Source organism: Mobula birostris, chromosome 20 (assembly GCF_030028105.1).
Source record: "Mobula birostris isolate sMobBir1 chromosome 20, sMobBir1.hap1, whole genome shotgun sequence".
Classification (NCBI taxonomy): domain Eukaryota; kingdom Metazoa; phylum Chordata; class Chondrichthyes; order Myliobatiformes; family Myliobatidae; genus Mobula; species Mobula birostris.
In genome coordinates this window covers 13,897,908-14,002,663 of record NC_092389.1, presented here as the reverse complement: position 1 = coordinate 14,002,663, position 104,756 = coordinate 13,897,908, and the positions used below count along the sequence as shown (strand labels likewise).

At 41.6% G+C, this 104,756-nt stretch overlaps 4 protein-coding genes and 1 long non-coding RNA gene across 9 annotated transcripts; 3 read left to right on the top strand and 2 right to left on the bottom strand.

Annotated features, from left to right (window-relative positions):
- The first annotated feature begins 2,279 nt into the window (after positions 1–2,279).
- Positions 2,280–4,690, top strand: LOC140185468 (uncharacterized). Its single transcript, XM_072238803.1, has 3 exons — positions 2,280–2,328; positions 2,759–2,885; positions 3,640–4,690. Exons 1-3 carry the CDS (start codon positions 2,280–2,282, stop codon positions 4,538–4,540), a joined length of 1,077 nt encoding a protein of 358 aa, XP_072094904.1. The 3' UTR covers positions 4,541–4,690.
- A 6,375-nt stretch (positions 4,691–11,065) lies between these two features.
- On the top strand, positions 11,066–13,326 carry LOC140185466 (uncharacterized). Its single transcript, XM_072238802.1, has 3 exons — positions 11,066–11,114; positions 11,545–11,671; positions 12,426–13,326. Exons 1-3 carry the CDS (start codon positions 11,066–11,068, stop codon positions 13,324–13,326), a joined length of 1,077 nt encoding a protein of 358 aa, XP_072094903.1.
- Positions 13,327–20,782: 7,456 nt separating this feature from the next.
- On the bottom strand, positions 20,783–53,947 carry LOC140185067 (uncharacterized). 4 transcript variants are annotated; one of them, XM_072238306.1, is made up of 5 exons: positions 53,863–53,947; positions 47,654–47,733; positions 25,240–25,303; positions 24,242–24,365; positions 20,783–21,711 (listed from the first exon to the last, which is right to left on the bottom strand). In XM_072238306.1, exons 3-5 carry the CDS (start codon positions 25,286–25,288, stop codon positions 21,207–21,209), a joined length of 678 nt encoding a protein of 225 aa, XP_072094407.1. In that variant the 5' UTR covers positions 25,289–25,303; positions 47,654–47,733; positions 53,863–53,947; the 3' UTR covers positions 20,783–21,206. The 4 variants fall into 4 exon arrangements, with proteins under 4 accessions (XP_072094407.1, XP_072094406.1, XP_072094408.1 ...); XM_072238305.1 differs by lacking the exons at positions 47,654–47,733; positions 53,863–53,947 and adding exons at positions 26,896–27,040; positions 28,281–28,582; XM_072238307.1 differs by lacking the exons at positions 47,654–47,733; positions 53,863–53,947 and adding an exon at positions 31,556–31,695.
- Positions 50,236–56,776, top strand: LOC140185068 (uncharacterized). 2 transcript variants are annotated; one of them, XR_011882486.1, is made up of 4 exons: positions 50,236–50,295; positions 55,357–55,429; positions 56,103–56,241; positions 56,608–56,776. It is a non-coding gene; the product is annotated as an uncharacterized lncRNA (long non-coding RNA). The 2 variants fall into 2 exon arrangements; XR_011882487.1 differs by having other exon boundaries at positions 50,273–50,295; positions 55,362–55,429.
- A 6,192-nt stretch (positions 56,777–62,968) lies between these two features.
- LOC140185459 (uncharacterized) lies at positions 62,969–95,715 on the bottom strand. Its single transcript, XM_072238797.1, has 12 exons — positions 95,000–95,715; positions 91,327–91,467; positions 90,771–90,863; positions 89,237–89,360; positions 75,565–75,639; positions 74,584–74,721; positions 72,871–72,926; positions 69,239–69,446; positions 67,675–67,821; positions 64,596–64,716; positions 64,002–64,114; positions 62,969–63,354 (listed from the first exon to the last, which is right to left on the bottom strand). Exons 1-12 carry the CDS (start codon positions 95,044–95,046, stop codon positions 63,247–63,249), a joined length of 1,371 nt encoding a protein of 456 aa, XP_072094898.1. The 5' UTR covers positions 95,047–95,715; the 3' UTR covers positions 62,969–63,246.
- Between the last annotated feature and the right edge of the window lie 9,041 nt (positions 95,716–104,756).

Here is a 104,756-nt window from a genome sequence, read left to right as displayed (position 1 = left end):
GTTGAGTGCCAGGCTGTTGCTGTGACACCACTCCACTGGTTGGCATATCTCACTCCTGTACGCCTTCTCGTCGCCACCTGAGATTCCACCAACAATGGTTGTACCGTCAGCAAATTTATAGATGGTATTTGAGCTAATACCTAGCCACACAGTCATGTGTATACAAAGATAGAGCAGTGGGCTAAGCACACACCCGAGGTGCGCCAGTGTTGATCGTCAGCGAGGAGGATATGTTTTTACCAATCCGCACAGACTGCAGTCACCAACCTAACATGCCCACAACGCTCGGCAGAGCAAGACAAAACACACAAGCAACTAAACAACTACAGCAAAACAATCCCTGTTCCTCCCTCCCACACACACAAACAAACCGTTGCCCAACCCCAGGACAGGCCTCTGGGCCTCCAGCGTCCAGTGAACTTGTAGATTCACAGACACTGGGCTTTGTTTTCCCCATTGGATTCGCAGTGGACTCAGGGCTCTGTGTGCAGTTTGCACGTTGTACATGAAGCAAAGTGGGTTTTCTTCAAATGCTCCTTTTCCTCACACACCTCAAAGTCAGACAGGTTGGTAGGTTATTGGACATTGTAAATTGCCGATAGATGGTTAGAATATGGGGAGATTTGAATGGAACGTGGGAAGAATTTAAAAATGCAGTTAATATAGTGTTAATGTAGACTGTTGTTTGTCAAGGACTCCATTGGCCAAAGGCCTGTTTCTGTGCTGTGTGACTCTGTGACCATGAGGTCGCAGGCTTAAGCAACAGTGATTGTCTTGTGTGAATATGTTCACATGGAGAACTTTTAAGGCCTTAGCAGGTAAAACGATACAAAATCATAGATTCTTTTATCTCAGACAGGACCTTGTTAGGCCCAGCATTTCTGTCTAAGGAATTAATTCCAATCATCACACTTTCCCAGCGGCCATACAATTTGCTTCCTGTCGATCTATCTGCGGAGGCAAGGGGAGACTCTTTCCATCCACTCCACAAATATTCATTCCAGACGCCAGCAACTCATTATTCCTACATCTCCCATCTGCTTCCTTTGCTGATGATCTCGAATCAAAGTCCTCAGGTTACCTAATCAGCTGCCAATGATGACAGACTCTCCCTGTCATTAAAAATACCTCACCCCAAGTCCATAGAGTGATCTAATGTTACAGAGGTAGTAAACCATGGCCTTTGGAATGAAAAATTAATCTTGAATGGAATTTGCCCTCTCAGGTTGAGTTGGAGTCATGGTGAAGGCAGCAGTTCAGAGTAACATTCTTGTTGGAAGCTCCACATTCTCCTGGTTTTCAGGGAAAGTCCACGAGAACACAAATGTACCAACTTTGTTATCAGCTGCTGATAAGGTGCCCTTATATAGAGTGAACTTTGTTATCAGCCACTGATAAGGTGCCCTTATATAGAGAGAGCATCTGTGGGCTGCCATACAGATCTCCTGGAAGAACACAGCAGAAACAGGTGAGAGGAGCCCTGACGCTCACTTTCCTCCACCCCAGCGAGCTTGCCTGCTTATCCTTTTAACTACTCTCTATGGACAGCTTCACTGATCAGGCAATTGGTCAAGGCATAGAAACTGAAGAACAGCTTTCTATGTTTCTGTAATGTTACAGGGTATAATTCACTGGGCATTTGATAGGTTCTTCATTAGTAAGGGCATCAAAGTTTATGGGGAGAATGTAAGAGAATGGGGCTGAGAGAGAAAATAAATCAGTTTTGACTGAATGGACGAGCAAATTCGATGGGCCAAAAGGCTCAATTCTGCTCCTGTGATTTATGGTTTTATAATTGACATGTCACAGGCTAGATTTATGGAGGATACTTTCTCTAGCTGAAGAGTTTAGGATCCTGGGGTGGGGTCAGATTTTCAGAGTAAGGGGTGTGCCATTGAGGATTTCAAAAAGAAGGAATATTGTAAATTAGAGGTCAGTCAGTTTTTGGAAATCTGGAGGGCTCAGCCCCTGAGCTCATTCAAAGCAGATATGGATATATTTCTGGTTGCCTTGGGCACCTAGTGATATTGATACAGTGCAGGAAAATGGTGGTGAGCTCAAAGATCAGCTTTGATCTCAATAACTGAACAGGTTCAAAGGGCTGGATGCTGACTCCATGTATAACAAATAGAGTTCAGAAGGGGGCAGTAATACTCGGGTAGATTTTCCATGTGGGTTTAAACCCTGGAATAACTCTGATCGTTATTTCTTTTCACAGATTGACTGCAAAGGGATACAGAAATAATCTGCCATACTCAATATCATTTGAGAACACCACCATGTTTCCCAAAGCAATCCTCCTGCTTCTGGCTGCTGCCTTTCTCACAGGTATGAGATTCAAATATTCCTGTTCTCTTATTCTGGGACGATGACTGGGTTTTATTGCCATTTCCAGTCTTCAAAGCTGGTTCTTGATTGACCTTGGACGCACTAGCTTCACTTCACTGATGTGCACCTGATTTTAGCTCTGATCTGAATTCTGGAGCCCCTTGCATTGTCCATTCCTCCACACATCGGCTCCTGGGTGCAACTTGTTCCTCCCCTTACTGGGTTTGTTGTAAGTCCCCGTTACAAATAATCAAAGACCTGGGATTTTACTCAATGACTCATTCAGCTACAGTATACCCCCAAAGAGGAGTGATCAGCAAGATACAGAGTGAAGTCTTGTTACGCATCATTTGGTTGAATGAACAGTAGATGTTGTGGAATGTTCCTGCTGTGTTCCTACCCTGATCACCTCAAATTTTCCTTCCCATAGGCTGTCGGGCTGAGAGCAATGGAGATCAGGTTCGAGATGCCTTCTGGAATTACATCAGCCAAATGACTGAGGAAGCCCAGGATAGTGTCGAGCTGATCCAGAGCTCAGAAATCGGACAGCAACTCAAGTGAGCATTTGGGGTTTTAATGGGTACTAAGAATAGATCAGCAACGTCTATTGAGCAAGGAGCTGGCCAGGCATGCCTTAGGACTGGAGCACTGCAACAGTCCGAGAGGTTCTTTACAATTATTTTATAGAATCTGATCCCCACCAACATTATTGTCCAGCTCTATTTGTTAATTGACCAGTTTAAGATGCCAGTGAAGTCTCAACTATGGACACAGATTTCCTTCCCTTAAGGACATTATGGACTTCTATAATAACACAGTCAATTTGCTATAACAAGAGTGATATCTTGAATTCCAGATGTATTATTTATCTACTCTAATGTAAGTGTTTTTCACGAGGAGCTGAATTCATTATTTCAGAATAATCGTCATGGTTTTGTAGATTGGTTTTACCAGGAACATAACCACTGTGCTGTAATATTAAAGTGAAGGTTCCTCAGCAAGTTTAAAAACAAACAAGAATGAGAATAAATGATAAAAGGGGTAAACTCATCAGGGCTTGTGGAACAGATACCCAGCAAAACTTAACAGATAGGTAATAATAGATTGAATGAAAACTATTGTGTGACTCACATCCTCCCTCTGCAATGAACATCTACAGTTATCCTTAGAAGATTTTGTGATCCAAAATGTCCTTTAGAAGCTCTCCTTTCCAGTGTACATTTGTTTCAGAGCCAGCCTTGTACGTAGCTCTGTCTAAATGTATCTCTTTCCTGTAACGAGAATAAGAAACAACTGTCTCTTCTTTTCCAGTCGCCTTATTCAGGATAATCTGCAGACTGTCAATGACTATGCTGAGGATCTCCGACAGAAGTTGGCTCCTTACACCGATGGTCTTCATGAGAAGATGACAGTCGACATTGAGAGCCTTCGCCAGCAGATAAGAGAACAGCTGGAAGACCTGAGGGAGAAACTTGCTCCCTTTGCTGATGGAGTTCATCGGAAGATCAGCAGGAATATTGAAGAATTTCATCAGAAGTTGACCCCTTTTGCTGAAGACCTGGGCCAACAGCTGCATAAGAATGCAGAGGAACTTCGGCAGAAGTTGACTCCCTTTACTGAAGAGCTACAGGCCAGATTGGAAGTGAGCACAGAGAACCTGAGGGAAGTCCTGACTCCCTATGCTGAGGAGCTCCAGATGAAGATTGATGAAAACATGGACACCCTCAGGCAGGATGTGGCTGCCAAAGCTGCTGAATTCCGCTCCAGGTTTAATGAGAATGTCCAGGAGCTTCGCAATAGCTTGGCCCCCTATGCCAAGGATCTCCAGATCAAGATGAACCAACAAATTGGAGAAATGTCCCAGATAGTTGAACCATATGCCGAGAAGCTCCAGGCAAAAGTCAATGAGCATGTGGATGTTCTGAACCAAAGGCTGAACCCTTACATCGTCGAACTGAAGGCTAAACTTAACGAGAACATGGACCAGAACCTGGGCCCATTCATTGAAAATTTCAACACCAACGTTAACCAGGGAATCGAGGAGTTCCATCAGAACCTGGCTCCCTACACTGAGCAGCTGAAACAAATCATCAGTCAGAATGTGAAGGAGATGCAGGAGAGACTTGTCCTGAATGGAGGCAATGTTCAGCAGGATCTTCAGACCCAGCTCACCACTTTATGGGGCAACTTCTGGCAGCATCTGCAGAACTAATTGAGATGTAGAATGTGGCTCTATCAAACTGTGTGTCAAGACTCAGGGGTCCTCTTGCTGTCTCAAATGGTAATATGTCAAAATTATTTATTGTTTTTCGACTGAAAAGTATTAAAATCAAATACTGAAATTTTGGAGTGTGAACTATAAAATACCTGCAATAAAACTTTAATATCTGAGAAGTTTTACATGGTCAAAAATAGTTATCACTAGAACTATGTAAATCATACTGCACAAAACAAAGCAATTCATCCAACCCACTACATCCCATTTTCCCACACGTTTCCCCAATTACTCCAAATATCTCTGACAAGCATTGGTGCAACGCAATTTTTGGAGATACTTATTGAAATCACACCTGCCCTATTCTGCCATATCTTTGATGGAAATCTGCTCCTTCTGCAGCTTGGACAGCCTTCATAAAGTCTTTCGACCATACTTAACATCAGTAATTCAATCAGTGTTTCAAAGATTCTAACATAACTTCAATCCTGTATGTATTATTGAACAGGTCATTTCAGCAGGCCACTGAACCTGCTAACTTCAATGTCTGGAGTGCAAGATCCGTAAGACATAGGAACAGAATTAGGCCATTTGACACATCAAATCTGCTTCAGCATTCAATCATGGCTGATTTATTTTCCTTCTCAACTATTCCACTGCCACAATAACATAATTTGGTCAGCCAGGCTGTTTTCAACTGCAGCATCTCAGTATTCTTCATGCTCACTTTCATTCCTGATTGCAACTCAATTGTTTTTCTGCGGTTTCCAATGAAACAGTGATTTCCACTGCTCATTGGAACGTAAGCTGCGCCTCAGTTAGGAGCTGCTGATGAATACTTTCTTTTAGATTTCACAAACTAAGCAATCTCTCAGTGCATCATTAAGCCCATTATGGAAGGCAGTCTCTTCAATTCAGCCACCCATGCCAAAATGGGCTCCCCTTCTTTTTGATTCTGCTTATGAAACCTAAAGTGTTCTGCAATAAACAATGGCCTGGGTTCTCAGTGTTCCTGCATCACTTTTACAATAGCGGCAAAACTCAGACTTGATAGTTTGGTCGGAGCAGTCAAACGTCGAAGAAAACTGTATGCCTTTAAACTCAATACATTTAGCAAAACTGGCACTCGCTTCTCATTGGCTATTTCATTTGCATCAAAATACTGTCCCAATAGTTCAGTACATGAGCCATTTGAGCAATCAAACTCGTCAATCTTTCCGAAGCAACCAGCCATTTCTGATTTTTTAATGCGTAGTATCACTCGCTACTCACAGTTTATGATCCCCAAGTTCTTCCGTTTACTCCATTTTAAAAAAACCTCGATCGTGTGTTCCCTTCCGAAAAGCACGTGCTGGCTGCATTCGCTTTAAATTCGGCCGTCTCTCCTCACGTTGGGGTGGGTTTTCACTCGACGGTGCACCTGCTGTGTTTACTTTATTTTGAACGGCCCGCTACGCTTAACAGGTTGGTAGAGGTCTCGGGTTCGTTTTAAAATACCTAATCAGCACCGTTATGTTTTCTAACTTCAAAACTTGAAGTAATTCAAAGGAAGATACAGAGTCCGAAATATAGGTCTCGCTTTGCCTTTAAGCGAGGCGCTCTTGTATCACGTGATAGCGTGATGACAGTTACAATTAATGCATTTTTACATGAAACCGTAATTAATTATTTAAACGAACAGGATTACTTCATCAAACTGTATATATCATTTTATATATATGTATATATATATATATATATATATATATATACACACACACATACATACACACATATATAACAACACAATTATTTAAACGAACAAAATACTTAAATCAAACTATATATATATTTTTGTATGTATATATACACACACACACAAGATTACTCAAGTATAATTGAAATATTAAATACAAAACAATCAAGTCTCTAGGTGCAATTAAAAGGTCAGAGAGTGAGAGTGAATGGAATTGGAGCAAGTGCAAACAGAGTTTCTGGATGCATATAATCCAGTGTAGCAGAAAAGAAGGCATTTCGAGAGAGACAGATGCAGATTTATTTATCACATGGTCATCCTCCATTATTTGCGTTAACACCCAACACAACCCAAGGGTGTGCTGAGGCAGCCTGCAATTGTTTCCACGCATTCCATCACCAACATCACTGGCCCAATATGTTCCAATAAATAACACAAGGAGCAACGACAGCAAATTAGAAGAGACAATAGCAACAAAACAAACCCCTTTTCTATCCATCTCAGTGTCACCAACTGGGTTCAACCCTGAACTTAGACACCGTGAGATTCAGATCCATCTATGTATCACTTGTACTTCAAAACAAATGTTTGCATTAACAGCCAACACAATCTACAGCAGCCCGCAAATGGTGCCATGCATTCCAACACCGGAATCAGAATCAGGTTTATTATCACTGGCATGTGACATGAAATTTGTTAACTTAGCAGCAGCAGTTCAATGCAATGCATAATCCACAGGGAGAGAGGAAAAAATAAATTAAATAAAAACATGATAATAAATAAACAAGTAAAACAATTATGTATATTGAATAGATTATTAAAAAATGTGCAAAAAGAGAAATACTGTATATTAAAAAAGTGAGGTAGTGTCCAAAGCTTCAAAGTTCAGTTGAGAATAGGATGGCAGAGGGGAAGAAGCTGTTCCTGAATCCTGAGTGTGTGCCTTCAGGCTTCTGTACCTCCTACCTGATGGTATCGGTCAGAAAAGGGCATGCCCTGGGTGCAGGAGGTCTTTAATAATGGACGCTGCCTTTCTGAGACACCGCTCCCTGAAGATGTCCTGGGTACTTTGTAGGCTAGTACCAATGATGGAGCTGACTAGATCTACAACCCTCTGCAGCTTCTATCGGTCCTGTGCGGTAGCCCCTCCATACCAGACAGTGATGCAGCCTGTCAGAATGGTGTCCATGGTACAACGATAGAAGTTTTTGAGTGCATTTGTTGACATGCCAAATCTCTTCAAACTCCTAATGAAGTATAGCCACTGTCTTGCCTTCTTTATGATGACATCAATATGTAAGGATCAGGCTAGATTCTCAGAGATCATGACACCCAGGAACTTGAAGCTGCTCACTCTCTCCACTTCTGATCCCTCAATGAGGATTGGTATGTGTCCCTTCGTCTTACCCTTCCTGAAGTCCACAATCAGCTCTTTCGTCTTACTGACGTTGAGTGCCAGGCTGTTGCTGTGACACCACTCCACTGGTTGGCATATCTCACTCCTGTACGCCTTCTCGTCGCCACCTGAGATTCCACCAACAATGGTTGTACCGTCAGCAAATTTATAGATGGTATTTGAGCTAATACCTAGCCACACAGTCATGTGTATACAAAGATAGAGCAGTGGGCTAAGCACACACCCGAGGTGCGCCAGTGTTGATCGTCAGCGAGGAGGATATGTTTTTACCAATCCGCACAGACTGCAGTCACCAACCTAACATGCCCACAACGCTCGGCAGAGCAAGACAAAACACACAAGCAACTAAACAACTACAGCAAAACAATCCCTGTTCCTCCCTCCCACACACACAAACAAACCGTTGCCCAACCCCAGGACAGGCCTCTGGGCCTCCAGCGTCCAGTGAACTTGTAGATTCACAGACACTGGGCTTTGTTTTCCCCATTGGATTCGCAGTGGACTCAGGGCTCTGTGTGCAGTTTGCACGTTGTACATGAAGCAAAGTGGGTTTTCTTCAAATGCTCCTTTTCCTCACACACCTCAAAGTCAGACAGGTTGGTAGGTTATTGGACATTGTAAATTGCCGATAGATGGTTAGAATATGGGGAGATTTGAATGGAACGTGGGAAGAATTTAAAAATGCAGTTAATATAGTGTTAATGTAGACTGTTGTTTGTCAAGGACTCCATTGGCCAAAGGCCTGTTTCTGTGCTGTGTGACTCTGTGACCATGAGGTCGCAGGCTTAAGCAACAGTGATTGTCTTGTGTGAATATGTTCACATGGAGAACTTTTAAGGCCTTAGCAGGTAAAACGATACAAAATCATAGATTCCTTTATCTCAGACAGGACCTTGTTAGGCCCAGCATTTCTGTCTAAGGAATTAATTTCAATCATCACACTTTCCCAGCGGCCATACAATTTGCTTCCTGTCGATCTATCTGCGGAGGCAAGGGGAGACTCTTTCCATCCACTCCACAAATATTCATTCCAGACGCCAGCAACTCATTATTCCTACATCTCCCATCTGCTTCCTTTGCTGATGATCTCGAATCAAAGTCCTCAGGTTACCTAATCAGCTGCCAATGATGACAGACTCTCCCTGTCATTAAAAATACCTCACCCCAAGTCCATAGAGTGATCTAATGTTACAGAGGTAGTAAACCATGGCCTTTGGAATGAAAAATTAATCTTGAATGGAATTTGCCCTCTCAGGTTGAGTTGGAGTCATGGTGAAGGCAGCAGTTCAGAGTAACATTCTTGTTGGAAGCTCCACATTCTCCTGGTTTTCAGGGAAAGTCCACGAGAACACAAATGTATCAACTTTGTTATCAGCTGCTGATAAGGTGCCCTTATATAGAGTGAGCGTCTGTGGGCTGCCACACAGATCTCCTGGAAGAACACAGCAGAAACAGGTGAGAGGAGCCCTGATGCTCACTTTCCTCCACCGCAGCGAGCTTGCCTGCTTATCCTTTTAACTACTGTCTATGGACAGCTTCACTGATCAGGCAATTGGTCAATGCATAGAAACTAAAGAACAGCTTTCTATGTTTCTGTAATGTTACAGGGTATAATTAACTGGGAGTTTGATAGGTTCTTCATTAGTATCGGATCAAAGATTATGGGGAGAATGGGGCTGAGAGAGAAAATAAATCAGTTTTGATTGAATGGACGAGCAGATTCGCTGGGCCAAAAGGCTCAATTCTGCTCCTGTGATTTATGGTTTTATAACTGATTCGTCACAGACTAGATGTGTGGAGGATACTTTCTCTGGCTGAAGAGTTTAGGATCCCAGGGTGGGGTCAGAGTTTCAGAGTAAGGGGTGTGCCATTAAGGACTTCAAAAAGAAAGAATGTTGTAAATGGTTCAAAAAAGGTAGTAGGAATAGTCCGGGTAATTATAGACCAGTGAGCCTTACATCTGTGGTGGGAAGTTTGGCCAGGTGGATTCAGAATTGGCTTGCCTGCAGAAAGCAGAGGGTCGTGGTGGAGAGAGTACATTCGGATTGTAGGGTTCTGAGACCTCTACTTTTCGTGATTTTTATTAATGACCTGGATGTGGGGGTGGAAGGGTGGGTTTGCAAGTTTGCAGACGACACAAAGGTTGGTGGTGTTGTAGATAGTGTAGAGGATTGTTGAAGGTTGCAGAGAGACATTGATAGGATGCAGAAGTGGGCTGAGAAGTGGCAGATGGAGTTCAACCCGGAGAAGTGTGAGGTTGTACTCTTTGGAAGGACAAACTCCAAGGCAGAGTACAAAGTAAATGGCAGGATAGTTGGTAGTGTGGAGGAGCAGAGGGATCTGGGGTACACGTCCATAGATCCCTTAAAGTTGCCTCACAGGTAGATGGGGTATTTACGAAAGCTTATGGGGTGTTAGCTTTCATAAATCGAGGGATAGAGTTTAAGAGTCGCGGGGTAATGATGCAGCTCTATAAAACTCTGGTTAGGCCACACTTGGAGTACTGTGTCCAGTTCTGGTTGCCTCACTATAGGAAGGATATGGAAGCATTGGAAAGGGTACAGAGGAGATTTACCAGGATGCTGCCTGGTTTAGAGAGTCTGCATTATGATCAGAGATTAAGGGAGCTAGGGCTTTACTCTTTGGAGAGAAGGAGGATGAGAGGAGACATGATAGAGGTGTACAAGATAATAAGAGGAATAGATAGAGTGGATAGCCAGCGCCTCTTCCCCAGGGCACCACTGCTCAATAAAAGAGGACATGGCTTTAAGGTAAGGGGTGGGAAGTTCAAGGGGGATATTAGAGGAAGGTTTTTTACTCAGAGAGTGGTTGGTGCGTGGAATGCACTGCCTGAGTCAGTGGCGGAGGCAGATACACTAGTGAAATTTAAGAGACTACTAGACAGGTATATGGAGGAGTTTAAGGTGGGTGGTTATATGGAGGCAGGGTTTGAGGGTCGGCACAATATTGTGGGCCGAAGGGCCTGTACTGTGCTGTACTGTTCTATGTTCGATGTTTAGAGGTCAGTAGATCTTTGGAAGTCTGGAGGGCTCAGTCACTGAGCTCATTCAAAGCAGAAATGGATATATTTCTGGTTGCCATGGGCACCTAGGTATATTGGGACAATGCAGAAAATGGTGGTGAGCTCAATGATCAGCTTTGATCTCAATAACTGAACAGGTTCAAAGGGCTGGATGCTGACTTCATGTATAACAAATAGAGTTCAGAAGGGGGCAATAATACTCGGGTAGATTTTCCATCTGGGTTTAAACTCTGGAATAACTTTGATCGTTATTTTTTTTTCCATAGATTGACTGCAAAGGGACATAGAAATAATCTGTCATACTCAATATCATTTGAGAACACCACCATGTTTCCCAAAGCAATCCTCCTGCTTCTGGCTGCTGCCTTTCTCACAGGTATGAGATTCAAATATTCCTGTTCTCTTATTCTGAGACGATGACTGGGTTTTATTGCCATTTCCAGTCTTCAAAGCTGGTTCTTGATTGACCTTGGACGCACTAGCTTCACTTCACTGATGTGCACCTGATTTTAGCTCTGATCTGAATTCTGGAGCCCCTTGCATTGTCCATTCCTCCACACATCGGCTCCTGGGTGCAACTTGTTCCTCCCCTTACTGGGTTTGTTGTAAGTCCCCGTTACAAATAATCAAAGACCTGGGATTTTACTCAATGACTCATTCAGCTACAGTATACCCCCAAAGAGGAGTGATCAGCAAGATACAGAGTGAAGTCTTGTTACGCATCATTTGGTTGAATGAACAGTAGATGTTGTGGAATGTTCCTGCTGTGTTCCTACCCTGATCACCTCAAATTTTCCTTCCCATAGGCTGTCGGGCTGAGAGCAATGGAGATCAGGTTCGAGATGCCTTCTGGAATTACATCAGCCAAATGACTGAGGAAGCCCAGGATAGTGTCGAGCTGATCCAGAGCACAGAAATCGGACAGCAACTCAAGTGAGCATTTGGGGTTTTAATGGGTACTAAGAATAGATCAGCAACGTCTATTGAGCAAGGAGCTGGCCAGACATGCCTTAGGACTGGAGCACTGCAACAGTCCGAGAGGTTCTTTACAATTATTTTATAGAATCTGATCCCCACCAACATTATTGTCCAGCTCTATTTGTTAATTGACCAGTTTAAGATGCCAGTGAAGTCTCAACTATGGACACAGATTTCCTTCCCTTAAGGACATTATGGACTTCTATAATAACACAGTCAATCTGCTATAACAAGAGTGATATCTTGAATTCCAGATGTATTATTTATCTACTCTAATGTAAGTGTCTTTCACGAGGAGCTGAATTCATTATTTCAGATTAATCGTCATGGTTTTGTAGATTGGTTTTACCAGGAACATAACCACTGTGCTGTAATATTAAAGTGAAGGTTCCTCAGCAAGTTTAAAAACAAACAAGAATGAGAATAAATGATAAAAGGGGTAAACTCATCAGGGCTTGTGGAACAGATACCCAGCAAAACTTAACAGATAGGTAATAATAGATTGAATGAAAACTATTGTGTGACTCACATCCTCCCTCTGCAATGAACATCTACAGTTATCCTTAGAAGATTTTGTGATCCAAAATGTCCTTTAGAAGCTCTCCTTTCCAGTGTACATTTGTTTCAGAACCAGCCTTGTACGTAGCTCTGTCTAAATGTATCTCTTTCCTGTAACGAGAATAAGAAACAACTGTCTCTTCTTTTCCAGTCGCCTTATTCAGGATAATCTGCAGACTGTCAATGACTATGCTGAGGATCTCCGACAGAAGTTGGCTCCTTACACCGATGGTCTTCATGAGAAGATGACAGTCGACATTGAGAGCCTTCGCCAGCAGATAAGAGAACAGCTGGAAGACCTGAGGGAGAAACTTGCTCCCTTTGCTGATGGAGTTCATCGGAAGATCAGCAGGAACATTGAAGAATTTCATCAGAAGTTGACCCCTTTTGCTGAAGACCTGGGCCAACAGCTGCGTAAGAATGCAGAGGAACTTCGGCAGAAGTTGACTCCCTTTACTGAAGAGCTACAGGCCAGATTGGAAGTGAGCACAGAGAACCTGAGGGAAGCCCTGACTCCCTACGCTGAGGAGCTCCAGATGAAGATTGATGAAAACATGGACACCTTCAGGCAGGATGTGGCTGCCAAAGCTGCTGAATTCCGCTCCAGGTTTAATGAGAATGTCCAGGAGCTTCGCAATAGCTTGGCCCCCTATGCCAAGGATGTCCAGATCAAGATGAACCAACAAATTGGAGAAATGTCCCAGATAGTTGAACCATATGCCGAGAAGCTCCAGGCAAAAGTCAGTGAGCATGTGGATGTTCTGAACCAAAGGCTGAACCCTTACATCGTCGAACTGAAGGCTAAACTTAACGAGAACATGGACCAGAATCTGGGCCCATTCATTGAAAATTTCAACACCAATGTTAACCAGGGAATCGAGGAGTTCCATCAGAACCTGGCGCCCTACACTGAGCAGCTGAAACAAATCATCAGTCAGAATGTGAAGGAGATGCAGGAGAGACTTGTCCTGAATGGAGGCAATGTTCAGCAGGATCTTCAGACCCAGCTCACCACTTTATGGGGCAACTTCTGGCAGCATCTGCAGAACTAACTGATAAGTAGAATTTACTTTGTTGTCCTCTTGGTGCACAGATAAAGGAATGCTTAAATGTAACTCTCCCCACTCTCTTTATTTTTTGCAAAGAGGAATATATCAATATCATTGATTATATTTTTGAGTCTGAATTTCTGAAGTATGTACAATAAAAGTTTGAATTACCTTTTGATCCATCACTTTTGCATGTTTTATTTTCATAATAGAAATCGTCTCTTCGTATACTTACATTTTTGTAAATATTGTAAGAAATTCACTCATGTAACACATTTCCTTCAGTGTTGTACCATTGGTAATTAACATTATCTGGACTGAGCCCTGGAAATGACCACTTCTCAATGATTTTGCATCACTTCAGATTTTCAATTCAGACCCTCCTTAGTCTGAGACATCCTTGTTGAATTGGTGCCATTTCTGGTTTTGTCTATCTCAGACTGATATTTTTTGCTGTTCTCCCTCAGGAGCATTTGAGGAAACCTGGAATATTTTTCCCCAGAGGCAACTCTCTGTGGGCACTTCTCAACCCAAGGCATGCTGCTAAATAGATTGAGACTCCTAAACAATGAATCTTTTACTTATTTTGTGTCTTCAGGCTTGTCTGCAATATGGTACAGTCCTCCCACTATGACAGGTGTCCAAAGGTTGAGGCATTGCTTTTCAAATGATTGCACACTCCTTTCATGGTGATGTATATGCTCACTCCAGATTCAAGCTAGTTTATTGTCATATACAGCAGGGTGCAACGAAATTCCTCACTCGTGTGATGTTCACTGTGTAAGCAGTATACATATACAATAACAAATACTACAATGGTAATAATACATAATGTATGCTCCATGTCTGTGTAATATTGGAAACTAGTGAATGGTAACCTTGTCCAAAAATAGAGCCTTTAATTTGTACCTGATAAGCACGATGGTTGTGGTGACTGGTGTAGTCTGGATGGACAGTTAACTACTTCCCCTCCCACCACACCCGACCATAACCCTAACCCTACCCAGGGACACAGGGGACTTTGCTGTTGCGCTCCTGCGGACGGTGCACTAGCTGAGTCAATATGCTTCAGTCTCACCTGAGTGTAAAGGGGCTAGAAGCCCCACCAGTGGAGGAGCAGGGACTGGTGGCTGGAGGGAACACGCAACCCAATACACAGAAATGGACGTGGATGTGTGCACACTGAAGTCCCATTTGGGAATGCAAACTGTCACGTTATCACAAACTAACCGAAACCGCTCAGAGACAAGAATGGGAAAATGACACTGTGTGACACCCTCCGCAAATAACAATGTTTTAAAGTCGAAGAAAGTTTCTGGATTCATTATTGAGAAACCAGCAAAGACAAGCTATCTTGTAACGATAAAACTCATGAAACTAAACTAGCGATACAAGAAAATATACAGCCTGAGCATATTCAATCATACTTAAGCCAAGCGTAACTAAGTGAAGCGAATTTAAATGAAAAACTATCATTCCTGGCTGCCTCTAACTCTAACCAGACTAAAAATGAATGAAAGACAAAACATGAATATGTAACTATACTAGCCACATCTACTACGCCCCAACCTATGTGACAAATCACCCATCATAGATGCACAGCACAAAGTACAATACAAGTAGACAGAAAATAGATACATGTTTCCTACACAAACTGACCACTGACCTGCTTCATTTAAGTCAGCCAATGGCAATACAGCTGTTGGGTGCCAACTGTGCTGAAGTTTGCTCTGGTTAGATCTAGACCGCATAACTATGAGCAAGATAGGCCACAGTTGGCAGCTTCCTTGCTGCTGCCAACTGTTTGCATTATTCATGAAACCCCACTTCATGACCAAGAGTGTCTGTCAATGAACAATTGGGGAATTTCGACATATACATTATAGAAAGTAAATGGTTGCATGATAGCCTGGTACGGCAATTGCAATGCACAGGGGTGTAGGTGGTTGCAGAAGGTAGTCGACACAGCCCTGTCTACCACAGTCACAATCCTCCCCACCATTGACAACATCTATACAAGGCATTGCCTCAAGAAAGCGGCATCTAACCCTATGGATGATAGAAAAAAATGGACAGCTATGTAGGAGGCAATGGTTAAATTGACCTCAGAGTAGGTTGGCACAATATTGCGGGCCGAATGGCCTGTACTGTTCTATGTTTTATATTCTATCTGTTATGTTCTATCATGAAGAATCACACTGCCTGGGTCATGCCAGCTTTTCATTGACACCACTGGTCAGGAGCTACAGAAGCCTGACGTCCCATACCACCAGGTTCAGGAACAGCAACTTTCCAATAACTGTTATGTTCTTGAACCGACCTGCACAACCCTAACCAGCTTTGTCCTTGTGCACATGACATTAAACTCGACTTGATCATTGAACAGGTCAGAGGGAAAATGAGAAGACAAGTTCGTCTTCAGCTACAAACAATTTGAAGTGAAGATTTTACATGCTGGAGAAAGGCCAAGGAGAAGGATAGTGAACCTTTCAGGGGCAGGCAGAGTGCATGTCACTGAAGCTCTATGGGGCATGCCTGCAAATGGCAGACTATCCCTCTGGCCAGGCATCCCTTCCGAGAGTGGAGGAAGTTCCAACTTTGACATGGAAGGACGTTGCATAGGCCACACAATAGGTTGGAAAGGAATGGCAATGATGTGAACTTTAATTCCCAATGTTACTGACCCTGACCCCTTGTTGGCACCGCTGCTTAATTTGCTGCAGCCTGACAACTAACTGCGCCGCAATTCTGCCTTCTGACCAGTTCCTTATCCCTGATGCTGGCGTCCAGCTAAATCCAAGGGCTTCAATTTTGTTACCGACTCTAGCTTATGGCCCTTCATCAACACCTTTTAAAGAACCAAAAACCCCATCAATCTTCCCAGTGTCATCTGTAAACAATTCCAACTTCTTAAACCTATTCTGCCATATTGTCAATTCATTTTTTTATAATTAATTATTTCTCATATTAACTGGAAGTTTGAATTGTACTCCCTGGAGCCAAGTACACAAAGATGAACCCCTGGGCAGTATGCACTACTGACTTCCACCCCAGCTGAGACTTTGCCGTAGAGAGGTAATTGGTAGTTGTTTTTTTATTATTATTACATGTACCGAGATGCAGTGAAAAGCTTTTTGCATGCTACAAACAAGAGAAAATCTGCAGATGCTAGAAATCCGAGCAACAAACACAAAATGCTGGAGGAGTTCAGCAGGCCAGGCAGCTTCTATGGAAAAGGGTACAGTCAACAGAAGCAAATTGGCCCAAAACGTTGACTGTTCTTTTTTCCATAGATGCTGCCTGGCCTGCTGAGTTCCTCCAGCATTTTGTACTTGATGCTTGCATGCTATCCAGACAAATAATTCCATGCAGGACATTCATCCCATCAAGTCTGCAGTGGCCATCAACCACCGATTTACACAAACCCTTCATGTAATGACCAGCTTCATTACCTTCTCATTCTCATTGAGTCATCAAGTCATCCTGAATTCTAACTTGCTGTTTCCTACCATCAGATTGTTTTGAATCCAATTTGCTTCCCTACGGTAATCTCATGTGGTGACCTTTGTAAGTGTTTTACTGAAAATGTACCGTATGTAAGCCACATCCATTCGGCTCCTAGCCCATCTTATGTCACAACCACAGATTCAGCAGCGCAGCAGATTCGGCAATTGCGCTCATGAATATGTACATACCAGCTAATTATTATTTCATTGTGATAGTATTTAACTCCATTCATTCCGTCGTAGTGCTTGTCAGGACTTGAACCTGGAACACGGCAACACTTCACTGCCTGCATTTGGCCTTGCCTGAGAAATTGGACTGTCCAGTCAACTGACTCTGAAGACTAGCGGTATTCGTTTTATACTTAGTTGTTCTTTTCAGCCACAGTGTAGACTTCGTTTTCCATTTGAGAGTTTTAGTTAACGGCCCTGTTTGGCCAAGTGTTTCTTGTTTGCTCTTCCCTTTAACTCCGTTCACATTAAAATCTGTGAACTATCGACCCGCGTCAGTGTCTCTCACTCTGCACTTGGGCCATAGCCGCACCGTTCTGACATTTTATCCATCATTTCTTTCGAGAAGTCAGTTAGGTTTCTTAAGATCATCCTCCCTTTCTGAAATTCATGAGTCTAATCATTTCCTTTACCAAGACAGTTTGTAAATTATCTTTAGTTTACAAATTTAAAGCATTAGCATTACTATTATGACAGATTTTAAACAAACTGGTCTAAATTGTCCTGTTCGGACATACTCCAATTTTCTAACTTGCATCCTCCTGAAGCATAATTTTGAAGTCTTCCTTCTCCTTTTCCCTCAGCATCTTTTCAGGTGCACAACTGTATGCTCTCCAAAACTTAAACGATCTCTTTGACGCTTTGATGAAGGGGCTGAACCTATAATTTTGCTCCTTATGCCAGAGATGCGGCCTGACCTGCTGTATATTTCAGGCACATTGCTTCATGTTCCTAGTTTTCTATATCACCAATAACTGCCCTGGTCCAATCACATTGATTCCCTGGCCAAGAATGCACACCAGTGCCTCTACTTCCTCGGGCCTCCAAGGAAATTCAGTATGTCCCTAAAGACCCTCTACAATTTTTAAAGAATGCACCAATCTGGATGCATCGCAGCTTTGTACAGCAACTGATCTGCTCAAAATCACAAGAAATTGTAGAGAGTTGTGAACACATCCCAGTGAACTACAAAAATTAACCTCCTATCCATTGACTCCATCTATACTTCCTGTTGCCTTGGGAAAGCAGCCAACATAATCAAGGACTCCTCTCACCCTGACCATTCCCTCTTGCCCCCTCTCCAATTGGGTAGGAAATATAAAAGCTTAAAAACATGTACCAGAAGCACAAGGACGGATTCTATATTGCTGTTATAAGACCTTTGAACTGACTTTTTATATGACAAAGATGAGCTCTTGATCTCTCAGTCTGCTTTGTTGTGTCAGTCTCTATTCAGTTCAGGCATGATTAACAATATCAACCCTGATGATATCCCTTTATTTAATTTCTTAATGTCACCCATCTACATCGGGTCTCACTGATATACAGGAGGTCACACCGGGCACACTGAACACAGTAGATGACCCCAACAGACTCACAGGTGAAGTATCGCCTCACCTGGAAGGACTTTTTGGGCCCCTGAATGGTAGTGAGGGAGGAGGTGTAAGGGCAGGTGTAGCACTTGTTCCGCTTGCAAGGATAAGTGCCAGGAGGGAGATCAGTGGGGAGGAATGAATGGAGAAGGGAGTCACACAGGGAGCGATCCCTGCGGAAAGCAGAAAGTGGGGTGGGGGTGGAGAGGCAAAGATGTGCAGGTGGTGGAATCCTGCCGGAGATGGCAGAAATTACGGATAATTATGTGATGGACGTGGAGGTTGGTGGGGTGGTAGGTGAGGACAAGAGGAACCCTATCCCTGGTGGGCTGGCGGGAGGTTGGGGTGAGGGCAGACGTGCACGTAATGGAAGAGATGCGGTTGAGGGCAGCATTGATGGTGGAGGAAGGGAAGCCCCTTTCTGTGAAAAAGGAGGACATCTCCTTCATTCTGGAATGAAAAGCCTCATCCTGAGAGCAGATACAGTGGAGATGGAGGAATTGAGAGAATGAGATTGTGTTTTTACAAGCAACAGAGTGGGAATGGGTAGTATCCAGGTAGCTGTGAGAGTCTATGGCTTTATAATAGACATCAGTAGATAAACGGTCACCAGAGACAGAGGCAGAGAGATTGAGAGAGGGGAGGGAGATGTCGGAAATAAACCAGGCAAATTTGAGGGCAGGGTGGAAGATGGAGGCGAAGGTGATGAAGTCGATGAGCTCTGCATGGGTGTAGGAAGTAGCACAGACAAGAGAAAATCTGCAGATGCTGGAAATCCAAGCAACACACACAAAAAATGCTGGAGGAACTTCAGGCCAGGCAGCATCTATGGAAAAAAGTTCAGTGGATATTTCAGGCCAAGACCCTTCGACAGGACTGGAGAAAAAAGATGACGAGTACACCTGCCCCTACACCGTTCAGGGCCCCAAAAAGTCCTTCCAGGTGAGGCGACACTTTACCTGTGAGTCTGTTGGTCAGTGCTATGTTCAGTGCTCCCAGTGTGGCCTCCTGTATATCGGTGAGACCGAACATAGATTGGGACACCTCTTTGCCGAGCACCTACACTCTATCCGCCAGAAAAAGCAGGATCTCCCGCTGGCCACCTCTTTTAATTCCACTTCCCATTTCCATTCCGATATGTCAATCCATGGCATCTTCCACTGTCAGGATAAAGTCACATTTAGATTGGAGGAACAACACCTCATATTCCACATGGGTAGCCTCCAACCTGATAGCATGAACATTGATTTCTCAAACTTCCGGTTATGCCTCCCCCTTCACCATTCCCCATCCCTTTTTCCCTCTCTCACCTTATCTCCTTACCTGCCCAACACCTCCCTCTTGTGCTCCTCCCCCCTTTCCATTCTTCCATGGCTTTCTGTCCTCTCCTATTAGACTCCCCCTTCTCCAGCCCTTTATCTCTTTCACCAATCAACTTCCCAGCTCTTTACTTCATCCCTCACACTCCTAGTTTCACATCACCTTGTGTTTCTCTCTCCCTTCCCCACACTTTTTAAATCTACTCTCAGCTTTTTCTCTCCAGTCCTGCCCAAGGACCTTGGCCCGAAACGTCGACTGTACTTTTTTCCATAGATGCTGCCTGGCCTGCTGAGTTCCTCCAGCATTTTGTGTCTGTTGCTCAGATTTCCAGCATCTGCGGGTTTTCTCTTGTTTGTAATTAATTGGAAACTATTTTGGGGATTTTGCAGCACTGTAAAGTGCTACATAAATCCAAGCCTTTCTTGAAAAGATGACATCATGATGGAATGAATTTGTGGTGATGGCAAAACTTTAATCACATTGTCAATATTCTGCTAAACTTAGAGCTACTTCTGAAGTCTTCATTGGGCTGGTAAGTATGGAAATTGCAAGTGCCATCAATGCCACTCTGCTCCTCTATGTGACATAACGAACATGGCAATCCAAGTAGAGTTGCTGACTAAATATACCCTTTAACCATTTATACACTATTCTTACAATACAATCTGTTGCAATTACTGTCCTCTTGAAAGAAGCATAACTGAGCTTTTAATGATGTATTGAGATAAAATTCCTTTTGAACCACTTATGCCTTAGAGTCTTAATTTTAGAAGTGTTGATGCTTATTTCTTGAAAATAACATTTATAACTTTTACTTACTCTTTACTATGTTACTTCCCTTGCTATTTTCCTCCTTAAATAGTGAGACAAAGAGGCTTGAAGAGGACGTCTTGAAACTTAGGACCTTGGCAACTGAACTCAGGGTTATTCAGGACCCTCAGAATTGGAGCAGAATAAATGTTACAGAGGGTCATTCGGCTGGTGGAGATTTACAGGAGTGAGTTCAAGAAACCACATTCTACAGATCAGGCTTGAAAAATTTTTATTAGTGGCTTCAAAATCATTGTTTTTTACAAATAAAAGCATTTGAAGGGCTTTAAATGACTACAAGCAAAGACATGGCATTTTGTGTTCCAAAGCAATTCCACAGTTCTGGGTAACAATTTAGCTTAAGTACTTTTGCTGTTTAAGGGCTGCAGGTGGAAGTTTGGCAAAGCCGAGGACACACACTGAAGATTCTGCTGATTGACGTTTGTATTTTGTGACAATTTTGTTTCGTGTTTCCTCCACACTTTTTGTTGCCTTCTTTACAGGGACCACTTGTTTCAATCTACTGGTTGACGTTGCTGCTAAGGTATATGATTCCAGATTTTATTTGGTGCTTTCAACACTTGTGAGGCTGGCCTACAGTTAGTTCTCTGATGTACAGAACCACCTTATGTGCTAAGAATCTATCTTATTTTGAACAACCCTTCTGGGCTACTTCAATTGCCAGTTGGCTCACCTTGCTCATGCTATCTTTGATCAGCGGAATTATCTTATTGAGCAGCTCTTGCGAGACTTGGTCAACCATGTTGCGCGTCTGCTCATCATTGCCAGTCATGTGCTGGATGTTCACATTTCCAATAGTTTTCAGTTGTACTCGCTCAGTGGATGGACTCAGCACATCCCGCGCGTCCTTCATGCTTTCCAGTCTGGCCCTAAGAACCTTGTTGTAGGGGGTAAATAACTGCCCCCATCGGTTGATGTTGAGTTTTTCAACGCTGGGTGTCAGACTTTGAGTAATTTCTTCAACATCCTTGCTGATCTTCTGACGCATGCCATCAATGGCAACTGAGAGCTTCTCACCCATGTTGCTCAGCTGCTCTGTGACCTGCTGTTGAATGGCCTCTCTCCTCTCAGACATCTCCGTTTCAAAGTCGTCTGCGATGGGAGTCAGGCCAGGATTAGCCATTGTGGGGCTGGAAGAATCAACAAGAAAAGGAGATGAACTCGAAAGGTGTATATCCAAAAAGACAGCTTGCATGAAAGTTTCCTGGTAACTGGATGCTTGGAAAAAATTCAAAACAAAATGGAGAGTGAGATAATAGATAAGGAAAGAAACCCAAACACCTTCCATAGTTAATGCCTTTGTTTGATGTTTGGTAATAGGCACAAAGTAACAGAAAATAAGACCTGTAATAAGTCACTTGACTCTTCAAGACAAGCCCATAATTCAATTTGGTCATGGCTGATTGCTTACCTCAATACAATATTCCTGCTCTTTTCTTGGATCCCTTGAAGCCTTTCATGTCTAGAACGTATCTCCCTCTTAAATATATTCACCTCTATAATATAGACTCAGTGACTCCGTCTCCACTGCCTTCTGAGTGCAGAATTCCACAAATTCACCAATCTCTAAGGGAAAAGTTTCTCCTCATCTCAGTCCTTAATGTCAGCATATGACTGAGACATCAACCCTTCCCAATTCCCTCCCCTACTCCATTTGACCCTCAAGCCCCAGGAAACATCCTTTTTGCATTCAGTCTATTAAGACACGTTAGGATTTTGTCAGTTTCAGCAAAACCCTTTTTCATTCTTCTAGATTCCAGAAAAGATAATTGACCAAATTTCTCCTCAGATGATAGTCCTGCCGTCTTGGGAACCCATCCAGTGAACCTTAGCTATACCCTCCAGTATGCAGTATACCCTTTCATAGGTAAGGAAATTAAAATTGCACACAATGCTCCCAAATGTCATTTTGCCAAAACCTCATATAACTACAGCAAAATATCCTTGTTCCTGTACTCAAAAAACTTTAGTAATGAAGGCCAATATACCATTCGCCTTCTTAACTGCTTGCTGCACTTGCATGTTGGTTTCTAATGACTGGTGTACAAGAAGAACAAGGTTCCGTTGTACATCAATACTTCCAAGCTCTCACTATTTAAATAAAAAAATTGCCTTTGAGGTTTTTGCAACAAATATAATTTCTTCACACTGCATCTACCGTGTATTTACTCATTCCACTTGTTACAATTGGCTTGAAACCCCTTTGCATCCTCCTCATAACTCACAATCTCACTCAGTTCCATGTTGTTGACAGAAATATTACATTCAGTTCCTCATCCAAATCATGAACATACTGTATACAGTTGAGGCCCAGTCACTGATCCCTGTAGTGGCACCTCTGTTTCCCACCTTCCGTCAAATCATTTTCAATCCATGCTTGATTATTACCCCCCAGTCCCATGTGGTTTAATTTTGCACAGTAGCCACTTACGTGGGACTTTATCAGAGGCTTTAAGAAAATCCAAACACACCATATCCACTGGTTCTCCCTTGTCTACTTCACTAGTAGAGGCCTCAAAAACTCCAGGAGGGTTATCATACCCCTTCATAAATGCAGTGATGATATTGCTTAATCCTAACTGTGTTGTCTAGAGCAGGAGATCAGTCTCAGGATACAAGGTAAAGTATTAGGATGGAGATGAGGAGTATTTTCTTCACTTAGGACATAGTGAATTTGTGGAATTCACTACTATAGACAGCTGTAGCAATTAAATACTGAATATATTTTCTGAAGGAGACAAATAAATTTCTGCACATAATAGGCAACAGTGGATATGGGAAGATAGGAAAACTATAGTATTCAGATAGGGGATCTCATGATAGTATAGAACAGCAGATAAGATTCAAATATGACTGTCTTCATCTAACACCCATTACTATTTGACTTCCAATTCCCATTTTGACATGTCTACTCATAGCCCCCTCTACTACCAAGATGAGGCCAAACACAGGTTGGAGGAGTAACACCTGACTGGGTAGCCCCCAACCTGATGGTACAAACATCAATTTCTCAAACTTCTGGTAATTTCTTCCCCCACCATCCTTCTCTCTTCTTCCATTTCCTGATCTGGTTACGCTCTTAAGTTCTCCTCTTCTCCTCACCTGCCCATTGCCTCCCCCTGGTTCTTCTCCTCCTTTCTTTTCTTCCAATGGTCCACTGTCCACTCAGATTTGATTCTTTCTTCTTCAGATATTTACCTCTTCCATTCATCCACTCCAAGCTTCTTACTTCATCTTTCCACCCACATCCACCTATCTTCTCCATCACCTGGTGTCACCTATCACCTGCTTGTACTCATTCCCATACCCCCTCTTTCTTATCTTGGTTTCTTCCCCCTTCCTTTCCAGTTGTGTTAAAGGGCCTCAGTGCAAAATGTTGACTGTTTATTCCCTTCCATAGATGCTGCCTGACTTGTTGAGTTCCTCCAGCATTTTGCGTGTGTTATCCATTACCCTTTGTTTAGTCTCTGTCTGACTACCATGTGCAGCTCATCAGCTTCCACTCAACAACCCTGGCACTGGTTCAGTTCATCAATTCTCTGCTGATCAGCAAATGTGCCAACTTTTTAATTATCTTACTAAATGCAACATTTTGTCATTTCGAATCACCTCACAGGAGCCCAGCCTGTACTAATAACACCCCTCACGGCAGGTACTCACTTCTGTCGTTGGTTAGCTTTCAAGCCCTGTAGCTGGTTCGCATCGTTCTCGGCATTGTTGTCCAATTGGCTGATGCGGTCTCTCAAGACATTTTGAAACTGATCACTATCGTCAGCCCATGAGCCTTCAGGGTGAAGGGAATGGAAGGAATAGAGAAAGAACACATGAGGAAGATTCAATGAGTCTGCAGTTTAATTCACTGAGAAGTGGGTTCTAGTCATTCAAGAAGTGACCTGGTGACTTCATAGAGCCAGGGCCCTCTACATTACAAGGCAGCTGGTGAGGCACCATCATGACTTGCTCTGCAGGGTTCCAAACAATTCTCTATCATGACATTTGGACAGTCACAGGAACATTGTTTGATGGTATACTGAGAGAGGCAGCTTTTGTGGACTCCAAGACAAAATGATTCACCTTCAGTGGAAGTGTTAAGCACACAATATTATATTGACCACCTACTGTAGAGCTGACTGCTTAATAGCAGTTAGTTGTATACCCACCGTTATTTACTTAAAGAGCAGAAATTGTGGGAAGAAATTGAGGGAAGAGGATAATAACAGCAGTATAATGGGGTCAAGCAACACACATCAAAGTTGCTGGTGAACGCAGCAGGCCTGGCAGCATCTCTAGGAAGAGGTGCAGTCGACGTTTCAGGCCGAGACCCTTCGTCAGCATAATGGGGTCCACATGATTCACAATTGGAGACAGAGATGGGAACAGAGTGATGGATCACAGTGGAGATAACACACTGAGAATGGGTCAGAGACAGAGTGATACTAAGAGTGTGTTGTAGGCAAGTGGGAGAGGGTTATGCGATGGGTTGATAGGGATGGGAGTATAAGGAAAGGAAGATGGAAAGAGCAAGAGGGACAAGGCAATGAAGACAGTGATCAGAGTGAAAAGGTAAGCTTTGAACCAGTTTCTTATGGCTTTGAAATAAAAGCCTACCTAGATCAGGTACCATATCAAATAATCAGAGGAAAATAAAGTATACCAACCTGAGAGTGTGAGGAGGATTGAAATCACAATCGATGACTTGATTATCATGGTGGATGTTTCAAGCTATGAACAATCCGAACGGAAATGAAAATCTGAGTTTCACTCATATTTAACCTCTAAAACTCCAAACAAATTTTATTCGGTGTCTTTGTAGGTTCAGACTAGAGTTATTCATTAACACTTTGATGTTTTTGACCTTGTTAATGAGAACTTGTTGATCTTTCAAAGCAATTCCGTTAAGGTTCGGATTGGTATAAGCATCAGTAACAAAGTCACTGGAGGGAAAACAACTAAAACTGTTCTAATGTTCTTTAGTGGAATAAATTGCAGATCCACACATGATCCCAAAAGACAAAACTTTCACTCATTTACACACACTATAGAATCCAATGGACCAAACTTCTTCCCACTCACATACGTTACAGAATTTCAACGGGCCAAATACTTCCCATGACACAAAATCTACAGAATCTTGTTAATGTTATTGGGGCAAAGCACTCCCATTTTGACCATATTTTGAAAGCTCTCCTGTGCACAGTCCAACTGATCAAATGATGTTGCTCTTCAATAGCAAAGCCTCTTGTTTTCAAAAACAAATCGATTATATTTTGGAGGGAAAGCTTCTTTTGACTGACTGACTTGTTAAAGGTATAGTATCCTGAAAGAACTTTCTGCCCATCAGTTTTCATGTCTGAGGGACAATGACATAAATTGAGGTGAAAGCCCACAACACTAAATCTACTTACCTTACAAACAACCTGAGTCTAAACCAGCAGGGACAGCAGAATGCTCATAGAATTTGGTCAGCCTTGAAGTCCATTGTAACTAGTGCCTACAAAAAAAAATGTTTGGCTTCTCCATCTGAACTCACTAAGTCCTGATTTATCAAAACTATCAGGGGATTCAGGATTAAACCAAACACAAATGCAAATCGTATTTGGACTGGAAACATTGTCAAGAAAAGGAGCAGATAAACAATTTCTTTGGCACTGAAAGCTGAAGTTCAACATATGGTAGGTGGAAATGCACAGGGAGATCAGGAACTCACCAATAACCGCAACAGGCTTGGATTCTTCAGTGCTGTCAAAACATCTGTGACCCCAACACCTAAGGAGACTAGCTTACTAAGAGACAATAATACAGGTTTGCTTACCAACTGGCTATACTTCATTAGAAGTCTGAAGAGATTTGGCATGTCACCAAAGGCTCTAGCAAACTTCTGCAGATAAACCATGGAGAGCATTCTGACTAGTTGCATCACCGAGACACAGCAGAGTGTTGTAGGCTCACCCCGCTCCATCACGGGCACAAGCCTCCCCACCATCAAAGACATCTTCAAAAGGTGGTACCTCAAAAAGATAGCATCCATTACTAAAGACTCTCACCATCTGGGACATGCCCCCTTCTCACTAGTAACAACAAGGAGGAGGTACAGGAGTCTGAAGATGCGCACTCAACATTTTAGGGATGGCCTCTTCCTTTCTGCCATTAGATTTCTCATGGGTTCATGAACTCATGAACACTACCTCACTATTCCACTCTTTGCACTATTTATTTACTTTATTTCTTATTGTAACTTAGGTTTTTTTTATGTCTTGCACTGAAATGCTGCCACAAAACAATAAATTTCACAACATCAATTAGTAATAATAAACCTGATTCTGATTTTAACTGGGAAGCAGTCAGTGCTTATTGTACAAGGCACTTCAAAGGCCCCTTCAATGGATTCTCTGTCTGATATGTGTTCTGGACTGCTCGATCCACCACGACTGCCACCCATCCAATAAACAACAACGAAGCCTTGGAGGAAAACAAAATACTTGGTGAAGTATCACAACATGGTTAGGTCACATTGTAATCTTAACACTCTCACCCAGGAAGAGAAGAGCACGTTAGAGGATCTTACAAATGATGTTCCTGTGACCTTCTTGAAGAAAGGAGATGGGTCTGACTGTGATATCTACTGAGGTCTCTCCCTGCTCTTGCCAGAAGGAAAGCCACTGCTGGGATCCTTTCCAATGATCTGCTTATGAGGCTCTGTATCACATCTTGGACCCCCACCCTGAATCATGTATAAGATATAGGAGCTGAATTGGGCCATTCGGCCCATCATATCTGCTCTGTCATTTCAACACGACTGACCCATTTCCCTCTCAGCCCCCATCTCCTGCCTTCTCCCTGTAAGCCTTCGTGCCCCGGCTAATCAAGAACCTATCAACCTCTGCCTTAAATATACCCAATGACTTGGCCTCCACAGTCACCTGTGGAAACGAATTCCACAGATTCACCACCCTCTACATATCAACTACAAAAGAGCCAGTCTCCACACATTAGACCAAGGCTGATATTGAGATATCAGCAATTCACTGCGAATGTGTTTTCCTCATTATGGATCCAATTAGTCCATGAAGTCCCAACCTTTGAATCAGAAGCTCTGCTATAGTAAAACATTACCAGAAGACAAAGGAAATGTTTCAAGGATTTTCCCAGAGTTTCCATGACAAAAACGTAACACCCTCAGCATGGGAATCTCTGCTAATCACGACTCAAAATAGCGACTGTGCTCAGAACCTTGAGCCACTTGAGCATGTAGAATCCAGAGAGCAAAGCAAAAGGAAGGCATCACCTTCCGTAACACCCACCTGCCTGGCCCATCAGACACCTCCTGCTCAGAGCCTGCAGGACCTAGTTAAACACTCCAGAAATCAATGAATTAGAGGGAAAGCAACTTATCCTTGACCTGAGAGAATGCCAAAGAAAAAAGATCATGACTCATAACCTAACATGATTCTACCATTGTCACGGTCCCGACCGTTAATTCCCCATATTCTCCTAATTCCCTTTGATTGCGGCACACCTGATGTTCATTTAAACCTGCAGCATAAATATCCCGGCTTTGCATCCACTCATTGCCAGATCGTTGCTGGTGTGGTAATTCACGTTCCCAGCTGCTTAGGATTGTGTATTCTAAGTTTTACTTCAGCACCGAGGTTTACCTGCGTAACTCTGTCTTAATTTAAACTTAAGTCCTTTTACTTACTTGGGTGAAATCAAGAAATTCCATGACATGAGACGAGGAATCAGCTGCCCTAGAAGTACGTAGCAATTGCTGTGCATGTATCATGCTGCACTCCTTATGTGGTGGCCTGCTGAAGGTAATGCCCTTATTAACCAGTCTGCTCATCTTCCTGAGCCACTGGTTCAGCAAGTCATGTACCCTACATCATAGAACATAAACAGTACAGCCCTTTTCTCACTGGTACCATCAGGCAGGAGGTACAGAAGCCTGAAGGCACACACTCAGCGATTCAGGAACAGCTTCTTCCCCTCTGCCATCCGATTCCTAAATGGACATTGAACCCTTGGACTCTACCTCACTTTTCTTAAATATACAGTATCTCTGTTTTTTGCACAATTTTTAATCTACTCAATATACATATACTGTAATTTATTTATTATTTTTCTTATTTTATTTATTTTTTTCTCTCTCTCTGCTAGATTATGTATTGCATTGAACTGCTGCTACTGAGTTAACAAATTCCACATCACCTGCCGGTGATAATAAACCTGATTCTGATTTGTTGGCTTTCTTTTAGCACTATATACAGGTGATATTAAATCTGAAAATAAGAAATTCTGAGTAGGGAACAAGTGGGAACACACTTACAAGGCATGTAGATACAGACAGTGACTCTCACAAAGAAAATGCCCAGGGAAAGAGACACAGAAGAGTCAAAGCTTCTCAGACAGAAACACAAGTTCAAATAAACTCTTACAAATATGAATACATACATACACACACTCACAGAACCATGTACAGATAGAGATACAGAGTCACTGACAGACACAAACCCCCACGACCCTCCCCCACACACGTATACACATTACACACGCACACACTCACACATTTGGGGGAGTAATCTGTTGTTTAAAGTCCAATGTTGTGTTCACAAGACCTTGACTGTTAATTAACCAAAAACAACATGTGCTGTGCATGCCTCTTGAGCTGGAAATATGAAGGCAGAATCAAAGTCCACATCCTGGAACAGAATGGTTCATTCTATCACTCTCATAGTGAGTTAAATGAATCTGGCCAACAGTAATTGATATTCAGTCAATAATTAGAAAATTTTGATCACAAATTGTCCATGTTAATTACAGCAGAGTTTTCAAATCAATCTTACGGAGTTAACCAAAGAAACTCACAGTGCCTTTAGATGTGTTTAAAGGATGAGGAAGATATAAAAGATTTTCTTTCTTCACTCAATCTGCCTATCGTTGTTAATGCAAAGTTGACTGTTCCAGGGACACCCAAGTGGATGTGCTTTAAATGCTAGCCTAGTTCATAATGACTTCCGTCCCTACAAGATAGGGTTAAATTACAACAGGATCACTGGTGGAATATTATGGTTGACCCAAACCCAACTTTAGGCTTCCGATCACTGCCTCAGCAAAATTCAGCTTTAATTGGACCTTCCTGTTCTGAATGATTTAGTTCTGTGGTGCTACAGATGAAGATTCTTTAAGGGACCACAGTCAAAATAGTTTGTATTTCTTAACTGATTCATCATCACATCTCTCAGGGTGTCGATCAGTGAAACATTCTTAATCTTGTTTGGTAGTTGAGGGGTGACCCATGTTATTTTTAGCACCAGGGAAGGAGCTTGGCAAATATTTCCTCCCCCAACCACTCTTCCTACCCCCCCACAGAAACCTTATTAATCCTGTTTGGCGGTTGAGGGGTGAGCTATGACATTTCAGTGCCAGGATAGGAACATGGCAAGTATATTTGTTTGAGATACAGCACAGAATAGGGCCTTCTGGCACCACCCAGCAACCCCCCAAATTAATCCTAGCCTAATCATAGGACAACTCATAATGACCAATTAACCTACCAACCGGTACATCTTTGGATTATGGGAGAAAACCCATGCAGGCATGGGGAGAATGTATAAACTCCTTACAGATAGTGGCAGAATTGAACCTGGGTTGCAGTTACTGTAAAGTACTGTAATCACTACAATATCATGAGGATATAAGGTCAATTCTAACTTTGTCCAGATCCTTAATGAAAAGCCAGGGCAAATGGCGAAAATACTCATCAGGCCAAGCAGCATCTATGACCAGTTCTGATGAAAGACCATCGACATGAAACGTGAAATTAATTTTTGCCCCCATCTTCTCTGTACTTCTGGCATTTTCTGTTTGTTTCACACATCAAAAGTACTTTGGTTGGACACACAAAGCAAGTCTTAGGCAATGGTGATCTTGTGTAATCTTAAAAGGGCCACTCCTGGAGGACTGCACATAAAACAGTCTCCACGTCAGTAGACGAGATGTCATCTTTACCAGGATGGTGCATGGGATGAAGTAACATAAATTTTACTTACTGTATTCAACGCAGATGGAGGCTTTTCGGTCATTCTGGTCTATACTAGCTCCCAGCAAAGCAATCTCATCAATTCCATTCCTTTCTCATATTATTTCTCTACAACCTATTCTCTCTCACATTCACGTAACTCCCCCTTTTGATTCCTTTCCCCTAGACTGTGCTAAGGAGCAATAACAGCACAGCTTTGGAATTTAGCAGGAAACCAGAACATATGGCGGGGGGGGGGCGGGGGGCAGGTGGAATCCATGCAGTCACAGGGAGAACATGCAAACACCACATAGACAGCATTCAAAGTCAGGATGAAACCCAGTTCTCTGGGTTTTTGAGAGAATAATGTAACTACAACATAACTATGGCAAGGAACTTGATGCAGACTGTGATGACAATTATGAAAGAAGTTAAGATACATTAATATACTAATACAAGTGTTGGTTCCTAAGGCTTTCATAACCGGGGTTACTGGTGCCTTAAAATCAGCCACTGATGGGGCTCACCAGCCATGATTGGCAGCTCATCTGGGAGAAGGAAACTCTGATCTCAAACCTCCGCTGCCTTGTGGCTATACCCACTCATGGGGAAAGCTTCAGGAGTAAACCCCGAGGAAAAATCTGGAGCAGGAGTACCCAGACAGTGCTACATAAGCTGAATTCAACGCTGACTGACAACTCCTGCAATGCCACTGGTGCCAAACTGTACTGGTCCCTGCTGTTCCTTTGGATTCATCACCTGTGTGGAGAGGTGGAACTTGCTGCATGGGCAACAGCTTGCTCTCCATATCGTATTGTCCTGGCTTGTGTATTTACTTTGATGTAGACAGCTCGAACACAATGTCCATGGTTGACCCTGACCAACGGAGGGCTTACAACAGTGAGGGAGATTCACAGAGCAACAATCTAATACACTGGCACAATACTTCCACCGACCTGAGATTGCTGGTTGCCTAGCCCTGTGCCATACTCTTTCTTCCAGCATGGTTCTGGGTTCCATCTTCCCAGCACTTGGGCATATTACGGTATAACTCAGGGACTGTCTCAGCTCAAGTAACCACAAATAACTTTTCCCATTCCTGTGCCCTGTCATGTGAAACCATCTACCAGGATGAGAGTTTTAAAGAGGTTTAAAACTCAAGCACACTTATCAATCGGAGTTCTTCCTGAGGAATGTCCCTAGAATGCTCATTGCCAACTGAAGTGAAGTCAGCAGTGAAAAGAAGAACTTGCCTGCCTCCTGGAGGAGGAACAGATACATTACACCTCCAATTCCGAGGTTTTACTGTCTATAATTATTCTATTCAAATTCTTCTCCCTTCTTATTTATTTGGAGATACAGAACGCTAACAGACCTTTTCAGCCTAATGGGCCCGTGCTGCCCAACTACATCCATGTGACCAATTAATCTATTCATTTTTAATTGGGCTTTTGGATTGTGGGAGGAAACCAGAGCACCCGGGAGAAGCCCACGCGGTCACAGGGAGGAAGTACAAATTCCTTACAGACAGCGGTGGGAATTGAACCTGGGGTCGGTGGCACTGTAGCAGTGTTAAGCTAACCGCTACGCTGCTGTGCCACAATCGGCAGTCTCTTTGGTTCAAGAATGACTTGCTTCTGTTCCGTTTCCAAATGGTGGACAACGTGTGTGAATTCTTTGAAAGAAGAGTGGTATTGTACATCACGAAACAAAAAAACATGACAGGGCAGGGTCTGAGTCTAATCGCAAGGGGACTCAAGGCCAAGTTCCTAGCATGACGCTCAACCCAGCATGGATGGAAAGAGCGTCAGCCGGCTCCTTGCATGCTTGTGGCCAGGGTAAAAGGAACTCAGGACACAGGCTTCAGGATCAGCACAGCCCCTCACCTCCACCCCTCTTTGTTTCAGTTCTTTCTCTCCACTAACTCAGTACTAAATTCAAGTACAATGTTTCCTGTAGAATACTGAGGAAGAGCAGTTAAGTTAGTGAGCCTGTTTTTGAATGAAATTTTAGGCAGAGGCCCTATCTGTCTTTGAAGATGGGTGTAAAAATCTGTGGCACCACTCAAAGAGCAGGCTTGTCACTGTTGTCTTAACCAATGTTTATTTTACAACTAACAGCACAACTATTACTTCTCCAATGTTTTCCCCTGAAGCTACTGTTTCCTGCTCAGGTTCAGTTCCATGGATGACAGGCCCTAGTGTCCCGATAGTAAGAGTGCTTTCTTTATCCTTAAACATTCATTCCAACCCGGAGGAGTCAATTCCTGCTATCTTAGATCTGTTAGCTCAATTTAGTAACTTTTCTGGTTACAAATTGAATCTTAGTAAGAGTGAATTATTCCCTTTAAATAAGCATGTACCTATTTATGGACGTTTACCATTTAAATTGGTTACTGATTCATTTATATACTTAGGGATAACAATTACCAAAAAATATAAAGATTTATTTAAAGCTAATTTTTTACCTTTAATTGATCAGATTAAACTTTTATTTACCAAATGGTCCCCAATCTCTTTGTCTTTGATTGGTCGGATTAACGCTATTAAGATGATCATTTTGCCTAAATTTTTGTATATATTTCAATCGGTTCCAATTTTTATCCCAAAATCTTTTTTTGATAACGTGGATTCAAAAATTTCCTCATATATTTGGCAGAATAAAAATCCTAGGTTAGGTAAAAGATATTTACAGAAATCCAAGAAGGAGGGGGGACTTGCCCTCCCAAATTTTAGATTCTATTATTGGGCAATTAATATTCGATATTTAAAATTTTGGCTACAAGATTTGGACGCATCTTTAAACCCTCATTGGGTAAATCTTGAATCTAATTCATTACAAGGGTTTTCCTTGGGTTCGGTTTTAGGAACTTTACTTCCTTTAAATCATATAAACAAATGAATAACCCAATAGTTAAACATACTTTACGTATATGGTTTCAATTCCGAAGATTTTTTGGGTTTAATCAATTCATTCTAGCAAGTCCCATTATATCAAATTTTCTTTTTCAACCTTCCATGATGGATCAAGCTTACTTTGATTGGAAAACCAAAGGTATAATATCTTTTCGCGATTTATTTTTGGATAACTGTTTTATGTCTTTTGATCAACTTTCTAATAAATATAACTTACCCAGATCTCACTTTTTTAGATATTTACAGATTAGAAACTTTTTAATTACTGTCTCTCCTAATTTTCCACACCCATATCCAATGGACACTTTGGAAAAAATCTTAGACTTAAATCTTTCTCAGAAAGGTGTAATAGCAATTGTATATAATATAATTATGAATTTATGTCCTGATGCCTCTAATAAAATTAAAGCTGACTGGGAAAGAGAACTTGAGATTAATATACCGACTGAAAAATGGGAAAAAATTCTTCAGTTGGTGAATTCATCCTCTGTATGTGCTAAGCATAGGTTGATACAGTTTAAAGTTGTTCACAGGGCTCATGTGTCCAAAGATAAACTATCTCGTTATTACTCTTATATTAATCCAATATGTGACAGATGCCAGTCTGAGATTGCTTCTTTAACTCACATGTTTTGGTCATGTCCCTTGTTGGAGAAATATTGGAAAGATATTTTTGATATTATTTCAACGGTCCTAAATCTAGACTTACAACCTCATCCAATTACTGCTATCTTTGGATTACCAATGATAGACTCAAATAATTTAACCTCTTCATCACGAAGGATGATTGCATTTCTTACTTTAATAGCTAGAAGGTCCATCTTGTTGAATTGGAAAGAGATCAACCCTCCTACAGTATTTCATTGGTTTTCACAAACTATGGTGTGTCTGAATTTGGAGAAAATTAGAAGTGCAGTTTATGACCCTTCTATTAAGTTTGAAAAAATTTGGAGGCCATTTATTCAGCATTTTCATTTGATGTAATTTGATCATTTCCAAACTGGTTTTATTTCTCTGTACTGTTGTTGGAGGGGAGTGGAGGCGTCGACGCTGAGGTTTTCTTCTTTTCCATTTTTAAGTTGTTAGTTTTGCCCAAGTCTTTTAGATTAGTTTAGTTTTTTTTTCTTTTGGGATGGGTTTTTTTTTTCCTTTTTTTTTTGCTTTATATTATCCGTGATCAGTTCTACATGTATGGGAGTTTTGGTAATTTCCACTATTTGGTTTTGCAATTACTCTTTTTTTAAATGTAATTATACATCTCATATTATTTGTATTATTGCTATGTTTTGTTTCTATATTTTGAAATTAATAAAAAGATTGAAAAAGAAAGAAACATTCATTCCATCCACAGTGGCTACAATTTCTACTAGCTTGTCACAACTTGGCAACTTGCCAAGGCTTTTCATAACGATATCGTCCAACTCTGCGACCCTTGCAAGGACGGTGGGCAGTGAATGCACGGGAACACTACACTTACCCAGTTCTCTGATGGCTCTCACACCAGCTTGATCTGCTATTATAATCACCAGTACTAGGTCCAAAACAGGGATCTCCAGATCGATTGAATTACAGTGCCAATAATTCTCATAATTTAACTTTTTCTATGCTTACTGTATTTTATATCATCACCCGTGTGTATAACTGTCCAGTGATTTTTTTTTCTAGTAATTGTAATATAACTGATTCTGTATTTTCTAGAAGCTTCTTAGTTTTTCTGCAGCAGAAGTCCTGGCACTGAATCTGGCTATTTCACGGGTTATTTGTAGTTTTTAGGACAAGACCTACGAGTTGTTCTACGAGTCTGTGGTGGCCAGTGCTACCATGTTTGCTGTTGTGTGCTGGGGCAGCAGGCTGAAGGTAGCAGACACCAACAGAATCAACAAACTCATTCATAAGGCCAGTGATGTTGTGAGGATGGAACAGGACTCTCTGACGGTGGTGTCTGAAAAGAGGATGCTGTCTAAGTTGCATGCCATCTTGGACAATGTCTCCCATCCACTACATAATGTACTGGGTGGGCACAGGAGTACATTCAGCCAGAGACTCATTCCTCCAAGATGCAACACAGAGCGTCATAGGAAGTCATTCCTGCCTGTGGCCATCAAACTTTACAACTCCTCCCTTGGAGGAGCAGACACCCTGAGCCAATGGGCTGGTCCTGGACTTATTTCCTGGCATAATTTACATATTACTATTTAACTGTTTATGGTTCTATTACTATTTATTATTTATGGTGCAACTGTAACGAAAACCAATTTCCCCCGGGATCAATAAAGTATGACTATGACTATGACTATGACCATGAAGACAACCGCAACTTCGTTGTTCTTTTCCTTATTCCTTTGTTTGTGCTTCATTCTTATAACACTTAATAAATGGTCGTAACCAACAAGTTTTATGCCTCATTCTTGACTTCCAAAGAACCTTTGGATCACAAAAACACTAGGATCCAACAATATTCTTCAGCATAGCATCAGTACCTTCACTGGAAGGGCAGTATTGGATGGGTAACAGGCACTGAACACTATCACCCATATTCAAAGTACATTTATTATCAAAGTATGTATACTTTATACAACCTTGAGATTCATCTCCTTACAGGCAGCCACAAAACAAGAAAGCCAAAAAGAACCTTTTAAAAAAAGACCAACAAACACCCAATGTATAAAGAAAAAAGAAATGCAAACAACAAGAGCAAGCAAATAGCATTCAGAAAAGAGAGTCTGTCCGCAGACACAAAGCTACAGCCTCAGTTCAGCACAGTCCCTCGTCTCTGGCCCCGACAGCCTGACCTTTTCAATCTGGCCCGGCACTTAAATCATCCAAACATCAGGTTTTGTTGCTTCGATAGGCTCTGGAGCCTGGAGCCTGGACCCTGGACCCCACCACTTCAATTTGGCCTGTACCCGACTGTTCCATTTCGGCCCAGCCTTTCCAATTGGGCCCAGCGCTTAAATCATCGTCCAAATATCGGGTTCTGTTGCTTCAATGCACTCTGGGGGCTAGACCCCCCCTCCCCCACTTAGATTCGGCCTGTATCAACCTCTCCAATTCGGCCTAGCATTTAAGTCAATCAAACCTTCATTTCTTCCCCCCGCTCTCAGTGACGGGCCCACTGCCTTACCTCACCTTGGTTCTGCCACATCAAATCGCCTCAGAGTCCAAAAGAGAATTTAATTATCTAAAGATAATTTAATTTTTCTTTCCCCATAGCCTCAAATTTCTTTCTATTTGGGTATTTACCTAAGCTGTACAATCACACAAGATCACCTAGGTACACAAATAGAAAATTTACTAAGTAACTTTCCTGTTGTGTATTTGCAGCCAGAACACCTAATGTTTCTCAGACTCTGACTAACACATTTTACAATATTTGAGCAACACACACACACAAAATACTGGAGAAACTCAGCAGGTCAGAGAGTATCTATGGGAATGAATAAACAGTCAACCATTTGGGCCAAGACCCTTCTTCAGGACTGGAAAGGAAGGGGGAATAAACTAGAATAAAAAGGAGGAGGGAGAGGTGAAGTAGTTCAAGCTAGAAGAAGATAGGTGAAGCCAGGTGGGTGGGAGAGGAGGGGGAATGAAGTAAGAAGCTGGGAAGTGATAGGTGGGAAAGGCAAAGGACTGAAGAAGGAGGGGAGACTGGACAATGCAATGAAGGGAAGGAGGAGCAGCGTCAGGGGGAGGTGATAGGCAGGTAGAGAAGAGGTAAGAGACCAGAGTGGTGAATAGAAGAAGAGAAAACAGGGAGGAGAAAAAAAATTACTGGAAGCAGAAATCGATGTTTATGACATCAGGTTGGAGGCTACCTAGACGGAACCCGAGTGTGATCTCATTGTGGCAGAAGGAGAGGTCATGGACTGATATATCAGAACAAGAATTAAAATGGTTGGCCACCAGGAAATTCCTCTTTTTACAGATGGAGCGGAGGTGCTTGAATAAAGTGGTCTCCCAACTTATGGCGGGTCTCACCAATGTAAATGAGGCTGCATTGGGAGCACCAGATACAGTAAATGACCTCAACAGATTTACAGATAAAGTGTGCCTCACCTAGAAGGACTGTAGGGGCCCTAAATGGAAGTGAGGGAGGAGGTGAATGGGCAATTTTCAGTCTAAATCTCACCTTCCCTGCTCCTTAAATTTCCCCATTTTCATTCCTTTGTCAGTGTACATTTCTCAATCCTACCTTTACCACTCTGACAGCTCATTGCTTGCTCCCAATTCCAATTCATTCCTTATTTCCACTTCATTCCCTCCTTCCACATCATTTCCTGCCTTGTTTCTCAGTCATTCTCAACATCCAGTTTACTCCTTGCTCCCTAATCATAGAACCATAGAACACTACAGCACAGAAACAGGCCTTTTGGCCCTTCTTGGCTGTGCTGAACCATTTTTCTGCCTCGTCCCACTGACCTGCACACGGACCATATCCCTCCATACACCTCTCATCCATGTACCTGTCCAAGTTTTTCTTAAATGTTAAAAAAGAACCTGCATTTACCACCTCATCTGGCAGTTCATTCCACACTCCCACCACTCTCTGTGTGAAGAAGCCCCCCCCGAATGTTCCCTTTAAACTTTTCCCCCCTCACCCTTAACCCATGTCCTCTGGTTTTTTTCTCCCCTTGCCTCAGTGGAAAAAGCCTGCTTGCATTCACTCTATCTATACCCATCATAATTTTATATACTTCTATCAAATCTCCCCTCATTCTTCTACGCTCCAGGGAATAAAGTCCTAACCTATTCAACCTTTCTCTGTAACTCAGTTTCTCAAGTCCCGGCAATATCCTTGTAAACCTTCTCTGCACTCTTTCAACCTTATTAATATCCTTCCTGTAATTTGGTGACCAAAACTGAACACAATACTCCAGATTCAGCCTCACCAATGCCTTATACAACCTCACCATAACATTCCAACTCTTATACTCAATATTTTGATTTATAAAGGCCAATGTACCAAAAGCTCTCTTTACGACCCTATCTACCTGTGACGCCACTTTTAGGGAATTTTGTATCTGTATTTCCAGATCCCTCTGTTCTACTGCACTCCTCAATGCCTTACCATTAACCCTGTATGTTCTACCTTGGTTTGTCCTTCCAAAGTGCAATACCTCACACTTGTCTGTATTAAACTCCATGTACCATTTTTCAGCCTATTTTTCCAGCTGGTCCAAATCGCTCTGCAAGCTTTGAAAACCTTTCTCACTGTCTACTACACCTCCAATCTTTGTATCATCAGCAAACTTGCTGATCCAGTTTACCACATTATCATCCAGATCATTGATATAGATAACAAATAACAATGGACCCAGCAGTGATCCCTGTGGCACACCACTAGTCACAGGCCTCCACTCAGAAAAACAATCCTCCACTACCACTTTCTGGCTTCTTCCATTGAGCCAATGTCTAATCCAATTTACTACCTCTCCATGTATACCTAGCAACTGAATCTTCCTAACTAACCTCCTATGCAGGACCTTGTCAAAGGCCTTACTGAAGTCCACGTAGACAACATCCACTGCCTTCCCTTCATCCACTTCCCTGGTAACCTCCTCAAAAAACTCTAATAGATTTGTTAAACATGACCTGCCACACACAAAGCTATTTTGACTCTCCCTAATAAGTCCCTGTCTATCCAAATACTTGTAGATCCTATCTCTTAGTACTCCTTCCAATAATTTACCTACTACCAACGTCAAACTATAATTTCCCGGATTACTTTTAGAGCCCTTTTTAAACAACGGAACAACATGAGCTATCCTCCAATCCTCCAGCACCTCACCCGTAAATACCAACATTTTAAATATATCTACCAGGGCCCCTGCAGTTTCAATACTAGTCTCCTTCAGGGTCCAAGGGAATACCCTGTTGGGTCCTGGGGATTTATCTACTCTGATTTGCCTCAAGATAGCAAGCACCTCCTCCTCTTCAATCTGTATAGATTCCATGACCTCACTACTTGTTTGCCTTATTTCCATAGACTCCATGCCAGTTTCCTTAGTAAATACAGACGCAAAAAAACCATTTAAGATCTCCCCCATTTCTTTTGGTTCCATACATAGCTGACCACTCTGATCTTCAAGAGGACCAATTTTATCCCTTACTATCCTTCTGCTCCTAATATACCTGTAGAAGCTCCTTAGATTATCCTTCACCTTGATTGCCAAAGCAACCTCATGTCTTCTTTTAGCCCTCCTGATTTCTTTCTTAAGTATTTTTTGCACTTTTTATACTCTTCAAGCACCTTATTTGCTCCCTGTTTCCTACACATGTCATACAACTCCCTCTTCTTCTTTATCAGAGTTCCAATATCCCTTGAGAACCAAGGTTCCTTATTCTTATTCACTTTGCCTTTAATCCTGACAGGAACATACAAACTCTGCACTCTCAAAAGTTCTCCTTTGAAGGCCTTCCACTTACCAATCACGTCCTTGCCAGAGAACAACCTATCCCAATCCACGCTTTTTAGATCCTTTCTCATTTCTTCAGATTTGGCTTTTTCCAGTTTAGAAACTCAACCCGAGGACCAAATCTATCTTTATCCATGATCAAGTTGAAACTAATGGTGTTATGATCACTGGAACCAAAGTGTTCCCCTACACACTCTTCTGTCACCTGTCCTAACTTGTTTCCTGATAAGAGATCTAATATTGCATCCTCTCTAGTTGGTACCTCTATATATGTCATGGTCCGGATCGGGGTCCCTTTAAATTTACCTTGTTTATGTTACGATCTGGACCATTGATTCCCTGTTTTCCCATGTCCCTCGGCTTTGGTAATTAGAGGCAATTAACGCTCGGCTGAACCGGTAGTTTATAGTCTCCGGCTTTCAGCCGTTCGGCGCGAGAGCGTTTGCAAAGTCACCAAGGTACAGTGTGCCGATGTCATCTGGCCGGAGCAAGCCTAGTCTCTGCCGAAGCGAGTGCTGGTAATTCGCCTTTCCTCACCGGAGCAACCCTGTCCAGTTACCTCACCGAAGCAAGCCTGCAAAGTTTCCTCATCAAGGTGGGTCCGTCAGTTAACCCGCCGGAGAGAGTCAGGAGCCACTGTCTACTGTTCCTGGGCCGAATCTAGAGCTCGCCACCACCCGGAGGTTCCAAGTACCACGTCCTGGCTCCAGTGGCATCCAAGTACCACGTCCAAGTCCTGACCCTGGCGGCATCCAAGTACCACGTCTAAGTCCAAGTCCTGGCCCTGGCGGCATCCGAGTACCAAGTCAAGTCCTGGCCCTGGCAGCATCTGAGTACCTGGTCAAGTCCTGGCCCTGGCGGTCTGTGATTCCTGTCCTACCCCCCTGTCTCGGTCTAGTTCTATCGCCGGAGCTAGATGGGAACTGTGTTGTTCTTTGGTGTTTGTCTTGTCCTCGCCTCCGTGGGGTAAGTCAGGCCGTCTTGCCATTGCTCTGCGGGGGGGGGGGGTCATGTCTTGTCTTGTCTTGTCCTCGTCTCCCTGGGGTAAGTCAGGCCATCTTGCCATTGCATCGCGGGGGATCATGAGTCCCGGCCCTATGTCCTGTACCCAAGGAGGGGTCCCAGCTTGTGTTCTGTGTATGTGTTCATGGTTACATGTACCTGCTCTCCTGAGACCGAGGCTCTGTGTTCCCATGTTCCTCCTCTCCCTAGCCCATGTCATGTCTTTGCCTGGTTCTGGGGTCCGAGCCAGAGGCAAGACCCAGGTACTGGGTCCTTGCCCAGTCTCTGGCTCGGAGTCCATACCCTAGCCTCTTCATGTCTCCTCTAGTTCTGGGATCCAATTCCGAGTCCTAGCCCAGACCCCTAGTCCCAGCCTAGTAGTAGTCCTGAGTCCTTGTCCAGTTCGCTACTCCTGCTCCTGCCTTGCTCTCCTGGTATTGAACAATAAACTAAATCTAATTAACCTCACAAGATGTGTCTTACATTTGGGTCCACCCTTGCTCCCAATGCCCCTGCCTTTGTGACAATATATTGATTTAGGAAACTTTCCTGAACACATTTTACAAACTCTAACCCACCTAGACCTTTAACAGTATGGGAGTCCCAATCAATATGTGGAAAAATAAAATCCCCTACTATCACAACTTTACGTTTCCTGCAGTTGTCTGCTATCTCTCTGCAGATTTGCTCCTCCAATTCTCGCTGACTATTGGGTAGTCTATAATACAACCCCATTAATGTGGTCATACCTTTCCTGTTTCTCAGCTCCACCCATATGGCCTCAGTAGACAAGCCCTCTAATCTGTCCTGTCTGAGCACTGCCGTAACATTTTCCCTGACTAGCAATGCCACCTCCCCCCCACCCTTCATCCCTCTGCCTCTATCACGTCTGAAACATCGGAATCCTGGAAAATTAAGCTGCCAGTCCTGCCCCTCCTGTAGCCAAGTTTCACTAATGGCTATAATGTCATAATTCAATGTGTCAGTCCATGCCCTCAGCTTGTCAGCCTTCCCCACAATACTCCTTGCATAGAAATAGACACACCTCAGAAGATTATTACCACCACACACAACCCTTCTATTTGTGACTTTCCATGAACTTTTAACATCATTTATTTTCACCCCCACTCCACTATCTGCTCTGGCACTCTGGTTCCCATCCCCCTGCAAATCTAGTTTAAACCCTCCCCAACAGCACTAACAAACCTCCCTGCAAGGATATTGCTCCCCTTGTGGTTCAGGTGTAACCTGTCTCTCTTCCCACCTGCCCCAGAAGAGGCCCCAATGATCCTGAAATCTGAAACCCTGCCCCTACACCAGTTCCTCAGCCACTTGTTCATCCGCCCGAGCATCCTATTCTTACTCTCACTGGCACGTGGCACAGGTAGCAATCCTGAGATTACCACCCTCGAGGTCCTGCTTTTTAACTTCCTACCAAGCTCTCTACACTCACTCTTCAGGACCTCCTCACTCTTTCTTCCTGCGTCAATGGTACCGATGTGTACCATGACATCTGGCTGATCACCCTCCCACTTCAGAATGCTGTGCACGCGATCAGAGACGTCCCTGACCCTGGCACCTGGGAGGCAACAAACCATCCTGGATTCTCTGTCACGACCACAGAACCTCCTATCTGTACCTCTAACTATCGAGTCCCCTATCACTACCGCTCTCCTCTTCTTCCACCCTCCCTTCTGCACGGCAGACTCAGTGCCAGAGATCCGGCTGCCGCAGCTTGTCCCAAGTAAGTCAACCCCCCCAATGATATCCAAATCATATTCTGTATTCTTAATATTCCAGCTCATTCCCTCTTCTTTTTCTCCCAGCTTATTCTCTTTTGTCAGTTCATTTCTTTCCCTTACTTTCCAAATGCATTTCCTGTTTGTACTTCATCCCTGGCTCTTTCACATTCTGCTAAATTTCCAAAAACATCACAGTTATGAGACATGAAACATTACCAAATACTCCCATCAAACACTGATCTATTGGGAAACACCATAAACTGATTGAATTACATCCACCATGACTTGTTTGAAGCTCTTTGATTGGCCACCCATTCCTTTGGAATATTTCCGATATAATTAGTTAAAAATTATGTGAATATCCTTGAAAATGCCCAACCCTCAAATTCATTGCAATTGCCAATGCAATCATTTTCGGTCATCGTTATTTACTGTACATGACTTCCTCGATGTCAATGACATGGGTAATAACCAACTCCACGATTTTTGTCACACTAACATGTTACAACCCATATTAGATTTTTATTACTTTTCCCTCATTGTCTCTGAATGGAATTGTGTACTGAGCTTTTTGAGGGTCAATCACATTGCCATGCCAGGCAAGGATGGTAAATTCCCTCCTCAAAAGAACATTAGTAAACCCAATAGGTTTTCAGAAGAGTACTCCAAACTCTGCCTAACTCAAACAACTGAGGTATTAGGCGGGGAGTAGATGATGTGCAAGGTCATACAGACCCTCATTCTTGGATGACTGTGAACTCGTATATTGTGGATCATCTTGTAAAACCACATTTCTTTGCCAAATGCAGAATTAATTTTACAAGGATGGGTTTCTTTCAACAAAGGCGATCATTTGAAGTCATTTCAATATGACATAAGAGTTATTAAAGTCAAGAGTTTCTTATATTTTTAAATAATAGAACTTCAGGACTGTTCCTGATCTTGGTGTCATTTGGTCACTTCATATATCACTCCAATACATCAGTCTTTACATCCACAATTACCTTGCCTCACTCACCAAAAGCTCTTACTGGCAAAGAATTGCTTGGATGGCATTAAATCTAAATTTTCTTTAGTTAATTATACAAAGAACAAATTCTTAAAAAGATAACATAACTCTTTCCTAAACTGGTGGATATCTTGTACTGAAATCAGAGAGGTCGGTAAAATTGTAACCTAGAGTAAATATTGTTCAAGTACTGTGCAAACTTTCATGACCTCAGGTAGCAGCCCTTACCTTTAAACTGATGATCCTGGTGCTAATTTATTATCTGTATAAAGTCCAAGGATAAGTGTAATGTTTTGTGCAAAAATTTTAAAAGACAAAGTTCATCAGAAGCCTAAAGCGAACCCATCACTTGATGATTCAGTGATGTACTGACCTCTGTTCAGAATGATGGGGATTTCCCACTGTTCTTTCTGGGGTCCAGATTATGAGGGTCTCAACAATAGCCTTCTCCAGCTGACTTCCCTCAATCTGCAAACCACAGTGTTAGAGAGGGCCGTATTGGGCTTTATAGGATTACCTTATCCCATCCCGACCTTTCCGTTTCTTAGTCCCACCAAGTCTCAGTTGGTGAAGTTTGACGATTGTAAGCTTTTTGGGTTTATTTAGTTCCCTGAGCTGGGGGAGCCTTGGTCCCCAGATGAACGAATGTTTGAAATCAGTTGAAATGTTACTAACTAGGGCCTTGACTTTGATCTGTGGTCTTTGAGGGATGCTGTCACTGTGAGTGGTGAATTCAGGGCTTGAGACCCATGGGAAGTAATTTGGTTTATCTTAAAATAAATATTTCCAGTTTGCTTTAGGTTGCTCTAATATTGTCACCCCCCCCCCCCACCAAAGCTGAGATTCAAACTCCCCTTCCTTCCTTTCCATTCTGAGATCCTGGTATTTGCAATTCAGTCAGCGTGACCAGGAAAATCCCAGGCCTGATCACAAGCTAGAATAAGTAGTGGTGTGTGTGGGTGGACAGCAGATGAGGAGTAAGTCTCCGTTATGAAATATCGTATCACTCTCAAGTAGCCACCAGCACATACTGGGGTAATCTTAACCAAACTCACTGAGAGTAAGGTGGAGGTCCTTCACACTCCTGACTTGTGCTTTGAAGATGATAGACCTCCAACAATCACAACCATCACCCTATGAAAAGTAAAATTCCTCCCCCCATGCCTTGTTTGGCACACCAGGTGGCAACCTTGCCATTTGTCTATTTTATGAGACCAAGTTGCTAGCTCGACACTCAACCCAGCACGGATGGAAAGTGTGCAAGGAGCCGGCTGGATCTGAACCCGGGACCATTTCCTCATCCCCAGTCCAGATGAAGGGTCTCGGCCTGAAATATCGACTGTTTATTCCCATCCATAGATGTTTCCTGACCTGCTGAGCTCCTCCAGCACATTGTGTGTATTGCTCTAGATTTCCAGCATCTGCAGGATTTCTTGTGTCTATCAATACCTAGTTAATTTTTCACATTATTGAGTAATTGCCAGTGTGCAGTCTGTTTGGTTAGAAGTACAGCTATTTCTAGACTGCAGATCTTTAGTAGTATGGATGGAATATTACCCAGTTCCATAGTCTTTGCAGTATGCACTGCTCTTATTATGTGAAATGTACTGAGGTGACTGAAGACCTGCTTCTATGCTGGTGGGGTGCCAGGAGGAAATTATGACCTTTATGACATTTCTTGCTGAGAATGGTTGTAAATATTTCAGGATTTGCTTTAGCATTCACATGGTAAACTCTGCTTTCTTAAGAATGAGGATATTCTTGTAGAATCCTCCTCCCATTAGCTGTTTGACTGTCCACCAGAATTCACAACTTAGTGTGGTACTATTACAGAGCTCTGATCTGATCCCATGGTTGCGAGATCATTTAGCTCTGCCTATCACATGTTTTTACTCTTCAGTATGCTGTGTTGCAGCTCCATCAGGCTAGCACCTCACCATTTATTGCATGCTTATTGCTGTCTTGTCCTGTCCTAACACAGTCTTCACTGAACGAAGATTGTTCCTTTATCCCAAAAATGAAACACCACCCCCTTGCCCTCTTCTCGTTACTAGCATCAGGGAGGAGGTACAGGAGCATGAAGACACATACTCAATGATTCACAAACAGCTTCTTCCCTTTCACATCAGAGTTATGAACAGTTTATGAACTCATAAACACTACTGCATTACTCTTTATTTATTTTGTAAATTATAGTAGTTTCAGGTTCCTAAGGTTGTCATAGCCAGGGATGGTAGTGAGGATAAGCTCTCACTACCTATGAAGTGCTCCAAATGGCATGCGACTCTTAACAGCCTCTGACAACCAAGTCCATCTCTTGGCCTTCACATGTGGCTTAGCTACTAGGCCCGGCAAAACTGTTTCTACTGACAAGAGAAGGGGTAAAGGTGGACCACTGACCCCTCAAAACTAGTTGCTTTGGGCAGGTGGGGCTCGTCAGCCTTGGACAGCAGCACACCTGGGAGAAGGAAAACTCTGATTTTAAACTTCCATTGCCTTGCGGCCAGATCCACCCATGGGAATAGCTTCGGGAGTAAACCCCAAGGAAGAAATCCGGAGCCGGGGTCCCTTAGGCAGTTTGATGTTGTTTACAACTTCACTCTGGCAACCTGTGACGACACTGGTGCCAAGCTGTATTGGTGCTTGCCCTTCCCTTGGACTACATCAGTGACGTGGAGAGGGGGAACCCACTGCATGGGCAACAGCCAGTTCTTCAAATCTTCCTGCCCAGGCTTGCGCCCTGGAGAGGATACAGTCTACCAGAGGCACAAACCCATCATCTCCTGGGACTGACGGCTGCCTACCAGATAGTAGTTTTATGTTTATGTTTGTGATTTTTTTTATCCGACTTGACAGTAAAAGTAGAGCAAGAGAATGCCAGACCATGAGGTTATATATATTCTGTTGTGTAAACTATGTTTCCTATGCTGTTGATAATCACACCTTATGGATGGGCAGCACCACTTTTACAAAGTGGATACACTCCAAGACATCACTATTCATTCCCCTTAATTCCTTAGTTTCTATGAGCTTTTCCACAGCTGGGAAATATTTATTTAATATGAAATCTACTAGTTCCACTGGCAGCCCGTTCCACACTCTCACCGCCCTCCGAGTTCAGATTGTACAACTAGGGATGGTTCAAAATGTTTATTCTGTGCTGGGTTCAAGGTGAAGATTCAGAGATGGGTTTGAGGCTTTTTTCAAGTGCTGGTTTCAAGGTAGTTCTCCGGTGCTGGAAGAAGTTTTTCCAAGGAATTAGTCAAGAATACTGTATTTACCCATGGTGGTTCTGAGTATCTATCCAAGAATGTGTTCAGAGCCACTCCCTAGTAATGGGTTTAGACCAGCTACTCACTAATTGCTTCAGGAAATTTATTAAGGGATGTCCTCAGAGTTTTTCATGGTTTAATGTGCTTATCCAGGGATGGCTACAGAGGAATTACCCAGGACTGAGTACAGTTACTCAGCCAAGAATGATTCAGTGTGTTTGCTTACTAGTGGGTTTGGGGAGCTTATCTCTTGGTGGGATCAGGATGTTTAGATAGAGAGGCGCTCTGGTATCACACCCAGAGATGGTTTTTTAGGGTATCTAACCATTGGTTCACGTTGTTTCTCCGAGGTTCAGGTTTAAATGCAGGGTTGGATTCAAGCTGTATATCCAGTTATGGGTTTAGCACAGTTACGCTGACATGGTTTTAAATCGTTTGATAGATTTAGGTAGTTGCCAGGTGATGGGTTCAATGTGTTTATCTATTCATGGGTTTGGGTTACTATGAACATTCAGGGTGTTCGTACAATAGTGGGGTCCAAATGTCTACCCAGCAATGAGTTCAGAATGTTTGCCCAGGGATCGGTTCAGACAGTTGGTGTTCTGCATATTTATTCAGGATAGTTTCAGTGTTTTACCCAAAGATGGGTGCGGGCTAACTTCAAGGAGTATATTCAGTGATAAATTTATGGTACTTACCCGAAGGCTTGGGTGATATTCAGGAAGTTTATCCACTGAAGGGTTCAGGTTGCTCTTTAACGGACAGCTTCAGGATGAGGCTGGAGAGCAGAAGGGTAGAGGATTAAGACTGAAGGAGTGAGAGTAAAATCAGGATGAGAGCTGGGGAGGAGTAGAGGCAGCAAAGTTCATTGGAGATGACAGACTAGGGAGCACAGTTAAGGGGTTGGGGTCATTGGTTGGAATTGGGTGGAGGCATGTTGGGAGTTGCTGGGATACAGGTAAGTTGGGGGATCGCTTCTCAAGCACCTCCGCACCATGTGCCACAAGCGGAACTTCCCAGTGGCCAGATCTGTCCTCCTTCCCTTTCTCCTATTGCCCATTCTTCTCTCCTATTAGATTCCTTCCTTTCTACCCCTTGATCTTTCCCATCCACCTGGCTTCACCTATCACCTTCCAACTAGCCTCTTTCCCCTCCCCCCATCTTTATATTCAGGCATCTCCCCCACTCCCTCTCAGTCCTGAAGAAGGGTCTTGGCCCGAAACCTTCACTCTTTACTCTTTTCCATAGATGCTGCTTGGTCTGCTGAGTTCCTCCAGTGTTTTGTGTACGTTGCTTTGGATTTCCAGCACCTGCAGATTTTCTTGTGTTTTTAATATTTTATGTATCTTGCTGCTCATCCAACATGATGTTATGATTTCGAGACTATATGTTTCAGGCATTCCCATTTAATAATTGCCCCTAGAACAAAGAGGACCAAGATGTCCTGCAAGACTCCAACAGGAGTGTTTTAAGGAGGAGGATGCCTCCTGAAGTGAATATTGTTTCGAAGTTAAAATCTACTCGAAGTAATAGCCTGTTGGTATAATTGACCAGAATTTGTTAAAACATAATTTGTGGATAATTTTCAATAATGGACTACTGAAAAAAACAGGACACAGCAAATTAACTTCTGGCAAGAGAGTTTTTTAGTGTAGTACAACATGATCCAACTAAAAAATACCACGTCATGCAGTGCATTTTGAATAATAACTGGTTGAGTACAAAAATCTTTATTCCCATTTGCTATTTTCAATTATCTTAAATCTGTGCTCTAGCTAACTTTGTTACTTCTATATTTATCCCTCAATTTAAAAGCTCAATACTCATCTTCAGTAGGTCTCTTCAGCATAGGACACTGGTGTTTTAGTGTTAAAGTTAAGAATGGTGACCATAAAATAAAAAAGATACCATATCACATTTGGAATTATAATAAGGCATCTACTGGATTAAACAAAGGAACATACACCAATTCAATAACTTTAAATTAAAATGGACATGCTAATAACATTTAGTATCTCAGGCAGCACTTGTAGAAATAGAAACAGGACTAATGTTTAGGTTGAAGGCTCCTCATCGGTATTGGGAAGGAAAATTAGTTTTAAATTGCAGAGTGAATGGAAAGAAGCAAAGGAACTAACTGTAATGGTTCTGGTTGAACAGAAATCAAACCCTGAGAATGTTTTTACTCATTTCCTTAGGCAGGTTGCAGTCCTTTAGGGCCACTCAGGAACTGAAACAAGACAGAATTTATATTGCATATTCGTGCAGTAATTCTGATTGGGTTCTTGGTACCCTTATTGTCAGATCAGGCCTCTCTTGATGGCCCTCTGCTATCATGGAAACCTATACATCCTGGTTGGGTTGTTGGCTAGTAAACTGGTGTGTGGACCTGGGATAGGCTGGGGGAAGAAGATATGTGGAAGACATGTCAGAGGGCAGATAAGCTCTAAGCAAGTCATTTACCATACAGTTTTGGAGAGGAAGTGAACTCCACCAGGCCAATCAGTGTTAGGTATAAAGCATAACAACTAACCTTAAAATGGGTTGGTTGAGACCTGAATGAATATTAGCCAAATGCACAATAGAGGAGGGTTGTTGCACCATTTGTCACAGTGACCTTGGGACTGACTACATTGTTCTTCCATGGTCACTCCATTTAAATGCTTGGGAATGTCTATCCAGCATTCTGAACATTCCTTCACCCAGTAAATGGCAGCTTGCCACCATTTTCTCAAGAACCATTAGGGATGGGCAATAAACAGTGGCCTTGCTAGTGATGCTGCTTTGTAAAAATTAAGAAATGAAGAAGATTTTCTTTGTTCCACAAATCATTGATAAAATTCTAAATCAAATATGTACGAATCAAAGCCTTGAAAACCTGGATTGGTCCCTGGTTATCAAGAGACCATTTTGAATGTCTATTGTCCTTTCTGTGAAAAAGTGTTTCCTTTTTTCATTCTCAAATGGCTGCTTTTTAATTTCTAGAATATCTCTGATTGCTCTATTTGTTTTGAAATATCGATACAAAAAAGAAGGTATCAAGGTTATGCAATCAGGGCAATTCAACACAACCTTGTATCCATCATGACAGCAGTAATCTGGGCATGTATTGATTCAAAAGTCAAGGCACCCAGCATGTCAGATCAGCAGAAATGCTAGAGGACTTTCAAAATTCTTGGCCTAAGTGCTACTGTTGACAAACTCATGACACAAGAGCAAGCGTCTATTGATCATTAGTCAACAAAACTTATCTTAACCCGAGCATCCTTATCAAGCTATGTATAAATACATATATACTCGACAACTTGCTTCACAGAAGCTGAACCTCACACAGTTTCAGGTAAGAGCTATCTCTTTCTCCTTTATGGGCCAAGCTGACAATTTTTATTTGAACCACAAGGCATGGCTCAACATTTTTATTCCAAATGTTCACTTAAAAATAGAGAAGAAAAGTGTAAATTACAGGAATTGTTTCTGGCTATTCTTTATAATTGGAAACTTAGGTGCATTTAGGAATATATATTAAAAGGAAGAGGGGAGTGAGAGCAGCAGAGAGAACAGGGAGACATGTTCAGATAGAAAGTCTACACTATCCTCTGGGTTTTAAAAATTGGCTCCTCAAAACTATTTTCGATAGCTCCTAAAAGGTGATATTTGCTAACACCAGTTGAAGAAGTGTTCTTCAACTCTCTCATATATTGCCCCAATGTTTAGCGAACTTCTTGATGATGCCTGCATTTAAGACATGCAGTTGAGAGCTTATTGGCCAGCCCAAGAGCACACAACATTCAACAGCAATCCTGTAGCTACTAGAGACTCACCAGAGATTTCTGACTATTGTGAATAGGTTTACTGGTCAAGGATTTTGAAAAGCTCGAGAAGGAGCTGGTGCTGAGGGTTTTGGCCACAGAAACTCAGGCTGCGAACACTGGATTTAGTCCTGAAGCAAATAATTTCCCTCTGAAAAGCAGTGTCATACCTTGACCATTTAAGTCAGTTTTGGTTGCAGCAAAATGTTTGAAGGAATATGGCAGAGTCAATCTTCAATGTGAGCAGTGTGCATAATATTATACAGCAGGTTTACAGCGATTGGCCCTTTAATAAGCATTCCTTTTGAGCTTTCAGCATTAGTAAAAGCTGATTCTTTTCTTGGTCATTATTCACAATAACTTAGTCGAAAATTTCACAGGAGACAAATTTTAAGCATTGCTCTTCTGCTAATAGAATCAGATTTATTATCACTGAATTATAAGACTTAAAAATTATTGTTTTGTGACAGCAGTAGTGCAAAGATATAAAATTACAAGATAAATCAATAGTGCAAAAAAAGGAGTAATGAGGTAGTGTCATGGATTTATGGATCATTCAAGAATCTCATGGTGGAGGGGGAGACGCTGTTTGTGAATCATTGAGTGTGTGTCTTCAAGCTCCTGTACCTCCCCTTGGTTGGTCATAATGAGAAGAGAGCATGATCCAGATGGTGAGGGTCCTTAGTGATGGATGCTGCCAATAAAGTACTTGAAATGTATGGTTCCTGTTGTAGGAATCACAATAGTCCTCTTCAGTATGGCATTACGATTTGTGGCATGATAGTTATGCAATCAGATTTAGTGATGTTGATCAAATCTCTAGTGATAACAGGCCTGCACATTTTCTAAAGTAGTTCCATGGATCTTTTACTGAGGAAAAAGGGCTTCTCATTTTAAATTCTTACAATACAGCTGTGCAGCAATCCCTCAGTATACCAGTTCGACAATCAGCCTAAACTTCTGTGGGCAATCTCTGACTCAAGGCAAAAGTATAATAAATTATGCCATGGCAAACATTTACCTACATATTAATTTACCATCTTGCTCTCTTTAACTATTTTGACTGTAATGGTTGGATGCATGCTGTCTCTAGCTCTCGGGTCCCACTTCCCTGTTGTAACTTTATAATTATTTTACAGTCAATGAAATTTACTACTTTTGTTTGAATTAAATTAAATCTAATCACAACTAAACCCCAGCATTCTAGACCAGGAGTTCCCAACCTGGGGTCCATGGACCTTTCGGTTAATGGTAGGGGTCCATGGCATAAAAAGGGTTGGGAAACCCTGCTTTAGAGAAACAATTCTAGTATTTTCTGAGGAAATTTCAATGAGCTGATCCTAGCTGATTAGCCAGTGCTGACACTGTAACTGACCTCAGGCCAGCTTGTGGAAGCGAGCAATCAGCCAGAATTCCCGCTTCTGATTTTTTTCCCCACAGCATGGTCATTGAGTAAGAATATCCACTGACCACATAAAAGCAAGATGTTCCACATATATAGCCCCTTCACAAGCATGGGACTATCCAAGGGACTTGACAGAAAAAGGCTGTATAAAAGCATATTATTTCAGATTTCCAGCATCTATACTTTTTATGTTACTTACACATGGTAGTGGTTTAGACATGGGGAGATCAAGACAACCCTGCAGTAATTCAAAGTAAACACTGTCACATGATAAGCAACAGAAACTTCAATCACTGTTTACTTATTGCAATCTAGCCAAGGCAATGGCAAGCTCCTTCCTTCAGATTTAGCTTTTCATCATAGAATTGTGCTACTGTACTTACAAAGTGCAAGTGGGAGTAGATAGAAACACAGAGAAAGAGGAGGAAAGCAACACATACAAATGCTGGAGGAACTCAGCAGGTCGGGCAGAATCTATGAAAATAAATAAACAGTCGCCGCTTCGGTCTGAGACCCTTCTTCAACTACCACAGCAGGTATGTCACCTGCCTTCTTGCAACAGTAATGCATTGTGGCTAAAACCTGCAAAGAAAGTTTTTTTTTGCTAATCAGACTAGTACTACCAAAATTAGCTAATGTTTTATTAAAGGTCTTGGTGAGGGAGTAGAGAGGAGGGAGAGAGTTGATTGTGTACTCAGGGGACTTGCAGTCAAAACAGAATGTATATACTGACAACCCACAATGTGGGGTTGCCTACAATCCTTGGAAACCTGTGTGCCTCATGAGTTTTTCTCAACCCTGAGTAACTGCCTACAGAGTCACAGAGAAATACAGCACAGATACCAGCCCTCTGGCCCAACAAGTCCATGTTGCCCACATGATGCCCACCCAGCTAGTCCCAATTTCCTATCACAAACAAGAGAAGGGTTGTCGAAGGGGTCCATCCCGAAACATCAACTGTACTCTTTTCCATAGATGCTGCCTGGCCTGCTGAGTTCCACCAGCATTTTGCGTGTGTTGCCCCAATTTCCTGTGTTCAGCCTATATCCCTCCAGGCCTCTCCCCTCCATGTACCTATCCAAGTGCTTCTTAAATTATACTATTGTACCTGTGAAGGAGATTGAAATAAAGGAAATTCTCTCACTGGGAGCTGGGGTAGTATCTTGCATTTGCCTCAGTGCATAGCAAACTATTGGCTGTTGCAAAAATGTCCAGTAGGTGGTAGACTTCAGCAAAGACATCCTACAAAAGAAAAGTCAACTCAAGTTGCTCCTGATGAAACTTGGACAAGACAATTGCACTTTTTGCTGCAATAGAAGTATGGATATCTGCCAGCCTGGAATATGTGATAATAGTTTTGGGAATACAATTCCCATTCACTTGGTTTTTATTCAGGAAAAACATATTTTAAATGCTTGACATTGTCAAGGCACATAAATGCTATGAGATTTTTGGATGTTGTAAAATCAAAATGTGCTCAAAACACCAGCTCAGGCAGCATCCATGGAAAGAGGAACAGAGTTAACATACTGTATAAGATCAAAGACCTTTCAGTGGAACTAGGAATAATAGCAATAAACCACTTTACGATGCAGAGAAAGAAGAAATGGAAGAGAGGAAAAAAGCTAATGTCTCTGCCAAGGTAGAAAGCAGGAGAGGTTACAAACACAAAAGAGGTAATAGAAACACTCACAACACGCTGGAGGAACTCAGCAGGTCGGGCAGCATCCGTGGAAACGATCAGTCAACGTTTCGGGCTGGAACTCTTCGTCAGGACTGTAGGGGGAAGGGGCAGAGGACCTATAAAGAAGGTGGGGGGAGGGTGGGAAGGAGAAGGCTGGTAGGTTCCAGGTGAAAACCAGTAAGGAGAAAGATAAAGGGGTGGGGGAAGGGAAGCAGGGAGGGGATAGGCAGGAAAGGTAAAGAAGGAATAGGGGAAAGCACAATGGGTAGTAGAAGGAGGTGGAACCATGAGGGAGGTAGTTGGCAGCTGGGGGAGGGTCAGAGTGAAACTGGGATGGGGGACAGGAGGGGGAGGGAATTACCAGAAGTTGGAGAATTCAATGTTCATACCAAGGGGCTGGAGACTACCTAGACGGTATATGAGGTGTTGCTCCTCCAACCTGAGTTTAGCCTCATCTTGGCAGTAGAGGAGGCCATGTGTGGACATATCCGAATGGGAATGTGAAGCAGAGTTGAAGTGGGTGGCAACCAGGAGATCCTGTCTGTTTTGGCGGACGGAACGGAGGTGCTCGACGAAGCGGTCCCTCAATCTGCGTTGGGTTTCACCGATGCAGAGGAGGCCGCACCGGGAGCATGTTATGAGTATTGCTTTGACCCCAGCATCTGCAGAGTATTTTGTATTAAAGAGGTAATAGAGTAAGCTAACAAAAGTCTAAAAGATATGTAAAAGCAGAATAATTATTCAAAGTTACCAAACAAATGTGGAATGGGCACTAGAAATACGGAATAAAATCATGGAAATATTCATTATCTGGATTTTTAAAAAAAAATCAGTGTTAAATTCAGAAGGCTCTAATTAGAAGTGGTGGTGGTGTTCCTTGAGTTTAGCTTGAACCACCCTGGAACAATACAGGTGAGATTGAAATGAGAAGGAGAATTAAAAAGCCGGGAAGTGCTACCCATTCTTCTTTTGCTCTCACATATTCAGAAGAGACCACTGCCTAGCAATTCAAATATATATCTTATTTTCAATGTTGCACAACTGAAAATTTAATTTTTTTTCTAGAAAAAAAGCAGTAAGGACAATTTCAGGGTTGTTTCCTATCATCCTAATATCTAATTCATTTTTTATGATGTGTTCTAGTTCTAGCTCTAGTTCTAACTATGGTTGCTCTTTTTTGTTACTACTTTTGGGAGATTTTTGAATCAGGGCAGACTGCAGATAATGAACACTGAGCTGAACAATACTGAACTATACCTTTTGATTTTGTGTTTTATGTTCTGTGTTTTTCACTCATTTTTTATTGTTGCTGTTTGTGCAATGTTTTTGTGCACGGGGGAGGAGGTTTGATATTTTACTTTGAAGGTGAAGAAAATGAGAGAATGGAATAGAATGTAAACACTAACTAGTCAATGAGTCCAAAATTAAATAGCCCACGAGAGGTTACCCAGAAGCTCAACTGCATACTGTTAATAACTGCAAATTCTCTAATTCACTCCAAAGGACAGAAAGGAAAGAAAAATCAAAATGAAGATTCAAGTCACAGTTCTGGTTCTTCTAGTTGCAACACTGGCTGGTACGTGAATGACTCTTTATATTCCTAACTGAGAATATGGTAACAAATGAAACTATTTTCTCAGGAAGTCACTTTGTCTCAAATGGAACTGCCCTAAACACCGGGGAAAGAAACAATGTCACCTTTTCCACCCAAATCAGCCTTAAGTACTATCAGTTCTACATAGCTCAGTTTAGTTGTAAGACTTCCTCAATATTGCCCCATCAAACTTCTTGGAGCAGTTAAAGCTGAAGTTAGTTTGCGCTTCTATCAGATATCCTTAATTTCCATTAACAACATTATCAATAGAAAATATAATATGTATTGGGGTTTAAATTAGTTAAATGTTATTTACCAGTAAGAAATTGCTTGCTCTAGCCCAAACTAATATCTTCATATACTCTGAAGTAGACAAGGTTTCTACTCTAAATTGGGGCTTGATTTGAGTCACAGCCAAATGATAGTATTTTGGGACCAGATCAATACCCTCACAATCTAAATTCCCACTCTTGTTAAAATCAGCCCCTTTATTACAATTAATACATTGGGTGAGATAAAATTTTGATTGAATGGAGTTAGAATTCTTATAGAGTGTCCTAACTAAATTTGCATGCTTTCATACTTTAACATACATAAACATTACCTTTGTTGGACACTGTTTTAATCTCTGTATTTTCCTAACTCTGTTTTACAGCATATGAAGCTGCCCCTGTGGAAGAAGTCAGTGCCACAGCTGAACCTCATCAACTTCTAAGTTTTGCAAGAAGAATTGCAGAGTCTGCATCCTCTCTTCTAGACAATGTGGCAAGCAGTTCTGTGGTTCAAAGTGGGAGGTAATCACCAAACCTTTATGTTATTCAAATATATTTATTAAATAAAAACAAAATTTTGATTTTAATTTAGGTTAATATAAAAGCTGCATCTGAAGCTTTGGATGCTATAAAGATATTTTTTAATTTATATGTCACTCTATGGTGCTGTAATTCTGCTCTGAGCAAGTAACTAATAGGTTATACAAAGGGGAACTTCCTCTTCACAGTTCCTTTGAATACATCCAAGGAAATTACAGGAAAAGTTACAAATTTACAGTAAAACTCCATCTTATGTTCCCAACAAAATATTCCCAAGACCATATATAACAGATACATCCCTGCAGTCCCATGTATATTGCAATAATAATTTTGACTTTTATTTTTCAGAGAATGGATTTCTTCTCATCTTGGGCAGCTACCTGAATATATAAAACAAAAACATCAAGACCTTACTCAAAGAATCCTGGAGATCACAAGCAGAAATAATTAACAATAAAAGTGTGATTTTCTGTGAGACGTATGATTTACTCAAAATAAAAATAGTATGAAAATGTTACAGCTTTTGTATTTGTATGGGCAACATAATGGTCTTGTAGTTAGAGATGGTGCTGTAGGATTCAGATTTCATCCCATTCTTCAGTCCTCTCTCTGTGGAGTTTACATGTTTTCTGGGAGCAATTCAGAAGATGCAGGACTGATTCATCCCTAGGACGAAGCATTCTAAAGGGAGTATGAGACAAAAACAGCATAAAAGCAAAAGAGAGGGCATATAATATAGCAAAAATTAGTGGGAAGCTAAGAGGACTAGGATGTTTTTAAAAAACAGAAGGCAACTAAAATAAACAATGCGAGAAAAGGTGAAATATGAAGGTAATGATAGTAATAACATAAAAGAGGATACCAAAAGAATTTTTAGATATATAAAGAGTGAAATAGAGATGAGAGTGGATTTCAGACCACTGGAAAATTATGCTGGAGAGGTAGCAATGGGGAGGGGGTGGGGCAAAGAAATAGCAGACAAACTTAACTATTTTGTGCCAGTCTTCACTGCAGAAGATATTAGCAGTATGCCAGAAACTCAAAACTGTTGGGGTGCAGAAGGGAGTGCAGTTGCTATTACTAGGGAGAAGTTGCTTGGGAAACTGAAAAGACTGACGGTAGATAAGTCACCTGGACCAGATGGACTACACCCTGGGTTCTGAAAGAGGTTGCTGAAGGGATTGTAGAGGCACCAGTAATGATCTTTCAAGAATCACTAGATTCCAGAATAGTTCTGGAGGACTGGAAAATTGCAAATGTCACTCCACTCTTTAGGAAAGGAGGGAGGCAAAAGACAGGAAATTATAGGCCAGTTCACCTGACCTCAATGGTTGGGAAGATGTTAGAGTCCATTATTAAGGATGAGGTTTTGGAGCACTTGGAGGCACATCATAAAATAGTCCTAAGTCTTTAAGAAGAAATCTTGCCTGACAAATCTGTTGGAATTTTTTGAAGAAATAACAGGCAGGATAAACAAAGTCAGTGGGTGTTGTTTACCTAGACTTTCAGAAGGCCTTTGACAAAGTATGGCACATGGTGCTGCTAAACACAAGAAGAACCCATGGTATTACAGAAAAGATACTAGTATGGATTGAAGATTGGCTGACTGGCAGGAGGTAAAGAGTGGGAATAAGAGGAGCTTTCTCTGGTTGGTTACCAGTGACTAGTGGTAATCTGCAGGAGTTGGTGTTAGAACCACTTCTTTTTACATCATGCACTCAGTGCCACTTTATTAGGTACCCCCTTAGTGTATATCCATGGTCTTCTGCTGTTGTAGCCCATCCACTTCAAGGTTTGACATGTTGTGCATTCAGTGATGCTCTTCTGCATACCACTGTTGTAACACGTGGTTATTTGAGTTACTGTCACCTTCTTGTCAGCTTGAATCAGTCTCGTCATTCTCCTCTGACCTCTCTCATTAACAAGGCATTTTCACCCATAGCACTACTGCTCACTGGATGTGTTTTTTCTTAAAATTTTCACTCCATTCTCTTTAAACTCTCGAGACTGTTGTGCATGAAAATCCCAGAGATCAGCAGTTTCTGAGATACTCAAAACACCCTGTCTGACACCACAGTCAAAATCACTTAGACCACATTTCTTCTTATGTTTGGTCTGAATGACAACTGAACTGCTAGACCATGTCCGCATGCTTTTATGCATCGAGTTGCTGCCATGTGATTTATTGATTAGATATTTGCATTAACAAGCAGGTGTACCTCATAAAGTGGCCATTAAGTGTATAACAATGATTTCAATGAAAGTTGGTGGCTTTGTGGTCAAGTTTGCAGACGATACAAAGACAGGTGGAGAGGCAGTAGTGTTGAGGAAGCAGGAAGTCTGCAAAAGGACCTGAACAGATTTGGGAGAATAGGTAAAAAGTTGACAGATGGAATATAGTGTAGGGAAGTGAATGGTCATGCACTTTGGTAGAAGGGATAAAGGGGTACACTATTTTTTAAACCAGGAGCAAGTTCTGAAATCAGAGGTGAAAAGGGTCTTGGAAATCCTCATGCAAGTTTCACGGAAGGTTAACTTGCAGGTTCAGTTGCTGGTAAGGAAGGAAAAATACAATGTTAACATTCATTTCAAGATAACTAAAATATAAAGGCAAGATGTAATACTGAGGCTTTATAAGGCATTGATCAGCCTACACTCAGAGTATTGTGAGCAGTTTTGGGCCCCTTATCTAAGAAAGGATGTGCTAGCATTGGAGAGAGTCCAGAGGACATTCACAAGAATGATCCTGGGATTGAAAAGGTTAAAGTATGAGGAGCATTTGATGGCTCAGGGCCTGGGGGAATGGGGGAGAATCTCACTGAAACTTATCAAATATTGAAAGGCCTAGACAGAGTGGATATTAAGAAGATGTTTCCAATAGTGGGGGAGTCTAGGGCCAGAAGGCACAGCCTCAGAGTAGAAGGGCATTATTTTGTAAAGGTATGACAGAATTTCTTTAGCCAAAGCTGGTAAGTCTGTGGAATTCAATGACACAGACTGCTGTGGATGCCAAGTCATTGGTTATAGTTAAAACGGAGGTTGATAAGTTCTCAATTAGCAAGGGCGTCAAAGGGGTTGAGAGGGATAATAACCCTCAGGACATGTACCACCAGGTTCAAGAACAGTTATTACCCATCAGCTATTAGGCTCTTGAACCAGAGGGGATAACATTACCCAACTTTACTCACCCCTACTCACCCCATCACTGAACTGTTCCCATAATCTAAGGACTCACTTTCAAGGGCTCTTCATCTCATGTTCTCGATATTTATTGATTATTTATTTATTTTTCCTCCGTTGTTTGTACTTGCACAGTTTTTTTCACTGTGGTTGTTGTCTGCCCTGTTGGGTGTGGTCTTTCATTGATACTACTGTTTTTTTTGTACTTACTGACATTGCCTGCAAAAAAATTAATCTCAAGATTTTATATAGTGACATATACATACTTTGCCAATAAATTTACTTTAAACTTTGAACTCTGAAACCAGACTTGATCAAATAGCAGAGTAGACTTGGTGGACCAAATGGCCTAATTCTGCTCCAATGTCTTATGATCTTATTTTCCTTGCCACCACATGGGTTTCTCCTGGATGCTCCAGTTTCCTTCTACATTCCAAAGCCATGCTGGTAGTTTAATTAGCAGCTGTATATACTGTCCCTAATTTCAGTGGGTGGAGGGACATTGGAGGAGAGGGGAGGTGGTGGAAAAATAAGTAGAAGGAAATAGTCAGGGTTGTAACTGACAGGAATGATCTGAGATCTGGCATAGACTTGAGGAGATGACTAGCTCCTCACACATCATAAAGAAATATGAAAAAATATGAATTTCAAAACTTTAAACTGCAGAAGCGTTAAACTATGCTATAATGATCTTAATGATTAATTGTTGCGATAGCTATTGCTGTCTACCTTTTGAGGATAAGTTGTGCAATGCTTGGACTGGACATATCAATATGTTACTTTCAGCCCTTAAATTTTGGTTTTGGCTAATAATTAAAATAAAAATGTAAATCTATGTTCAGTTGATGTTTAGTAACATTTTGGGACAACTTCCAAACTGTGCACCAATTACAAAGATGGAATTTAATCCACAGTCCGAGCGGATGTTCAGGGTTCAGCACTTCCTCCAAATGGAAATTCTTTGGGCCCTTTTGAAACAAGATCTTTCTTGCTGCCATGTAATGTCAATTCACAAAGAATGGAATGGTCCAAGTTCTCCTGGGTAAGGAGGAAGTCAGCCAAGGAGTAAATGCAGTGATGTGTACTGGAGTTTCACTGGTACTGGGAACCTTTCAGACGGTAAACTTGCTTTTTGAATGTGGATGTCATTCAAATGTAGTGATTCTTCCCTTATCCAGCATTTGGACAAATATGTATATCTTACAGAATAGTTGTGAAATATAACCAAGTTTAGAGATCACTAATTATTTTATATTTATTTAGAGATACAGCATGGAACAGGCCCTTCTGCCCAACAACTGCACTGCTCAGCCACCCACCTATTTAACACTAGCCTAATTGCAGGACAAGTTACAATGACCAACTAACCTACTAACCAGTACATCTTGGGACTGTTGGGAGGAAACTCACGTGATTCACATACAAACTCCTTACAGACGGCACTGGAATTGAACTCCACACTCTGGAACACACTTGAGTTGTACTGGTGTCGTGCTGTTATGCTACTGTAACAAAAAAGTTAACTGTGGTGCCCACGAGGCCTCAGATAAATGGTATCCTTTTAGCAACTGAAAAATTATAGGAGTTTCACTTAATAACACTTATAAACGCATTTGACTTGTATTTTTTTAAACTTTTAAAATAACAAGAAACAAATATACTTATGGAAAATAATAAAGTGTTTAGGAATAACACTATTGATCGCTTTGTATATTTCCCTTTTCATGTTTCATTCGATCATTTTATTACGCGAAGTGCAAGGGGTCTTGGGAGTCCCAGTTGAGGATTTCCTTCAGGTTAACTTGCAGGTTGAGTTAGACCTAATGAAGGGTCCTGACCCAAAATGTCAACAGTTTACTCCACTCCATAGATGCAGCCTGGCATGCTGAGTTCCTCCAGCATTTTGTGGGTGTTTTTCAGTAGTAAAGAAGGCAAATGAAATATTAGTATTCATTTCAAGAGGGCTAGAACATAAAATCAAGGGTATACTGCTGAGGTTTTATAAGGCATGGTCAGACTACATTTGCCACATTGTGAGCAACTTTGAGCCCTGTATCAAAGGGAAGTTGTGCTGGCACTGGAGGGAGTCCAGAGCAGACTCACAAGAATTGAAAGGCTTAATCTATGGGGAATGTTCGGTGTCTCTGGACCTGTACTTGGAGTTCAGAAGGATGAGAGGATTTATCAATTGAAACCTATCAGATACTGAAAGACCTGGAGAAAGTGGACATGGAAACTCAGGTTTCCATTCGTAGGAGAGTCTAGGATCCAATGTATAGCCTCAGAATAAAGGGACATCTCTTTAAAACTGAGATGAGGAGAAATTTCTTCAACCAGAGAATGGTGACTCTGTGGAATTCATTACGTCAGAGGGCTGTGGAGGTCAAGGCATTAGGTGCATTTAAGGTGGAGATTGATAAGTTTTTGACTGGGAAGGAGGTTAAGCCTTATGAGGAAAATGGGAAATAGGGATGAAAAAAGTATCAGCCATGATTGAATGCAGGAGCAGACTTGATAGGCCGGGTGGACTAATTATGCTCCTTCAAATTAATATTAAATTTCCTTCAACCATATTATCAGGCTCTTTAAACCAATAATATTTCACTGCATTAGTTTTCTTTTCTTCATTTCTTCAAACACCTTCTCTAATGATAACCACAATTAATCTACTCTCTCAGGATAAATGAAGTCTTGTCTTACTAGCACCTTTCTAGCAAATTTCTTGTGTAATATTGTTTATATAAAACCAAAGTGGAACATAATTTTTAATATACTGAAATCAGGCCTGGAAATTGGTCCTCTATTTACTGTATAATCACTAATGAATTACAGTTAGCCTATATTTCGTGCTTGAATTTCTGAAGCAAGAATTTAATCCATGATACTTTTGGCTCACTCAGAGTGTCAGCACTGAACCAAAGGCATTACCTAAAGTGACAGATAGGGTAGTTTGGGTCGAGATGACTATATTTTCTTAACTCCCAAATCCACCTGTAGCAACTATTTTTAACTTAGTGATAGGCACCTTGTTATTGGCCATTACCCACCAAAAATTCAGAAACCATCACAATTTCCTCCCACCCACCATTAAAAAAGTTAGTGTTACGTCTTCCTTCATAGTTGCTCATTTCCGAGTATCTGCTGTTGAATAAATAAACTTTTTGAACAAATTGAACTTCAGACTTGCATTAAATTGGAGCATCAGTTATTGCTTATTCCATTTAAAAAAACATTTGAAACATGATTATTTAACAATATCAATAAACTGTGCATCAAATTTCTCAAAATAGAAGACACAATTACTAAACGTAACAATGAGGACAGCCATTTTTAAAGTCTATAACTGTGGTGGAATGGAAATTTTCTGCCTGTGGAGAAGGAATGGTGCTAGACATTTATATCCTTGTGAATACCTCATTGTGAGGGCCTTCAGTGCAAGACAATTTCCCAAGAAACTTCTGAAGTGAGAAAATGCTTTGTTAAATGACTCTTCCATAAATAAAGATGAATGTCCATTTAAGGAATGATTATCACTTTATTGGCAATCTTTTATATAGGGACTTTAGATCAAACCAAAGTGTTCAAAGAGCAGGACAGTGTTCCTGTGCTCTGGCCAACTTAATAGCTACTGTTCATGTAAGATTGTCATTTCAAAATAAGAAATAGAATTTACAAAGTTCCTTAATATGTTTAAGGTTACATGATACAATGGTAAACACGTTTCTCTTCTTTTGGTACAGCAAATTGGAATATAAGCAACCACAGTTAGAATGAATACAACATCATCAGCCCAAGGCACTAATTTCATTACTCTACATTAGAGTCTGCTTCTTCCATTTGTCTTTCATACTGGAAAAGATCAGCCATGTCCTCATCCATATGTTCACCCATTTCCGTCAGAATCACATCCAGTGCCTGTTCAAGGCAAACAGACAGGAGTCCCCATTAATTCAAAGGACTGGCAACCTCACTGCAGGGTGACAAGCTCCACTACATCATAGCTTCCTCATTCTCCTCAGACCCCAAGAATTCTTAAGAACTTTTCCAGTAAAAAGAGTGAGAAATGTCAGACGGGAGGAACTGAAATTGCTTCACTACTCCATTACAACTATGTATTATCAGCAGGTAACACGACATGATTCTAATGTGATTCCTGTCTCCTTGTCTTTATTGGTGCTGCACAACATTCATTAATTTGTATGCATAAGCAAAGTCCCTTAGCCAGCCCAAAATGACAATGTGTAATTGTTAGGAACCAAGACAGAATCAGTAGTTTACGGTGTATTGGAAAAGGAGTTGAAGCATACCGATGGAGAAAAGAACAGAGGAATTTTATTCTGTTCCTCCTAACTTGGGTTGTATCTGTTCTAGGAGTATTTGAAGACAGCTTGTTGCCGATAGGGGATGCTTGAACCAGAAATTGTTTCTTGAAATCCCCTGCCCTGACAATTATAAAAGAACTAACAGAAGTATTTAAATAAGCAATGGCTTTGCAGGAGGGGTGACGGTATAAAATCCCAAAAGGATATATTGAGGACTAGTTGTGGAAAATATACACTCACCACATCTGTAAAAGCCTTCAAATGGTAATCCCGCAGTGCCACATTGTCAATGGCTGCACAACTGTATTGGCCTATGTTGAGGTACTGGCCTAAAAGGATGTCAAGCATTGAACCTAAAAAAAAAGGATGAGGTGACTTCTCAGTTATCAACCAGCACACAAAGAGCTTATGACAAAACAAATGAAACACTCAATACAAGTTGCTGGATAATCCACCTGATCAGCTGCTTCAGTGGTAACGCAGGAAATTCTCAATTCTTGCTTTACTACAGTCATAAATCAAATGTTACTTACAAATAGATAATTTTCCATTTCTTTCAATAACATCCCATCTTTCCACACATTATTGTACAAGGGCTGGACCTGGAATTCTGCAGTGTCCTCAGCAACATCAAAAATCCAGAGGAAAAGAAGGAATTTCATGAACTCTTGCATCCTCCTCCTCCTTTGTTGGAAAACCTTTGGCAGCATGTTATAACAGACTCACCATGTGGGTTGAAACTTAGGAAAACCCGATATTCTGCACTGTCAATGCATTGCTGGCTGTAATCACAAATGCTCTACTGTGTGTGATGATAAGAAGAACACAACTTACTGTCTGACAGCCTGTCCAACTCAACCTCTTCAGAGAATGCTCTTCCTTTATTTGCCAAAGTCTTCAGCAGAATCTCCAGAACAAACATGTCAATCAGTCTCTTGCTGGCATATATTCTGACCTGCCACAACACGTCTATTAATAAGTGATGCCCAGATATGCTTGTGATTTACAAAATATTGTCCACTAATATATTCACCTCCCACATTTATAGATTCTATCTCCTTTATAGTATACAACATACCCAAGTGTATACAATTCTTGCACAGTATCAACAGCTTCATAGCTTCTTGCTAGAATCAACTGACAGAACACATTGACGCCTATCAGTAAATATCAGGTGCACTCATGTCACCTGAAATTGACCAGTGAACTCCAGCCCTAATTGTATATTGGCCTGGGTCCTTGCAGGTGTCCAAAGAGAAAATAATATTTACTGTTTTGTTTGGACTTGCTCATGAAATGCAATACAGAACAAATTAGAACAAATTGTCCCCATGAAAAATCTTCAAATGACAGGGTACCTGGGATCATCATTTTGGATCTCCCCCTCCCCCTCCAACTTTCAAATCTCTTACTCACTCTTCCTTCAGTTAGTCCTGACGAAGGGTCTCGGCCTGAAACGTCGACTGTACCTCTACCAAGAGATGCTGCCTGGCCTGCTGCGTTCACCAGCAACTTTGATGTGTGTTGCCAGGTTCTAATAAGTATCAGTCATGTGCAGTTGTGTGGCCATTAGATGCTACACCATGCTTTGAGCAAACAGTTTTTAAAATAGCATCAGTTGCATGTATTTTGAGCTCAAAACAGTGACTTTTATCACTGATAGTTGGCGAGAAATAAACAGTAAAACAATTCAGAACTGTTGCTCACTGCAGTTTCAACCATTCAGGTTTGGAGATGCCAGAAACGGCCAGGTGTGAAAATGAAACTATTTCACTGCTTCAACAATTTAGGAACTGCAAAGAATTTGAAGGTGTCGACAATCATCTTGAATATTACAATGAAAATGAAGATTTGGAGAATGCAGTCGTCAATAGCATACTTTATACTTTATTGTCACCAAACAATTGATACTAGAACGTACAATCATCACAGCAATATTTGATTCTGCGCTTCCCGCTCCCTGGATTACAAATAGATAGTAAATATTAAAAATTTAAATTATAAATCATAAATAGACAATAGAAAAATGGAAAGTAAGGTAGTGCAAAAAAACCGAGAGGCAGGTCCAGATATTTGAAGGGTACGGCCCAGATCTGGGTCAGGATCCGTTCAGCAGTCTTATCACAGTTGGAAAGAAGCTGTTCCCAAATCTGGCCGTACGAGTCTTCAAGCTCCTGAGCCTTCTCCCGGAGGGAAGAGGGACGAAACGTGTGTTGGCTGGGTGGGTCGTGTCCTTGATTATCCTGGCAGCACTGCTCCGACAGCGTGCGGGGTAAAGTGAGTCCAAGGACGGAAGATTGGTTTGTGCGATGTGCTGCGCTGTGTTCATGATCTTCTGCAGCTTCTTCCGGTCTTGGACAGGACAACTTCCATACCAGGTTGTGATGCACCCTAGAAAAATGCTTTCTACGGTGCATCTATAAAAATTAGTGAGGGTTTTAGGGGACAGACCAAATTTCTTTAGCTTTCTCAGGAAGTAAAGGCGCTGGTGGGCCTTCTTGGCATTAGACTCTGACTTGGTTGGACCAAGTCAGGTCATTTGTGATATTGACCCCGAGGAACTTAAAGCTTTTGACCTGTTCCACTTGGGCACCACCGATGTAAATGGGGTCCGTGCGGTCCGCTACTACTTCTGAAGTCAACAACCAATTCCTTCGTCTTGCTGACGTTGAGGGATAAGTTGTTGTCTTCGCACCATGCCACCAGGTTCTTAATTTCCTCTCTGTACTCAAACTCATCATTACCCGAGATACGGCCTACAATTGTTGTGTCATTAGTAAACTTATATATTGAGTTCGATGGAAACTTGGCTACACAATCATGGGTGTACAGTGAGTACAGTAGGGGGCTGAGTACACGGCCTTGTGGGGCACCGGTGCTCAGAGTGATTGTAGAGGAGAGCTTGTCCCCTATTTTTACAGCCTGGGTCCTGTCTGTGAGGAAGCTGAAGATCCAGCTGCAGATCTGAGTGCTAAGGCCCAGGTTCCAGAGCTTAGGAATCAGTTTTTTTGGAATGATAGTATTAAAGGCAGAGCATTGTATGAAGGCAGTTCAGTATCTGTTTTATATGTCTGCGCTGATTTTGTTCATTGTTGATTTTATTTACTGGATGAATTCCTCTGTTGATTAACTATGAAGAACTAATACACAGTTTTATAGTACTGTAGTAGCATTGGTGGTGTTCCAATTTGTTCTGTATTTCAGTTAACTATATAATTTGTCACTCAGTTTGTCTTTTTTTTATAAATCTCTTTTGAACCATTTCCATGAAACTTCGGCTAATTGGGGCAGCCGTTTAATTGGCCCAAAATGTATTAGTCCAAATGGGTCCCAATTAACAGAATTCATTGTATTTCTTCATGTTTAAGCCTTAAAGGAACTATCAGCCAGACATTTGACTGCAGAAAGACACCAACCAAGCACAGCTTGTCTAAATGAGCACAAGGGTATCCTTGTCAGCAGAGATCATGAGTTGGTGACACTAACATTTGCTGGTTTCCTCTCGCCAGAGTTTGAATGCCTAGCCAATTTTATTGTTCAGACTGCTGGATGTGCTTACTCTAACTTTATATTCTAGTGCTATACTTGCGCCTCTAATTACCACCAGAAGTGCAGAACAATAGATAGATTTTTTAAACACAAACACGAGGAATTCTGCAGATGCTGGAAATTCAAGCAACACACATCAAAGTTGCTGGTGAACGCAGCAGGCCAGGCAGCATCTCTAGGAGAGGTACAGTCGACGTTTTGGTTAGTCCTGACGAAGGGTCTCAGCCCGAAACGTCGACTGTACCTCTTCCTAGAGATGCTGCCTGGCCTGCTGCGTTCACCAGCAACTTTGATGTGTGTTGCTTAGATTTCTTTTAAAGGCTCTTTTACAGCGATACAGGGGACAATGACCATCAACTCTTACCTCCTCCGACTGCTCTTCATACACTTCGGTGACATGTTCACTTAGTTGTAGCAGCACAACATTCCTCATTTCTTCATCTAACACATCTGGAACAATATCTTCCTGCAGGATTTCCTCCAGTACCATCTCATTTACTGTTTCTTTCACCTGTGTGATTAAAAAAATACATACAGCTACTACCAAATCCTATGAGTGTCCTTAGACACATTACTACATATCGGAAAATGAAATAATTATTCTGTAACAGCAAATCCTCATATTCAGCAATGAAATGAATGGCTACTAATACTATTTCTGTCAGCATTGCTTAAGGAATAATATTGCTGAAAGATAACTTTTCCTCTTCATGCAGTGCCAAGGGCTTGAATCAGAAATTATTTGTTCAAGGTCCATCTTAAAATCTGAGTCCATGTTCAACAGATCAACATTCTAGTACAGTGGGTTGTTGCACTGTGGAGTCTTTTTGATGAGATGATTAACCTGGAACTTGAAGATACAATGCCACTTTTGAAAAAAAGAGCAGAAGAGTTTAATAAGATTATGAGAGGCATAGATAGGGTACAGTCACAATCTCTTTTTTCCAGGATAAAAAAATTCATATACTAGAGGACTGCACTTAACATGATAAGGGGAAAGTTTAAAGGAGGTAGGCAGGGCAAGTTTTTTTAAAAAAAAAGAGTGGCAGCCGCCTGGGTGGGGCTACCGGAGGGAGTGATGAAAGCAGATATCATAGTGGTGTTTAAGAAGCTGTTAGATAGACACACAAATATGCAGGGAATGCAGGGATATGGATCGTGTATAGGCAGAATTAATTTAATTCATCATCACGTTTAACACAGACAGTTTGGGCAGAAGGGCCTGTTCTGTGCTGTACTATGTTTTATGAGTTTCGGACACTTTGTTCTCAACCAATATCAGTGTTTTTTTTTGCATGTTCCTGGTTCCAATATTTTCTATGTGGTAATAATAATGCTACTTTAAAGATCTAAAATCTACCATAGTTTAACATCCACATTAAAATATCATACATCATTTTCCGAGCCATGAGTCAGTTAGTGCTACTGTCAAATTTGAATTAGAAGGTTATGGGTTCAAGTAGCACTCCAGAGACTCGAGTGCAAAAGTCAAGGTTGATGCCCCAGTGCAGAGCTGGGGGTGCACTGCAGTATTGGTTTTTTTTTTAAAGAAAATACATTTATGTAAGTAGATAAAAACAAAACCTTCAAAGACAGCAAAGTGCTGGTCAAGATTTACCCTTCAATTAACACCAAAAATATACCTAATCTATCACATTATTGTTGGCGGGAGAACGCTGTGCACAACTGACTTTCATGTTTTACTTTCTGCAACAGGGACAACAATTTAAGAATACTTCTTTGATTGTGAGGTGCTTCGAAGTGCACAAAATCAGAAAAAAAAGAACATTTATTTTCTATCCCAACAAATAGAAGATAATTTCTCCATCTATTATTTTGACAACACTGAATGACAGAAAGAATTAATTTTTCAATGTGTTGTTTGGTCAATGACAGATGATGATTCAAGGAAATTTAAGGAGACCTACAAGTTGTAGCGCCATTGGCTCAATGGTCTCCATGATGAGTTCTGTCAGAGATTCATTGATGATGGCAGTGGTCAGGTGAATGTTAACAAACTCCTCTAAGCCAGTTCTGATCAATGGTCTTGTGAGGTCACTGATTTCTTCCTCCAAGAGTGTTTCCAATATTAACACTGCTGGTCGTTGCTTAAATGCAATCAATTGGGCTGTTTGTCTGAAAAATATAAATGGCAATTTAAAATAATTCATTAGCAAAAACATACCACATGCTCATAAAAGTTACTTAGGAATTAGAGAAAAAAAAATGAACTGTAAATGTTGAAAAATCAGAAAAAAAAATTGCTGGAAGAGTTAGACTGTTCACGCAGAAGCTGTGGAAAGAGAAACAAAGTCAATAGATCAAGGAACCTTCATCACAACTTAGAAAGTCAGAAAACATATGAACTAAGTTGCAGACATCCTCTTTGATGAATTTTGAATGTTGTGCTCAATTCTCAAAATTCCAAAGCTTTTGCATTTCCTCATAACATAGGCCCTGCCTATTGATTGTAAAATACTTGAATCAGTGAAAAGCAATGATCAACAGATCTTTCTACCCTACCTGACTTCTGTACATCATCACTAGTATCCCCAGGTCCTTCACTTAGAAACCATAAGGCTAGAAAAACTAGTTATGGTGCAGGAAAGAAAATGATTTGCTATTGCTTTAAAATGCTATGGGACAGTCCACTTCAGCTTCAACTACCCATTCTTTCTACTACACCACTGAAGATGATCAGGAAAATTCCTGGAGACCATAACCACCAATAACAATTTCCTTTCCATAGGTAGACATACAGTATGCCATTAATCTGCTCCAGAAGCTCATGTGCAAAATAGACCCTATCTTTTAACCTGGTTAACTCCTTATACTCATACACCCAGTCTGTTATTTATTTGCCAACTGCAAACAATTAAGCCTTATCAAAGTCAATGCTTTTCTAAAGTAAATGATCAACCAGAAGTCTCAGTAAACAATGCCTTTAAACTATCAACCTACCAGCCCATCTCTTGTAGGGTGCTTACAGGTCTGCTCTTATGAAATTAAAACCTGACCTCATTACAGAAGATCCCAACCCCAACTAAGCCCAAAGATTTATATTTTGTTTTGATCCAAAAGAATCTGATATACAGGCCCTGTTGGGTTTGGGTTGGATAACTAGCCTCTAAAAGCAAGAATAGCATCTGGTGTGCTCAACAGTCCCAGCCTTCAGTGTGTTAAAGAACACCTGGAGTGGTGTCAGAAAGTTTACTACGAATCCTTTAAATGCTCAATCGCACCGTCTTGGTTGAAACTAAATGCAGTCAACTATTGCAATAATATGAAGGTATTTTGAAAGAGTTGGTAATGGGCAAGTAAGTGTACAATATTGATAAGTTACATTGCACTTACATATCTTAAATAGAAATCAAAATAAACTTCATACATTCAAACAAATAACTTTTCCACTGAATATAAGACCATAAGACACAGGAGCAAAATCAGGCCATTTGGCCCATTGAGTCAGTTCCACCATTCCAACTTTACTGATTTATTACCCCTCTCTCAACCCTGTTCTCCTGCCTTCTCCCCATAACCTTTGACGCCCTTTCTAATCAAGAATCTATCAAACTCTGTTTTAAATATACACAATGACTTGGCCTCCACAGCCATCTATGGCAGTAAATTCCACAGATATACCAGCCTTTGCCTAAAGAAATTCCTCATCTTTATTCTAAAGGGATGTCCTTCTATTCTGAAGCTGTGCCCTCTGGTCCTAGATTTCCCACCATAAGAATCATCCTCTCCACATCCACTCTATATAGGCCTTTCAATATTCGATAGGTTTCATTGAGATCTCCCCCTTATTCTTCCATACTCCAGTGAGTAAAGGACCAGAACCATCAAATGCTCCTCATATGCCCTTTCATTCCTGGAATAATTCTTGTGAACCTCCTCTAGTCCCTCTCCAATGCCAGCACATCCTTTCTTAAAGGTCCAAAACTGCTCACAATACTCCAAGTGCAGCCTGACCAATGCCTTATAAAGCCTCAGCATTACATACTTGCTTTTATATTCTTGTCCTCTTGAAATGAATTCTAACATTGCATTTGCCATCCTTACCACCAACTCAACTTGCAAGTTAACCTTCAGGTAATCCTGCACGAGGACTCCAAAGTCCCTTTGCACCTCTGATTTCTGAATTTGATCCCTGTTTTGAAAATAGTATACACCTTTATTCCTTCTACCAAAGTACATGGCCATACACTTACCTACACTGTTTTCCATCTGCCACATCTTTGCCCATTCCCCCAATCTGTCTAAGCCCTTCTGCAGACTTCCTGTTTTCTCAATACTACCTGCCCCTCCGCCTATCTTTATATCGTCCACAAACCTGGCCACAAAGCCATCAAGTCCATCATCCAAATCATTGACCCATAATATAAAAAGCAGTCCAACATTGACCCTGAGGAACATCACTAGTCACCAGAAGCCAACCAGTAAAGGTCTCCTTTATGCCCACTCTTTGCCTCCTGCTAGTCAACCAATTTTCTATCCACGCTAGTATCTTTCCTGCAATAACATTGGCTCTTATCTTGTTTAGCAGTCTCTTGTGTGGCACCTCCTGAAAATCCAGGTAAACAACATTCAATGACTCTCCTTTGTCTATCCTGCCTGTTACTTCCTCAAAGAATTTCAACAGATGTGTCAGGCAAGGTTTCTCCTAAGGAAGTCACACTGGCTTTGGCCTATTTTACTATGTGCCTCCAAGTACCTCAAAATCTCATCCTTAATAATGGACTCCGAGTGGGCTCAACCTCAAGCTGCTCTAAAAAGCCATCTTGTAGGTGTTCTATAAACTCCTTATCTTGGGATCCAGCACTAACCTGATTTTCCCAATCTACCTGCATGGTGGCCTCAGTTGATCTCTGAAATGGATGTAATAGTTCTAATAACACTATTTGATGTCTGAGCTAACATATAACCCTCAACCAACACACTTGTGCATGAAGGGATGCAGAGGATTGAAATTTGTTGGTTTTTGAAGGGGCACATGTGCATTCTTAACATCATCACCATCATTATGTGCCATGTCGCATGACGTGTGCCATCATGGACTTTGACTGAGATTGTTCTTGGCAAACTTTTCTACAGAAGTGGTTTGCCATTGCCTTCTTCTGGGCAATCTCTTTGCAAGATGGGTTACTCCAGCCGTTATCAATACTCTTCAGAGATTGTCTGCCTGGCGCCACTGGTCACATAACGAGGACTTGTGATATGCACCACCTACTCCCATGGCTTCATGTGACCCTGATTTGGGGGGGGGGGGGGTGTTAAGAAAGTGCTACACCTTGCCCAAATGATCTGCAGGCTAGTGGAGGGAAGGAGTGCCTTATTTCCATCTCGCCACCCAGACATTCTTAGCATCAGGGACTAAATGCAGTATATGCATTAAATAATCATTGGGCTGACTCACATTCCTATTTGCATGCTCACAATGCTGCTTAGACTTCCTGTGCACAAATTTGTTACTGCATTTCCCACATTAATTTTGAACTGCAGTCACAGTTGTAAAATATATTGAAGCCATAAGCAATGTAAATGTTTCACTACTTACTGCTGTTCGTTCCGAATGAGGAATTTCTTCATACTTGATGCATATACTGGTTGATACTGGGGGGAAATTAGAAGCATGGATAATAACAAGACAGTTATGTTGAACTGGGATAAAACAAATATATGGACAATGTCTGGTCACATACTCTTGGAAGAACATGAAGATTCTAGAGAGGGTGAAGGATGTGAATGAAAGTTCTAGAAAGGTTACAAAGAAAAGTGACAAGAATTGTTTCAGAAACAAAGGATTTCAGCTAATGTTAAGACAGAAAATTTAAGGTTGTTCTAATAAGGAAAACTTCAGCAGTTGAGAGAAAGCATTCAGAAATGGATGCTTCAACTCATTCAGGAAAGGGGATATGTTACAGATCTCTGGAGGGAACTGCCTAAAAGACTATCCAACAACAGTGAGATGATGGACAATATAAAGTTAAGGGAAATGTAGCAAAAGCACTAGGATGATCTGAGTAGTTTTAAATTTTACATAATCTGGGGGTTGCAGAATAGCTCAACTTGTAATGGCAATAAATTCCCATAATGCATTTGGGATAGTATCCCAGAGTGATATATTTTTAAATGAAATACGGTTAGGGCAGATTAGATTAAATGACAATGTAATGAATCAAAATGATTTAAATCTCTGAAACAAACTGAACATCTTTAGAATATTCAATGACACAATTAAACACAAGTTTTGGGAGGGAGGAAGAGAGTAATAAAGCAATGCTTAAAACACAAGTTAGGCAAACGTCTGTGGAATAACAAATAGAGTGACCTCAGAAAACTGGACCTGGGCATTAATGTGTAACGTTGTCGATAAACAATGCTGAACAAATAAGATAAGAAATAGGTCTGCATTGGCCATGTATAGTAGCTTATGTAGTAACTTTCAGCTCTTTCCTGATAATTTTAATGCATTCCAATGGTTCTGTGGATCTTCCATGCCTCACCCCATAGAGCGCTCTTCATTTCTAACCTTGTACAACAAATGACAACGAGGTGCAATAAAGCAAGCCCTATTCCATCATTATCAGCTTCCTTGTATTACTATTCTCTACAAGGATTACAGTACAATATATGATCCAAGTCGACAGGAAAGACCTTATTTGGAGTTCTCTAATCAGGGAGCCTTAGTTAGAAGATTCTTAGGGGAATAGTCCTGTTCGCCATTTGGAATACAGTACATAGTTACTGTCTTAATACCAACAAAAATTGTTTACTATTTTGGATTCCACATCTCTTGATCAGAACACCCAATGTTGTGCACTGTTCAAGGTTCCATATCATAAAAAATATTCAAAAGTAATGGACAATGAAAAGGAAGGATGATACAAGACTGATAGCATATAATCATTAAGGAGTACTGGATCATCTCCAAATAAAGCGATGGTTACTAATAGGGGAATACAAGTAACCAATAAACTTGACTGAGAATTCAGTGGCAAGAATGAGTGATGCACTGCCATGAGGAGTAATAACAATGATATGCTTAATATGTAGCTTGATATCTATGAGAAACTGAAAGAAATGGAAGGATATGCTGATACAGTTTGACAAAATAGGCTGGAAAAAGATCAAGTGGCCTGCAAACACTGTTATGGCCACTTTGGGTCACACTATATTCTAGACTTATAAAAATTATTATACAACAATCATACTTTCATCTGGATTGTGCATTTTATTTTACAAAGTCAAAACTTGTCATTAGCAGTACCTTAGTGTCATCATTCAATAGCACTTCCGTTAAGATATCAGGTACCAATTCATCTTGAATCACCTCCAAGATGATTGTATCCACAAAGTTTCTGGCAAACAGCTGGTTTTCCTTGAAGAAATGATAGGCTGCAGATTCCTGAAAGCAGTCAAATGGAATGAAGTTACATATCTAGTAGGACATATCAGCACCATTCAAAGCATTTTCCACTATCGCAATATCCTATTGTCCAGTTCTGTTCTACATGGTTAGTAGAACTGCAGCCTCACAGTGAATTAGGTTTCATCCTGACCTCCAATGCTGTCTGTCTGGAGCTTGCACATTCTCCCCGTGAATGGATGTGCATTACCTGGCTGCTCAAGCTTCCCCCCGCATCCTAAAGATGTGTGGATTGGTTGGTTAAATAGCCACTGTGAATTGGCCCAAGTGTGTAGTTAAGTCGGATAAATTGTAGGAATATATTAAAAATAGTGGGACAATGAGATTGCTTTATGGGTTGTATAGATTCAATGGGCTGAAATAGCCTCTATCTATTCCACATGAAAATATGAAGGGGTTATCAAAATTCCATTTGGAATGCAGAATTCAGATAGTTTGTAGTCATATCTTGGGTCAACTATTTTCTCAAGTCACCACACCCAGCAAATCAACCAACAACAAACACCTGTCAAACCTCTGGTGCCGATGTTGAATGGTCTGTCTTGGTCACTAAGAAAGTTGAAAGAGGGACAGGAATTGGAAGAAAAATAAACTATACGTTAAACATGCTTTATCCAGGAAATTGATAATATACTGTAACTCCATCTGTGAGCTGCGTTTCCACCTGAAATATAGATATAGTAAAGAACTTCATATTTAAAGTGGGGGGGGGTGAGGATATAGGAGGGCTGAAATTGTTTTTTTGGTCCCCTATTCCTTGGCATACAGAGGCAACAGCAGAACACATTAGTGATCTCAGTCAGGAATTAAGTGCTTTCTTACCCACTTAAAACCTGTGCTAGGACTCCAAGTTCTTGCTGACATTTTATCATCTCCTTGTCTCTTAAAAGATGCATTCTAGAAACAAATGAAATCATACAATTATTTTTCTCCCTGCATTCCAGAGCAGTCACACTAAAAGCAAATTCCAAAGATAACAAAAGCATTGCACTATAGCTATGAGATCTATCAGCCCTATGTTTTGTTGCTGCTGGTTGAGGGACGCTGGGAGAGCTTTGTACCCATCACACATAGTATTCTAACACTCTTTGGTGGACATTTAACAGATGCTTGACATTAGCATCAAAGACAATCACCACCGCTTCTAGTCTTGTTTTCAAGATACAGATCCATGCAAATGGTAACACTGAATATAATTTGAGTGATAACTTCACTCAACTTCACTTGCTCCATTGAAATGTTCTCACAACCAATGAACTCACTTTCAAGGATTCTTCATCTCATGTTCTTGATATTTATTAATCATTATTATTTCTTTCTTTTCATATGTGCACAGTTTGTTGTCTTCTGCAGTCTTGTTGAATGCCCAAGATGGCCAGTCTTTCATTGATTCAGTCATGGCTATTATTCTATGAAATTATTGAGTATGCCCACAAGAAAACAAATCTCAGGGTCGTATATGGTGACATATAGGCACTTTGATAATAAAATTTACTTTGAACTTTGAACATCTATGCATAGGAATAAATGCAGCATTTCAAAATATAATCAACTTTCAGATGCTATGGGGATTCAAAAGAGAATAATAAATTACAGCAACATTGTAAAGTGCAAATTCAGATTGTTAACTATTATTGTTGAGATAAGATTGACTTATTGTTTTTAGTTTATTCATCAGAATCTGTTTTTTGCTGCTGAAGTCAGTACATAACTTAACAGCCCTTAACATCCCCTAACAGCCTTAAGCAAGTAGTAGTGAGTCTTCTTGAATCAGTACAGACGTCATGAAGATACACTCACAACACTGTTAGGAAGGGAGTTCAAGGATTTAGATCCAGGAATTACGAAGGAACTGTGATATATTTCCAAATCAGGATAGTGTGCAAATTTGAGAAAAACCTGTAGGTGGCAGTGTTCCTGCGCATCTGAGGCCCTTGTTAGATTTGATGGCAAAGTTTGCATATTGGGAAGGAGTTGTCAGGGTAGCCAAGGTGAATATTTTACCCACAATTCATTCTGCAGCCCCTCCAAGAGGACCACAACTTTGATGAGGTTTGGAGGCTTGTGTGCCTCAATGACACGATGTTGGCTGGAGTCAGGGCTTTATGCTTTGGCTCTTAGTAGGGTCATCCATGCCAAACAGGTCAAAGAGTAGAGGTCAGACTAAAAGTGGTCCATTGGTCCTCCAGGTTCGGAGGTTCAGCTCAAGGCTAACAAACTTGACTGGTAAAACAAAACTGTTATGGAAACAGCAATAAAGAATCCTTCTACATCAGATGAACGACAAAATGAAGTGGATAGTCAGTGAGCTAGGCAGCAAGGCCATTCACGCGCTGGGCTTCTGCAACAGCTGGGTGTTCATCGGGGGCCAATGGCATCGATAACAAGAGTCCCTTCGAGCAGGTCCGTGAACCGCCACTGCCAGCTCCAACCCGCCCAGCCTCTCCAATTCCGCCCCCCCCAGAACAGGCACAAGGGGCCCAGAGTCCTCCCTTGCCCCTCAACGGCATCTCCACTGCTTCTGCCCCCACCCTCTGAGTAGACAGTAGCAGGGAGGGTATTGAATGTTCTCAGACGGTAGTCACTCTGGGCAAGTCCACATATGAGCTGTGCAAGTCGTGTTCAGGATTGGCCCATTCCAGCATGGAGGGGCATACAGTGAAATGGGGCCATCTGCATCTATGGCCAATACAGCCCGAGGTTTGCGCTGGGGGGGGGGGGGGGGAGGGGGGGCAGCTGGCAAATTGTGCCAAGTTTCCACCACCAACATAGCATGCCCACCACTCCCTAACTCTTTGGACTGTGGGAGGAAACCAGAGCACTCAGAGGAAATCCACACGGTTGTGGGGAGAATATACAAACTGCTTACAGACTGCAGTGGAAATTGTAATAGCAGAACTGCTACAATTAATTAACTGATATGATTGATTAACAGATATGATTAACTAACAACCACAATTAATGAATATAAAGCCATACACACAAAATGCTGGAGGAACTCTGCAGGTCAGGCAGCATCTATGGAGGGGAGGAGGTGTATAAGATGATGAGAAGCATTGATCATCTGGATTGTCAGAGGCTTTTTCCCAGGGCTGAAATGGCTAACATGAAGGGGCATAGTTTTAAGGTGCTTGGAAGTAGATATAGAGGGGATGTTAGAGGTAAGTTTTTCACACAGAGTGGTGGGTGTGTGGAATGCCAGTGGCAGTGGTCACCACTCTTAGATAGGTACATGGAGCTTAGAAAAATAGAGGGCTATATGGTAAGGAAATTCTAGGCTGTTTCCAGAGTAGGTTAGATGGTCGGCACAACATTGTAGGCCGAAGGGCCTGTAATGTGTTGTAGGTTTCTATGTTACTATGAAATGAATAAACAGTCGACATTTCGGGCCAAAACATTTCTTCGGGAGTGGAAAGAATGAGGGAAGACACCAGAATACAAAGGTGGGGAGAGGGCAAGGAGGATAGCTAGAAGGTGATAGGTGAAACCAGATGGGTGGGAAAGGTAAAGGGCAGGAGAGGAAGGAACCTGATAGGAGAGAAGAGTGGCCATAGGAGAAAGGGAAGGAAAGGGCAGGTGAGAGCAAAGCTAGAGTAGGGAATAGAATAAGAGGAGAGGGGAGAGGCAATTTTTTTTACTGGAAGGAGAAATCAATGTTCATGCTATCAGGTTGGAGGCTACCCAGATGGAATATAAGGTGTTGCTCCTGCACCTTGAGGATGGCCTCATCTTGGCGGAATGGCAATTAAAATGTTTGGCCACCGGAAAGTCCTGCTTTTGGCAGGTGGAGCAGAGGTGCTTGACGAAGCAGTTCCTCAGTTTACCACAGGTCTCACTGATGTAGAGGAGGCCGCATCGGGACAAGATAGACGACCTCAGCAGATTCACAGGTGAAGTGTTACCTCAACTGGAAGGACTATTTGGGGCCCTGAATGGAGGTGAGGGAGGAAGTGAATGGCTGTTTCTAGGGATAAGTGCCTGGAGGGACGAGTAGACAAGGGGATCACAGAGGGAGCGATCCCTGCGGAAAGCAGAGTGAGGGGAAGAAGTAAGGATATGTTTAGTGGCAGGATCACTTTAGTGAATGAATATTAATTAATGTTGTGATTAATATCAATTACAATCAATTAATATCTTTGGAAGGTGGAGGAAACCAGAGCGGTCTCGGGGAGAACATACAAACTCCTTGCAGAGAGTGATAGGAATTGAACCCGGATCACTGGGGTTGTAACATTTTTACACTAATCCTAGGCCTTGAGAGTGTTTCGACATGGTGACCAAGATGATTGATGAGTGCAGGGTAGTGGACGTTGCCTACAAAAACTTTACAATGATATTCAACAAGATCCAGATTGACCCTGCAGTGGATATTCAGAAGAGGCTTGTGCATCAACAAGAGGGTCGTGGTGGAAAAGATGTATTCTGACCGGAGTGGTGTTCCACAAGGATCTATACTGGGATCTCTACTGTCTGTGAAATTATGTACACTCACTGGCTGTTTTACTAATAAAGTACCTAATAAAGTGGCCACCGAGTGTACGTTTGTGATCTTCTGCTGCTGTAGCCCATCCACTTGAAGGTTCAACGTGTTGTGTGCTCAGAGATGCTCTTCTGCACACTGCTATTGTAACACGTGGTTATTTGAGTTACTGTTACCTTGACCCAGTCTGGCCAATCTCCTCTAACCTCTCATTAACAAGGCGTTTTCACCCACTGAAGTGTCGCTCACTGGATGTCTCTTTTTTGTTTATGCACCATTCTCTGTAAACTCCAGAAACGGTTGTGCGTGAAAATCCCAGGTCAGCAGTTTCTGAGATACTCAAATCACCCCGTCTGGCACCAACAATCATTCCATGGTCAAAGTCACTTAGATCACATTTCTTCCCCATTTTGAGGTTTGATCTAAACCTCTTGACCACATCAGTATGCTTTTATGCATTGAGTTGCTCCCACGTGATTGGCTGATCAGATATTTGCATTAGCAAGCTGATGTACCTAATAAAGTGGCCACCCAGTGTAGTTCATTTCGATGTGCAATGTTTCATGGGCCAAGAGACGCTAGTACAGCGTCAGAGTTCAGTCCTGGCGTCCTCTGTTGGAAGTTTGTATGTCCTCCCCATGGACTGCGTGTGTGTCTGGTAAAAATGAGGAACGTGCAGGGCATGTGTATTCCAAAAATGAAGAAATACTCAAATGGCATAATAGTACAACCGTGGCTGACAAGGGAAATCTAAACTAATGTAAAACAAAAGAGAGGGCATATGACAAGGCAAAATTAGTGGGAAGATAGAGGATTGGGAGATTCTTAAAAACCTACAGAGAGCAATTAAAAGAATCATTTGAAGGGAAAAGATGAAATATGAAATCAAGCTAGCAAATAATATCGAAGTAGATACTAAAAGCTTTTTCAAGTATGTAAAAAAAATAAAAGAGATGAGAGTGGATATAGGTCTGCTAGAAAATGAGGCAGAAGAAACAATAATGGGGGACAAGGAGATGGCAGATAAACAAAATGAGTATTTTACATCAGTCTTCACTGTGGAAGACACTAGCAGTGTGCCAGATGTTGTAGTGTGTGAAGGAAGAAAAGTGGGTGCAGTTACTATTACAAGAGAGAAGGTGCTCAAAAAGCTTAAAGACCTAAGGGTACAGAAGTCACCCAGTCCAGATGAACTGCCCCCTAGGGTTCTGAAAGAGGGATCGTTAGAGATTGTGGCAGCATTAGCAATGATCTTTCAAAAAAATCATTGGACTCTTACATGGTGCCAGAGGACTGGAAAATTGCAAATGTCACTCCACTCTTTAAGAAAGGAGAAAGGCAGCAGAAAGGAAATTATAGACTAGTTAGCCTGACCTCATTGTTCAGAACGAGGTGATGGAGTACTTGGGGACACAGGACAAAATAGGACAAAGTCAGCATGGTTTCCTTAAGGGAAAATCTTGCCTGACAAACCTGTTGGAATTCTTTGAGGCGATTACAAGTAGAATAGATAAAGGGGATGTAGTGGATGTTGTACATTTGGACTTACAGAAGGCCTTTGACAAGGTGCCACACATGAGGCTGCTAACCAAGTTAAGAGCCTGTGGTATTACAGGAAAGTTACTAACATGGTTAGAACATTGGCTGAATGGAAGAAGGCAGTGAGTGGGAATAAAAGGATCCTTGTCTGGTTGGCTGCCAGTGACTAGTGGTGTCCCGCAGGGTTCGGTGTTGGGACCGGTTTCAAGTCCCTGGGTGTCAAGATCTCTGATGATCTAACCTGGTCCCAACATATCGATGGAGTTATAAAGAAGGCAAGACAGCAGCTATACTTCATTAGGAGTTTGAAGAGATTTGTTATGTCAACAAATACATTCAAAAACTTCCATAGATGTATCGTGGAGAGCATTCTGACAGGCTGCCTCACTGTTTGGTATGGGGGGGGGGGGCTACTGCACAGGACTGAAAGAAGCTGCAGAGAGTTGTAAATTTAGTCAGCTCCATCTTGGGCACTAGCCTACAAAGTACCCAGGATATCTTCAAGAAGCGATGTCTCAGAAAGGCAGTGTCCATTATTAAGGATGTACAGCACCCAGGACATGTCCTTTTCTCACTGTTACCATCAGGTAGGAGGTACAGAAGCCTGAAGGCACACACTCAGCGATTCAGGAACAGCTTCTTCCCCTCTGCCATCCGATTCCTAAGTGGACATTGAACCCTTGGACACTACCTCACTTTTTTAATATATATAGTATTTCTGTTTTATGCACAATTTTTTAAACTATTCAATATACATATACTGTAATTAATTTACTTATTTATTATTAATATTTAATTTTGTATTTTTCTCTTCTATATTATGTATTGAATTGAACTGCTGCTGCTAAGTTAACAAATATCACATCACATGCCGGTGATAATAAACCTGATTCTGATTTCTTTTTATGCGGTATAGATGATTTAGATGATGGAATAGATAGCTTTTTTGCCAAATTTGCAGGTGATACGAAGGTTGATGGAGGGGCAGGTAGTGTCGAGGAAACAGGTAGGATGCAGAAGGACTTTGACAGATTAGAAGAATGGGCAAGAAAGTGGCAAATGAAATATAATGTTGGAAAATGCATGGTCATGCACTTTGGTAGTAGAAATAAATGGACTATTTTCTAAACGGGGAGAAAATCCAAAAACCTGAGATGCAAAGGGACTTGGGAGTCCTTGTGCAGAACACCCTAAAGGTTAACTTGCAGGTTGAGTCAGTGGTGAGGAAGGCAAATGCCATGTTAGCATTCGTTTCAAGAGTTCTAGAATACAAGAGCAAGGATGTGATGCTGAGGCTTTATAAGGCACTGGTGAGGCCTCACCTTGAGTATTGTGAACAATTTTGGGCCCCTCATCTTAGAAAAGATGTGCTGGCATTGGAGAGGGTCCAGAGGAGGTTCACAAGGATGATTCCTGGAATGAAAGCGTTATCATACGAGGAACATTTGATGGCTTTGGGTCTGTACTCACTGGAATTCAGAAGGATGAAGGGGGGGATCTCATTGAAACCTTTCAAATGTTGAAAGGCCTAGACAGAGTAGATGTGGAAAGGATGTTTCCCATAGTGGAAGAATCTTGGACAAGAGGGCACAGCCTCAGGATGGAGGGGCGTCCATTCAATGCAGAGATGCAGAGAAATTTCTTTAGCCAGAGGGTGGTGAATTTGTTGCCACATGCTGCCGTGGAGGCCAGGTCGTTGGGTGTATTTAAGGCAGAGATTGATAGGTTCTTGATCGGACATGGTATCAAAGGTTACGGGGAGAAGGCTGGGAACTGGGGTTGAGGAGGGGAAAAAAGGATCAGCCATGATTGAATGGTGGAGCAGACTTGATGGGTCAAATGGCCTAATTCTGCTCCTACGTCTTATGGTCTTATTCCTGGATCTCCACCCAGGACTTACATGACTGTCAGTGGTGAAAATTGAGAGGAAGTTACTGACATGATGAAGGAAGCTCTGAACATCAGAGATGGAGAACCTTCATTGCTGTCCTAAATGCCAGCAGCATAACAGGCAAAAAAAAAATCATGCTGCAGCCATCCTATGCTGCTAGTGGAAGGAATGATAAGGTGGTGAGTGTTGTGTATATAATATTTCAGTAATACTTGAGTAATATTATAAATATGTTGTTTGATTAAGCATTCTTTGGTGTTTACATAATTCATTATGGGTTATATGTAAAAGTACATGAATGGCTTAACATCATTACCTCACCAAGCCATATATGTGTGCCTCACTAAAGTAAAAACAGAGTATCCACCTTTATCCCCAGGCTCCCCTTGTTTCTTTTTCAATTAGTTTTTGGAGTTACAAAACATAACACTGGCAACAAATAATTTTTAAAATGAACCCGAGACAACTGCCTACCTGTTGAAGCACAGCACGTGGTTTCTTCAGAAAAGGAGACGATCAGGTTAAAAAAAAAGGAAGACGGATGCAATTCACAGGTTTATAGACAGTGAGTACCAGGTGATAATAACAATTAAAAATAGCAGAATTGGCTCACAACATTGGAAAGATAGACACACTCCATTGTACAAAACTGGGAGACGTTTACTGAACTGACTGAGCAATATTTTAAAGCAAATGGAATAGCCAATGAGAAACGAGTGCCAGTTTTGCTGAGTGCAATTGGTGGAAGAGTACACAGTTTGCTTAGAAGTTTGACTGCTCCAACCAAACTAGCTGAAATGAGCTTTGCTGATATTGTGAAAGTAATGCAGCAACGTTTAGAACCAAAACCACTGTTGATTGCAAAATGCTTCAGGTTTCATAAGCAGAATCAAAAGGAAGGGGAATCCATTTCAGCTTACATGGCTGAATTGAAGATGTTGTCTGAGTATTGCCAGTTCAGTAATGAACTTAATGATGCATTGAGAGATCATTTTAGTTTGTGGAATCTTACAAGAAAACATTCAAAACTGGCTCCCAACTGAAGCAGAACTCACATTTAAAAGAGCAGTTGAAATTGCTGTATCAATGGAAACTGTAGCCAGAACACAATTGAGTTGTAGTCAGGAATGAAAGTGAGCATGAACAAAATTACATTATCTAAACAGAAACCTGCCTAGCCGAACAAATTGTGTTTCCATTGTGGCAGGGACTCACATATACCAGACCAATGTAGGTTTAAAGGTGAAACTTGCAGAAAATGCATCAAAGTAGGACACACACAAAGAGCATGTCAGGTAGACAAAAATAAATGGACTGCACAGGGAAGCAAAAAAGATAAAAAGTCAAGCTGCAGTTTCAAAAAGAGCACTAATCTGCATGCTGTTGATGAAAAATCTGATAACGATGAGAGTGATACAGGATTGAGTAGCCTTAAGATTTACAATGCAAAAACTGACATCAGACAAGCAATATGACATACACCAGAAGTGAACAGCAAATTAATTAAAATGGATTGGCTGTTTGTCATTCCACAAAACGAGGTTGAACAGCATTTCAAAGATACTGAACTGAATGCTGTAGATATCCAACTAAGGAGAAAAGATCATTCCTGTGGGGGTGACATTCATAATGTTAAAATACAACAACCAATAAGCCACATTGGGCTTGTATGTGGTTAAAGCAGGAGGGCCAGTATTGTGGGGCCATGATTGGCTGAGACAACTACAACTTGATTAGAGACCCATCTGCCATTTGCATGCCACATCACCTGCAATAGTCAACTGAAAGTGAATTAAGAAAGGTACTGGATGATGCCACAGCAGTGTTCAAGGATGGCATTGAAAAACTCAAACACCCAAGTTTTGCAAAGCCCGTTTGGTTCCTTAGACCACCTGTGATAAAGTAGCCAGTGAGCTTGATCACATGGAGGCTGAAGGAATTTTTTCCGAAGTTGAGTGGTCCCAGCAGCCAAGAGGAATGGGTCCGTCAGGATCTGGTGATTTTAAGGTCAATATCAACCCAGTACTGAAAGTCAATCAATACCCTCTCGCCAGGATAGAGAATATCTTTGCAAACCTTTCGGCAGGGAAACTCTTCAGCAAGGTGGACTTAGCTGAGGCCTGCCTACAGCTGGAGATGGAAGAAGAATGCAAAGAGTTTCTCACCATAACGACTATTGTTATATTAAGTATATTTTTGCAGTAGCATCTGCACCTGCATTCTGGCAGAAAGCTATGGACCAGATGTTGCAAGGGTGCCCAGGCATGCGTGTTACCTGGATGACATCATTGTTGCAGGTGAGGATGATAGGAAACATCTTCAAAATCTCAAGATAATGTTAAAAAGATTAGAAGACTATGGCCTCAGAGCACAACACAGCAATTGTGAATCCTTCAAACCAACCATCACTTACAGTGATCACACCATTGACACACAAGATTTCTGTCTGTGTTGAGAAAATTCAAGCAGTGGTGGATGCACCAAGGCCAAAGGACGTGTCACCGTTGCAGTCATCATATTCTCTTACCATTGCAGAGAAAAATTATACACAGATTGACAGAGGCCTTGAGATTGGAGTGTTTCAACCAGTACTTGTATGGGAGAAAGTTTTCTTGAATTACTGACTATCAACCACTAGTGTCCATTTCAATTCACAGAAGGTTGTTCCGCTAACAGCAGCAGCACAAATCCAGAGATGGGCTCTGTTTCTTGGACAGCACAATTACAAGATCAAATTCAAGAGGACAAATAATCATTGAAATACTGATGGATTGTCCCATTTACCCTTGAAAAAAGAAATACCTAAAAAAGTTACAAAACAGGACATTCCTCTTGACATATTCTCCCTAATGCAAATCAAATGTCTCCCTATTATGGCAGTGATGACCCAAATGAAAACCAGAAAAGTCCCCACACTTTCTCACGTCTACAAAAACAACCCCAGAAATTCTAGTTCCCCCATTTTTACCAGTGCCAGGATGAACTTGCCCTTGACTGGGGGGGGGGGGTTGCCTTAGTGGGGATTGAGAGTTGTTCTACCGTCCAAGCTGAGAGCTAAAGTGTTGGAGGGGCCATATGTGGGCATCTAAGCATGGTTAAAATGAAAACTTTGGCTTGAAGCTTTGTCTGATGGCCTGGGATAGATCAGCAGATTAAGTAGCTTGCCATACACTGTTTGGGATACCAACATGCCCAGAAGATGCCAAGAGCAGTGCCTTTCCATCCCTGGGAATTATCTGCAATGCCCTGGCAGAGGATTCATGGGGATTTTGCCGGACCACTTATGGGCACAGATTTCTTGGTAGTAGTGGATGCGGCCACAAAGTGGCCAGAAGTGTTCCCAATAGCCTCCACTACAGACTCACACACTGTTGATGTGTTGAGAAGCCTCTTCTCAAGGACTGGTATTCCAGAACACTGGGTCAGTGACAATGGACCACAGTTCGTGGGGGAACATTTCAGTCATTACTGAAAATGAATGGAATAAGACATATTACATCTGCACTGTACCACCCAGCTAGAAATGGCTTGGCAGAAAGGTTTGCTCAGAATGTAAAGAACGCATTGCGAATAATGTCAGCAGAAGACACTACACTGACACAAACAGAGAGTCGCCAATTTCCTACTTGCATATCACAGTGCAGCACGCTCCGCAACCAACAACTCACCATCTATGCAGTTCTAGGATCATCCCTTGTCCTCACACTTGGATCTGCTCAAACCCAATCTCAGAAAGAGTATGCAGGACAAACAGCTGAGACAGATTGAGGGCTCCTCAACAAGGAGATTTCGCTCCTGGATAAGCAGTCCTGGCAAGGGACTACAGAGCTGATCAAAAGTGGGTACTTGGGAAGATTCAGGACAGAACTGGACCACTCTCCTACACAGTGGAAGTTATATCTGGTGTCATTCTGGAGATGACACGTTGATCAGTTGAGGAGAGCAGAGTCAATTGTTAGAGAAGAAAGGTCTCTAATGCTTTCAGAACCATTTCCTGCAGTCCCAGAGTCAACTCCTACAACCAGCATGGAGGAGGCCCAAAACATGAGATTGTTTCACAGCCATGTCCCACCTGCCAAGCAGAATGACTCCCCCCCCCCCCCCACTCCCCCATCAGGAAGGACATTATCCCACAAGAGTAAGAAATCCTCCACAGAAATTAAATATTTAGGCCTCAATAGGACAATTTAAAATTTACTATGTTGTGGATGTTTATGTGCAGGTATTATTGTATTGTATAGTATACTGTGTGTGTACGTCTGAAACCCCCTTTTTACCAGGTGCCTCTCGAGATGCAGCTTGTTAGCCCCTCGCTAACAGCCACTGGACTCTGTGATGAGAAAAATCATCTTTCTCCAACTCTGTATATCCAAGGTAGATATGAATCGGGTCCTGCCAAACCCATGAGGTTGGGATGTCTCGCCCACCCGAACCCTGATTTGCGTGAATACTATGTAATTTACTGCTCTCATGCAATCAACCGGCAGCAAGAAATAACAGACACTGCAAACAACTATAAAGAAAGTATATTTATGAACGTTAACTTAACCAAACAGTTATTAAAGAAAAACACAAAAGGGCCCATCATAATTAAACAGTCAAATGTGCACGTAAGTTGAAACTCATCTTGAAGTTGTCTTTAACTCATGCACTGGACCCCTGGTCTACTTCAGAGCACACACCTCCTTCCAAATATCGCTTGAAATCCATCTCGAACAAATGGGCTCTCTCACGGGAGTACTGGTCCTTCTTCCTTGAAGCCATTCATCTGCACAAAGCACCTTGTGCAACAGGGATGGCACCTTCAGCCATCTTCCCTCCTGTCTTCTCCCAGCTTCTGCCAAAAAGACCTCGACCCACACCAGTGTCCGTCACCAAAACCTCTCCACCTAGCGTTCTCTGGAACCGTCTCCCAATTCCACTATCCTGATAGGAATGTTGTGTCAGCCAAAGTTGAACAACAAAGCCCCTTATCTTAGCTCAAACCCAAACAGGCTGAAAGCAGAACAGACTGCTAAAATGAAATACCTACAGCAAAGCAGTAAAAATCTTAACCAGGGCATTACATATATATGATTAAGCACTTTGTTGTTTACATAACTCATTATGGGTTATATGTAAAAGTACATGAATGACATCATGCCGTACATGTGCTCCTCACTAAAGACAGAGAACACATGTTTAACTCCAGACTGCTCGTGTTTTTATTTCTTGTTTAGTTTTACATAACAGTGAAGAGGTACCAATCAAGCAGACTGCTTTGTCTGGAGAGTGTGATAAGAGTCATGGAGTACTACAGCACAGAACCAGGCACTTCAGTACATCTAATCCATGCCGAATCAATAACCTGCTCAGTTCCATTGACCTGCACCCAAACCATAGTCCTCCAGACCCCTCCCATCCATGTATCTATCCAAACTTCTCTTAAATGTTGAAATCAAACCTGCATCCACCACTTCTTGCATTGGCAGCTTTTTCCAAACTCTCACCACTCTCTGAGTGAAGTAGTTTCCCCTCATGTTCCCCTTAAACATTTCACCTTTCGCCCTTAACCCATGACCTCTAAATGAAGACTCTCCCAACCTCAATAGAAAAAGCCTGCTTGCATTTACCCTATCTATACCCTTCAAGATGTTGTATATCTCCATCAAATCTTCACTCAAGCTACATTCTGGGAAATAAAGTCCTAACCTATTCAACCTTTTCCTGTAACTCAGGTCCTCCAGTCCCAGCATCACCCTTGTAAATCTTCTCTGTACTCTATCAATCTTATTAATATCTTTCCTATAGGTAGGTGACCAAAACTGCACACAGTACTCCAAATTAGGCCTCACCAATGTCTTATACAATTTCAATATAACATCCCAAATCCTGTACTCAATACATTGATTTATGAAGGCCAATGTGCCAAAAGATTTCTTTACAACCCTATCTTCCTGTGACGCCAATTTCAAGGAATTATGGATCTGTATTCCCAGATCCCTCTGATCCACCGCACTCCTCAGTGGCCTATCACTCACCGTGTAAGACCTACCCTTGTTGATCTTTTGGGGACATCAGGAGGTGAGCCTCTTGCCGCAGGATACTCAGTCTCTAACCAGCTGGGTCAGTTATTAGAATCTCTTTTTGAAAGTAGTCATTGCTTGGTACTTTTGTACCATGAATGTTACTTGCCATTTATCAGCCCAGGCATGAAAAATGACCTTGCCCTGCATGGCAGGCATGAACTACTTAATTTGGGGAGGAGTTTATGCTATGCTTCATATTAAATTGCAACATAGTAGTAGCCATCAACCATTCTCTGAGGGAGGAAAAAACTTAAAATTCTATTTGTGCTTTTTAATTATTTTCCAGTTAGACCCGTCAGGAAGTGCAGTTGTCAGAAAAAAATCTCATCATACTCAACTGTAATCCCAAATATGATTAATTAACACTTTATGATCAGTTCACTTACAGAGGAGAAAAGCGACCTTGATGAGACAGTAGAGAGCATTCCGGTAAGGAATATAAGAAAAGGCAAGAACGAAAGAGAAGCAGACTCCAGAAGGTACCACAATCAACAGAAGCCATTCATGATGTCTTACCAGCAGAGGACGATCTGTGAGGCAGGTCACAGTTACGTGAGGGCTGTAGGAGAATTTTAGAGGACTGATTGGCTGCTGAAAGGTGCTATGCATTCTTTTACTTGCCGCTTCTTCTCTCTTCAAACTGGATATTCACAAAAAGTAAGTCACTCTTTTGAATGTTGCAATGACAATTACAAATCCTACACCATAATAAAAATTACAGCAAGAGCTCACATCAATGTGTCCAACTTATAAGTTACACTTCTAAAAGCTTCTTAATTAGTCATTCATCTCATGGTTATTTGTGGGATTTGGAAATAGCTGTCACATTTGAGAAAAATATTGTGCATTATGGTGTTTTAAACTTTCATAAATATTAGACCTGCAGAAAGCCAGTCACGTAGTGGATACTACATAAAGCAATTATGGAACACACAAAACACATGAGAATTCAGCAAGTCAGATAACATCGAGGGAGGAATAAACGGTCAATATTTCAGGCCTAGACCCTTCATCAGAACCCTTCATTATGCTGTCACTAATTTCACATATATTAAAAAATATTTAGGCATATTTAATCCACTATAGCCAGCAAATAAACAAATAAATACTCCTTTGTGCAATACGAAAGAAAATTGCTTTACATAGTATCCACCTCAAGCCTTAATAACCCAGAAACATCATAATCTCTTCAGAGGTACAACTAGTCCAGACAAATGTTCGTCAATTAATATAGAGAGTTCCCTCAAAACAAAAGCACATGAAATGCTGATTACGTAAGTGGTAAAAATAATAGATAATTAAACTCTTTTTCATTATTAGTCTTCTTAAACAACCTAGCCACCTAGGCACACAAGGTGGATGGGAGTTTAAAGTTTCATCAGAAAAATGTTGATTCTGATAACCTAATGCTAGATTCAGAGTAAATGATATAGCCAAACCTTGGAGCTACTCAATTATGTTAGTTTGTAGTGAAAGAATATTCTTTAATGCAGCACTTTCTAGAATTGCAGGATGTCAAGACCAGCTAAGTTCAGTCACAGTTGTGATGCAAATAGCCACGACTGCTTACTTATACACAGTAATACCAATTAACAAGTAAATGTTTAATAATTCACAAGAAGGGCTGCTCCTCTAAATAAAAAAGCATCACTTCCTCAATCCTGAAGATCAGCCTGTGAAAATTCAGGGACTTAGTGCATGATTGAGGAAAAGATACAAACCTATTATGAAATTCACTGAATATGGCTTTTTATTTTTTTTTTGATTAGTGTTTCCATTTCAGCATTTGCAGTTTCTTTCCTTTATCCAATAATCTCGATTACCAAGTGAAGGTATTTCAACTGAAGTACACATCTTTCAGATAGACATTTGTCCTAGTGATCCAAGAATTTCCTGGTTCTCTCCAGAACATTCTGAAACCTCAGGAAATGCTTTACAGGAATGCACATGTAAACAACTCATTGTTTCCATGATAAGAAACATAATTATGATCCAGTATCATTTTAACAATCATAGATTATTAATTAAACCAGATCTTTACTCTCCTTACCTGACATTGTACAATGAAGGAACCACCTCCCAATGACCCAGTCGTAGATCAGTAATAGGTCTGTTGGGAATTGCATCAGATGTAACCAACAATCTAGAACAGCAATGTGTACAAAGGAGAAAATAATTAATATATAAAATAATAATATGGCCCTCTGACTGAATGGGAAACATGATGAAGATCTTATGAACTATTCAGTGAAAAAGGATACAGTAATTGGCTGAGCTCCTGTTCCCATTTTCTTTGAATGGCGTGGTAATGGCCCCCCATCATTACAACTTTAAGATGGTCTCCAGATCAATACATGAAGTGAGAAAATATTTTTTCACACGAAGGAACAAAAATTTGGCCTCCTGAACACTCTCAGTCAAAAAGCTGTGGATATAGAAGGTGACTTGAAAGTTTCAGAACGGAGTATGTGGACTTTGTGGTTGAGGTTGGATTAAGCAAATACTCGTGAATGGAACTGAGGTACACATTAGTAATGATTTAATTCAGTGGGGGTAAAGGGCCCTTTCTGACCTTCTGTTCCACAAAAAAAATTAAATAAACATACCTGGGCAGGTTGGATGGGGAGTGCACCTTCTGTCTGTCATGCTGACTCGTTGAAAAAGCACGTTGATGAACGTCACTAGCCACAGGATTCTCCCATCCTGGCTGGGGAACAAGGCCAAGCTGCATTCGGATACGATTAAAACTGCAATGGAATATGTCGATCAGGAGCTTTCAGAGTAAAAGAATGGTTACAGCATAAAAGGCGGCCACTTGGCCTTTTCATGTTGTAACAGCTTTGTACAAGAGCAATCCAGCTACTACACCCTCCAGCCTGCTGCCCAAAGCCTAACAATTCTTTCATTGGATATTTATTTAACTGCAGTTGAATTAGACTCTATACTACATTTCACATTTTAACCATTCGCTGCATATATGTTTCCTCATTTCTCAGTTTCTTTTGCTAATCACCTCATTCTATGTCCCCTGGAATTTCGACCCTCTGTCAATGTGAATTGTTTCTTCAAATATCAAATTTCAATGAAAATTTATTATCAAAGTGTATATATACCGTACTTGTTCTAATTCTGATTATTCCGGCATCTTACCCTTCTTTTCCAGTCTTGATGAAGGTTCTCAGCCCAAAATGGCAACTGTTTATTCATTTCCATAGATGCTGCCTGACCTGCTGAGTTTATCTAGCATTTTGTGTGTGTTGCTCTGAATTTCCAATATCTGCAGAGTCTCTTGTGCTTACGTGTACTATATGTCACCATATACTACCCCGAGATTCATTTTCTTATGGGCATTCACAGTAGATACAAAGCATCTATAAATTTGCTGATAATCCAACCACTGTTGGTAGAATCTCAGATAGAGACAACAGAGCGTACAGGAGCAAGATATGCCAAATAGTGGAATGGTGTAACAGCAACAACCTTGCTCTCAACTTCAGTAAGACGAAAGAGCTGATTGTGGACTTCAGGAAGGGCAAGACAAAGGAACACACACACACACCAGTCCTCATAGAGGGATCAGAAGTGGAGAGAGTGAGCAGTTTCAAGTTCCTGGGTGTCAAGATCTCTGAGGATCTAACCTGGTCCCAACATATAGATGCAGTTATAAAGAAGGCAAGACAGCAGCTATACTTCATTAGGAGTTTGAGTGTATTTGTTGACATACTAAATCTTTTCAAAAACTTCTATAGATGTACTGTGGAGAGCATTCTGACAGGCTGCATCACTGTCTGGTATGGAGGGTGGGCGGGGGGGGGGGGTGCTACTGCACAGGACCGAAAGAAGCTGCAGAGGGTTGTAAGTCTAGTCAGCTCCATCTTGGGTACTAGCCTACAAAGTACCCAGGACGTCTTCAGGGAGCGGTGTCTCAGAAAGGCAGTGTCCATTATTAAGGACCTCCAGCACCTCCAGCATGTCCTTTTCTCACTGTTACCATCAGGCAGGAAGTACCAAAACCTGAAGGCACACACTCAGTGATTCAGGAACAGCTTCTTCCCCTCAGCTAAATGGACATTGAACCCTTGGACACAACCTCACTTTTTTTTTTAAATATATATATTATTTCTGTTTTTTGCACAATTTTTAATCTATTCAATACACGTATACTATAATTGATTTATACTTATTATTTTTTCTTTTTTTTCTATATTATGTATCGCATTGAACTGCTGTTAAGTTAACAAATTTCACGACACATGCCAGTGATAATAAACCTGATTCTGAAACACAATAGAATCGATGAAAAACTACATACAAATAAAGACAAACAACCAATGTGCAAAAAAAAGTTGTGCAAATACAAAACAGAAAAACATAATAAATAAATAAATAATATTGAGAGCATGAGTTGTAGAGTCCTTGAAAGTCAGTCAGACTCAGAGACTAAAATCACAGGGTCACAAGGGTGCTGTGGGAGTTCAGGAAGGTACCTCTGTGTTCTGGAACCTGCCACGCCACTCTTTAGTCCTGTGCTTTCAGAATTGTTTTTATGGCCTTCAATCTATTGGGTGGTAGCTTTTTGGAATTCCAATAAATCTCTCCTAAAGCCTATCCAATCTCTCCTTATAACTATGTGCATCATACCATATCAACAGAATTTCCACATCAACCCTGTCTACAATTTTATCAGAAACCACTTTAGTTAGACATTTTGCTCTTCCCCTCTGCAGGACTGCTCCCTAAATAAACCTTATTTTGAGTCAGCTCATGAGGGAAAGGTGTACTGTTGGGAGTAACCACTTTTCTGAACTAATATCTTTCATATGTGTTTAAAAGATCCCATACTACAATTCAAAGAAAAGCAAGGTATTTCTCAAAATCTTGAACAATACTTATCCTATGACCAACAATTAACAAATCAGGTTATTAACACAATCCTCTTTGCAGGACCCTGCTGTGTACAAATTAGCTGCTGCGTGTCCCATAGTACAAAAAAAGCTACGCACAAACTGTACAATGTACAAACAGCTATAGTACAAAGTAAAAACTCAAAAGTTTCACCGTGAAGCACACTGAGAGATCCTGAGGTTGTGACAAGTGCATACAAAGGGTACAATCAGAATTTGAAATATTAGATGATGCATTCTTTAGAAGTTTAGAAAACAAAAGGACACCAGGACAACAAAATGGGCAGACGTACAACAAATGAACTTCTATGACATACTATGAGACACAAGACGCCAGCATCCAGGCTATGCTCTCTTCTCGCTGCTGGCATCAGGAAGGAGGTACAGGAGCCTCAGGACCCACACTGCCAGGTTTAGGAACAGTTATTACCCGTCAACCATCAGGCTCTTGAACTAGAGGGGATAACTTCATTCACACCATCACTGAACTATTCCAACTGAGTTGGACTCACTTTCAAGGACTCTTCATCTCATGTTCTCAATATTTATTGCTTATCTAGTATTTTTTTCCCTCTTTCTTTTTGCATTTGCATAATTTGTTGTTTTTTTTTGCACCTTGGTTGTTTCTCTGTCCTGTTAGGTGTGGTCTTTCATTGATTCTATCGTGTTTCTTGTATTTGCTGTGATTGTCCGCAAGCAAATGAATCTCAGGGTTATATATTGCGATATGTATGTACTTTGAACAAGATGTTTTGACAGCTACAAGTAGCATAATGTAAATGGTACAAAATAAGAGCTGAACTGAACCCAAAATAAAAACTTCTGTGTATATTTACAAATTTATCAAATAATACTGTGAAAGAATGGCAAAAATAACTTTTTAAAGAACTGTTTTTGCCTAAGAGCAGAGATGGGGAAAATCAGTTCTTATTCAATTCTCTCATAAACACAGGAGGTTCTGCAGATGCTGGAAATCCAAAGTAACAGCACACAAAATGCTGGAGGAACTCAGCAGGTCAAGCAGTATCTATGAAGAAAGCGTCGACGTTTAGGGCCAAGTCCACATGAAGGGTCTCGACCAGAAACGTCGACTCTATTCCTCTCCATAGATGCTGCCTGCCCTGCTGAGTTCCTTTTATATGGGACACTTCTCTCATCCTACGTTAGGGTGAAAGATACAAGAACATCTGCAATACATATGAAACGCAAAGTAATGGTACTCTACTATCCCATCAAAATGTCTTAAACATTTCAGGAAATGCAAAAGAGGATTTTCTATCTGTGTAACGGCGGAGGAGGAGGCGGAATACGTCTTGGAATCTTTACATCACAGCTTGAAACGAAATATACTGCAAGAACACCACTCATTTCGTACCTTTCTTGCAAGTCATCCCAGGTTTTCTCAGTTTTATAAGATGCCATGAGTTAAGATTTCAAACCGGAGATGAAACAAATCGTATGTACTGAAGTTTAGTACAAAGCATATACCGAAACTTTAAAAGATTATTGGGCGGATGGGCACCGCTGCCACCTGAAGTTTTAGTAATCTTCCTTTGCCCTGGTGGGAACGTCTTGAACCACTGATTTCCAGGGTGGTGTCCTAGCGATAATTTTCATCCGGTGCAATGTACTTTAAAGCATTACGATACAATTTTAAAATACGAAGTTAAGCACTTGTAATAGTAACACGTCTCCAGGCACTTCACAGTAGTGCAATATACTGTAACACGCTGGAATTTAACAAATTTGAAGTCTTCCACACAGTCTATCACACCAAGTTCCTCGAAATCATTCCCTTCCACCACCCAATGCAAAGCTGTTGCGTGTACACGAATCGGCTGCATCGACCATTGCAACAGAGAATACGCTTCAAAGTTTTCACTGGCTGGTAAGGTTATCCTGAGTGTTGAAGAGAATTGTTCCGTAATTATTATATATACACGGCCGGGATTTATCCGTTGGCTTGGTAACCGACGTCTGTTTTAGGGAGGTTAATCCCTTTAGTTTGGAACACACACACACACGGATGTCCGGCTATAGCTCGACTCTCGCCTACAAATCCCGCCACCGACAACCAATCATGCGCCAGGCCCTGCAGGGTTCCGTTACCTTGGCGACGGCCCCGGTATCGAAGCAACGCCAGGTTCTCGACCTGCACCCTTTCTTTCGTCTTTATGACTTCTATTTTGTCCCCTTCTGACGTAGTTTCTTTCCCATCTGGGTTTTAAGTTTTTAATGTTCTTATTTTCTGTTCATTGTGTAATATCTATGCAGAGCTCATCAATTCGTGGCAATTAAGACTCCCAGATTCGTTGTCCTTCGGGCGATTTTAGAGTCTCCGGAAATTAAAGATTAATTTCCAATACCCCATTGCAGATAAAAAAAGACACGTTGGAAGTGATTGGGGTTTGGACTTTTCTTATAATTTCCTCCTTAATTTTCATTTTATTGCTGTTGGAGCTGGGAATAATGGCTGGTTGGCAGTGCTGATCAACTTGATTGATTTTTTTTCAACAGTGTGGTGAAATTAAGAAGAGCTATATATTTAGATTTGGTAACTTTAAACACTGTCCTCCAAAAAATAAGTCTATCAAGTATGCAATATCCTCTGTCTTAATGTGGAATCCCTTTCCTTTATTTTCTTCTGAACCACCTAACAAAAGTTGTCCGTGTTTTTTTTCTTTTTCTTTCTCTCTCTCTCTCCCTCCCTCCCTCCTCCCCCCACCTACCTATATAGTTGCAAGAAAATGTTTGTGAACCCTTTGCAATTATCTGGTTTTCTGCATTAATTACTCAAAATGTCGTCTGACCTTCATCTAAGTCACAATAATAGACAGGCACAATACGCCTAAGTTAATAACACACAAACAATTATACTTTTCATGTCTTTATTTAACACATTGTTTAATCATTCACAGACCAGGCTGGAAAAAGTATGTGAACCCTTGTATTTAATAACTGGTAGAACCTCCTTAGAAGCAATAACTGCTACCAAACATTTACTGGAGCTGCCAATTAGACTTGCACAATGGGGAACAGGAATTTTAGACCATTCCTCAATACAAAACTCTTTCAGTTCATCAATATTTCTGGGATACCTTGCATGAACCATCCTCTTCAAGTCATACCACAGCATCTCAATTGGGTTAAGGTCTGGACTTTGATTTGGTCATTCCAAAACACAATTTTTCTTCTTTTTAAACAGGAATGTAGATAGTGAAGGGGGTGGGGGCAATTGCTGGAAGTTTAAGGAATTGACGCTCATGTCATCAGTTTGGAGGCTACCCAAATGGAATATGAGGTGTTGTTCCTCCAACCTGAATGTGAACTCATTGCAGCAGTAGAGGAGGCCATGGACTGACATGTCAGAATGGGAATGGGAAGTAGAATTGAAATAGGTGACCACCAGGAGATCCAGCTTTCTCTGGCGGATGTGGATAAGTTCTCGCCAAAGCAGTCTCCCAATCTATATCTTACAGATATACAGGAAGCCACAGCAGGAACACTAGACACAGTAGATGACCCCAACAGACTCAAAAGTGAAGTGTCATCTCACCTGGAAGGACTGTTTGGGGCCCTGAATGGTAGTGAGGGAGGAGGTGTAGGGGTAGGTATGGCTCTTGCTCCACTTGCAAGGATAAGTACCAGAAGGGAGATCAGTAGGAAGGGATAAATGGACAAGGGAGTTGCGTAGGGAGTGATCCCTGAGGAAATCAGAAAGTCGGGGGGGGGGTAGGAAAAGGTGTGCTTGGTGGTGAGATCCTGTTGGGGATGGTGGGAGTTACAGAGGATTATGTGCTGCAAAGCGGAGGCTACTGGGGTGGTAGGTGAGGACAAGAGGAACCCTATCCTTGGTAGGGTTGTGGGAGGATGGGGTGAGGGCAGATGTGCACAAAATGGAAGAGATGTGGGTAGGAGCAGCATTGATGGTGGAGGAAGTGAAACAGAATTGAAATGGGTGGCCATGCAGGAGATGGTGGTCCATGGCCTCCTCTATTGCTGCGATGAGGCCACACACAGGTTGAAGGAGCAACACCTTATATTTCATCTGGGTAGCCTCTACCCTGATGGCATGAACATTAATTTGTTGAACTTCTGGTAATTGCACCCCCCCTTCACCATTCCCATTCCTGTTTCCCTTTCTCACCTTGTCTCCTTACTTGCCCATCACCTCCCTCTGGTGCTCCTTTCCCTTCCCTTCCCTTTCTTCCATTATTTCTACCCTCTCCTATCAGATTTTCCCTTCTCCAGCCCTTTATCTCTTTCACTTATCAGATTCCCAGCTCTTTACTTCAACCCCTCCCCCCTCCCAGTTTAACTTATCACCTACCACCTTGTACTTCTTCCTCCCCTCCCCTCACCTTCTTACTCTAACCTCAACTTTTTTTCCAGTCCCGATGAAGGGTCTCAGCCAAAAATGTCAGCTGTACTCTTTTCTACAGATGCTGCCTGACCTGCTGAGTTCCTCCAGCATTTTGTGTATGTTGCTTAGATTTCCAGCATCTGCAGATTTCTCATCTTTGTTCTACAATTCTTCTAATGTCCTCTGAAAGTTGTTTTGAGCGAGGCATGGTGCACATAAACAGAACTTTCTTGAGAAGAACAGGCTCTGTCAGTAACCTGACTTTCTGTGCCTTTTTTATAGGGCAGGGCACCACTACAACCCACACCTCCAATCTCATCTCATTGACTGGAACACCTGACTCCAAATAGCTTTTGTAGAAGGCATTACCCCAGATGGTCACTTTTTTTAAAAACCTAAACCATGTTGTTTAAATGGTATACCCAGCATTGATGAGAAGAAGTACAATTGTTAATGTGTTATTCGTTTAGGCAGATTGTGTATTGTGACTTAGATGAAGATCAGACCACATTTTATGAGTAATTAATGCAGAAAACCAGGTAATTCAAAGGGTTCACAAACTTTTTCTTGCAACTGTATATACATCAAACACACATACCTACACTGTTTTCTCCAAGTACCACATCTCTATTTAAATGGTTCCCTCATGCAGAATGAGCTTGGGACAGCATCTGAGAATTCTCCAAGCCCCAACTAAATTTATCCCTACAACAATGTCAGTTTAGATCAGGAGAAGGCCGTTGACAGAATAACACTTAAGTATATAATGGAGAAAAAAATCAAAATGAGCTTTGGGGAGGGAATCCACAACTGCTCTGCACAATTATCAGTAGAAATCTTCCTCTTCAAATCTGGAGTAGACAAGGCTGTCTCATTTATGAGCCTTTTGCCAAAACCGTCAGGAAGAACGCAACAGAGATGATCCCTGCTAATCCAGACAGCAGCACAAGTCAAAGTCTCCATAGACAATTTTACCTTCTGCTGTTCAGACCCACTGATTTCACAGACAAATCAGCTTTGTGACTTGTTTGAGGTGGCCTCAGGGTCAGAGACAACTGCAGAATAAAAGATATTATGTTCTTTGGCTGCTGGTCTAACTGATCCTTTGTTCCCTTCACCATCAATGCAATATGTGAAGGTTCAGGGAATTTGGTTCAGACTGGGACATGCAGCAAAAACAGTTCAACAAATAGTTAGAAAGCGAATAGTCAAAAAATGCTGGAAACATATTTTGTTATTACTTCTGTGGAAAGTGAAAAAGTTAATATTTCAGGTTGAAGACCTTCTATCAGATTGACAAAAGAGAAAAAATGTTTTGTTAACAGTACTTTCAAATGTGAAGAGATGCCTTTCAAATGTGAAGATAATACCGGTCTTCAGTTTTCATCAATAATAAAAGTGAGAGTAAACTTGGTAATAATGTTGTAAAATATGAGGATTTTCTCTGTTAAACAAACCAGAATGGCATTTTTTTTTTCAAATAGCAATAGGCGGGAAAAAGCTGATATAACAACAGAAGATGTTCAAATCACTCAACAGATCAGACAGCATCTGTGGAAACAGAAACAGAGTTAGATTTTCAGGTCAAAGATCCTCTATGAGAATAGCCGAGAAAGGGTATGTGAGGAATGGATAGAACAATAGAAACATCTCTAATAGTATTGTGAAATAAGCTGTTGTTGAAACCTTCTAGTTGGCAATAGGCTGATGTTCAAAGGGGCATTGTTTTCTTAGATGTGAGTCATTGAAAACTAATATTCAGGTGCAGTAGATAGTTCGGAAAGCAATTTGTCTGCAGGCATTTATTATGACAAATTTGGGTCCAAGAGTAAGGATGTCTTACTATGGTTGTAAAGGATGACACCTGACCTGCTGAATGTTTTCAGCATTTTCTGTTTTTAGTTCAGTTTTCCAGCATCTACATTTTGTGATTTATATTAACAGTTATAACATATCTTGATGAGATCATACCTAGAGTAATATTTACAATTTAAAAAGATGTAATTGCTCTAGGGCAGGGGTTCCCAACCCGGGATCCACAGACCCCTTGCTTAATGGTATTGGACCATGGCATAAAAAAGGTTGGGAACCCCTGCCCAATAAAGATTTCATCAGACTTGCTCCTGGAATGGTGGATTTGCTATATTGGTGAGATTGAATAGACTTGGCCCGTAAAGAAGTGAAGAGGACTGCAGTAGTGACAGGAGATTCCATAGTTAGAAGAATAGAGACGAGATTCTGTGGACACAATAGAGACACCCGGATGGTGTGTTGCCTGCCTGATGACAGGGTCAGGGTTGTCTCAGATTGGGACCATGACATTAAAAAGGGGGAGTGTGAGCAGCCTGAAGTTTTGGTACATATTGGCACCAATGAAGTAGGTAGGAAAGGTGAGGAAGGTCCTGAAGAGAGATTTTATGGAGCTAGGTAGAAAGCTGAAAAGCTGGAGCTCTAGGGTAGTAATCTCTGGATTGCTGCCTGTGCCACACGCCCATGAGGGTAAGAATAGGATGATTTGGCAGATGAATGTGTAGCTGTGGAACTGGTGCAGGGGGCAGGAGTTCAGATTTCTGGATCATTGGGATCTCTTCTAGGGATGGCACAACCTGTAGAAAAGAGGCAGGTTATACCTGAACCTGAGGAGGACCAATATCCTTGTGGGCAGGTTTGCCAGAGCTGTTGGGGAGGGTTTAAACTAATTTCTCGGGGGATGGGAACTGGAGTGGTAGGGCTGAGGATGAGGTAGATAGTTTACAAACAGAGGCAGTTTGTAGTGAGACTGCTAGCAAGGAGAGGCTGATGATAGGACAAAGTTGCAGTCAACAGGATGAGTTGCAATGTAAAAGGGGGACAAAATCAAAAAGGGTCACGAATACAGGACTGGAGATGTAATATTTGAATGCATGTAGTATTTGCAATAAGGTAGATGAACTTGTAGCACAGTTCCAGGATGGCATGTATGATGTTGTGAGCATCATTGAATCATGGCTGACAGCTTAATGTCCAAAGATAGATACACTTTGTATTGAAAGGACAGAATAGTAGGCAGATGGGGTGAGGTGGCTCTGTTGGTAAAAAAAAAAGAAATAAAATCATTAGAAAAAGGAGACAATCGGATCAGAGGGTGTAGAATTGTGGGCAGAGCTAAGAAACTGCAAGGGTAAAATACCATGGTGGGAGTTACAATATATTACAGACCTTCAAACAGTAGCAAAGATGTAGTCTACAAATAACAACAGGAGACAGAAAATGCATGTCAAAAGGGCAATGTTACGATAGTCATGGGGAATTTCAATATGCAGGTAGATTGGGAAAATTAGGTTGGTGCTAGATCCCAAGAGGGGGAACTTGTAGAATGTTATGAGGTGGCTCTTTAGAGCAGTTCATGGTTGATCCCATTAGGGAATCAGCTATTCTGGATTGGGTGTTGTGCTATGAACCAGAATTGATTAGGGAGCTTAAGGTAAAGGAACCCCTAGGAGACAGTGATCATTAAATGATAAAATTCACCCAGCAATTTGAGAAGGAGAAGCTAAAGTCAGATGTATCAGTATTACAGTGGATTAAATTACAGAGGCATCAGAAAGGAGCTGGCCAAAATTGATTGGAAGGGAACACTGGCAGGGATGACAACAGAGCAGCAATGGCTGGAGCTTCTGGGAGCAATTCAGAAGGTACCGGATAGATACATCCCAAAGAAGAAGTATTCTAAAGGTAGGATGACGTAATCGTAACTGACAAGTCAGAGCCAACATAAAAGCCAGAGAGAGGTCACATAATAGAGCACAAATTTGTGGGAAGTTAGAGGATTGGGAAGCTTTTAAAAACCAGCAGAAGGTATTTTTAAAAAGTCATAAAGAAGGTGTGGTGGGAAGATGGCAGTGCGACGCAGCTCACAGCGGCCACTCCAGTAGTGATATCTGTTACTTGTCAAGTAGGGTGACGTGCACAATCCTGATTTGATGGAGACAGATGTGAGAGCACAGAGGAACATCTGGTGAAACTTCTGAAATGCCTGCTTCGCTGCTGCTGCTACTGTATGATCCAGAATCTCTGGAGGAGAAGGCCCCGAGTCCTCGGCTTTGCTTGTTGCTCGGCGGCTGGGGCGGGGTCAAAGTGCTCAGTAGAGGATGGTGCTCGGAGAGGCTGTGTCGGAGGCTCGAAGTTTTCGGACAGACTCAGAGTCCGCTGCGGTCAGTTGCTTCCAATGGTGCTGCATCAGTGAGTTGGCGGCGTTTGGGGGTTCATGGCGGGGAGAGTTCCTCCCTTCTGCTGCCTGTGTGGGATGATGAGTCTATCGGGACTTTGAGACTTTTTTTTTTACCGTGCCCATGGTCTGCTCTTTATCAAATTATGGTATTGCTTTGCCCTGTTGTAACTATTAGTTATAATTATGTGGTTTTGTCAGTTTTAATCTTGGTTTGTCCTGTGTTTTCTTGTGATATCATTCTGGAGGAATGTTGTATCATTTTTTTAATGCATGCATTTCTAAATGACAATAAACGAAAACTGAACTGAAGATGGTGTATGAAGGTATGCTAGCCAATAATATTAAAGAGGATACTAAAAATTTCTTCAGACATATAAAGTGTAAAAGAGAGGTGAGAGTTAATATTGGACCCCTGGAAAATGATGTTGGAGAGGCAGTAATTGGGGATAAAGAAATGGAAGACAAACTGAATAAGTATTTTACATCAGATTTCACTGTGGAAGATGCTAGCAGTGTGCAGGAAGTTTGAGAGTGTCAGGGGGCAGAAGTGAGTGAAGTTGCCATTTCGGGAAAAAGCGCTTGGGAAGCTGAAAGGTAGGCAAGTCACCTGGACCAGATGATTTACAACCCAGGGTTCAGAAAGGGGTAGCTGAAGAGATTGTGGAGGCGTTAGTAATGATCTTTCAAGAATCACTAGATTCTGGAATGGTTACGGAAGACTGGAAAGTTGCAAATGTTACTCTGCTCTTCAAGAAGGGAGAGAGACTGAAGAAAGGAAACTATAGGCCAGTTAGTCTGACCTCAGTGTTTGGGAAGATGTTGGAGTTGATTGTTAAAGATGTGGTTTCAGGGTACTTGGAGATACATGATAAAACAGGCTGAAGTCAGCATGATTTCCTTAAGGAAAAATCTTGCCCAACAAAATCTTTTGGAATTATTTGAAGAAATATCAAGCAGGATAGACAGGAGAATCGGTTGATGTGGTGCACTTGGATTTTCAGAAGGCCTTTGTCAAGGTGCCACACATGAGGCTGCTTAACAAATTAAGAGCCCATGGTATTACAGGAATGATACTAACATGCTTCGAGCATTGGCTGATTGGCAGGAGGCAAAGTGTGGGATTAAAGGGAGGCTTTTCTGGTTGGCTGCTGGTATTCTACAGGGATATGTGTTGGGCCTGCTTCTACTTACGTTATATATCAAAGATTTTTGGATGACAATTGATGGGTTTGCGACCAAGTTTATGAACGATACGAAGATAGGTGGAGGGGCAGGTAGTGGTGAGCAAGCAGGCAGGCTACAGAAGGAACTTAGACAGATTAAGAGAATGGGCAAAGAAGTGGAAGATGGAATACTGTGTTGGGAAGTGTATGGTCATGCACTTTGGTAGAAGAAATGAAAGCATAGACTATTTTCTAAATGGTAAGAAACTTCAAAACTATGCGGTGCAAAGGGACTTGGGAGTCCTCGTGCAGGATTCCTTGAACGTTAATTTCCAGGTTGAGTCTGTGGTGAGGAAGGCAAATGCTATGTTAGCATTAATTTGGAGAGGACTACAATATAAAAATGAGGATGTAATGTTAAGGTTTTATAAAGTATTGTGAGCAGTTTTGAGCCCCTTATCTAAGAAAGGATGAGCTGACATTGGAGAGGGTTTAAAGGAAGTTCATGAAAATGATTCCAGGTTTGAAAGCCTCGTCATGAGGAGCATTTGGTGGCTTTGGGCCTCCACTCACTGGAATTCAGAATGAAGGGTGACCTCAGTAAAACCTATCAAATGGTGAAAGGCCTTGATAGAGTGGATGTGGAGAAGATGTTTCGTATCTGGGGGAGTCTAAGACCAGGGGATATAGTCTCAAAATAGAAGGGTGTCCTTTTAGAACGGAGGTGAGGAGGAATTTCTTTAGCCAGAGAGTGGTAAATCTGTGGAATTCTTTGCCACAGGCGGCTGTTGGGGCCAAGTCATTGGGTGTATTTAAGGTGGAGGTTGATAAATTCTTATTATTTAGGGCATGGAAGGATATGGCGTACAACAGGAAAATGGGGTTGAGAAGGAAATGGATGAAATGGTGGAGCAGACCTGATGGACTAATTCTCCCATATCTTATGGTCAACTCTAAAGAACAAGAGATGATGCCATTGAAATTTCCAAAATTCTCATAGAATTGAGAAGAAGGATGATACCCTTGCTCGAGGATTTCAGAAACAGGGATCACATTCTAAGGATAAGGGTAAACACGAGGAATTCTGCAGATGCTGGAAATTCAAGCAACACACATCAAAGTTGCTGGTGAACGCAGCAGGCCAGGCAGCATCTCTAGGAAGAGGTACAGTCGACGTTTCAGGCCGAGACCCTTCATCAGGACTAACTGAAGGAAGAGCTACTGTCCACCAGAGAAAGCAGGATCTCCCAGTGGCCACACGTTTTAATTCCACATCCCATTCCCATTCTGACATGTCTATCCACGGCCTCCTCTACTGTAAAGATGAAGCCACACTCAGTTTAGAGGAACAACACCTTATATTTCATCTGGGTAGCCTCCACCCTGATGGCATGAA

Coding starts and splice junctions, on each gene's coding strand:
- LOC140185468 (XM_072238803.1), top strand. CDS start 2,280: ATGTTTCCCAAAGCAATCCTCCTGCTTCTGGCTGCTGCCTTTCTCACA. Junction 2,329..2,758: donor GGCTGCTGCCTTTCTCACAG/GTATGAGATTCA, acceptor TCCTTCCCATAG/GCTGTCGGGCTGAGAGCAAT. Junction 2,886..3,639: donor GAAATCGGACAGCAACTCAA/GTGAGCATTTGG, acceptor CTTCTTTTCCAG/TCGCCTTATTCAGGATAATC.
- LOC140185466 (XM_072238802.1), top strand. CDS start 11,066: ATGTTTCCCAAAGCAATCCTCCTGCTTCTGGCTGCTGCCTTTCTCACA. Junction 11,115..11,544: donor GGCTGCTGCCTTTCTCACAG/GTATGAGATTCA, acceptor TCCTTCCCATAG/GCTGTCGGGCTGAGAGCAAT. Junction 11,672..12,425: donor GAAATCGGACAGCAACTCAA/GTGAGCATTTGG, acceptor CTTCTTTTCCAG/TCGCCTTATTCAGGATAATC.
- LOC140185067 (XM_072238304.1), bottom strand. CDS start 28,424: ATGAGCAGACTGGTTAATAAGGGCATTACCTTCAGCAGGCCACCACAT. Junction 24,366..25,239: donor AATCCTCCTCACACTCTCAG/GTTGGTATACTT, acceptor TTCACCCTGAAG/GCTCATGGGCTGACGATAGT. Junction 21,712..24,241: donor AAAGCTAACCAACGACAGAA/GTGAGTACCTGC, acceptor TGATTCTTCCAG/CCCCACAATGGCTAATCCTG.
- LOC140185459 (XM_072238797.1), bottom strand. CDS start 95,046: ATGGCATCTTATAAAACTGAGAAAACCTGGGATGACTTGCAAGAAAG. Junction 74,722..75,564: donor CTAGCACAGGTTTTAAGTGG/GTAAGAAAGCAC, acceptor GACTGCTTTCAG/GAATCTGCAGCCTATCATTT. Junction 72,927..74,583: donor TATTGAATGATGACACTAAG/GTACTGCTAATG, acceptor ATTTCCCCCCAG/TATCAACCAGTATATGCATC.